This window comes from Ornithodoros turicata, chromosome 1 (assembly GCF_037126465.1).
Source record: "Ornithodoros turicata isolate Travis chromosome 1, ASM3712646v1, whole genome shotgun sequence".
NCBI lineage: Eukaryota > Metazoa > Arthropoda > Arachnida > Ixodida > Argasidae > Ornithodoros > Ornithodoros turicata.
The window spans coordinates 164,620,899-164,756,688 of NC_088201.1; the positions used below are offsets into that span (position 1 = coordinate 164,620,899).

The window sequence follows — 135,790 nt, forward strand, 5'->3', positions numbered from 1 at the left end:
CACGTTGGTCATCACAATCGTTATCACTATTGCAGCAAATCCATGAATAGCAGTGTGAATAACCGAAGCACGGTGAACCGAATGCGGCGGTTTCGTTGAGTTCTATCAGCACAAAAACAAATCAAAAACACATTGCTCAGTGACACATATGTTTCCAGTTCATTCTGCAGTTACACAGCAGTTGTGTGGTGAACCATTTCCATATTCGCGTCGACCCTGGCGACAGAATGTCGAACGTCTGGTGACACTTTTCGGACTGGTACGTTGCGTGGGAAAGTATAAGCAAGAGAAGATTGGAAGAAGAATGCGGAAAGAGGTGAAAGCGCATTATACTCATTACCAGACCTCAAACGCCCGCGTAACCTTGAAACCGATTGTCTCCCCACAATGAACATGACAGTTGCCGCAGGTGGGTCCATAGCGATGTTTTCCTCTCAAAGATGGCGGACACAGGGGCTGGGCATGCGCATACGCGTTGTCGGAAAAGGTCCATTCTCGGGAGTATTCTCACCGTGATTTATTTTGTCCAAACGAGCGTCAACAAACTGTTTTTTGTTAATCTCTATGGGCCCGGTTTCACCAACGTTGATTAACATTTAAACCGAGATGAACGACTTTTTCAGTAATTGGTACCAACTAACGTTAGTTAAAAAAATAATTGAGTGTTAAGTTCAAATTTCAGCAACCCGTGATCTCGGTTCAAAGTTTACCAGCATTGGTGAAACTGGGCAGTGTTCACGCAGAGTGAACACTGACGACAAACAAGAACGACAAACCGTTGGGAAAAATTAAACACGGATGAAAAGTTGTACATATTAGGAAGGCTGACCACTCTGTTTTTCGGAGAACTGCCCTCGTTCCCAGTCGACCCCACGCCAGTGCAGTTGACACGTCTCACATAAAGATCTTAATTAGGACCAAAATAGAAGGTCTTCTAGGTACACCTAATATGTTGTGCGGCGTTTGTCGAGGGCATGAGCAAAGCACTGTGTCAAAGTATTTTTTTTTACACAAAAAGGTTTTCCTTTATCAGAAGGAAACCCACGGAAATTTGCAGCTATATAACAATGCCTAGGCTACAGTCCATTCTCTCTTTCCTCCTTTTTTTTTTTTTTTTTTTTTTTTGCTCCCATCCTTCCTAACGCTCCACACGACCGCTGGTTTCCACTACACCGAATCAAAAGTCTGACTTGCAGAAGTGGGGAGTAACGCATTAGAAAGTAGTGCAGCAGGGTTGTGGAGTTGCCACTCCGGAGTTGGACTGATTCCGGAATCATTCCAGATTTACCAAAGCCTGGAATGGAATTGGAATGGAATGGCAGAAACTGCCGTAGGGATGGAATGGAAATGGAATTAGGCATTTTTTGGCAGGAATGGAATTGGAATGGAATGGCCTGGGTGGTCTTACCTACTACAGCCACGGTAACGAATAATGTAATGCGTTACCTTTTGAAAAAAGTAGTGAATAATGGTGGTGCACCACGAAAGTAACTTCCGCACCTCTACTGAGTGGGCAGAGAAAAAAAAACGAGAATGCAGCAACTTTTTGGACAGCAAGACACTTGAACAGGAGTGCAGCCATGGAAGCGCTTCTGTACAGTACATAAGCCGTACCCTTCTAGGCTAGAATGTTACGAAGCATATAAGGAGTCGAGGTTAATCCCCGCAGACATGGATGGACGCAACAGCATCCTGGAAGTTCCATAGTTGGTTATTTTAGTACATGCAGTGAGCGCTGCAGTGAATCAAGCCTTGTGTGAATGAAGAATGGGGAAATAATGTCTCGGTAATGTTGTTTCTTTTTCCTCTTATGTGTTAGTGTCAACACCCCAGAAATGGTTTGGTCTGCATCAAGAGAGAACATGAAGACATCAACTCATCTTTACAGAAAAGTTGTGAATCCGCCAGTGAAGTTCTTGCAGAAGACTATGCAGGTAAAGATTGCTGATGCTGCAAAGTAGTACACTACAAAAAGATGGTCTGCAGCCCATCTACAACATTTCGTATGGTACTCCTCCGTTAGAAACTTGCACGACATCAAGTTTTGAGTATCAGCCGCAGCACTAGCTTTATAGGAATCGATACTTCACCTCAAGTTACACAGGATAAGCGTAAAAGTCTGTTGTATGTGTTGATTCACCCGTGTACTGAGTTTTACAGCAGACAGAGAAATAGACATATTGAAAATGGGCACCAGGAGTGCCGAAGTTCATCTGACCCTGACATCACGCATGCAAGCCCGTCAGTGAGGCAGGTGTAGGTGAGGTGACATGCTTTCAAGGACCAATGGGAATAGCTCAGGCTCACGTTTCCCCGCTGTCAAGAAGTTTCTTTTAGGGTCGGTGTCTTTGAAAGTGCAGCACATAGAAGAATTTTTTTTCTCACTATACTCTGGTGCAGGGGCGGCACAACGTCCTGAATTCAGGTTTACCCCAGATCTCAACTGACGCCCCCTTCCATGCCCCACTGTCAATTCACGCTCGGGTCTCAAAAAAGGCAAAGGAGAAGGGTTAATGGCATTTTATTGGCACGGGGCACCCGAGATAACACTTTGGCGTAGCTAATTCAGGGGGTCTACAGTAGCCCCCGTTTCTGCTGCCCCTGGTCTGGTGTGTGGTATGATGCTTGCTCGATGCAGTCAGTTCGCAACTCTTTTAACGGAATTCCTGAGGAAGAGAAAAACGTGGCTTTTGTCAAATTGTTCTTGCTTGGGTACAAGTGGCCTTGTGCCCTTCATGTTTTTTGTTAACAGTTGCCAAGACTTTCTCAGAGCTGTTTTAGTTCCCTCATGGGCTCCCAGAGACATAACAGTGGCGTGTGTTGAACAGGTCACTACAGCAGCTCTGGGATTTGAGACACTGTAGTTTGGCTGAATAGTTAGGGGTAGAGCCCTGCGCGGATACGATTTTTGGCATCCGCATCCGATCCGCAGCATACACAACAGTTTACATCTGCATCTGATCCGCTGAGCAAAACACACCATCCGCATCCGATCCGCAAAATCCGCAAGTTTCGAAGGACGCGTAAAGACCGCCGGAAGCATATTGGTATAATTTCGGATGCCTCCATGCTGTCACGGAAGGGCTCACGACAAAAAGCAAAGTGATATGGAGAGACTTCTGTAGGGCGTGGAACACTACTTCGCCGGTGCTTGCGCGGTCCGAGACGCTAGAATGCCTCCTCTCCCGTCTTGTCCGTATACGGTCAAAGGTGAACCCGAGCATGCGCTCGCTGTCGTCGCGCAATACAAATAAATTGCTGGTGTAAAAATTAAAGCACGCGACATATCCACATCCAATCCGCATCCGATCCGCACACCTCAGTCACTGCTAAATTTTCATCCGAATCCGCAAGTATCTTGCAGATATCTTCTTCCATCCGCGGATGGTGCAGGGCTCTAGTTGGGGGCAAGACACATCACAACACGGTGCAGCCTTGCTGGATTCTGACGCAGTCGCTGCAGCACGACTGAACTACACACTTTCGATATCACCACTCCGCTCAATGGGTTGTCGCACGGAGCTGTTGGTGTCACAAAACCAAGCATCCAATGATATTACCTCTTTCGTAGGTGTGTCGAGCCTGATGAAAAGTGGGAGACATCATGCTTTAAAGCAGCACAGAAGTCATTTTTAACACCCAGTTTTCTTCCTATAAAACTGTTAAGAGGGCATACCAGCTCTCCGTCCCAATGTATTTCCCATGGAACAGTTTTTATGCTTTCTCTCGGTAACCGCCGCGCAGATTTTGACGCGGGTGCTTTCATCATAAAGCGGAAGACGAGATGAAGAGCATTACGCTACCAGATTTCTTATATACGTCGTATGTATTTTACGGCGACGTCACGAATGCGAAAAAAAAATACACAATTTTTCTCCTCCCTCTTTGAACAGGTTTTATTAAACTTCTATAGCCATTTGTAAAAAAAACTTTCCATTTACTCTCTCTGGAATTATTTGAGGAATCGATAGACATCAAATTTATATGTCTACCACTTTCCGTTTTTATAAAAAAAGCATGAAAAGTGAGTACGGATAAATACCGTCTCAAAGCCCCGTAAACCGCGTCATTCTGTGTCGCCATCTAGCCGTAGCACAGGAAAAACCGCGCGGAACATTTTGACCGTATCCATCAGGCAACGCCTCCTCTAAAAAGATGCCTGCCGCGTCAACGGCGTAGCTCCTGCCGTGCCCTTTCCCCTTTTCGCAGAGGGAGGCCGCGCGCGGCGCTGTCATCCGACAGTAGCAGCCAAGCAAGCACGAGGAATATCTGCTCTTTGAGCAACAGGTGGTTGCGTTTCTTCCTCGTTGTGCGCAGTATTACTTTGTGCGGCTTGTATTTTCCTGGACACTTGGTGCACTGGCTTGTTATTATGCGATATTGCTGTGTGCCGCTGTGCAGATCGAGTCAGCGGAAGAAAGAAGCTGGTGTTTCGTTCCATGAAATCCCCGCCGAAAGTGCCGCACGTGAACTATGGCTAAAGGCGATTGCAAGAAAAGACTGGACGCCAAACAGCACATCAAATTATTCAGTGGTGTGCAGCCTACACTTCCTGTCGTCAGACTTTAAAGAAGGCGGCAAGAGGCGGCAGTTGAAGCCAGGAGTTGTTCCAAGTGTTTTCAATGCGTACCCCTCCTACATGCAGAAATCCCCTGCGAACAGTCGAAGTGACGCTTCCATCCGCAAACGCCAGCGAGGCTCATCACCGGCTGCCCCATCTTCTAGCAAGAGAAAAAGGCTGGCCACATGTGACACAGAAGTTTCCGGGACACCTCGAGTTACTGGTTAAGGTGACTTTCCTATCAGTGGCTGCTGTGATGTAGAAGCAGCTGACCTGACTGAAGCTGCTTCTACATCACAGCAGCCACTGATAGGAAAGTCACCTTAACCAGTAACTTGAGGTGTTACTGAAGCCAGTTTCTACTGACAACGAAGCGGTACCTTCACCAGCAGCGTGCGCTAGACGCTCGTGCGGAACGCAAACAGACAGTCCGTGTTCGTCGTCTTTATTTGTCTATCGAAAGCGCTGGCGGGAAAAAGAACGTGCACTGAATGAACGAATACGAAATACCTCAAAGATGATGGAGGCGTACAAACAGGAACTTGAGAGGTTTAAAAAGGAGTGCCATGTTAGTCAATTCTCTGAAATCGCTTCCGACGCAGAGCAAGGCAGTGTAAAAGCAGTATTGCTTCTGGACCAGGTAACAAATTACAACAAGAAGAAGCCACAGTGGTCTGAGACAACCATCAGACATTGCATCGTACTCCGGAACTTGTCAACCAAAGCCTATGAACACATCCGATCAGAACAACTCCTCAGGCTTCCGTGCAGAACTACACTACAGAAATACATCGGTAGTGTCTCTGGTGACGTGGGTTTCAGCGACTTAGTTTGCTGCCGACTGCCAAACAGAACTGCTGGCACTAGAATCATCTCAAGAGAAGGTGTGCGGGCTTATTGTCGATGAGATGAGGGTAAAACAGCGCCTGGAATACCACAAACAAAGGGATGCTTTTGTGGGTAATGTGGACATGGGTTCTGACCTACAGCATCTTCTTCCTAGTGCAGATAAAGGATCCCTGGCGAACTCACTTCTTTGCTTCCTGCTCTGTGGCCTGCATAACTCCTTCAAGATACCAGCAGCGTATTTCTTCACAAAGGGGTGCACTGGAGATCAACTTGCTGCATGCATTCGCCACGTTGTCAAAAAGACTGAAGAAGTGGGGTTCGATGTGGTTCGTGTGGTAACTGATAACCACAAAATAAACGTCGCAGCGATGGACCAACTGTGTGGAGGCAAAGCAAACACTGAAGCACCACATCCTGCAGATCCGTCAAAGATTATATTCTTTGCTTTTGACCAGAGCCATATTGTAAAAAATGTGAGGTCACAGTTCCTCGCGAAAGAAATTGGTGGGAAACAGGAAATCTCATCGAGGTACCTCAAGAAACTCCACAAGATGCAGCAACACTCAACAGTGAAACCGGTCAGGTTCTTAACACGAAAGCATTTGTACCCCTCGAACATTGAGAAAATGAATGTCAGGTCAGCCGTGCAGCTTTTTTCTACTCCAGTTACTGCTGCATTAAGCTACCTAAAGGACCAGGCCGGACACACTTGTGATGTGGAGTTTGCGTCAGCTGGGGACACAATCACATTCATGAAAATGATTCAGAAGTGGTTTAAGCTCATGGATGTGTTGAACTGCCAACAGCATATACACCTCAACGACGAGAATGTGCGGCAGTTCACAGAAACTGACGACCCGAGGCTTGAATGGCTGGAGAAGACCTTCCTTGGGTACCTGGAACATCTGAAGAAGGAAAGCCGAACAGATAACTTCTTCAGCAAGGAGACATACCATGCCATCGTATTCACGACAATGTCAAACGTGGCATGCATCCGACACCTGCTAACTGTGAAGCAGTTCCAATTTGTGTTGACTCGCAAACTGTCAAGCGATCCAATCGAATCAATGTTTGGCTTTTTGCGCCGAAGTGCAGGATGCAACGACATGATGGATGTGAGGAGTGCCATTAGCGGTATAGAGAAAATGCTCAAGACCGGCATCGTTGTTGCATCTAAGGAAAGCAATGTTCAAAGCAGCACATCGTTTGCTACAAGGCAACTCCTTCCGACACAGCAGAAACGCAACACTGTCACAAGTGGTGACGCTGCATTCCTGAAAGTTGCCGAGCTGGAGCTTAAAGGAGCTCAGAAAGCACTTCGATCACTACCACTTTTTTAAACCAGGCGGTTATCCTGCCTATTAAAATGCACCACGCGCAATAATTCAATCAACAGACGCACAAATATCGCAAAATTCGATTTTAAAAATCGCGACCGTGCGCAACGGTGGCAATGACCGGAACGAGCAGACTAGCCGGTTACGTCATTTTGACGTAAGAAAGGGGCAGCCGCTGGTTGGGTTAGAGAAACGTCGTCTGCTATTTTTTCTCTGAACCACGCCGTAAGAAGCAGCGTCTGCAGAAGTGTTTCTTTTCGCTTTTTCTTTGATTTATCAGGTACAGTAAACGAACAAGGGTGCTGTTGTTCTGTTGTGTAGCGACAATTAGTACAAAACTGCGCAACACTTCAGCGTACGCTTCAAGAGGAACGCCGCATCGCCATAATCACTAGCTCGCCCGCCTCGATTAGCAACGTTGTTATAGTTACTCAGTCATTCATCTGGTGGTATATTCGTAGAGGCACGTTGTCTGGCACGATCCACAGCAATCCTGCAACTTACGAATTGTTATCTGTTCACGGCAATCAGTCGCGATGCCGCAGGCGTGCGGTGTTCGCGGGTGCGTAAACAGTGTATGTAATCGCTCGAAATATCGTCGGCACACGGTACCGCGGAAAGAACCTCCACGAAGTACATGGCTACGACTGATACAACGTGATGACGTCCCATCGAACGCTGCAATCGTCGTCTGTTTTCTACACTTTCGACCGGACGACTACGAACTCAACGTGTCACTTGTTGAAGGCTCCGGAGTTGGAAAATTCAAACATAGACTGAGACCCGAAGTGACGCCGTCGTTGAACCTACCTAATGCTGCCGCCGCGCAAGAGAACGTGGTACGTATGTCGCCTGTGACGTGCCTGCAACGGTACATACTAGAAATATATGTGTCGTGCACCTGCTTAGCACATTTTATAAATTTCAATCACTTTCCTCAAATACAGGCAGAACAACGTGTACCAGAAGGTGACAGCCTAAACGGTGACAGTGCATGTGCCAGCTTAGTCAGTCACGTAAGGATTCTCACTTTTTTGCCGTGCAATGTAACAATAACCACTATATTTTTATGATGATGACTGGGGAGTTTTAGCACCAGGGTGCAATACAGAGGCAATGTAAACATATATATGCTCGGTATGTAAATGCTGCTGTCTTGTAATGTTGCCCCACAGGCTTCTTCCTTTGGAAATGAAGAGAGCGGTTATTCATCTCACACCCAACCTGCTTCCCCTGTGCTTACATCTCAGTCTCCCAGTGTAAGTATCTCAGCAAGCATAGGTCCAACTTAATTGATTATGACTAGTACATCATTCAACCACTACACAGCATACATGCAGGTATGTGATTTGTAAAATATGTGTCAAATATAAAATGAGTATCACAGAGAGACACATATATTATCATTATCATACTTGTATGTCATTGTGTCTATACCTTTCTTTCATGAAGCCCGACATGACACCTACAACCGTCCTACAGTGCATGAACTGTGGGTGCAGGCAGCCCAACAGCGTACCTTTGACTGAAGAAAAAGGGACCCAGTACAGTTTGCCAAGAGAGTCGAAGTGGACCCAAACAACAGTTGTCCAAACTAGGAGAGTCGGTATGTAAAAACATGGGACTATGATGGCAACATGTAGCTGATACATTTCTCATCTTATAGGCACACAAGCAAATCATAATGCCAAATCTCTGCAAACATCGTCAACTCAAACAAGTGAAGACTTCTGTGAACTTGGGCCACAGCACTCAGGCATTCAATGGGAACCAAAACGGTGCTCTACACCAGTTATGAATGATGTGACAGAGACCACTATCGGTGACACTGACAATCCAGCAGACACCACCTATGTACCACAACACGACAGCCTTCTTGGGTAAGTGCTTGACTTCTTCAAAGTGCCACATTTTTCTATGTTACATTCAAAGTTCTTGCAGTGATAGCCCTCAAGCCAGCAGTGTCAGTCCCCAGGAGGAGAGAAAATATATAATATTCGAAAGCAAGCTGAAAGAACTGTTTCGTTCCTGCACCACATGCTTGAACCCATGTACTACAAGCTTCAGCTGTGTTGGTTCCCTCCTCCGAGTTGAGTCCTGCTGCGTAGATGGTCATACGTTTGTTTGGGAGAGCCAGCCATACATATCAAATAAGCCTGCTGGAAACGTCCTGCTGTCTGCAGCAATTCTGTTTAGCGGAGCAAGTCCCACTCCAACACTGCGGATGCTCAAACTGATAAATGTCAAGGTATAATTTGCATTCGGTCCCCAGAAATTATTCGCATGTAAAATGAGCAGAAGAGCTTACAATGTGTCCGCATTGCTTTTAGATCTTCTGTGATCACACGTTTTTCAACTACCAGCGAGGATACCTTCTACCAGCAATAACTGAGGTACGTTTTCTGGTAATGACATAACTTGGGAAAAAAATGTAGCCAGTTATGTATCTTGCTACCACAACTAGTAACTCGACTGCAAGTTAACCATTCTGATTTTTATATTTTTTTTCATATTTATTACTAGTTATTACTGAACTTTGCTTTCGTTGAAGGTATGGACACAGCACCAAGCGGCACTCCTGGTTGAGTTGCAGGGCAAGGAAACCGACTTGGCTGCTGATGGAAGATGCGATTCTCCGGGCCACAACGCAAAGTACCTATCGTACAGTTTCTATGATGGGAAGCTGAACAAGGTTGTCCATACAGTACAGGTTCAGGTATATAGTACCTTCGTATACTTCATACATTTTGTGTGAAATATTAACAATAACCAGATGTCCACAATAAAACTTATTCACTTTATCTATCAACAGTCAAATGAAGTGGCATCAAGCTACCACATGGAGCTGGAAGCACTGCAGCGTGGCCTTGAAGAACTGTATGATTTCAACGTCGGTGTACGGTCTTTGACAACAGATCGGCATCCCAGTGTACGGAAATACATGCGTACATCACACCCAGAGGTTAACCACCAGTTTGATGTCTGGCACGTTTCCAAAGGTATGTACTGTAGCAGACAGGTATACTGAAATTAGTTACAAATATCAACCTGCTATGAGATCCTTACTTTTCCTTTTCACATTCTTCTGTATAGGCATTCGAAAGAAGCTGATGAGTGCCAGCAAAGGAAAAGGTTGCGAAGCACTTGAGCTATGGTCAAAGCCTGTGGTGAATCATCTGTACTACTGTGTCACCCACAGCGAAGGAGATGCAGAGCGTGTGTTATCGATGTGGAAGAGCCTTAACAATCATGTGTGCAACATTCATGAGGGCCATGAAGGCCCATATCCACGCTGTCTGCACCCTGTCCTGGACGAGAACGACCGACCATGGCTCATTCCTGGTAAATGAACTTGCAACAGAGCTATTCAACATGCAATAGTTTTTCTCATTTGTATTAAATGTAATTATATATTATATTCCTCTGAAGGGTCACAGCCTCAGAAGAAGCTAGCAGAGATAACCCTGGCAAAATATCTGTTGAAGGATATTCCAAAGCTTTCTCCTGATGTTCAGACATCAAACTTGGAAGCATTCCACAGCCTTCTCATCCGGTTTGCTTCCAAGTCTGTTGGGTATGGCCCCAAAACTATGAAATGCAGGTTTGTAGGTCTCATCAGTAAGCTGCATTCTGCTAGAAATTATTTGTGTGCATGCCAATGTATCACAAATTTATGAAGTACACTTACATATAAGGCACCAGGATAATTACTTTCTCCATTGAACATGTAGGACGCAGCTAGCCATCCTGCATTTCAATGAAAACTCCAACAGGGCCCATGCTTTCACAGAAGATGGAGAACTGCGCTACCTAATGAAGCGATCGAAGGTGTACTCTGGAGAGTATGTTGCGCTGCCCATCAAGGAGGAGCCTACCTTCAGTAAGTGAACCACGAACGAGACACAAGTACTGAGCCGGTGCCATGTCAGCCTATCCATATTAAATTCAAAAACATGAGCACATTTTGTTGCTGTTTTCAGATTATGCTCGCAAGCTTCTGGACAAGGTGGTAGAGCTCTGCCATAAATGGCCTACATTTGATGACGCATGGGCTGCAAACCCTCCCGATGAACTGCCTAGTCTAACGAAGAACGAGCCCCCTGTAGACAAGAGGGCACTTGTAGAGGCCAGGCAACACCGTCTAGAGATGTGTCGCTGCTGCCTGTGCAAGGAAGATTCGCAAAGTACATGAACCATCCAGATGCTGTATTGTCAAAAGTGCATAGCACATAACATACTATCCATGAAGACTTCTTCACACACACACAGAAGACGACACACGTAGGTTCTTTTGTTTCTTCTGTGTCCGTGTCTCTCGGTCTTCTTCATGAACCTATACCAGCTAGCCTGCACCCTTTTCCTTGTTTCTTTTATAACATACTACAGTGCTAAATGTCAACTATCGACATGTCGACAACGACAAGACTTGGCACTGGAGAAAACTAACAAACAGCAATTTTGTTTCACTGCTCCTTTGTATAAAATGAGTTGACAATGTAACATAGATCCACAAAAGTATGTATTGAAAATAGTTACGGTACATCAATTTTATCTCTACAGTGTAGGTCTAAATCCAGTGTAGTACGTTGAAGGGAACTTTTCCCGAATTGCCCACACAACACATGATGGCAGCACATGACGGTTCCCTTCGCCAAGGTGCCCCCAGAGCCAGGATGCACACTGCCGGTAGGCAACATAGCGGTACCTCCTGTAACAAACGGAACAACATCATTATGACGAGAACTGTATTTTTCTCCTACAGGGTCTGCTGCTTCATGGCCGTGGGCCAGCATGTCATTTATTGAACATGACACTGGAGATGACACATTTTGTTTGACAACTTCAATTTGAGCTTTCAGAAAGCAGCTTGCAGGTGAGTGACTACGAAAGAGTGAAACTGAACCGCAAGACCGATAGAATCATCTGTGTGGAAGGCTAGCTTATCATACTACGCACTGGGGACAAGGCATTTACTTCATGGCAGTTTCCATCTGTAGCTTTCAGAGAAACAGTGACTACCTATATTACTCTGACACTCATGCAATCACCTCTGGAAGAGAGCATTACGGATGGTCTGGAGGAATGCATGTGGAGACATCTGAAGACTCTAAACAAATTTTATGAAATGGTAATGCAGCTGCGTTTGTGTTTCACTGGTACGTTGGAGTCTTACAATTTCCCTTTGACTTTTGTTGTGCATCAGAGCATCGTCATGGATGGTCTGGAGGAACGCATGTGGAGACATCTGAAGACTCTAAACAAATTTTATGAAATGGTAATGCAGCTGCGTTTGTGTTTCACTGGTACGTTGGAGTCTTACAATTTCCCTTTGACTTTTGTTGCGCATGAGAGCATCGTCATGGATGGCCTGGAAGAATGCATGTGGAGACATCTGAAGACTCTAAACAAATTTTATGAAATGGTAATGCAGTTGCGTTTGTGTTTCACTGGTACGTTGGAGTCTTACAATTTCCCTTTGACTTTTGTTGCGCATGAGAGCATCGTCATGGATGGCCTGGAAGAATGCATGTGGAGACATCTGAAGACTCTAAACAAATTTTATGAAATGGTAATGCAGCTGCGTTTGTGTTTCACTGGTACGTTGGAGTCTTACAATTTCCCTTTGACTTTTGTTGCGCATGAGAGCATCGTCATGGATGGCCTGGAAGAATGCATGTGGAGACATCTGAAGACCCTAAACAAATTTTATGAAATGGTAATGCAGCTGCGTTTGTGTTTCACTGGTACGTTGGAGTCTTACAATTTCCACTTTCAAATGTATTGTTGAAAGCCCTACAGTATTTATTCCCCCATGAGTTTCAGACATGGTTTCCATACACCCACCATATGTTGTCTCCCTTCATACTAGTTCAAAAGACTATCTGGTATATGCATCTGGATAACTAACGACACTGGTGTCTGCTGATCTGAACATTGGCCTGCAGTTTTATATGATCTGGAAGATCTTGGTAATATAAGAAATAACTATGTACTTATATATTTCAGATTACTGAGAACACTTTTTCACGGATACTTGGTACAGAGGTACATGCTACTGTTCCTTTGTGTTGGGCAATGATCTTCTAAGGAACTGCGACAGACAAATCGAGGGAGAAGCTTTTCACAGTAACAACAACTTGGAGAGTGTGTGTGACGGGAATATATTTCTGTATCCCTGGGCATGATTGTGATGATACACATCAAAGGTCTGTTGCTACAAACAACAGGCTGCTCCTGAGGCATTTCTGTGCATAAAAGACAGAATTTTCTCTGAAGTGTAAACATGCTCTTGCTATCCAAGACCTCGTGTACCAGTGAACACGCCTACTTGTGAATGCTGAATTTTGCTTTGAGGGCATGTTTCTCGCTCAACAGGCATATCAGAACATCATATGAACTGCCAGTCCTTGATAAACTACAACCGGTTCTAAAGAATTCATAAAAGCAAGGCATGAATGCAAAAAACTTGTTCTTGTCTCTTGGTAGTGAGTAATGTGCATAGTTGTTTGTTATTGTGTCTAAACAGAGTGACTTGTAGCAATATCTGACTTCTCCATTACAAAGTGCACATGAACGTATCTATGAATGATAATAAAATAATTCGAGGCTTTATATCGTGAAACAACTGTGATCCTATCTGTGAATGACTTATTGCTTGCAGAATAATAATTACCACTGTGAGTACAACTAATAAAAAGTTCATTAGGACGTTTCTGGCGTGATTCTGGGTAACAGTGGCCCCGCACGCATACTCAGTTTTTCTTTTTTCTTTTTTTTGTGTGTGTGTTCTATCATATGTTCCCAATTATATCTTTATGATGAACCATCAAAAATGACACTAACTTTGCAGCGAAACTGAACGCTGTCATTGTACCGATTCGCGCATTTCACAATGCTGCACCATTTACTCAATATTAGTCAAGGTTGTGAACTTACTCGTGAAGCGGCGTGTTCATGAACACACCCTGATTTTCAAGTGATTGGAGGGCTAGCCGTATAACGACGTCGGTCAAGCACGACGCTTGGAACTCCGACGCCGTCGTGACACAGCCCTCCGGCTTCTTTTCGACAGCTGCTGGCACGTTGCGGCAGCAGACGTCCTCGCGCCGCGTTTGCATTGATCGGCACACTCCACATGTGCACCTGTTGCAGAGATCAACACAGTTAAGCAATGTCATAAAGTACCGCAACTATGGTCAACTTACCAATCATCCGAGCTGTCCCGTCGCTTTCTCTTGGCTGCCACATGGTTACCGACGACGCCAGCTAAGTTTGCGCCTGGCGTCATGTAAGGCGTATCGCCATACGGCGTACAGTTCATTATTTTGCACCTCTGCAGAGTTCGAATTTCCCATTCAGATAGTGGCATCAAGTGCCGATATTCCGCAGGCACTTCGAAATCCTCCATCGTTCACGACAGGGAGAAAGCAAGGAAAACGAAAAGAAAGAAAACCGGGTAGAACTGACCCAGATAGAAGCGCGGAAGAGCGGTCGCCGCTTTCGACTTTTATTACGTCACGAATGACGTTTTTTCCTTCTCATCCTCGTTTGACCCGGAGGAGCGAGTCGAGTGGGAACGCGCGCGGCGATGTTCAAGTGTCTTTTTTTCTACGAAAAACATCGCGCACAGAGAAAACTTTCGTGTTAGTCATCAAGTTAAGTTACCTACTTCCACAACGCGTTCGGACCGGAAAATTTTTGAGATGGCTTTCAGAGCTCCTTTAAGGAACACTGTCTTTCAACAGACCCCCTCATCTCAACACCAGATGTTGCAAGCATTGCAATGGTTGGTGGCTACATCGTCCGTGCAGCAATCGAAAACATTTCCTGTGAGAACTGCATATCACTTAGAGCCAAAGCAAACACACCCCTCCAGGGACTCATTTCTAACCAAGACCGGGGAGGGCTGTGCTATCCTAGCCAAGAACTCGTTAAAGTTCTGCTGGGGCTTAGACGCTTTGTGGACAGTGTATTGAAGCACAGGAGAAACATCCAGAAGCCGTTAGAGGTATGCGTGCAGAGAACTGTTGGCACAATTATTGACCTTCCTGTTCTGATGTGTGCTCAAAATGACTTGGAACACAGGAGAGCACTGCTGGAACTGATTGCAAGAAAATTTATAAAACCTGTGCTTACAAATTATGCATCGCAAGTCACAGACAAGAATGCAACTACCAAATTTCTGGAGCAAAAGCCCCTGTCCAGAAAGGTTCTGAAACTTTAGGAATTAAATACGCTGTTTAATGCTGGCAATAAAAGCTATAAGCTTCCCAATACAATTGTTTTGTTTCAAATTTTAATATACCTGCTACTGTCTGTTACTAATAATGCTACAATATCTGCTACTGTGGCAAAGCACTGCCGCATTGATGGGAACGAAAAACTGTCTGGCAAGTCGCGATTAATCTCAAAGTCCTGTCTTTACACAATCATATGCGTTATTAACGATAACTGTCTCAGAATAGAATCTCTACGGTCATAATGGTGAGCTGCGCTCCTTTTGACGCAGCCGCGCACGTTGGGAAGCCGAGCGCAGTAGTGTCGGAACGCAGCGCCACCGTGCGGTGCGCGCCCGTAACACGGCGGCAGGCTGGTATCAATGGGAGAGCTGGCGATGCGGCAGGCATCTTTTTAGAGGAGGCGTTGCATCAGGCTCCAACAGCAGAGGAGGCACAGTAAGCGGGTTTCGCCGCCGCGACAATAGTGTCGCCGCTGGCATTTCCCGCCAAATTCCGGCTATTTACTTTCCATTGGCTCCGGTCCTCCACGTGACCTTTCTCGATCATGATTGGCTGAGGCTCATTTAACCGGTGGATTCGCCCGCGTTCGTTTCTCCGAGGCGCCGACCCGTCTGACCGTTGTGTAGCTGGCGTCTACGTATGTGAGCAGACGGTGATTTCGTTTCGTGGATTTCGAAGATGTTCGAGCCATGGACGAACGTCTGAATGGAAGGTAAGCAGACAAACGCATGATGCATGTCAGTGATCAGACTTTTAATACTGTCGCTTAACTGTGTGCATGGAGGTACACGCCTTGTCCCGTATTACATCACTTTCTGCCGGTTATCAGTCAGGATCTGGTTGATGATTCTGCGTGGCGTTACTTGTTGCGTTTTGTTCCGCTATTTGAATGTGTCTGATGTTTAATACACTGGTGTGCATGAAAAGGAAAACAGCGTGCATCGCGTACGCAGGACTCCTCGAATTTTGTCACTAGTCGACATTAGGCGCGTAACGATAGCATGTCTTACATAGCGTATTCAGCCAAGTAACGTTGCCTGTGCTCGGGTTTACCATATCGTTAACAGGTTCCTTTTTTTTTTTCATTCAGACACCGACAGCTGTTCGTGGCCCTGCGATCCGCGAGCATGTGCCCCTGTCACCAGAAAATTCGACAGTTGTGCTGGGATGAAGCGGATGGCTTCTGCGACTCATCACGTGCTATATATGTGTATAATAATATCTACTTTCTCCAAACCGAATAGGTTCCGTTGAGGATTGTATAATATGATAGTCACGCTTTCTGTTGCTCGGCACTATTTATTCTTTATTTATTCTGCAGTATGCTGTAATAATCGTGTAGTTTTACTTGCATTCAAATGTTGCTTCTTGTTTATATGTTTACCGTGTCAATAAATTTGTACATGTGAATTCCTTCGTCTTCTGGATTTTCATTTTCTGCTTCCCGATAATATTAGCAGATGGCCTGGCGAAGCGCTCGGAACGGGGGGGGGGGGAGATAATTCGAGTGAGAGTGTGTGGAGAGGGCACGCAGCGCACATGCGCAGTTCAATCAGCCAGCGCGCGCTTTTTGGCGCCGTTTTCCGGCTACTTTGTCGTGATTCGTTACTGATGATCACGTGGTCAAGGGGGGCGGTGGTTTTCGTGGCGAAACTGTGGAAGCTACAGCTGCACTCCACTGCCAACAGCTCCCCATAGAGCCCATAGTTTGAGATAATTCACACAACACTGGGCACACGACCAATGAGAGTGCAACGTTGTAGATATTATGCAATGCCAGTCGACCAATCAGGAGCCTTAACTTTGGCTGAGCTTTCGGTCGGTTCTGGCTACCATCGACTTCTACCGGATTTCACTCCTACCTACCCGATATTCAAAATAACTGAAGCTTTTTTTGGCTAAAAGAAATATTTATTTGACACAAAGCATTGATTCAAAGATCTGATACATGGGTGCACTGTGAATACAAGGTTCACTGCGTTGTTGACGCACTGTAACTAAGTTCGAACTTGAAGCAAAACGAACACAGCCCTCGAAATCCGACACGGCCCAAGCGTGTTCTTCACTCTGCAACCGCTCCAACTCACGAAGCATTCCAGTTTCGGAGTTGATAGACTGTTCGTGGGATAATAGTCGTGTCCAGGAACAGCACGACACACGTTGAATCACATCGACGCATGAATAAACCAGCGAACACTTCTACAAACTGTTCTGCCGATTGACATCACTGAAACACGGAACACAAGAGGACGCCGTGCCGGCCGATTTTATGATGAGCATCTTCTTTCGTTGCTTGCAGAGCGGAAGGCACTTGTGTGGCACGTAATCGTAATCCTATCTGAATCGTAATCCTGTCGCCCGAACGCGTCCTTCACTCTCCAACCGATCCAACCCACGAAGCATTCCAGTTCCGTAGCTGAGACTGTACGTGGGATAATAGTCGTGTCCAGGAACAGTACAACAAGCGTAGAATCACAAACTGTTCTGCCGATTGATATCACCGAAACACGCACGGACGCCGACGGACGTCGTGCCGGCCGATGCGAGCTATTTCGAAACTATGCTGGAATGCTGGAACTGTTGAAATTGAAATGACCGCCGGACGCTGCACACGCACACGCGCGCGTAGAAAATGCGATTTCAAAGCATTGTCGACCAATCGGAGCGCGCACACAGTCTAGGCCAATGAGCTTGCAACGTTGTAGATTGGCGTAGTGGTACATACTCTACAGCCGCATCCTCGGTTACCTGAGGAGGACTGGTATCCATCCGCCGACCATGCAGCGCGCACGCGCACCGTAGTCCGTAGGTCCGTAGTTGTGGCTGTTAAGCGAGTTTCGCCGCCGCGAAAATAGTGTCGCCGCTGTCATTTCCCGCCAAATTCCGGCTATTTACTTTCCATTGGCTCCGGTCCCCCACGTGACCTTTCTCGATCATGATTGGCTGAGGCTCATTTAACTGGTGGATTCTCCCGCGTTCGTTTCTCCGAGGCGCCGACCCGTCTGACCGTTGTGTAGCTGGCGTCTACGTAACGTATGTGAGCAGACGGTGATTTCGTTTCGTGGATTTCGAAGATGTTCGAGCCATGGTCGAACGCCTGAATGAAAGGTAAGCAGACAAACGTATGATGCATGTCAGTGATCAGACGTTTAATACTGTCGCCTAACTGTGTGCATGGAGGTACGCCTTAGCCGGCGTTCACACGGGGCAACTTTTCCCAGCAACTCGAAGCAACTCAAACCAACGTCTTTTGAGCAATTTCGAGTCCGCGTTCACACGCAGCAACTCTGTAGTTGCACCCACAAGCAACCTTATGGCGACCGGACAATGTGGGTTCGAATCGAACTGGTGGAATCTTTTCTTTAGCTGCTGTTTATCAAATTTCAGTCAGTTTTATTTCTCCAATAGATCATTATTGCCGTCCAGAAGTGGCAACTGATATGTTTCCGTGAAGTTCGTAAAAAAAGAAAAAGTTATTTTTTAGCTGCACCTCCAGGATTTGAACCTATGAACCCACGAACGAAATCCACAACGCCATCGGGAGTCACGTGGCAATGCTTCCCTCTCTGATTGGCCGATGCACGAGCAACTTCTCAAGTTTTCGGTCCGGGAGCGATTCGCAGCAACTCGGAGCAACTCGAGTTGCTGGAGGTTGCCGGCTGACAGCAACTCCAAAGTTGCTCATAGTTGCTGCAAAAAGTTGCCCCGTGTGAACGCTGCCTTACGCGTCCCGTATTACATCGCTTTCTGCCGGTTATCAGTCATGACCTGGTAGATGATTATGCATGGCGTTACTTGTGGCGTTTTGTTGCGCTATTTGAATGTGTCTGATGTTTCATACACTGGTGTGCATGAAAAGGAAAACAGCGTGCATCGCGTACGCCGGGCTCCTCGAATTTTGTCATTAGGCGCGTGACGATAGCATGTCTTACATAGCGTATTCAGCAACGTTGCCTGTGCTCGGGTTTACCATATCATTAACAGATTCCTTTTCTTTTTTCTTTCATTCAGACGCCGACAGCTGTTCGTTGCCTTGCGATCCGCGAGCATGTGGCCCCTGTCACCTGAAAATTCTACAGTTGTACTGGGATGAAGCGGATGGCTTCTGCGACTCATCACGTGCTATGTATGTGTGTAATAATATCTACTTTGTCCAAACCTAATAGGTTCCCTTAACGATTGTATAATATGATAGTCACACTTTCTGTTGCTCGGCACTATATTTATTCTGCAGTATTCTGTAATAATCGTGTAGATTTACTTACATTCAAATGTTGCTTCTTGCTTATATGTTTACCGTGTCAATAAATTTGTACATGTGAATTCCTTGGTCTTCTGGATCTTCATTTTCTGCTTCTCGATAATATTAGCAGATGGCCTGGCGAAGAGCTCGGAACAGGGGGGAGGGAGAGAGAATTCGAGTGAGAGCGTGTGGAGAGCACTGATCTCGATTGTAAAAGGCTGGATCGCGGATAGGGAGCGCGAGCGTGAAGAAACCGGCCGCCATCTTACTGTACCCACAACAGTCGCCGCAGCGATCATGGCAACTTCTTGCAATTACGGTCGTACCAACCGTACTGGTAAGGTTACAGGGCCTAAATCTATACAGGTGAGTCACTCTTTATCGAGGAATAAATAGGCGTCCATTCTGTATATTTAGTTGACCATTATGAAGTGTTTTTTTGCCCAAAACGAGCACTGGATGCAGGCTGCTTGATCGCTCTTCCGACGTTCAATCGAGCACACTTGCATTTTACCCGGCGGCAAATACAGTTTGAGTGCATAATATGCTTGAAAGAACACGTTACACTACACAGGTAGTGTTGTCATCAATATATGTGCGAGCACTCGAGCGCTTTTTTGCATGCATTGCTAGCATGGTACACGGTGTTCTCTGCGGAAGCAAGTGGCCAAGTGCCACATTCATTTCTTTGAATTACCTTCACGCACAAGTTCGGTATTACGTCATAATGAGACCACGATTGTCACTTTTTTTCATGTATTGGTAATGTTTTGTGCCTTGGTTTGATTTGTGACAAAGAATCCTACGTAACGGTGGTGTGGCGCGACTTGAATAACGCCTTTGTGTCTGAGCTGTATCGTCAGCTTGTTACGATAGTAATAATTTGTAGCGTGTAGTGCTATTTGTAGCAGTTTTTAAGGCAAAAGTGGTCTCTCAATACAGGTTTTGTCATGCGGGCTACCCAGTGAATTATCTGTGCAGTGTGATACGGCTGGGTGTACAGGTAAGTATCACGTTCCTCATCCACTGGTTTCTACTTTACAGGAAGGAACAACCTCAGTGCACGCACTGTGGTTAGCCTCTCTCAGTTCTGCATATTTTCTTACATGTTCACATCAGAAACACACCTTAGACTTTAGGCTCCTTCACCCAGCAATATAATAATTAGAGATTGTACTTCATTTTAGAATAGTTTTTAATCTTTTTAATTTTTAGAAGATACAGGGATTGTAAACCATGTTTTAAACTGATGTTTTAACATTTGTCTAATGCATTTATTAAACAACATATTCATTTTTAACTGGTTGCACCCAAACCAATGTTCTGATGTATTATTTCTTTTGTTGTCGATGCACCATAAAAATTGGAATAATCATCATCAATGCAGGTTACTTCACAGCTGCCTCAACATACTCAAGAAATGGGTGCAGAACCTGCGTAATGCCCACAAACTTTGACTACTACAGCACCTCCAGAAAGTAAAGGCATATGTGTCACATGGGATTTTTAAAGGCATTCACAGTATATAATACCTTGTATGAACTGTTGTTGATCTAAGCAGCCTCTACAGTACACTCTCAGAAATTAAAACTTGTCAGGGAACTGTGATAATTGTTCCAGTTAATAGGCATGCACATGTACGCTATAAGAAGAAAATTATTTATTGAGAATGCACTACTGTTGATCACACTCATGCAGCTGTAGGTTTACCTTCGGCCTCTTGGAACTCTTTTTTTTAGTTGCCTTAGCTGCAGGAGGAGTGTCATCCAGCATGTCAACTACTTGCAGAAATATTGACGTATTTAAGATTATGACACAGTTTGAAGGGTTTCAATTCAGGAAATTTGCAGTGGCAGGGCCTGCCAGAGTGAAACCTACTGAATATTTTATGGTGTCGAAGTGGCAGTTCCTCCAGGATAGGAATATCTTAGATGGGAGCAAAAAGCTTGAAATTAACAAAGTGTTGTTTGCATTAAGCAATTTGTAATACACTGAACACATAGGCAGCAAAACAAAAATTTAAAATTCAGCATGTATGAAAATTGGGTGCAACAAATTTGCATAGTGTACGTGTACATTGTCATTCCTGAGATATATATTGTCATTGCAGGGAGGTCACAAAACAATAAATGTATTGTTTTGTCACTTCCCTGCACATTCATTGTATCTTGAAATGCGTATATGCCAGAATAAATGTTGAACTTGAAAAATGTATATTCTCTTCATTCATAGAGCATAACATCACTTATCTTCTTTACAAAAGCATATCGTGTTACATCTTTGTCACGCAAAACGCACAACCAAGAAAGCCATCTTCCATTAAACATCACGTTTCAGACATGATTCAGTTGGTATCATTTCATAGACAGGGTACACCAGGGCTCGAGTTTCAAGCTCCAAATCGTCATGTTGCAGTTTGGAAACCGTACATGTGTAGTGCAAGAGAGCCCTCGCACATTAAAATGAGTCACCGTTACTGAAAAGTAACTCACTATGAGAGAGTCTGACGCTGCAGAAAAGTGTGCAAACTGCGGAAAGTGTCATAGAAGATCTTCAGAAATCGTGCCTGGTTTCACGGCAGTGCTACCACACTCCCTTTTAGATGACGATGATAATGATTGGAGTTTCAGATGTGCAGCTGCATTTTTTGCAACGTGCTCCTCCTCCTTCTCTGGCTACTCATGTTGTTTACGTCTACTGTTGATCACATTCATTTATCACATATTATATTCTTATATATTATTGTTATATTATCACATATTCGATCACATTAAATTTAAAATTTAGCATATATGAGAAAATATCAGGATGGAAGTTGCTATTCATTCCTCATTCCAACCTAAAATTGAGTGCTACAAATTTAGAGAGCGTACCTGATCATTGTCATTCCTAAAATATATATTGCCATTGTAGCAAGGTCACAAAACAATAAATGTAGCCTTTTGCGACCTCCCTGCACGTTCATTGTATCCTGAAACGCATAAGTGCAAGAAATAAATCTTGAACTTGAATAAACTTGATGTTGTATAAACTTGACATAAGACGTTGAATAATATAATGAATGATATAAAATATTGAATAAACTTGAACTCGTATATTCTCTTTACTCATCATCAGTGATCTTCATTACAAAAGCATATCGTGTTAGACTTTTTTGTTTGCGTTTCACAGACTGGGTACACGAGGGCCAAAATGACAAAATCACAACTGTTTCAAGCTCCAAATAGTCCTGTTGCAATTTGAAGACCATATGTGGAGCTGCATTTTTTGGAACATGCTCCACATAACAAGCATGACAAACTTTTCTCACGCTGCAGTTGTATCCAACAAAAGCATATGAGCGCTGGAGAAGGACATTCAGTTTGGCACAACCGCGCCTGCAAATAATCAGAACAAATAAAGGGAGAAGCAAACAAACATAGAAATGCTGTACTTCAAAAAGAGATAAGTCCTGTGTCTCAAGGAGGTGTTACCACTTTCTAAGTAACTTAATTGATTAAGCTTACATCACTATACCTGATTAACTGTCCTAAAGAGTGTGATCTAATAGCGTGAAGTAATTATTTGGGCTGCTTCGGTGTGTCCATATTTGCGAGGCAAAGCACCGCTGTCGTTTACTAAGAGACTCGTGCTAAGGCGATGCTTGATATAAATCATACTAAACGCATACACGGCTAAAACAACGGCTGTGATTCTACAGAACGATCTCTTTCTGCCATGCGAGTATATCTCTTCCCGGACCGTTCTTTATGGAACAATTTTTGTCCAGAACGCAGTACGGGATATTATATACATGGTTGTTGTTAACCTCAAGTCGTTTCTTATTGAAATATTGGCTGGGAAACGTGCTGTAGTACAATCCCCAGCGCTGCACTACAGTGACGGTCTAGTTTCGGAATGCAAAACATAACGTAATTAAGAATCGAACGGCAGGACACCTGTGAAACACTGTTAGGATACATCAGTATACTGGCACCTTACAAAATTGTGTGATGACAAACAACGACACATGCTTGCAGCGCAATAAATACTCACAATCTCTGTTGCCTCCCATTGTTTTCTATGGGCGCACACAGCACTTTAGGGCCCACCAACATGGCGGCCCGAAGGCACGCCTCTCCCCCACGAGCCCCTCTCCCATGCGCGATCCAGCCTTTATACATAGAGATCAGTGGTGGAGAGGGCACGCGGCGCACATGCGCAGTTCGATCAGCCAGCGCGCGCTTTTTGGCGCCGTTTTCCGGCTACTTTGTCGTGATTCGTTACGGATGATCACGTGGTCAAGGGGGGCGGTGGTTTTCGTGGCGAAACCCTCCTCAGGTACCCGCGGACGCGGCTGTAGAGTATGTACCACTGCGCCCATACACCATGTTGCAAGCCCATTGGCCTAGACTGTGCGCGCGCTCCGATTGGTCGAGAACGTTTTGAAATCGCATTTTGTAGCGCGTATGTGCGTACAGCGTCTCGGCCGTTTCAGCATAGTTTCGAAATAGCATGGCCGGCATGTCGTCCTCCTGTGTTCGGTGGTGTCAATCGACAGAACAGTTTGCGGAAGTATGTTCGCGGGTTTATTAGTTCGTCCTTGTGAGTCTACGCGTGTTGTGCTATTTCTGGACACAGCTGTTATACCACGAACAATCTGTCAACTGCGGTAGCGGAATGCTTCATGAGTCGGAGCGTGAAGAACAAGTTCGAGCACCGTTGGACTTGGAGGACTGTCAACAAAGACAGGATTACGTGCCACACGCGCTTTTCGCTTCGCTATAATGGATGCACCGCAGGCAGCGAAAGAAGATGCTCATCATGAAATGGTACGCACTCATGAGACTGGCTCGGTATTAGGAGTTGAGCGGTGTGTTCGTTCTGCTTATGTTCGAACTTTGTCCCAGTGTGTCAGCAACGCAGTGGGCTTTGTACGCACAGTGCGCCCATGTATCAGATCTTTGAATTAGTGCTTTGTATCAAATAAATCTTTATTTTACCCCAAAATCGCTTTAGTTATTTTGAATACCGAGTAACGGCGGCAGGCCTGAAATCCAGTAGAAGTCGATGGTAGCCAGGACCGACCGAAAAGCCAGCCAGACATGGAGGCTCCTGATTGGCCGACTGGTTGTGCATAATATCCACCACGTCGCAATTTCATTGGTCGTGTGCCCAGTGTTGTGTGAATTATCTCAAACTATGGGCTCTATGGGGAGCTGTTGGAGCCTGCGAAACTGTGGAAGCTACAGCCTACAGCTGCACTCCACTGCGAATGGTGTGGGAGTGTGGATGCTCACTTTGCAACCTACTTTCGAGTTTGGTTGTGCGGTTGGTCTCGCTGCGATGGCTCGAGGATTTGTGTACGGGAAGCGTAAGCGGAAGAAGAGGTTCATGGCGGATTTGGGTCGCAGAGGTATTCGTGTTCGACGGTCTGGAAAGTCATCTGTTGAAGGTTGGTTGAATCTGGTTATCTTTGTTGGTTAGTTTCCGTGTGTCGACCCCAAGCCTTTATCGCCCTTCACCTCCTTTGTACGGTTTTGCAAACTCGTACACCAGAAGAAAGGGAGTCCCCTGTCACTGGGGTTGTCGACTGACATCATTTTTCTGAGCGGGTATAAGGTGAAAGAAAAAGAAGGGAGAACATGGAGGAAAGGAGCCTTTCAAATATGTTACTGAAGTTTTCGGGTAATAATAAGAAGTCTGTTCTACGACGGAAATTTTGAAAATCCTTTTGCACGAAAGCGCTACGGCAGCTTTATCATAGGTATTATGTAGTACCTTTATATGTTCATGTACTGTCAAACTGTATGCCGCTGACTGCTTCAGGCCCAGTGCCACAAGCTTTTCCGCTTAGACGGGCCTGTTTTATTATATTTGTAGTTTGCTTTCTTGAGTAAAGTTATTATTATGTAAGCAAGTGCAGAAAAAAAGGAATACCGTTTCGAGCAGATTTTCCAGACTGGCATTGTAAGCGCTGTGTGTAGGCAATGTTTATAGCCTAATTTACAGCCGCTGGTAGATCCAATTGAGAGCCTCCGAGATACCGGCATCCGTACTATCCGATCACACTTGTACGTCGGCATACAGTAAGTATGCACTAGTAAAACAATACGAAGAGCAACTAAAAATTCCATAATCAGTCAGTACAGGCGGTAGTGACTTGTGAAAACAATAATTGTAGCATGAATATATAAGAACGAAAAAATAAAGTACTCATGTAGCAATAGGAGACAAGCAAAAAGACGTGAATGTCTCGAATCGAACTGCGGACCTTTCGTGGCAAAGTCCGACACTTTACCACTCGACAAACAACGCAGAGGCCGCCTTAAACTTGCGAGGTCAACCATGCAAAATGGGGATTATTTCGTGAGTCGGTAGCGAACGGCGTGATAAGGACGAGCGTGGCGCCATCTAGAATCAGGGAAATTGTGAATCGGAGTTGCTCCCCGACTGGTATGGCCTCTTAAGTAGACCAGTAAGATGCACCATGCAAAGTAATTTACACCACAGAGTCATAATTATTGAAGAAATTGAATTTAAAATACGCCGGAAAAAGCGACCGTGCGCAACGGTGGTGAAGAGCAGTACCAGCCTGTGATCTGCCTGGAACCTCGCGCTCACGCTATAAGGAGAACGCTCGCTGATTGGCCTAGAGAAATGTTGTCTGCTACTCCACTGTCGTCTGCTACTCGGCTGTTCGAGGTTCTGATAAAGTCTTTCTCCTTGCTCAGTAATGCTTCGGCCGCTCCTTCTTTCCCCAGTTCTCCGGGAGAACTGGCAAAACAGGTTTACGGGGGCCAAGGGACAAGGCGTTGACCCCCACTGACTGGCGAACCAGAACGAGTTCTCCTTATACCGTCATCGGTGACGTGCCATCATACCTCCTCATCCTCGTTATATAGCTGGAGTGGCGAGTTAAGGGTGAACGCGCGGAGCTACGTTTGTGTGAGTTTTTTTCTGGGAAACAAATTGTGCACATCAAAACCTTTCGCGCTATTCGGTATAATGACGCACACACTTTCATCAGATGTCTTAATCTGAAATTTTTTTGCATGGCCCCCTGTACTCCTTTAAGAAGAACACAATGAGAGACTGATTTTGTCATGTGGCATTGTCACTAAAGAAAAACGAAATTACCGGCAAATTATCCTTGTATATGCTGTACCCCACAACAAAAAATGGCACAGTGGTTTACTTGCTTGCCCCAGGTTGTCGTACAACTGAATAGTGTCCGTGCAGCTGTAACCAGATCGGCAGTGTTTTTTTTTTGTTTTTGTTGAGAGTGGTAAATTGTTAAAATCAAGGTAACACTTTTTGTTTCTGTTCCTAGAAGCAACGTTGGTCACAAGTGATTCCATCCGCATCAAGGAGGAACTCCAGGACGATGACTTCTCTCTTTTGCCAGAGAATGATGAAGGCAGAGAAGAACCTGTCGGTGCTGACTACTCAGGTGAGGAATTCATAGTACACGTGCACGATCCATTCTTTTGTATTTTATTTTATTTTGCGGTACATGTTTATGTTTGGTGGCACAATTCAGCAGTTCTTAATATAGCAGCATAATTCAAATATTGTGAAGCAGAAACAAAACTTATTGCCACCTTCTGATTTGCTCTCCTCCTCTCCTCCTATGTTTAAAGCCCCTAGGTTGCTGCGGTGGACAGTTACTTCTTCCGCGAGCCAGAGTTTACAAATCCGTGGGTGTCCGCGGGTGAAACACGTCGCATCCGCGATATCTCTCCGCGGCAGTGCGACTGAACAAGGAATACAGAGGAGGTTTTGATTTATTTGTGCTTTTCACATAAAATATAATACAGTAAAACCCACACGCAACGATTCCTCATGCAAAAGTATACTCCGTAGAACAATCGTTTTTACTTTTACCTTCCTCTCCTTGTCAACAACACTTAGATATAGAAAGCCTGCGCACTCGGCGACGTGACGTAAACAATTAAGGGTCAGCCAATCAGGATCGTGTTTTCAATGGTCGTAGCCAATCAAGAACGTGCTTTCAGCCGTCGTGTGCATGGAGAAGAGCCTCCGTCGTCGTCGTCGTCCGCGAGTTGTGTTTGAACGTTCGTGCGTAATGAATGAGAAATAAAGCACAAAAAGGTCTCAATCTTTCTCAAAACTGATTTTCTGGAAGGCGTCTCGCTCTTTTTGTCTCAATATTTAGGCGTGCAGGTTCCAGGTCAGCTGCAATCATTTGCAGGTTCTTGAGTTCACAGAACGCTGAATCACAGTAGCAGACTAATTCTGACTCTTAATTGAAAGAGGGAGAGGAGGCGATGCACAGGTTTTCTCTATCTATGTGGTGTTGCGCTTGTTTTCGCTTTAGCTTCTAAGCATTCATGCAGTGCTTGCCTGCAACACAGCTGCGGCTTCACTTGACTGTCAATACACCCTGAACATTTGCGTGAGGCCGTAAGTTCTCGTTAACACCTCTGCCCACCATGCCACTGCATTCATAGCACGACTGGGTCACATACCAACGTCTTGAAAAGCGATAAAACCCCAGTGCAGGGGACACAAACCCACCAAACAGCCCGGTTTTTATCGCTTTTTAACGTCTTGAACGCAGTTTTTGCAGTTTCGATTAGTGGTAGTGAGCATTTGCATTGCTACACTTGTGAGTTTGAACGAGTCATCAGCGATATTTAATCTAATCATTGTCGCATGCGATGACAGTGATAATCGGGGAGTGAGAGGTGATGATATTACTACGGAATTTTTGCAATAGCAGTGTTGTGCAGCGGCTGCGACCGCAGGCTAAAAGTACGAGCTAGAACGACGACAACGCTACGAAATCGTTTTCAACTGAGTCCACTGTTGCTGCAGATGATAACAAGATGCACACGCCTTCAGATGAAATGAAAGAAGCGCTGAACACAAACGTTGCGGAAACAATCGATCGGAAGCACAATTGTACCTCTGTATGCAATAAGGGGATAAGTCGACTTATCATCTTTTTTAGTATATTTGATGCAATGACATATACATACCAGTATGCGCCTGCCAAAGGAAATTGAGGACCGTATTGCAAGTTATTGGCCCGCTACAGGAGGGTAAGAAACGGGAAATGCGCGTGTGTCAACGGGACGGACAGTCAGATAGGGCCCCTTTTCTACACACACATGCAAATGGTGTAGCCGAGAGCCGTATATTAAAAGGGAGTCTGGCCATTCATGGGTCATGCCTATACCTGAAGCTCCACCCACTTTTTCAGCTTTCCGACCAATGGAGTCTTGAAATATGGGGCGCTATCAATCAATCTATCCTCACTATTTGTCCCCGTATCCAACATGGGCAGCACCATTTTGGGTGGCAAGTGGATTGGATGGGGTTGAAATGGATACCTCTCGCAATCTGCAAAACTATTGGATTTTTTGTGCAAATTTGATGAACGCTACATAGGGAGCGTAAGGCATGTCAGGAATTGTCGTCTGCTTCTGTCATTGTACGTACCAACATAGTTGTACCGCTGCCGGCAAAACCACCTGCTGGTACACGTTCTGTCGTCGGTATGATTTTTAAACGAATCTACATGAATAGTTGGAATATAAAAGGCAAAAATGTTTATATCCAATATATCCAGCAATTAAATATAAGACTGTACAGCACAGTGCCGTTTCTGTCATGATTTCGTTGTGATCGCCATGTTCACAATGCCCAACATCTGCAAAAAACGTATTATTTTCGTTAAGATATGGATGGATGAGCTAAAGTTGAAACTGATTTCCGAGAAACGTATATGAGGATGTATATTTGCAGCGTAAAATCAGAGTAGGCTGTGAAAATTTTTTGTTACAAAATCTCCGCTTCACTGTATCTTTTTCCATCGCTATTTTAGGTGGCAGTAAGGTGTCATGGCAGCCCCCCTGGCAAAAAGCAAACCAATCAGAGGAGCGAAACTGTGGTTGACAGGTCGAGCCTCTTTTTGTTGCTCCTCCCAATGACCAGACTCCCTCTTAATATACGGCTCTGGTGTAGCCTAAGCTTTGCTACGATGCAGGCATGAAGTTTGGTGGTGATGGTGGTGGTGATAGGGCTTACCGTTGTCGTCCTCACGTATGTGGGCAACGTCATGACTCACGCCCTGGGGGAATGTGCGTCCTGGGCCGACTTCTAAGGGATGAAGTTTGACTTCCACTCGAGAAGAGACTGCTACTCGAGACTGCTACTGAGCGTTGTAATCAGAAAAATGTGCTCAGTAACCAAAAAAGTCATATTATGCTGGTCTTCTAGGACATTATTTTCAATGTTGTGGTCCTTTAGCAGCACGATCAGCCCCATCCAGGCTGTCAACAAAGGTGACTTCACACTACCCGGCGTCACCCTCAAAGTCCAACTCGTGAAAACTGCTTTTTCTGCATGAGAACCTTACATTACATTACATTACATTGAAAAAGGGGATATGTCATGCTCATGCATTTTGTTCAATTCCTGCCAAGTCAGACACCCGAAAACGGTGCTAACAGGACACACATGTAGAGTAGGACATACATGTTGTCAAATACTTGAAGCTTTCTCAATTTGGGGTTTTTCGACTTATCCCCTTATTGCATACAGAGGTTCAGTTGATAAGTGCAATTTTACGGCGCCAGTTGAGGAGACTGTTCCAAAGGACTTCTGACAAAGGACTGAGGACACTTCTTTTATATGACAATGACCGGTATTTTCAGCGCAACACGTGTACCTGAGGTGACAGTTCAATGATATAGTTGTGTTCAACTTGAGAAGGATAAGAAATGGAGTCTGTCAGTTCTCAAAGTATTACTGTGCCGCAGATAGGATTGCTGGGCACAGGAACTCCCTCCCTCCTCTGTCAGATAATGTAATCCATTACACTGACTCCGCTTCCGTATTGGCTGTTAAAACTGGCCTGATGACACTTTGGTGGCGCTGCGGTATTTCTCTTTGCCCTCTATTGTGTCTCCTTATCTGCAACGGCATATGTAGATGTTTATGCATATGTAGTTTCACATTACACATGAAAGAGTGCGTGCATAGTGCATATTTTGCCATGTCGGGTAACCAGGTGCGAGAGCTTCCTTCTTTTCAATTTTTTGCTGGCTTCGGGCAGATTATTTTTCGAGAGAATCTCGGTCAGAATAGAATACTTACGATCATTCAGTGGGATGTGATGTTTAGTCCCCACTCCGGCTGCTCCACTGCACAAAATACTACCTGCAAATGTTCAACATATTTTCTTACAGTGGCCCTCAAGGCCTTCACATATGGCATTGGAGTTCGTTCGCTGCATGTGCATGGCATGTGGGCAGTTTCCCTATCTTTCCCTGGTTGTCCCTATATTTCCTTGTCTTTCCTATCTTTCCACAGAATTAAAAGTGCTTTTTTATTTTGTAGCCTCAGCTTTGTGCAAATCATATACACGCCACATATTCGTGAACAGCATATTTCGCATATTTAGGACGCTAGGATTCCGTACTTGACTTGTTTACTTCGTGATGTGCTCAAGATTGCCCCCGCTAATACATATGACCTGGGGACAGCCGAGAGGGTTAAGGCGCCCATGTATTGGCAGTGTCCCTCTCGGTGGTGGCTCAAGACTGGGAGGTGATGACGGTTTCAAATCCTACCACTGGCTGTGCTGTCTGAGGTCTTCCCTGGGTTTTCCGAAGACTTTCCGAACAAATGCCTGCACCGTTCCCCCTGAAGTCGGCCCAGGATGCATACTAACCCCCTATATCCAACTCCTTCCTGCTGTCCTCTCTCCACCTGTCCTGGTCTGTATGCCGCTCATAGCCAGAGTTGCTCCGCGGCACTAACACAGAATTTAAAAAGTGTATTAGAAGAAATTAATATACGTACACCAAATCAGTACTAATATATTTCACCTGCTTCCACTGCAGGGTTCCCCAAATGCTTCCTGAACCTGTACAACGATTCAAGGCAATAAAGTTTGTGTTTACAGCATAGTTTTTGAAGTGTGAATTCTTGCTAAGAATTTCTCCATCTCCTTAAAACCTGCCAAGTTTTCTCTCTTTTTTTTTTTTTTTTTTTCAGTTAGCCAAATTTGTAAAGATTGGGTGCTTCCAAATGTCAAGTGTTTTATAGGATATATGTCGTTCTAAAATGTACATAATCAAACCTCGATATAACTAGACACCGTACAACGAGAGTTGCAGTAGAGCGAAATAATTTGTATTCCCTTTCACAATGGGCTGCCATGTTTCGTCAGCCTCGACACAATGTATTTGATGCAACGAGAGAAATCATATGCTCTCGGAAGAGTTTCGTTACATCGAGGTTCAACTGTAGTGGAGCATCCCTTTAAACTAGCACTTTCTTTGCTGCAGTTGGACAACATATTGAAACAAAAGCAACATTGATGTTTGATGTTGACGAAAAAAAATAACGAAGCAACATTGTTTTGTCTCTATCCACAGAAACAACAACGACGACAGCAGCTGCAAGTGATCCTTTTGGCATCAAGATGGAAGCTTGCACCACCAGCTGTTCATTCTTGCCCGGGAAAACGGAGGAATTTATGGCCGACAGCTGTCCAGGTGAGATATTTATAAAATGTCATCCAAGTTTCTCGTTCTTTGATAGTGATGCAAATACAGTCATGTCTCGACTATCAGGACACCTCAGGAGTCTTTCCTTTTTGTACCATACTTTCTCGAATATAAGACAACCTTTTATTTTTCAAAAGCCAGTGTTCCAAAGATGGAGTCGTCTAAGATTAGAATATGCGTGCCCCTTCTCAGCGCTGCACTTGGAAGCTAGCTGCGGCGTTACTACCGGCTTGGCCTCAATTTCTGCAATATTGTGTACTTCAGCTTACCTTAATATTTTTGTACAAGCGGTGGATGCCCTACGGGTGCTTCTTTCTAAACCTGCTTATCATCGTCATTCTAGGCGTTTCTATAAGAGCTGTTGCTGTCGTTTGCTGCGGTAGTCGTACGTCCTCTTCTGCACGTTCAAAACTCAAATTTTCATTGTCCAATCATGACATAGATCTCGCAAGCCGGTGAGTGGCGCCCCCAGCGGATTGTGCAGGCGGGCTCCTCATATAGGGGTTGCCGATTATGTCATGATCTACAGGTTTTCCCGCTCGTTTTAATCCGTTGGTCACTCAATTTAATACAAGCACTACCCAATTTAATCCAGTGGTGAACCAAATTAATCCAGACACCAAACAATTTTATCCAAGCATCACATGCAAATGCATTCCGTATCAGTCATGTCATGACTGAATACACAGTACACAATTAGATTAAATTGGTTGGTGTCTGGATTAATTTGGTTCACCACTGAATTAAATTGGGTAGCGCTCGGATTAAATTAAGTGACCAATGGATTAAAATGAGCGGGAAAACCTGTAATGCAGTAGAACCTCGCTATAGTGAACACGCATGTACTGAAAAAACTGATGTAATGAAGGGAAATCTCTGTCCCTTTTGAATGCCCATAGGCGCCCATGTATTGGCAACCCGTTTATGGTGAAGACTTTTCTGTCCGAGAACCGGATATAGTGAAGAAAAGCCGGCCGAAAATTTCCCCGAAAAAAATTACTCATTCCGCCATCGCGGTCGAAAACGGAGCCCACGCAGTGTTCAGGAAGTTGGGCGTGATCAATGACACAGGATGAAAGGCGTGGTCATGAATCATGACCAACCAGAGCCAGGCATCCAGGCTCGCTATTTTGTTTCGTTTGGTGTTGTCAAACGCGCTGTGCATTGCAGTGCATTTCGAGCTTCGTAAGCAGAAGCAGCCGTGAGGGCAAAATCTTGTGCAGACCACCTTACTGCAACACTTCAGATAGCATGAGTTCCAAATGTACTTGTTATCGTGTGTTTTCATGTAAATAAAGTGTGTGTATCACAGTACAACCAATATCTGCTGCTTACAGGCATTCTGTGGGTCATACATGCCAGAAAAAAATGAACTACTGAAATACAGTCGAACCTCGTTATAGCGAAGTCTCACGGGAACCGCGAATTTGTTCGTTGTATCCGAAATTCGTACTAAAAGAATACCTCCAGAAATTGTAGGAGATTGCCACTAAGCTGCTAACAAGTGTGTGCACCACGTTGTAGTATGATACAGTCAGGCTACAACACAAAATGAGCACTCAAAAAAGCATATTTATTTGAAAAAATCTGTAATCACTTGTTGCCTCGTCGCGATAGCATTGCGCACGACGATGTCGCTCACCTTATCGAGACAACAAAATCCGTTGCAAACATCTGCTTCTGACGCCGTCGGATGTTCCAAGAGGAAGTCCTTTAATGTTCGCACCATGCTAAGCGCCTCGGCACTGGTTACGCGAGAGTACTCCGTGCCTTCGTTTCGCTGTCACCGCAGTCGTCATCACTGATTGCGTCAGCTCCAACCATTGTGTTTTGCGCGGTGACGGCAGCGATTATGTCACTGTCTGATAGCTCAGCTGCCACCACGAGCTCGTCGTCGGCCGACACAAAATCGCACGTGCTTCACCATTTGCAGACGCTTCCACACGCTGGCTTCCACTTGGTGCCTAGCCTCGTTTGTTACTGATGTCGCCTCCGTGTCAACTTCCTCCGCGATGGCCGCGAACCCTCCCTTCGCAAAGCAGTTTCGGATTGTGGTGTGCGTGACGTCGTTCCACGCCCCGAACAACATCTCAATCGCATTTTCATTTCCAAAGACAACGCTTTCCGTTTGCGAGATATGGCGTACCAGTCGAAGGTGTACCCACATTGTCCACACTGCCAGAAGGGAATGAATCACGTCACGCGTGGTCACGTGGGTGGAGGAGGACTGGACGCGGAGGTGGAGGTGTGGCGAGGAGGAAGCGGGAGAATGCTGGCGGAGCGCCAGGCCAGGACTCGATCACACATTGAGGTCATTCGTCTCATCGGTGACACGTGGGCGGCGGCGCTAATCTCCGTGGATAAGTCATTCCGCGATAAGAAATTCGGGGCAAAAACTTCGCAATAACCGAGGATGCGATGAAAATAGAGGAGATTACTTCGTTGTAGAAAAAAAATCCCCATAGAATCAAAGCATGACCAACCAAGTAAAGAAAAAATTTCGTAATAACCGAAAATTCGCTATAACGGACTTCGTTTTAACGAGGTTCGACTGTAGTGAAGATCCTGATATAGTGAAGATTTTTCATGGTCCGGACGACTTCACTATAAAGTGGTTCTACTGTAGATCCAGTACATCATGTGCGTGCCACAACCAATACTGCCTTAATAGAGAAAGCCTGAGCATTGCCTCCTCTCCCTCTTTCAATTAAGGGTCAGAATTTGTCTGCTACTGCAATCCACCATTCTGCAAATCCAAGAACCCGCAAATGATTGCAGCTTGGTAGGAACCTGCAAACCAAAATATTTAGAGAGAAAGGGCAAGACGCTTTCCAGAAAAAAATCATTTTTGAGAAAGATTGAGGCCGTTTTGCGCTTTATTTAGTACGCGGTAACGTACAATCGTTACTTGCAGACGACGGTGGTTCGTCTCCATGGCCACGACCATCGGAAGCACGTTTGCGATTGGCTGCCGCCATTGAAAACACAAAATACATTTATAGCTAGTCATTTCTGTTAGTGGTATAATTTTCAGTTTCGGTAACGTACCGTTTCCGTTTCGGTCACTGTTACTGTTCCTTGCTTGTAACACCCACTGCAAAATGAGTGCAGCCTTTAAAGCATAATTTGGAATGAACTTGCGACGGGTGTGTTTGTGCCTGTTTAACTATTTATTTATTGTATCAGTTTGTTATTATTTATCACCTTATTGCGTATGCTCAGCTGCAATGATGGCTGGGAATGACTCCATCTGCATTAAAGAAGAACTGCATGGGACCAGCTCACATGTCTTACCAGGAGAAAACCATGGAACCAGTGAAGAACTTATCACTGGTGACTGTCCAGGTGAGGAACTACTAATACCTTTAACAATCTTCCTGGTCAGGTCGAAGTCCGAAGGACCTACTTTTATGTCAAATCTGTTCCTGCCACCTGTCAAAATGTATCTAATCACAGGGGAAGCTTCTTTGACTAAGCTTCTTCAAACAGCAAAAGCTGTAGCAGTTTCCAGAGCTCTGTGAAGGCTTGTGACTAACTCAATGTTATCCCATTCTGGTCCCAAACTGATCCGAGAGTGGATAAGCGGATTCTATCCGCCTGGTATCTGAGCGTGCAAGATCTGCATCCGCACCTGGAACTACACTAGACGTTGAAATAGGTACATCTGCAGCCCAGCGGATATTGAGTATATCCGCGGCTATTGCATTTTGTAGGAGGAGATCTTCATGACGAAAAATTTATATTGCATGTTTTTGCTTTTCAGCATGCGAACTGTCTCAAAAAGTTATGCTACAGTGGCGCACAGACTTGAACCAGTGGAAGCGCGTGTCATCGGGCTGGGAACGAGATAGGGATGATCCACTATCCTGTTGAAGGGAGGGTCGGTACGCACAACGGAGAAGTTGACACGCGCTCCACTGGTTAAGGCAAGTCTGCGCGCCACTGTATCCGCACTGCAAGTGATGGCATGCTTCGATACCATTATAGATTAACTGTGTGAATCTAAGGGGACGTTGTATGAATTTCCAATATAATATATGAATAATAATAATAATATATATGGTATTCCAATATTATATATGAATTTCCAAGTTGTCCGGTTGAAATTCAGACAGGTGGCAACCCTATCTGGTGCGTAGTTGCATAGCCTCCTGCAAAGGATGCCCGCATGGCAGTGTAATGCACTTGCAAAGATGGCGCCTGTGCTAATGGCATTTTCGCTATTTTATAAAGAAGGTACAAACACATTAAGGAAGCACCCTGCACTCTAATTCATGTTAGCAATATTGACTCAAGTGCCAGTGCTTTTGGGTGGCATAAACTTATTTGGTACATATGGTAACTTATATGGTATATATGGTATAAACTTATGGTATATTATAATTTTGCACCTCTGCTTCATGAACATTGCAGCTGTTGACAAGACAGTCCTCACTTCACCCTAGTTATTTCCAGTTTATGCAAATTCTACTGATTTCTGTGAAGTGTAGTATGCTATTGTGGGTTCACTGTACAGAAAAATCATGTAAGGTTGCCTTGCTCCAGCTAACCTGGCCGAAAGTGCTAGGGGGTTCAAGTGTCAAATGAAGGGTAGGGAAACGAAAACCTTTCGGAAAATTCCTGCCTAGCGTGCTGGTGTCACCAACAGTCAGGGTGTTGAACCGAACCAAAACTGAAAACCAGAACAAAAACTGCTCCTTTGGACAAATACGAATTGAACAAAAGGCCTAACTTCCTTTTTTGTTCTGGAGAAAAACTCTAAAATTGTGTTAAAGGTTTTCAGTTCAGCTTGAAAGCTGGGGCTTCTGGAACGCGACGTACTTACTCAAAAGCACTGTGGTCTATCACCTTGAAATTGGGCTTAGATTCACACGTATTCAGTGTTTGCGACCGGTATCTCAGTGACAAGAACCGATATGAAAAAAATTCACTGGCAATTTAGCGGTAAGTGCGAGAGAAATGTGTTAGCATTAGCTGCCTTTTCTGGTCAATACTTGACCGCCGGGTATCCACTCCCGGTTTAAACCCAACTTCTCGTTGTCCACTTCCAGTCAATGTGTGATTTCTGGTTTGGCACTGTCAATTACTATATGGAAGTCCATTTAATTAACATTTAATTGGTCTCATTTAGTTCCAGTTATCTCGAATTTCCTTAATTACCTTCCTTACGTTTACTTCCCTTAATTGTTTTAATGCCTTTAATAACATTAAATCACCTCCGGTATAAAAGATGAAAGTCACTGAAAAGGTTAGCCAGCTGTAGGGATCGAACCCACATCTTCTGGATTACCGGTCCAGGGCTCTACCAATTGAGCTAAGCTAACACGCCTCTCCAGCGACTTTCGGGGTGCGTCATCTGAAGGGACAACAAACCAGCCACTCACTCTCACTCACCCTCCTTTCACTCTTACATTTCTTGCTCACTCATACACACATTCATACGACGGAAATCGACGCAAGCGGCACCTGTTGAACAAGGGAGAAACTGATGTTCTGAGGCTGGAACAACATAGAAGGGACAGATACAAACAAAGCCTCAAGTAGCAAAGCTGTTTTGTTTTAATTGCCTCGAATTACCCTATAATTACCTTGAGTTACTTCAATTTCAAGTCATTTGCCTCCATTTACATTTACCCTCTTATATCCACTTTGCTTGAGGCTTTGTTTGTATCTGTCCCTTCTATGTTGTTCCAGCCTCAGAACATCAGTTTCTACCTCCGGTATAACCTGTGGTTTCCTCAGTATTCTTTAATGTCATTCAATCTTTCTCTTAATTACTTAGCTCTTTCATGTATTACCTTTAAACTAAACTTTCTTGTTTTAATTGCCTCGAATTACCCTATAGTTACCTTGAGTTACTTCAATTTCAAGTCATTTGCCTCCATTTACATTTACCCTCTTATATCCACTTTGCATGTCTACTTTTACCGCTGTCTCTGTGACGCTTCACCCTCTCTCTCTCTCTCTCACACACACATACACATACATACATACATACATACATTTTTCCACTTTGACACTCCTAATGCTAACCCATTAAAACGTTTCGGTTCGACACCCTGCTGGCATCAGTGCAGGCAGCCGGGGGTGCGTGTTACGAACGCTGTGGAAAACGAAGCCAGCGCCTGCTGCCGTATGTCTGCAGTGGTATTGATGATTAAAGTTTATACTAGTTTACAAGCTTCGCAGTGATAACAGAGAATGGCACAAAATAACTCAAAATATAAGAACACACAAGCTTTCTACATTTATTTACTATACAAGCATTCCTACAAGCTTTGGTGCAAGGGGGGACAGGAACAGGTGAAGGGGGAAGGTAAAAAGAAAAATATGAATAATCGTTAAAGGAAACAATGGGACCGTCCACACGGTAAGCGTCAGAAAAGGAGAGGTCTAGCAAACACATTGCGTCTAGCAACCTGGAAAACTGTCGGGAATTGTCAGGGGTTTTTGATGCAGCTGTGAAAGTCAGGTGGCTCACCAGGGCTGTTGCCAAAGAGCAGCTGAAGTCTGGGAAAATTGCAGACAAGTGCCATCATGGTGCGCAACAAATCCCGAGTGCCAATCAGTGAGGTCGAGTGGCCACGCCGTGGCAACATTGCACTGAGTACAGTAGAACCTCACTATGATAACTCCGCCTGTAGAAGAACTCTTGTAGAAGAAAGAAAACTCCAGTCCCGAATCAATTCCTATAGACCCAATGGTTTATTCTTCTGACACAGCAAACAGAAAAATTCTAGGATAGCACTTATAGTATAGAACAGACACCCAGAATGCAGGTTTCTGTATGTCGTATCCTGCCATCTTGTCACGTCGATGACACTTTTTCTTTTTTTCTTTCAACACTGCGATCAGCTGGAAAGGGGACAGCCAATAGTGTCCATCCCGCTCCATCCACTAAATGTGAGGCAGAAATGTGTAGCGGGTAGTGGCATAGGCGATGTAGCTTCCTAGTTTCTGCCTGATTTTGCACTTCCAGCGTGCATTTCCCAGTTCTCGATTTGGCGACACGACATGTTATTTCTTTGTATGTATGTGTGTGTGAGTGAGTGAGTGAGAGAGAGAGAGAGACGTGAAGCTTGGGACATGGCGGCCTGTGGTAGAAAACGCAAAGTGTTGACACTGCTTCAAAAGATGATGTTGTCACGACTGGTGAACAGGAATGAGCTGACGCATAAGTTAATTACCGACAAATTTGCCATTTTGCAATCGACAGTTTCTGTTTTGGTGAAGAATAGGGGCATTTTTCTAACACTGCAGAGTTCCTGTTTGTACATAGCACGGTAATAAATCTCTGTGACTTGTCCTGCTCCATTTATGACTCTTTTAAAGCTACACCTGATATAGTAAAGTTATCCACAAGGCCTGGCCAGTTTACTATAAAGAGGTTGTACTGTAATGGTTCATAAATAATACCACGAGATCAGGGGCAGAAAAGTAGGGCTGTTGCACTAATAAATGGCCTTTCACAAAGAGGGGGTAAAAAAGATGAGGCTCATAAACGAGGTACTGCAGGAAAAAAGGTGGTTCCCTTTAAGCAGTAGGAAGACACATTCATATTCTGTTTCCTTTAACTCATTAAATCATCCATTTTATGAGTGATTTGTATCAAAACATAGCAGCAGACAACGAGTTCCCGTTTGTTTTATCGAGGAATTTGCTTGAAATATTCAGTGAAAACACGAAGTAGTCAGGGAATTCGAAGGCTACAGACTGGTAAACACCCTGCAACGAGAGACAGAGTCCCAGATCGACCATATAACTGCCTCGCATTTTGTGAGGCTTCAGGTCTTGTCTATGGCTGGGTCGGAGCACGTTTGACAGACCCGTGTTGAGAGTATCTTGCCTGCGGACCTTGTTGTAAAATAAGTGTATAGATAAATGTGTGATGCATTTGGAAATGTTTCAGGTGCTAGCAGCGGCGAGGCAGAAGGCAGCCAATCAGCATCGACTGGTGGGACTGCAAAGAGGACAGTAGGTAATTACCTGTGCGTTAGTTTTGTAAGTGGCTGCGTAGAATGAGAAATAATGTGTTTACCGAATCGTAACGCACAATTGCTTTTTTTTTTAAACAAAAATTGAACCTCTATTCTAAAAAAAGTGAGGGGTGCATTACGATTAGATTCAAGACCGAAATTGTACTAGCAACAGTCCCAGTGGCTTTGCAACCACAGGATTGCAGTTCAGCCTTCAACCCTAATAAAAAAAAAACTAAAAACTAGGGATGACAAAAAATATTCACACTTCTTTTTTTTTCTCAATCTCAGGTTTCAAGTCTAGTCTTAGGTTTTTTTGTCGTGAATCTATGCCACCAGCCCGTTTACTTTTTTACCATTCATTTAGCTTAAGCCTTGATGTGCTGAAAAATTAGGAATTTGTTGGGGACATCAGACCTACAGGGTTATTCTAGCAAACGTTGCACATTTCGAGAGCATTGTCAAAATAGAAGACTGGGTTTGACCCGTCCCAAACTTTCCACACTGATAGCCATTTGTTTGAAGTTGTAGAAAGAAAATTAAAAATCAAGAAAAATCTCGCCCCATGCATTTTCAATGGCCTATCCCACACAAACACTACCATTTTTTCTTGCGTCTGCTTCACATTCACATCACTTCACACAGGTGGCGCTGCCTACAACAATGTGACATGCTGATTCTGATGTTGAACCAATCGTCTCTTTTCCAGTCTTGTTCGGTATGCTGGTACCACCTGTGTGTGGTGAAATGAAAACGAAGCGCACGCAGGAGAAAATTGCGGCTTTTGAGTGAGATGGGCCATAGAAAATGCATAGAGTGAAATTTTGCTTGATTTTTAATTTTTATGCTACAGGACCATAACGCTCACAAAAAATGCCGACAAAACTTCAGACCAATGGCTATCAGTCTGCAAAATTTGGGCTTGGATATACCCAGTCTTCTATTTTTAACGATGCGGTCGAAATGTGTAATGTTTGCTAGAGTAACGCTGTAGTTGCTTTGCCATTATTTTTATTCTGTTCTGTCACTGCGGTCAGTCAAGACGTGGGACACTTTGCCGTCTGCTATGCTTTAGCGCGGTTTAAAGCGTGGCATAGCAAACTCAATGAATGGCTCGAAGGACAACGTGCTCTGGAACGTGTACAGCGACGTAAAAAAACTGTCCGAGGGTGACAGTAACGCAGATGAGATGCCGACATAATTGCAGACGTGAAAATTGGGTGCGCTTCAGAATCAAGTAAATGTGGCATGTTCTTTTGAAACCGTTAACTGCTGTAATCGTGCTTGGGCCCCTCATCGATAAAGATATACTACCTGGTCTTAGTACAGCGCAAGGGTATGAAGGAGTCTTGGGAAAAGTAACAGAGTTATTATGCGAATAAAGTAGCTAAGTTACATGTACAGTTACCCCTCCACAAATAGTGTCTAGTTAACTCTTGCCTTACCGCACCCATAGAGCGTCGATCACCGGTGATCGACGATTTACGAGTGGCGCTTCTTGTAAAAAAAAAGTAACTTATAAGTTACTTTTTTTTTATAACTTGTAACTTAAAACAGAACAAACTTTAACTGTTACGATTTACGAGCGGCGCTTCTTGGCCTCTAGATTAGATATGGACAGGTGATTACATTTGTTGGATACTCTAAGCCAGAGTTCGAGGTAACTCATTATAAGTAACCCATTACTGTAACTAAGTTACTTTTTTTGATAACTTGTAACTTAACTCTGTACTTTTGCGCAGTGGTAACTTTCAGAGGAACTCGTTTCTCTTTCAGGTAACTTTGCCAAAGTAACTTAAGCAAAGTTCCAAGTTACTTTCAATTCGCTTTTCACTCACGTCCACATATTTTCTTGCTTTCTCTCCGGTTCTTTCATGGCATTTTATGCCATAAAACGTGATACTCAATCAGTGACAGTATTCTATTCAGGAAGTAAGAACCGCTGCCATTGAAACGAAGCTGAACCATTGTGTGCCCACAGGGACTAAGATGCAAAGCGTTCGAATTATTAGACATAAACGAAAACAGTCTAAGCGTGCTGCAGTCCTCAGCAGGCAACTCAAGGTCGAACTCAACTGCTCACGTGTGCTGCACCTAGTGCTATTTTATGTCCGAAGTAACTTGGAAGTAACTCGCTTTTTTTTTAAAAGTAACTCCGTAAGTGCGAGTTACATTTCAGGCTGAAGAACTTTGTTATTAGCTCAGTTACATTTTTCACACAGTAACTTAACTCATAACGAGTTCTTTTTGACGGGTCTCGATCTATGCTCTAAACACTACAGCATGGGTTTTGTTTTCACCTTTAGCTTTTCCTGGTGGTGGTGATCTACGAATGGAGCCCGAAGTTTTAGGGTTTTACCCGATTCTTCCCCGAATTTGCACCCCGAATTGAAGGTTGCCTCTTTAGGGTGAAACCTAATTTTTACCTGGCAAATTGCCCTCACTGGGATGTCTGTAGGAATGCATTAATTTACTTGTTTGGCAGAAAAATTCAGTTACATCACCATTTGTACCAAACCACTACAGTTAGTTGAGTAACTGAGCCCAATTTCACACCGAATTTAGCATACTGGAAGTTTTTTCACCCGAATTCACATGAATTTAGTGCACATGTTTATTTACCCGATTTTTACCCCCCGAATTTAGAAAAAAATATTTCCCGAAAACTTCAGGCTCTATTTATGAAGCTGACTCTATGCTAAGGAGGCAGTGAGGTGATTTCATCTTGATTGCGGCAATACTCGCACTTTAAGCATGTTTGGGCTAGACTCCGTTTATTGGAACGCAAAAAAACGACTCTGAAGGTGTTAGATAACCAGAGTTTCGTCCTGAATGCGTGTTGTCCTGAATGTATAGCTTGCACGGTTGCTGTTCTTCCTGTGTCAAAACTATAACTGGGAGGAATGGAAAAGCGGTGAAATAGCAAAGTGTGGTACAAGAAACAGGAAAGTTGAGCATGAAACTCATGTTTTCTGCAGAAATTATGAAGTTCATGTTCAATGATGTTCAACATGGGTGTTGACATGGGTGTTGATTTTCCACAACTCATGACCACCTTCATCCAAAGGATTGATATTTGCAGACATTATTTCTGACAAAATTTGCCACATTTTGTGTATTTTTGAACTTGTGCTGTATGCACCGATCTTTTTGTGTTCCAAAATTAATATTGGGAATATACATTGATAGCTTTGTTTCTGGAACTTACATCATTCGACAGGGCATTCATTTGCCTACAGTTTGTCATTGGATACAATTCTGTCCATGCTTTCACTTTCAGGAGTCGAGTGGACCGAAGGCGAGACGAAGTTCCTGCTGGACAAGTATGCGGCGTACCTCCAAATGATTGGACCTCTAAAACAGTTCGAAAACAGAAGGGTAATGTTCACGCAGATATCGGACGACATCCGCGATACATTAGGCACAGAGAAGAACCACATCCAGTGCGAAAATCGCATAAAGACGGTACTGCGACGGAAGAAGCCCACCACGGGGAATAATTTCCGACCAGGAGCTCCGCCGCGCCCAGATCCGTACGAGGAAGAGTCTAGGGCCATCGCGTTGAAGGACAACGGTGCACACCCGGAACTCCTATGCAATGCCTCTTTTATCGCATTCAGGGGTGCATCAACCGTGCCCCTTGCCTTCCAACAAACTGCGACACCGGCCCCTGAGGATGGAACTCCAGCTGCGACACCACGGGGGTCAACAAGTGACGAAACGTTAGTACCACGACCCACTACAGGTTTTCCCGGCGATTTTAATCTAAGTTCCAGCTAAATTAATCCATGCCCCATAAAGTTTGCATGGCACGTGGATTAATTTCGATGGCACTTGGATTAAAATCACCGGGAAACCCTGTAGATTATAACGACCGTGTCTAATCAACTTGTTAATGCATGTACACTTTGCAGTGGACAGCGAGACAGTGATGCAGACGACGCGGCTGCAGTTTCGGGGCCTCGAAGCCGCAGCCGATGGCAAGGCACGGTCCAAATGCAAGACATGAACTTCTTCTTGGAGAAGTTCGAGGAGATTGAAGAGAAGAGGGCAAAGAGGAGAGATGAGCGTGAAGAGAGGAGGAAAAAGGAAATGGAGCAGAGAGAGAGGAGAAGAGAAGAGAGGCATCAGGAAAAGCTCGAAATGATGCGGAGAATCCTCGAAGCGTGCAAGAATGATAACTGAACTGAGCGCTCTGCTTTCATTTTGTGTTAGCTGTGAAACAAATTTTTTATCAACCATCTCCACGAATAGTAGAACAATTTTCAGTCATCATTTCTTTTTTCAACCCTGTCACATAGTAAAATACCATCGAAGCTTTTAGCCTTACCCATAATTTTTTATCTGGCACATGAATTTCGTGTCCACAAGAGCACCTTCTTTGAGAACTGAAAACTGGGCTAGTTTATTGAAATCACCCATGTTGTCGGCAGACTAAACGCAGAAACGACACAAACACATGAACTTCCTTCGAACAAACTATTGATTACAGAAGTGACAGCAAACTTTTTCTCTGAACCGGATTTCTACATCTGACAAAAAAAGCCGAAGGAAAGCCGATACTTTTTTTTTCCTGTGTTAGCACCGCGAAGCAACTGTGGCTATGAGCAGCGCACAGATGTGGGCAGATGGAGAGAGGACAGCAGGAAGGAGTGTGTGTGGGGGGGGGGGCGTTAGTATGCATCCTGGGCCGACTTCAGGGTAACAGTGCTGACATTCGTCTGGAAAGTCCTCGATGAGCACACCTCAGAAGGAAAACGAATGTAGCAAAGTGCTGTCTTCTTCGACTGACAGTGCCTTATTCCGTACTTGTCGTCTAGGCGAGAAACTGCATGGTTTGACTGTGCTCTCACGCATGAGCCCATCGTTCCTGACGGTAATGCATAGTTTGCATGGAGCAGCCTAGGTAATTGCAAAAGGGCAAGGGTGCAGGCCAGCTGGTACATGGTGAAAAAATTTGGAACCCGAGGTTCCAAAATTTTTTCAGCCTAGGTAGTTCGTTCATTAGCGCAGTAAAACCGCGATCCTCGACGGTTGTGTACGGCTGTGCTTACTGTGTACTGACAACAAAAGGAGCAAATGCGGGTAAGAGATATGGACGTAACATGCACTGGACGTCCGTATTCACAAGTGTCGTCTGGCAACAATGACGTTACTGTACTCGTGCTAAGTCTACACCCATCCGTGCGCTCCGGGATCGTTAATAAACTACAGCCCAAATTTTTCACCATGGCAAATAAACAAAAACAAAAAATATATATATGAAAGAAACATTGGACGAGTTATCGCTAAGCGCATTCTTTTCACTTGCACTGGATGCACCACCTTGGACTCCACGCAAGACGGGTCTTCGGGAGCTGCACTTTACAGCTGTTAAGAACTTTATTAGTAATGGCAAAAGGGCAGGCGGTGCAGGCCAGCTGGTACATGGTGAAAAAATTTGGAACCCGAGAAAAGGACAGAGGAGGGGCGACACGTACTTTCGAGAACGTGTCGTGTCGTCCCTCCTCTGTCCTTTTCTCGGGTTCCAAATTTTATTAGTAATGCCTTTCTTTTCAACAGGAAAGTGCAGCACGCAAATAACCCAGTTCAGATCTGGTGCAGGAGGTGCAAGCGAAAAGAATGCAACTACTATCATTTTTGTCTACTGCCACCGCTATCACCATCGTGATCAGCATCACGGATAGCGGTGTTTATAACGCGTGGCTTTGTAATGGATCTATACAGCTGTTCCCGCAGTTCCTGCCTTTCGTGTGGGATAATTAATGACTAATTTACAGTAATTTACTTCTCACTATGCGCGTGGTAAGCAGTTTATGCTGTACTTTAATTTGCATGTCAAAGTAAACAATCTATACCAGGGCGATCGCGCTCAATCAGGGAGTGCGGTTGCTTACCTTGACAGCACATCTCTTTGGGCTTGTTTATGTCGTTTACGGTCACTTACTCGCGGTATATTTGTTTCTTTAATGAACCACGTGTTACTAAAGTTATTCGCGCAAACTTGAGGAGGTTAATCATGTGTGTGCAGCGCGGGTAACACCATTTCAAGATAGCACAAAATATGTTCACATTTTTCGAAGTGAGACTAACATATTTTATGTACCTTTCATTAGGAACAGCAATGGCAACAGTGAAAAGAATATCTATCAAGGAGGAACCCTCTAGCGCCGGCTTCCCGTTTATGGAACACCGCGAAAACGCTGAACAACTTGCAGGAGGCAACTCGACAGGTGAAGAACAACTTTACTTGATGATGATGACGATCGGAGAGTTTCAGGCGAAGAAGAAGTTGTACAGTGTGACATGGGATCTGGCTCTCTCATAGAGCAACTAGAAAGAGTCCGACTTCTGAGCTACACACATGTCCATGTCCATGTCCACACATGTCCATGAGTGATACTCTTCGAAAACTCTGAGGCTACCACTGGAGAAGCAGCCCAGGGATACGTGCAGTGTTATCTCACCTAACATACGTAATCAGAGCATGTGTACATGACAAGCCTTGAACTCGATGACCTGCGTAGCTGTTACTCTCAAGTAGTACCTAACTTACAAGTAGCCTGCAGTAGTCATAGTTACTTTTCTGCAAAAGTATCTTGTAACTGTAACTAGTTAACACTTTTGTTTACGGTGGCTGTACTCAATTCGTGAAAAAGTGCAAGGAGCAGCGTAAAAGCGTTCAAACGTCTTGCATGACAGGTGGCGCTCTCTGTGCAAAGTGCACTGAGCTGAACCGAATAGAAAAGCGCAAGCCGCTGACTGTTTGCCGCAGACGTCTGCACTGTATCCCAATTTTCTGAGCATTTGTTGTCTGTAAATTGATTAGAGGAGTAAAAACAGGCCCATCATAACTAAATAGGTCGCCAGCATGCTCGAGATTGATCATAAATAGTGCCTGAAGTTTTCGGGAAATATTTTTCTAAATTCGGTGGGCAAGAATCGTGTAGATAAATATGTTTCTTAAATTCATGCGAATTCAGGTGGAAAAGCCTCCAGTGTGCTAAATATGGTTACAAATATGGCTCAGTTACTCAAACTAAATATATATATACTTGTTTGGTACAAACGGTGATGTAACTGCGTTTGGCTGCCAAACAAGTTAGTGTGCATCCCTACAGACATCTCAGAAAATGGGGTTTCACCCTAAAGAGGCAACCTTCAATTCGGGAAAAGATCGGGTTAAACCCTGAAACTTCAGGCTCTAATGATAATACATTGCCAAATCGGGCAAATCGAGTGCTATTTACACACGAGAATTTGGGAAGAAATTGGGTTCTACGATCTCTGTTTCATATGTCATCAGGGAATTTTTTGGTGAAACGAAAGGCGTATGCCTTTTTTTTTTACTATTATGAACAGTGTCACAAAAAAGACGTATGTCTTCCGTTTTCAACAAATCAGGGCACATAACGATATCATTCAAGATGATGGTTGCATGCTATGAGGTGAAGTTAATTTCTAAGAGCGTGGGACAAGAAACATGAATCGTTATATTTCTTCTCGGAACTGGGGCAGTGAATGACCGTGGTCTCCACAAAAGCTCGTCTTTTGTCTCCTGCAAGAGGGGATTATAAAAGGAGGACAAATAGGTTGTCACAAATAGCTGTCTTTGCTGATATTATGATTCACTTTTCCGACGGTTTACTTAGAACGACAAGTTGAAGGACTGCAACGATTTCGGGTAGATATCGGGTTTTACCCGAATTCTTGAAAACTTGTTCGGGGGGGGGGGAACTATCGTGAAAAATCGGGTTTAACCCTGAAACGAAGAACCCTGTCTATTCAGTATTCACGTCGTCTGCTCCACGTCGCACGGATGTCTGAGAGTAGTGCAGCATTTTCGTGAACTCGCGCTTCTCTCCCATGGCAGTCTTTCCAGTCAAACGGTCCAGTGTGGTGCAAGGGCTGCACTTCCGCTGAATCGAATGCGGGAACTTGCACCGTTTGCACTAGTTCACAAAGTGCAGCCCAAAACAGAGTCAGCTAGTAACTGCCCTAGGTTACTCAGGCATTGCAATGTTTTCCACCTGTCTGTTCTCCAGCATTGTTTCGTCAGGTCCTCAAACATCCTGATGTTTTTTCCGACCAGGAATTCAACAAATTGTGTCATGCTCGTACGCAGCCAGGACTGCCTTGGACTAAATCCCAATGAGCCATGAGGGCCCATGAGAAGTCCTCTGTTTATCACACGGTATAACGATGCCCGAACAGTACAAGTGCTCAAAGAATTTTCTTTAGAGTTCAGTTTGTCTTCGTTCCCTTAAAATGTAATTGCTGATTAACTTTAGCTACTTTAACGTGGTATTTGTAGCTGTAAGTAGTTACAGTTCAAAAATAGTAACTGTAACTCTGTTACCATTTCTGCAGGCTATCCGTAACAAAAAATGTAACATAGTTACATTTTTTTTAGTAGCTTACCCGCGACCAGCCGCTTGCGTGGTTGAATTGTACATCTGGGTGTGAGGCGTGCGTAGCAACTCACACCCGAATGATTTGAGTTTGTGATACGTGTGGAGACGCGGGAAAAATACTTTTTCTTTCTCTCGACATCATTAATTTCATTTTTATTGATGTCCCTAGATGCCACAATGGATTGGGGTGCTTCTGCTCATGGATCTAGCTCGTCATCATTATTGGGACATTATGGGAACTTCAGTGAGCTTACTACAAGTGGCCACCCAGGTGAGGAACTTAGGCCTAAATTTGTATGTGTCTCATCATTAGGGTGCGAAAATGTAGGCACTAAAAACAATCGAAATAGACAGGCAACTAGGCCCTCAAAAACAGCAAAATAGGCAATAAAATACAAAAATAGGCCCGTTAATCTGGTACACTCTGGGTTTGCTAGTGCTTCAGATTGCCTCTATCGAGTAAAAAAGCCTATGGTTCTGTACAAGCTTTGACTTTTTGTACATGAATGCCGAGGTGGCGTAGAACCACGCGATATTGAATACTACTTTTAGTTCTCTGTCTTCAAATTTCTTGAAAGGCCAAGTAAGGCCAGATCTTTTGATCAGATATACATGAACACCTTCTAGCAAGCCAAGGTAGCAATCAAAAAAGAAAAGAAAGGACGAAAGGCGCAAACACGCTGAAACGAAAAGCGAAACGCAGCACTCAGCGCAAGACTGAAAGGCATACTTGCACTTGCATCTCTAAAAAAAAAAAAGCTCTTTTGGCGTCTAAAAATGTTCCAAAAGGCCACAATTCAATAGAGTCGATAAAAAGGTGGGAAACCCCCAAGATCTCGCCTTTAGGCATTTATAGGCAAGTGCCTAAAATTCTGGGCACTGAAAGGCATACTTGCACTTGCATCTTTAAAAAAAAGCTCTTATGGCGTCTAAATATGTTCCAAAAGGCCAGAATTAAATAGAGTCGATAAAAAGGTGGGAAACCCCCAAGATCTCGCCTTTAGGCATTTATAGGCAAATGCCTAAAATTCTGGGCACTGAAAGGCATACTTGCACTTGCATCTCTAAAAAAAAGCTCTTATGGCGTCTAAAAATGTTCCAAAAGGCCACAATCCAATAGAGTCGATGAAAAGGTGGGAAACCGCCAAGGTCTCGCCTTTAGGCATTTATAGGCAAATGCCTAAAATTCTGGGCACTGAAAGGCATACTTGCACTTGCATCTCTAAAAAAAAGCTCTTATGGCGTCTAAAAATGTTCCAAAAGGCCACAATTCAATAGAGTCGATAAAAAGGTGGGAAACCCCCAAGGTCTCGCCTTTAGGCATTTATAGGCAAATGCCTAAAATTCTGGGCACTGAAAGGCATACTTGCACTTGCATCTCTAAAAAAAAGCTCTTATGGCGTCTAAAAATGTTTCAAAAGGCCACAATTCAATAGAGTCGATAAAAAGGTGGGAAACCCCCAAGATCTCGCCTTTAGACATTTATAGGCAAGTGCCTAAAATTCTGGGCACTGAGAGGCATACTTGCACTTGCATCTCTAAAAAAAAGCTCTTATGGCGTCTAAAAATGTTCGAAAAGGCCACAATTCAATAGAGTCGATAAAAAGGTGGGAAACCCCCAAAATGTCGCCTTTAGGCATTTATAGGCAAATCCCTAAAATTCTGGGCCCTTCTCATCACACATGAAATCCATACATAAATTCATACCCTGGCAACCATACAGATCAACGTAAGCTGAACAGTATGAAATATACTGTTAAATTCTCGTTGTTTGCCAGCCCTTAATCTTAGGAAATTTTGCAAATTGAAAAATTTGCATTTTTTTTAAGGGCACATGAAAATGTCTAGCAAGATTTGACACTTTGTAAACTCTGTTGAAATTGTCATCTTCATCTTCGCGGTTGCTATCGCGGGTTACAGGTAAGCATTTCAGTGCAAGCATTTTTATATATCAAAAAGGTACGAGAGCATAGCATGATGTCATTTCCTCTCCAGTTTATTTTTTCCTTTCATCATCTTCATCATTTTTGCAGGTGAGTTCTGAGGCCAGGCGGATTATCCTTTCGAAGAGAATATCTATCTACAAAATGTCTAATGACCCAAAATTCACAAATAAACTCTTTAACCACTTCACTATTTAAAAAAAAATACAGAATTCCGTACACGAAACTGATACTTTTTTTTCCTCATAGTATGTGGCTGTCTGTGGAAGCTAACACAAAAATTTCAGCTCTATCTAAAGTAATGGTGGATATATTACATTCAATGGTGGACATTATATACATTCACCAATCATTAACCACTTATACATAGAGAATGAAGTTTTGGGGTTCATCCCGATTCTTTCCCGAATTTGCACTCCGAATTGAAAGTTTCCTCTTTAGGGTGAAATCCACTTTTTTTTCCAGCAAATTTCCCTCACAGTGACATCTGTCGGATTGCACACTAACTTGTTTGGCAGCAAATGCAGTTACGTCACCGTTTGTACCAAACCTGTACAGTTGGTTTGAGTAACCGAACCAGATTTCTCCCCGAATTTAGCATACTGGGAGTTTTTCCACCCAAATTTGCAGGAATTAAGCAACATATTTATTTACCCAATTTTTACTCCCCCCCCCCCCGAATTTAGAAAAAATATTTCCTGAAAACTTCAGGCTCTATTTATCATCGATCTTGAGTGTACTAGCACTCAATCTTGTTAAGATGGGCCCGTGTTTACTCCTCTAATCAATTTATAGGCAATTATCGCTCAGAAAACTGGGATGCAGTGCACACATCTGTGACAAACTGTCCAAAGAGACCTTTTTCCACCCGAATTCACACGAATTTAGAGCGCGCGTTTATTTACCCGATCTTTACTCCCATGCATTTAGAGAAAAATATTCCCCGAAAGCTTCAGACTCTACTTATACAGTATTGGTTCATCGGAACATTTTGTTAAGACCTCATAGGGGCAATGGGGTGACATCTGACATGGTTCGAAGCCCTGTCCCATCTGTCAAGCTGTCCGTCAAGAGTCACTGTGCAAAATATTTTTGCTATGAGGCGTATTGTTTTTACAAATTTACAAAAACATCATTTGCTCACTCTCCAATATGCTCTTTCCAAGAGTAGAGGATTCGTGACTATCCTTGCGTTTGCTGACCAAGAGCGAGGGAGGCTCCGTCTCCTGGATGCCGGCCAATAGGAGGACGCAGAGGGCAGGCACTTCCCAAGTCTCTGCTCTCGCCTCTCTCAGATTTTTTAAAGGTGTGCGGAGCAGTGGCCTCTTCCACACGCTGCAGGGTCACCTGTACTCGTCGTTCTCTTGCGGGAGCTCATTTTATTTCATTGCAGAACGTGCTGCAGCCAAAAACAAAGATTATTTTTTGGGGTCACCTCAGTGTTCCTTTAAGTATAAATAGGGAGTGACTTCTTCGGGGTAAACCCGATTCCGCCCGGTTATCTCCCCCCGAACAGACCTCTGACCAATCCGGGTTGAATCCGATTTCTTTCCGGTTTCCACCGAAGACGAACAAAGGTCGCCACGTGTAATACAGTGTAAGAATGGGTCGCTTACGCTCCCAGAAATACACCCATGTGTGTCAGCACTGTTTATGCCTTAGGGGATTAGCCCTGGTAGGTCACCCAAAAAAAGAAAAAGAAGAGCTAAAAAGAGTAGGAAGGGACTTGATAGACAGCAGGAGAAACAAAAATGCCCAATAAGACCCGCCTACACAGTTGTTGCCCGATTTCTCCCCGACTTACAGATTTAAAAATAGCGCCCAATTTTCCTCGTGCATCTGGGAAAAGGCATTTAACCCGAAAAAGTCACTCCCTAAGTATAAACCAAGGTCGAACATTTTAAGCCTAAAATGTTTGAAAATTAATGCAATATTTTTATTTTTATTTTATTTTTAGTGAGTCGAGTGGGTTCCATCGTCATCAAGGAAGAACCTCAAGACACTGTCCTTCCCGCCGCACTGGAAGACCATGCAAGTGGCGAAGAACTTATTACGGGAGACTGCACAGGTGGGAAATGTAGAGATTTTGTAGTAAGCTAGTACTGCGATTGCTATAAATTATGTCTGAGGGCATACTTGAAATTGTAAATTCATGATGAAACAAATGAGCTTTTGTTACTGGGTGTGAATCTAGTTGGAATCTCCGTCGCAGACTGTCTCTCACTCCACCCGCAGAAAAACACTGGGTCCGACCCTGGTTGTTACGTATTTGAGTTGGAAAAGTGCTCATCAACGTTTGTTGCATATTTGAAGTTCTTCAACGGTAACAGTGCTAGGGTGCAGGCAAGGTGGTACATTGTAAAATGAATATAGTGTGATAACCTTCGCCGTCAGGTTTGCCACTTAACGAAACAGGGATTCGGTCCTAATTTGTTGCGTTCAATGTTACTAGATTGTTTTCTGAGCATAGGTGATGTAAAGCCCCGTCATCCTAAGAAGCTTCTACACGTGTTTGTATTTCATATTTTTCATGCTGTGTTACATAACGTCTTGGCTGCCACAAAGAGGTTTGGTATTCAGGCAGAGTTTTCAAACGTTTCGCGTTTCAGCTCTTTGACACCATTTCATTCTAATAAGTCAGGTTGCAATGTTTCACACAGAGGACCTGCATTGTTGAGTGCGCCATTGGAGTTGTGCATTATATTCCCTTTGCTTGTGGCTTTTGCTAGATACGACAATCATAGGGCAGGTACATAAACATTAGGCCCCTAGAACATAAAAGGAATGCTGGCAACCTTTCAGGGAATTCTGAATTGGTCGAAGACTTGAAAGAATGTGGCAACTGCGTACTGCTATTCGTAGAAGCCGTTGTTTTGGAAAAGGTGCGTGTGGCCCGGTTGGCCGAGCTTTAGCCGAGTTCAAGGAGATTAAGTCCGGGGGCGACCGCATTAGCATTCCCTCTGTTTCCCCCTCTCCACCCATCAGGAGGTTGTTGGGAGTGTAGCCATTTGTGTGGTTAAAGGGTTTGCCGCGTTTGAGAACATGTTGTGTGCGTTCCCTTTAGCTCCTTGTCTCGGGTTTTTCATCGTTCTGAAACTCTTGTTGTCGAATATTTCACCAGTTTCACTTTAGTAGATTTCCAGAGGAGCTCGCCTGCGCTTTGTAGTACTTTTGTGCTAATGTAACTAACCCTGGAGGAGAAGTTCAAACAGGACAAAGTTTGGTGGCGATGAAAAAGGCATGGCCACATTTGAAAGAGAAGTTTTGGAAGGGTTCTCTTATCATTAAACAGACTGACCCAAACCAAATTTAAATTAACCCTGTTACATGCTTTCTTATGATGATCAGAGTGACAGTGCAAAATGCCTCAATTAAATTATTTTTCATTGCATTTTATAACCATTGCTTTCGCTGCCATGAACTCACTGTCAGCGACTTCTGGTTTCTGTTCTGCCAAGCAATGAAGCTACTGACCCGAAATAAAGCTTGGTAGTTACATTTTATCATATCTCAAAGTTGTCATCAATAACCACCATCTTGTTCACACACCCTCATATTGTCTGTCAGGGTGCAGTATCACATGGCATTTCCACATCCTGTCTCAATTTCGAGGTGTCGTAACATGAAGCTAGTGAAGACAGTCATAGCATTGGCTTTAAAATTGAATCAGTATACAGGGTGTCCCAGAAAACGTGTCATTGAATTATAATTAAAAAACTACGCCACCTAGAATCATGCGGTCAACGGCATTTGTTCTTATTAGGTTTTTGCCACCTTGTAAAGTTAATGTCATGTACCCCAAGTTTAATTATGCAAATATTTGCGAACTAAACTCAGAAATTTGCCAAGGGAAGGTCACTTTTTTACCCCACCAATATGAAGAGCGTGCCGAATTCACTCAAATTCATGATAATCGACAGTGATATTCACGAGCTATCCCATCGGAAAAAATAGCCGAATATCATGCTTTTCGAGCACCGGACCATAACGCGCGATGTCTTTTTGAGCGCAATCACTCGCAGTCCGACGAAAGGAGGTTCCGAAGCCAGCCCACAGAGTGATAGTAGAAAAAGTAAAAGTTCCTAAAATTGGGAGAGGGAAAGCATTATCCCAGCGAAAGTCGGACGTGATAAGCCATGCCTGCGTTATCTCTTTCTGCGATGCCGGGGTGGGCTGGGTTTCCAACCTCCTTTCGTTGGACTGACAAAGATTGCGCTGAAAAATTCATCGTGCGCTATTCTGTTCTACCTCCGTAGAGCATGATGTTCGGCTATTTTTTCCGATGCGATAGCTCCTGAATATCCCTGTCAATTATAATTAATTTGAGTAAATTAGACACGCTCTTCACATTGGTGGGGTAAAAAAGTGACATTTATTAGGCAAATTTCCGAGTTCAGTTCGCAAAAATTTACATAATTAAACTTACGTTACACGACATTCACATGAGGAGGTGGCAAAAACCCAGTAAGAACAAATGCCGTTGACCGCATGACTCTAGGTGGTGTAGTTTTTTTATTATAATTCAATGACACGTTTTCTGGGACACCCTGTATGTGGGTGCAAGTTTAATTGCAATATTTTGCATGGCAACTCTGGTAATGTGGTAACAAGAAACAATCATGAGGCCCTGAAGTCGGCCTGGGATGCACACACTAATCCCCCTGTCCCCCACTCCTTCCTGCTGTCCTCTCTCCCTCCGTCCACATCTGTGCGCCGCTCATAGCGACAGTTGCTTCGCAGTGCTAGAACACACAAAAAAAGAAAGCGTGAAGTAGATTTCTCTCAAGTTTCTTTTCCCTGTGACATCTCCCTAATGAAGTGTTCTTGTCAGGGTCGACTCTTACAGATATCTCGATGTTCATCTTTCCCAGGACTTAAAGTAGCACAGAAGTCATTTTTAACACCCAGTTTTCTTCCTACAAAACTGTTAAGTAGGCCAGTAAGATGCATCATGCGAAGTAATTTACACCGCAGAGTCATAATTATCGCAGAAATTGAATTTAAAATACGCCGCAAAAAGCGACCGTGCGCAACGGTGGTGAAGAGCAGTACCAGCCTGTGATCTGCCTGGAACCTCGCGCTGACGCTATAAGGAGAACGCTCGCTGATTGGCCTAGAGAAATGTTGTCTGCTACTCCGCTGTCGTCTGCTACTCGGCTGTTCGGGGTTCTGATAAAGCCTTTCTCCTTGCTCGGTAATGCTTCGGCCGCTCCTTCTATCCCCAATTCTCCGGGAGAACTGACAAAACAGGTTTACGGCGGCAAAGGGACAAGGCGCTGACCCCCACTACCGGCGAACCAGAACGAGTTCTCCTTATACCGTCATCGGTGACGTGTCATCATACCTCCTCATCCTCGTTATAGCTGGAGTGGCGAGTTAAGGGTGAACGCGCGGAGCTATGTTTATGTGAGTTTTTTTCTGGGAAACAAATTGCACACATCAAAACCTTTCGCGCTATTCGGTATAATCACACACACACTTTCATCAGATGTCTTAATCTGAAATGTTTTTGGATGGCCCTCTGTACTCCTTTAACTTGGAACAAGCACATTCGAATCGATAATTAAGAATGCTAATCGCTCCCTGGGGTACATCAGACGCCACCTTAAGTAGGCCCCACAAGGTATCCGTAAACTAGCATACGTTTCAGTAAGTTAGATCCAAAGTGGAGTATGCTTCAGCTGTCTGGGATCCTCCTCAGCGCTACTTGTGCTGTCCGGAACAGAGCAGCTCATTCCATTGTCAGCGACTACTCGCAAAGTTCTTCGGTCACGGCAATTAAACAGCAACTTGAGCTCCCTAGCCTGGACACCAGGTTGCCAGGTTGTTACTTTTTTACAGGTTCGTCCACAGTATCCCACCTAACCTTTCTCCGCTTACCCGTTCCACAGTTATATTCCCACGTTTCGACCATCAGTGCAAAGTAAATCATTTTGAATGTCGAACAGACATCTTTGCGAAATCATTTTTATGTCGAACCGCAATTAACTGGAACGACCTTCCCTCTGACCTAGCTGAGCCTACGATAATTTCCGTGGCCAACTTTCCGTTTGATGTCGGAACTCTTTTTATTATGTTTTTGCTATTATGCTTTGCTTTTCGTGCCAGCCAGGCAATATGACTGTTTCAGTGTTTTGTACTTCTTTTTATCGTCTTTGTGTTGCTGACATGCTTTTATCGCCCTACTCCCCCATGTAGCTCTCTCATGAGCCTTTGGGGGGTATTTTAAATAAAATAAAAAAGTGTATAAATAAAAAATAAATAGTTTTTGTATTGTTTCCTCATGTTGTAAACGTTGAACTACGGAGCTTAGGCTAAGCTGAAGAATGTAGAGGTCAAGAATGTTGGGTCAAGATCCACTTGCCAAAAGTAACAAGAAAAGAACAAAACAAAGTTACGCCAATCATAGAAACGATGAAAAAAAGATAAATAAATCCCACATCTAGAAAATCGAAGAAAAGCTCGTACATAGAATGACGGAACTATGGAGGACGAACCGTGCAAGATATTTATTATTTAAGTGAACGACGGGTACATTCACCCCAGTAGAAGTCCCCCACCCCCCAGGTAGGTAGGGGTAGGTAGCATTACAGAGTGTCGAACCAAACCGAAAACCGAAAAAAAAAAAACGCTATTTTTTCGTGAACCGGAGCCGAACCGAACCGAACCGAACCGACATTGCCACAACCGTGCTGGAACTGAACCGGATGCGAAAAACCAAAAAACGGGGACACGGTAACCGGTTCAAATAACGGTTCGCAAATACTGAAGTGCTCAGCCGCTTCGTGCAAAACTAGGTGCATTAAATTTGTCTCAACTTTCACTGAATTGGAATGCATGGAACTAGGAGACAGCATGGTTGGTGCAGTTCTTCCTAGTATATGAATGTCGACATCGCGGATGATAAGGCAGCACGGCTTCACTGAGGCGCTGGAGCGCACAACGCAAAAGCGCGTCGTGCACATATAGGATTGCCACCTTTCGTAGTGAAAAATACCGGCTGAGAGAGAGGAGGTGGAGTAGAGGGAAAGGGAAAGCCTCGTGGGAAAGGGAAAATTGGTGAGGGGTGGATGAGCGCACACAGAGACTGAGAGATAATAAGAGGAAACATAAGTTCCTGTGTGTGGCTGGATCATTGATGTTAGAAATTGCTATAAACAGGCATGAACGGTCCACTGAATTGTATTGTAGCAACCGGATTGGACTGTAATTTACTTTGAAAAATTTGCATCGATGCACATGAACCCTTCTTTGCAGCAGGAGATCTCATGATGGTTGTATACGGCCCAAGTTCTATCTGGCTCGACACAACCACTGATCTTGTCCCCTCCGAACACAAGACTTAATTAATAACAATGATAATAATAATAATGAATAACTAAGAAAACGACTGGTGACTGCAGGGTTGGGTCTGTGCTCCAGATATATTCAAGCTGTAGTGGAATGTTGAAGCGAAAACCTCGCAAAAGCCCTTATGAAAGGTCTTGAGCCACAAATACCGGCAAAAGGCTGCCGGCATCACCTTCCTACCGGCAACCGGCAGAGCGAGCAAATAACCAGCCGTGCCGGTATAATACAGGCCTGGTGGCAACCCTATGCGCATAACATCATTCAATTGATTTTGCAGCTCACTTTTCTTTTTTTTTTTTCAGGATTGACACCCGCTGGAGTCATCCCTCAGATCAAGCAAGAACCTGAAGATTCCTGTGACACACTCCCCTCGAACTGCAACCCTTCAAACGCATCGATCAAATCCGACGGCGACGATGACCCCAATCTTTCCCCACACGATGGCACGCAGCACACCGAGCGCTGCGATATCGACGGAGAGTCGACAGAACCCGGAGACACCGCCGTCCTGCAGTCAACGGCGCAGGAAGAAGAGCCTCTCCGCGATCCAGGAAAGCTGCATAAATGTGCGCACTGTCTCGCGTCATTTCACCAGCTCAGGAGCCTGAAGCGTCACATGCTGACCCACACGGGAGAGAAGCCGTACAAGTGCGAGCTCTGCCCCGCGGAATTCGGCCGGCCAACGTACCTGAAGTACCACATGCGGATCCACACAGGTGAGAGGCCGTACAAGTGCGAAGCGTGCGCTGCGGCATTCTGCAAGCCCGGAAACCTGAGGAGCCACATGCTCATCCACAAGACCGAGAAAACGCACAAGTGCCAGATCTGCTCCGCCGCGTTTGCTCGGTCCAACGGCCTCAAGAGGCACGTGGCGACGCACGAGAAGCCGTACAGCTGCGGCAGCTGTTCCGCCACGTTCGCCCTGTCTGCGCAGCTCCAGCGCCACATGATGAAGCACACGGGCGCGGAGGAGAAGAAATACAAGTGCGAGCTCTGCCCCGCGGCGTACAGCCGGCCCGAGAGCCTCAAGTCCCACGCGTGCAAGCACACGGGGGAGAGGCCCTACGCGTGCGAGCTCTGCCCCGCGGCGTTCACCCGTACCACGTACCTCATGTACCACATGAGGACGCACACGGCCGAGAAGCCGTACGGGTGCCAGCTCTGCCCCGCGGCGTTCACCCGGTCGGGGGCCCTCAAGTCCCACATGGTGACACACACGGGAGAGAAACGGCACCAGTGCCAACTCTGCCCCGCGAGGTTCGGCACTTGGGCAACCCTGAGGGCCCACGTGCGCACGCACACGGGAGACAAGCCGTACAAGTGCGAGCTCTGCCCCGCAGCGTTCATCCAGTCCTCGGATCTGAGGTGCCACATGAGGACACACACGAAGGAGAAGCCGTACAAGTGCAACCTCTGTCCCTCCGCGTTTGCTCGGTCTGGGGACCTCAGGAGACACGTCGCGAGGCACAACGGAGTGAAGCGATTAAAATGCGAATACTGTCCCAGCACGTTCGCTCGACCCGAGGGTCTCGAAAAGCACATGCCGAAACATGCGGATAGGATCAAATCCACTTCGACTGGCAACAGAATCCAGTGCAATCCAACCAACAACTGTGTTGTGCTCTACGTGACTAATCCGGTAATTCCACAGCTGGTCGTGCAGATATAAGAGACGGAAACCTGAATGCTACTTGCTCTGTTCAGTGCAGTGCACCAATGGCGTCATTAAAGTGCCACTACGGACTCGGGGATGGGGGTGGGAGGGGAGACGGCGTTTATTTTATTTAGTCCATGAAAAGAAGGTGCCTCACAGATTCTATACGCAAAATTTCAATCCCGTTTACGAACGCTGTACGTTTCTTTCAATCTTTAAAGATCTGCTGAGCCTCCACAATTTTCGACGACACAAGGAGCGAGTGACGTAATCGTAAGCCCACAAATTGCAATGATGTCATGTTCTGGAGAGGGCACTTGTCTCCTAGCAACGACGCCAGCGTCCGGGGAGGGTCACGTGGTGAAGTCACGTGACATTGGTCGAAAGGGAGGGGAATGGGACACATGTCTTCTCCCTCCTCTGTGTTTTCTCGAAGGTCGGAGCGGTCGGACGATATGGCTCCGCTAACAGAAAGCAAAAAGTCAGCTCCCCGGAAGACGCGAAAAAGGGCAACAATGTTGCCAGATGACAGTCGCATGCTTTGTCGGAGCCTAACATGGCGTCACGGCTCTCAAAAATAAAAACTAATTTTCTCTAGCTTTAGCGTCACGTAGAGCCAAAATATTTGTCACGAATGTAAAGTGAGACAACAAAATATCCGTAACGTAACTGTGGTAGGATTCTGAAGACACAAAATTTAGTCCGTAGTGGCACTTTAATGTGCACCTTAGGTATAGGCCCTAGAGTCAAAAGAGGCATGACTCATCCACTAAATGGCCAAGTGCACCTCTGCTGTGTGTAACACGAATCAAAATTTCCTACACCATTTCAAAAGCAAAGTCATAGAGGCAAGAAGATGGTGACGGAAGCAAAGTGACGTAGTGACGTGTTTTGGTGCGTGGACGCCTGCTCTGTGGTGCACGTACACCTGAAAGTGACTTGCACAAATTTGCAATGATGAATGATGCTCAAGGTATTCTGAGAAATCTCTGAGAAATTTTATCTACGAATTGATCGAGCCACATCAGGGAAACCTGCCATCGCTTATCACCTGTGTTAGTGCGCTCAGCAAAGTCCTTCGGTGCTTGTGCTTTTGCTCGTGTGCTTCAGTGCAATATTCTTCAAAGTCGTCATCGTCCAGAAGTAGGGGCTCCTGGTGGGGACAGACAGAATCACTCATTTAGGGAGTGTAAGAGTCGCTACTTAACATACCCAGTGTGTGTGCGGAAGTGAACAATGTGAACACGACATCCATCCAGTTGAACTGGCATGATGTGTGAATGTGAATAGTCAAGTGCTTGCGCTTGAAGGTGAAATAATCATATGCTCATCAATCGCTCGGGTATTGTGTGCCATCGAATGCATTACTGTTATTCCAAAGGTCACCACGTGTAAGAATGGGTCACTTACGTTCCCAGCAATACACCCACGTGTGTCAACACTGTCTAAGCCTTCGGGGATTACCGCTGGAAGGTCCCAATCCCGCAAAAAAAAAAAAAAAGGGAGAGAGATTAGGAAAGGACTTGACAGACAGGAGGAGCAACAAAAAACACCCGATAACACCCGAAGGCACAATTATCGCCCGATTTCTTTCCGAATTACAAATTTAAAAATAGCGCCCGATTTTTACCCCCGAATCTGAGAAAGGCATTTAACCCGAAAAAGACACTCCCTAATTATGCATAAGGTCCTGGTTTTTCTGCTGCAGCAAAGCTGAAATTCTGCAGCAGGGAATCGGAGCTAAGCTGGCGGAGATATACAAAATCTATAAAACTTGTGTGACACAGTAGTAAAGTGTTTTTGCAAATCCAAACCACAGTTGTAGCTAAGCATATACTGTTTTGACACTAGCATAACACTGTAGTTAACACTGTAACAGCAAAGAAACAATCGGGTGTCTTCGCAGAATTCCCCAGTACCATACCGTTGTTACCTCAAGTGGGGAAATCCCCAAAATCCTCGACGGGGGAGGGGTGTGTCCAAGGGCGGATTTAAAGGTCTGTCAAGGGGGGGGGGGGGCAGTCTTAAGGAAATTTCGTGCTTTGCGGCGCAGCATCGTCCAGGAGATAGGGTTTTTACATAGGGAACACGACCGTATGGGGGGGGGGGTCGCCCCCCTGCCCCCTCTTAAATCCGCCTCTGGGTGTGTCACTCGTTAATATGCTGGCTCTCTCTTGTCCTTATTGGTATCTTTTTTTCTTTCTTTCTGATGGGCGGTGCTAGGGGTGTGTCGGAAAATCCTGGCACTGTCAGTTACAGGTTCTACTGACTCGCAGAGCATCTTGCAATATAAGAACTGCTCAGTTTTGTGGACTTGTTATCATCAGAACGACTTTTGCACACGTGGTATGGGTAACTTTCATAAACTGTGCGAGATAAGGTCGTGTCCTAGAGCTTACATATGTTACGCATGGCCCTCTTAAAACATGATGGGGGTGCATAATGTAAAAACCCCCGAGACTAGGGAACACGAAGGGACAGACACAACACGAAGTCTCAGACTTCGTGTTGTGTCTGTCCCTTCGTGTTCCCTAGTCTCGGGGTTTTTTACATTATGCATCATCTTCACCAGCTCGCTTGCTTCCTAGCCATTTCTTCATAGTGAAGGGGGTGACATGAACCTATATGGTATTTATGATTTCAGTTTTCCTTCTTCGACCGAGTAAGAGCTTACATGCAGAGATTATCTTGCAGTCCTGTTTGCGAGGTTTCCAAGATGTGCAAATAGTTTATCAAGCAAGGTAAGCAGAAAGAAGAATGGTAGACAGAAATTTATAAAATGCGAAACAAATACGGCACAGCAAAAAAAAATATTTTGGGAGAGGTTCTATAGGGACCATGGGGACTTTACATGGGGGAGGAGTATCTTCCCTACATTTTCCTGTCCAAAGGCACCAGCAAAGTCAGTGCCTGGATTTGCAGGCCCAATAGCTACCAATAGGCATTCACATTACGACACGTTGAACCTGCGCGTTGGACTCGGGTGAAACCGGTATAACGGACGCCCAAGCCGTGCAAAAAAAGAAGGAAAGAGGTGACACACATAATTTTGCAGTGAAATCATAAATTGTAAGCCAAAGGGGGCTGGTATTGACGTTGACATAGAGGTCGACCCTGCTACGGCAGAGCCAGTGCTGTGTATGCCAAAGGGAGTCTGGCCATTAATGGGACCTGCCCAGAGCTGGTGTAGACAAACGAACAATAGAGCATGGGGTAGGCGGGACTTCTCCCATGACGTCGTGGGGCGTGTTCTAATCTACGCTCCTCCCAATGGCCAAACTCTCTCTATATACGGCTCTGGACCTGCCTATACCTGACGCTCCACCCACTTTTTGAAGTATCTAGCCAATCACAGGTCGAAATACAACTGTATTTCGACCTGTGATTGGCTAGATACTATTGTTCCATCCAGTACTTATACCTCCCCTTATTTACTGGGCGCTACCATTTTGGAGAAAATTGATGGATTTGGATTGAAACGGATATCACTGGTGACAGACCAAAACGACGGATTTTGCGCCCACTTTTATCAACGCCATCTGCACGGAGAGAGGCATGTTTGGAAGGCTCAGAAATGCAGAAATGGTTGCTGGCAGAAGTGATTGGCCAGGATGGCGGTACAACCGCTACTTCGTAGCAGACGACAGCCGGTATGAAGTTTTATGTCACGTAATGTAAGTACATTGAATCAAAAAAGAGCAAAGATGTATGTATAAATAAAATGCAATTATATAATGCAAAATCCTGCGTATAAAGGTCGTCCTTGCTATTTTCCTGGTATCACGATCTTAACTAGGCCGAACGTTAGCGACGAAACATCTCATAATGATGGCGGAGCGATAAGTCGACGCCGATTTTGCAGATGCGTACATCAGGATATATACTCACAGTATGAAATTAAAGTAGTCTGTGAAAATTTTTTGTCACGAAATCTCCGCTTTGCCGTTCCAAGCACCATGCTCCATCTTGGAGAAAATTCGGTGTCATGGCAGTTCCCATGAAAAACACTTGGCCTTCGGGAGAGGAAAATCAGTTGCGCTGCGCATGCGCTAGAAGTGATATCACGTGTCTCTCTTTGCCGCCGCCGTGCCGTCTGCTCGCTTCGCCTGCGCCTGCGCATGCGCTAGCACACAGCGGTTTGTAGGATCTAGCGTCTTGTTTGGGACAGATGGGTTGAGCGAAAAGAAACAGAGAGATTTGGCTTGCTGGTTGACGTGCCTTGAGATTACGCGTTAAGTAACGCGCAAGTTCTTCCAACATTTATGCTCCTTGTGTTTGAAAGCGTGAGTCCGCAGAGAGTCGGTGTTTTCAGTGTATGAGAGCGATGTTGTGCTGCTATTTGGGTGGTCGTTGCCATTAATACACGGCATGGAAGTTGAAAATGTTCGAATGTAAAAGTGGGACAGAAACTGAAGATGGGTCCTTGCGGCGTGTAGAGAAGTTTGAAGTGAATCTGCAAAAGCAAAGGCGCCGTACTGAAGTCTGTGCGTAGTGCGTGCACAAACACTGTGTGTGTGGTTCCGACTAGAGTCACTCTGACGTTTTCAGGTTATATTCCTTTTGTCTTTTTTTCTCTCGCAGAGAAAGTTCCATGTAGTGGTCTTGAGCGTCAAATCCAAATAATGTGCACCCAGTTTAGTTCATGATTGAAACGTGATTGAATTCAGTGCGATACTTGGTTTAACACGAACTCTTCAGACTCCGGGGTGGAATCGAGTGTAACACGTAATCAGGCTGTATTTATGGTGCATTTCAGTGCACTTCACATATCTTTCTGTACCAATATTTATAAGCTTTTATGACCATAGTGTTGATACAGCTTACTTTTGTGGTTACATGTTGGCAAAAAGTCGACTACACTTGCCTTTCATTATTAAATGTTGTGGATAAATGTACACAGCATGACAAAGAATGTACACAGGTTTTTATACTGCTATATTTTGTCCTTTATTCAGTGTTTCTGACTGCTAACAGGGAACTGTGGCCTGAACTTGAGAAAACATTATGCATAATATACACATGCATACCTAAAGAGGCAAGTGCACCAAAATAGCAAGACTAAAATGAATGAAGAGCATACTTCTACAAAAGCTACCAGTAAAAGCAAAAATAATAATGAAGTCAGTATCACTGCATTGGTCATCTTGGCATTCACATTGGCATTCACATGGGTCATCTTGGCAATGGCATTCACATTGTTTGTTTTCTGGAGAGAGAAGGGATGCTTCGAGTTGGAACATTTAGGTATAGCTACTTGTGTCTCACTTGATATCACCCAACCAGAACTGACCAATTTTATCACACATTTATTCCTGAAATGTTTGTTTTCGCATTTGAACTGCACAAACTGAACGCAAGTATTAGTTACGTTACTTGTTTTAGATTAGTTCATTACTACGCAGTTCAACAAGACATTACTTTGGTAACTTTGTGACTTAGCAATTGCACGTTCCATGAGGAATATTGAAATCGCCATTTGTGGTGTAAATTATATTATCTGATTTCATTTTTTACTCTGTATCCCATGGCCACTATAGTCTCTGTGTCTCATGGTCAACTCTCATCTCTGCTCATGACTGTGATGGTAATGGACAAAGAGACAAAAGTGGTTATCACTTCAGGACGAAAGATCATCAGTTTCACCCGTCACCTGTTTATGCAATACCTCATTCACATACCAGATTCACCATGGAATTGTTCATTGGAGACAACCATTGACCAATACCAGTCATAACTAGAATTGTAGCTCCAGAAAAACATGTCTAAGTGAATTTGGTTAGGAATAGTGACAAGATGTATTTGACATGGTCATGAGATGCTTAAAACTTGCTTTTCATGTTTGGCTGGGGCCACTGCTGGCTGGGTATTACTGGGAGCCCTCTGTTTTGGCAACTAACACATGACACATTGCTCTTGTTTTTATTATTTAGGAAAGCTGTCATACAATGGTTTCTATAAGGGGGTATCTAACAAACTTAGAAACTTGTTAACTTATCAAACCAAGATGGGAATGGGAAGGTGTCTAGGTTCACATGTTTACTGATCAAGGTAAGGGAGTGGGTTAACTAAAAAAAATACAGTGCCAGTGTTTGCACCCACTTGACCCAATCTTGATCATACCCACACCATCACATGCTGTACATATGTATGCACATAAATTAAGCTTTAAGTACAACATGTTGCTCACAAATGCAAAGGCACTGCAGCTCTGTAAAACAGTAACATGCACTGCCAGGTTATGAAACAAAAAGGGCTCGACTAGACAGCAGTAGCAGTGTCTTCAATATAGTGAAGGTGTTGGGACTTTGGGCACCGAACACTAGGGATGCTGCCTTGGAGGCACTTGTGTTCAGAGCTGTGGGATGGATACAACCATTTATGATTCTCTGTGCATGATCCTGGGATAATTGTGAATAGTGCACTGCTAGTGAACGTATGTCTAGTGGACTTCTGAACAGCGACCATGTGCATAGTGAATAGCAAACTTGCGAGCAGAGCACATGAGCAGTATTTTTAGGGAGTAGGGGGGATGAGAATTTATGTTAGGAGCAGCAGAACAAGTCTGGAGACAAGTTCAATTTCTCCTCTTTTTTTCATTACAAGCAAACAAAAGGGATTATTTATTCATGTCACTAGAGTAATACTTGCAATGTCACACAGCAATGTCGTTTCCACGAAACCCCCACATGTTGCAGGATAAATTACTTGCTTGGGCTTCATGCATGTCGTTGCAGTTGGACGTCATCAGTGAAGTCCGTAATTCCGTGTAATACAAAAACATTACAACTGTATTCCCCATGTTTTGCCTCTAATAATGGCCTTTTAATATTTCAGGTGCTGTGCACAAACAACATATCAATTATGGTAGCACCATATCGCTAGAGTTACAACTTTTTGGTTTTCCTAAAGGCTGTGTAAACACCTGCCAGAAAGCTTTAAATCGATGAGATTTTCTTTTGAAAAGTGTTGATTTTTCTGTGCTTAAGAGCATGGTTTTGATGAATTCTGGTCCCACTCACTGCTATAACGTTCAGATTGTAGGGGGAAACTCGAGGAACACACAGCCTCAACAACACAAAAACATCTATTGGTTAGTCGTAAAAGGTCACCAGGGGGGGGGAAGGTATCTTTATTATGTAAAAAAAAATAGGAGGGAAAGGTTAGCTTGCGCCATGGCGGGTTGCTATTCCCAGCAAAGAAAGGCAAACAAAAAGAAAAACAAACCACCAAGGGCAATGCGATGAACATGTACAGTACTGGCATGTGTATGGCTATCAGGTAACAGTTGTGTTAGTGAGCTTCAGGACGTGTCTTTAAGCGGGCCATCGTTGCACAAGAAAGGGTAAATATATTGCGTTTTATGATGTATGGTGCTAATGCCATACAAGCATAGCCCAGGCAAGTTCACTGCAGTTAATAAGATAGACCTCAAACAACCGACAAAAACTTGTCTGGTACCTGCTACATTTTAATGTAGGTGTTCTCTCATTACCTCGAGCTACGATAATTCATACTTTTGCATACTTCATGTCACCTCCATGTTTAGCTCACAGTTTTCAGTGTATTGAAAAGCTTATTAACTGAACGGCATTTTTGCCTAATCAACATTTTTCATTCCCTTGTGAAACCCTCCTACTGGCAGAAGATGGCTTCCGCATGTTGCTGACGCCACCTCTTGAGACACCCTCCTTTGAACATAATGCTCACCTCCAGATGCCTGTCTACTAAAGAAGGCACCCTTACTGCTTGGGCTTTAGCTGACATCAGACATTTAGTTTTGAGGACTGACGTGTTAAGCTAGTAACCATCGACATGCTTCTTTTGAATATCTCTGCAGTTATTAACTTATGCCTGCTTTCTTGTGTCCCCACTCGTAATAGTGCTTCTTTAGAGGAAAGGCTAAAAAATGTGAGCTGCATCATATATTTGGAGTAATTTATGACAATTTGAACAAAAATATGTAATGACCTGGGGTTTGAATTAATGAGTCTACTGTAATTTGGTGTTCTACACAACGTCTTGCAATTATGCACATATGAAAAAGTTGCATGCAGGGCCAGTCCATTCGTTTTGCTTCGTTATGCTGCTTCCTTCTGATTTGTTTATTTATGCCCTCAGGGCAGAGCAGTGTGATGCTTGATGAACTTTGGCAATTGCTTTTGTACTGCACCATTTTTTGAAACCCGCAAAAAAAGTATTTTAGAAGTTTACGCAGACTGTTCTGCAAATCTTGTAGGTCATGCTTTGTGGTAAACAGGCCTCATCAATGGGCGTACTCTGAAAACAACATGACAGGAGGCAGTCTTTTCGTGTTGTCTTCAACATTTGCCCATTGCTCAGGGTTGTTTGCCATGCAGTTTGTCCACCAGCTTGCCTGCATTTATGCTGTTCTATCAGTGATTGTAGGTCAAGTTATTGTCATGCAACCACATTATTGATGGAAGTCACTGAAAAGGCTAGTGAGCTGTAGGAGTTGAACCCACATCTTCTGGATTACCGGTCCAGGGCTCTACCAATTGAGCTAAGCTAACACACCTCCCCAGCGACTTCCAAGGGTGCGTCATCTGAAGGGACACATCAACTACTCTCTCTCTCACTCATCCTTCTTTCACTCTTACATTTTTGCTCACTCATACACACATTCATACGACGGTATCGACACAAGTGGCAACTGTTGAACATGAGAGAATTAATGTTCTGAGGCTGGAACACATAGAAAGGACAAATACATAAAAATACATTATTGTTTGTTTGTTTGTTATGGTCATGCTTCCTGCTTCTAAGACCAGATAGCACTTGTCTTTGCTATACTATCTGAAAGAGAGATGAAGAAACACAATGTTGTAACACAATTGTGTTTAATAAAGCTCATGTCTTGCAGCCACAGCAACCATTTTGTTGAGTGAAATGATCAAGCCCACACATGCTCTGTTATATTTGTTTTTTATTATTATACTATTATTGTTAAACTAATATTAATAATATAACTAATTATATACTATTATGTTTTATTATTATACTGCGTAGTCTTATACGTGGTTGCAGATACCCAGCGCAGGTCTCATCCATCATACAGGCTACAAAGCACACTTTTCGTAAAAGCAAGGGATAGTGGTGTGTGTGTGTGTGGGGGGGGGGGGGTATGTTTATTATATTAAAAAATAGTAGGGAAAGGTTAGCCTCTGCTATGGCGGCTTCCTATTCCCAGGAAAGAAAGAAAAGGGAAAGACAAACCAAAGAAAAACAAGTGGTGTAGGGTTTTTAACAAAAGCTCTGTCTTTTCAATGCAGTCAACTTTTGATCAAACACAAGCATGCGTGATGACAATGAAAACATCATAACCACCAGGCCTATGAACACAACCCCTTTGTTTACATTGATATAATGTATGTCTGTATGTATGCAGGTGTTGGAAGGTGGGTGCAGGAGAAGACTTTCTCTTGATCTCAGGGCTTTGGGGGAATGGCCCCCCTTTTCGTACATAAGCATTAGACAGGGCACCTTATATTCTTTCATAAGGCATATTTTTACAGGATTTACATGCATTTTGATTACTACAGGTAGCGTCTATTAAATGAGAAGGTTCTGTTATGTGTCATCAATATATTTACTAATAGAATCACTACCCCTCTGATACCAAACATACCTAAATATGACCTCACATCCTGCGAGTCCTACCAGAAGTCTGCTTACCACAATTTACAATATTGCAGATTAGATTTCAAAAACTGCAGCTGCTACATGGAATAAACTGCCAAAGTGTAAACACCCCATTTAATTGTTACTCCGTTTGTTGTCCACGTCCCATTTCTTTTGGACTTCTTTCGTGAAGGTCCCCAGTCTCAGTAATTTTTTTTTTATTTACTGACACATTGCTCATACACTGATGAAATGTGGGAGTATGAGGCTGCAGCCTGAGTTCATAAACAACAACTGAATTCATAAACAGTTGGTGCTATTCGAGAGCTTTCTTATCGCTAAAGATGAGTTGTGCAGTGAGTAGCTTATTTGCATATGCTCACTAATTAAATAAATATCATAACTTGTGAATTTTACTTTGAACACTTTTGGGTAAGTACCTGGGCCTGCTTGCACTAAACTTCTGCTAGGGTCCTAACCTTGAGGAATTCCCTTTGGCGCAGGCTTGCTAGTGCTTGTGTCACATGCTACTGACATAAACTTTCCTATAAGCGAAATGCACTGCCAGAGCTGTGTCAAAGGAAATGCCTCAAGGTTAGCATCCTAGCAGAAGTTTCGTGCAAGTGGGCCAGTACCTCCAGCAAAAAATATTCTGAGAACGAACTGCATTGACACTAAGTGACTTTTTCAAGTTATTAGTTGGATTCTGTTTACATATTTCTTGCGTGAAGCATTGTACAAATGTGCTCTTTGGCTGCTGTCAGTTGTGTGTTCATCCGCGTGGTTCACACATAGGGGGCGGAAATTAAGGGTCACATGGAAGATACACTTCGCTTTTCATTCGTCTTCTCCAGTGGCGTAGCCAGACCTCCAAGGTAGAGGGGGCTCGATACATAAAAAAAAAAATCCCCCCTCCTCCGCTGATCCTGGGTACGCCCACAAACTCATGCTTGCGCACACAGCGAGATGAGAGATGAAAATACAGAATATTTGAACGTTTAATAATGAGTTTATATATGGGGTGTCATGAGCTGTGAGGCCGCCTCACGAGATTTCAAGTAGCTCGAAAAGCTCATAGTTTCAAAAGTATTCAACTATGCTGGTTAGACGCCGGTAACTGCAATAACTTTTGTGATCATCCCGCTGGACCCCCCCCCCCCCCCGCTATATATATATATATATATATATATATATTACTTTTTCTCCTCGGATTTGCACGATTTGCGTGGGTCAGCCTGTGGTAGGTATGGGGGGCTCGAGCCCCCCCCTAGCCCCCCCCGTGGCTACGCCACTGGTCTTCTCTACCGAACTGGTGCACAGCACTCGTGTCGTCTCATGATGCAAACGTGCTGTCTCACCTGCGGAATGACATCATAGGCATTGCTGTTTACAAGTCAGGTAGAGAAGGATTCCAAAGCATGCCTTGTGGCTGTTCCTTAAGCAGTGTTCACAGAGACCAACTTCGAGGTGGTGCCATCTGCGTATACACAAGTACCAACTAGGCAGCTCCGCAGACAAACAATCTCACATCATCTTATTTCACCAAGAGAACAACATTCTCTTAAGAAATGCCAACTGGGATGCTTCTGCGGCTTTGACCTTTTAAGAACTATTATTTTTCAGCTACACCTGCACAATTCGTAACCAATGCAATCTAATAATAGTAGTAGGGCACTATGACACAAATAAAATTGCATCACCATTCGAAGTGAGGGCATAAGTCATGTGACAATGCTCCTCTCGCTGACTTGCCAATGCACAACCAATTTCTGAAGGTTTCGTTTGGTGACAGATTCCCTCCAATTTGAGTCGGTCATGAATGTGCAGTTGCTGCAGAACGTCGGCCTGTGTGAACGCTGTCTTATCCTTTGTCACCCCTGTTTGTGTGACAGACAAACGAACATGCGATGGATACGTCAAGTGAGCTGAGTAAGAGAGCTTTGGACACTGCTCTGTACAAAAAATGTGTAAACTGTAACCAACCGATAACTTGAAAAAATCACCAATTGCCAACACAGTTTTCTTTAAATATTTTTCACTGAAGGTTCCGATACGTAAAACAGACATTCCAAAAGTGTCACTAGTAAAATTTAAATGTTAGAATTTTCATTCAATTAGCGAGCGCATACAAATGAGCCATTGCCTGCACAGTCCATGGCACTGCACTCTCAAGTTTACGGAGGTCTAATCTGCACTAGTGCAACCCAGCTTAAGACATACAGAATTAATTTGACAGTTTCGATTGAAATACATGTGTCAAGTGTGAACAGCACACACTTGTTTCCTGACTGTAGGTCCTCTATGCCCACTCCGAAGAAGAGCTCGATGCAGCGACAGCCAGCCCTCAAAGTCAGTCTCACCCAAAGCGATGCTGCTCGATTACAATTTCTGTCTCTTTATTACAAATATCCAATCATTACATTATTCTTTATTTGACACAATATCATTTTCCTTCAATACAAGTCACGCCACATCTGTCGTTCGATTGACTCGCCTGCAAGTTTGTTGCGGTTGTTGATGTTGCAAAATATAACAAAATTTACAAAAATTCCCTAGAGTATAATACTATTGGGACCTGTCTACTAGTGTGTGCTGACGTTTGTAAGTACTTATTATCTGTATGGAGATATAATAAGTACAACAAGGTCTTCACTTTTGCATTGAAATACAGATAGCCTGTTTGTGTTCCTGCCTTCAGTGTATGTCTCAGCCTTAGCATTACACACTCTAAAGCAACACATAGCATGACACATCGTATTGACAGTTCAGTACAGTGGATCAATTCTACGCACGCTGTTTAGTCACAGCATATGAATTATCAGTGGAGGCTCCTAAATGACAACTGTTTTGACGCAAGAGACTGTTTTGATGTGCTTCGAATGTGGGTCGAGGCACATACTAAATCGGACAGGGAAAGAATGACATTGACATTAACAGTGCGACAGGACATACTGTTCCTTGTGTGACAGTTTCCGAACGTTCAAATTAACAGTTGTTGCCCTCTTGCTTTATATGGCGTAACCAGGGGCGCGAAGCTGTAGTAGAAATCTATTGTAGCAAAAAACTCACGTGACCTCCGGAGCTCGACCAATGACTGAGGACTAGCCACACTATTTTTTTTTATTATGTCGCGAATGACGTAAATGACGTGTCATCCGTTTCTCTCTTACTACTTTCCTCCTTTCTGCTCTGCTTCCCGTCCTCTTTTGCTGTTCCTTTTTTTCTTCCATGCACTGTTTTTTTTTTTTGCTCGCGTTTGTCGGAATGCAGTGGGAGTTACAGGAATACGACTGAGCCTTGGTTGTTTTTGTCACATGAAGTATTTTATTGTGCGACATACGGTTATACATGCAAGACGTACACAGGATGACATTAATATTGCTCCAGAATTTGCTTGAAGAAGCCTGATGATGTCGGACTGCCTCTGGCAAGGACTGCTACTGGGAACTGGAGCTCAGTGGCTGCAAGATGAAAACAATTGGTATCAGATATACGGTTATGCATGTGAAAGTTGCAATGTCAATAGTAAGAATAAAGGTGCTTCTGAACGCGAAAAATAAGAACGGTGGTAGGGTTGTGAGAAGCTCGCAGTCATGGGGTGTGATGAGCGACCTTAGTACTGAGCGACCTTAGTACTTAGTACGAAAAATACCTTTTATTGTGCTACTTCACAATTATATATTCAGACCGATTAGCCTGACAATCTTGGCTTTGGCGCCACGTACAGAACAGCTAGGTCAACGCGTCTGACGAAACTTGTCGAGCGAAATCACCAAGAATCAGACTTACAGTACCGTCATACCTTTATACAGTACGACGTGAACGGGTATTTAATCATAACATTTACATGATATTGTTTCACGAAAAGAAATATAGTCTACCATCGTATCTGCAAAACTACGCTGTCTGTCTCGGTCACCGCGTATTCCGGTAACTGTTAAGCAACTTATTCACAATGCACGAAGTGAATGCAGTGTTGTAAGGCAACAAGCAACGACAAATGACTTACCTCTCGGCAGTCGTTGACCAGGTATCGGGTACGAGGCGGTCGGACGCTCGAATAGTTTCTACACCAAGAAGCAGAGCACAAATGTTGCGCAGGCATCTTCCCTGGCAGCTGTGACTGTTCGAGGACGCTCACATGATACAGCTGGCGTTTTTAAACAGGAAAAATCAGAACTCATAGTCCAACACAACTGCTACACAACGCGAGCCGTCCGAAACGAACGCCGGCGACTCCGTGGACGCCGGTTCCAACTGGCACAGCCGTCGCGCTGTCGCCTGTTCGAGCGCTCGCGAACAAATTTGAAAACAGCCAATCATCGCTCAGAAAACGAATTCATCCTCATGGGAACCAATCAGTAATCACTAGCCACCGGATGTCTCCATGACGTTCAATTTGTGACGTTTTCTGACGTCCGATAACGTGAAACGCATGAAGCGCCTCACTTTATCCCGCAAAGGAACTGGCGAGTTTCGGGCCCTTGGCGTAACACATTCTCCGAATATCTGTCTGGTTTCAACTATAACTTCGTAACGTTCCGTCTCATCTACAGACCCAGGGGTAGTCAAATTCGACCCACCCTTGCTTGTAATCCAAACACATAGTAAAGAACTTCAAAATTACGTGCGTGTTCCAACCTAACCTTGTTCTCCAGTACATTTCATTTCACCACCCTCCGCCCTGCCCTGTGGGCGATAGCCACCGTCGGCATCGGCGTCCGTACAGCATGCCGTACAGCAAACGCATCGGGTTTTCGGGGTTTTCTGCTGCCGCCGCCGCCGCTCTTCTGTATCGGTCAGGGTTTCGAAATACGCCCTCCCCGGATCGGGTCGGAAGCGTTCAAAGCTCGGCGTGACAAACTCACGTGACCGTCTGCCGAGGACCGACGTCGAAGGGCCCTGTGATACTCTCATTCCTCGTCATGTACGGAGACAGCCTCCGAAAGGGTTCTCAGCAGTACACAATTCCTTGGCGGCGGCGTCTCCATGCGCAGTGCAGCAACAGGAGCGATTTGAGAGGACACACCTACATCCGCGCTGCTGAAGTACATAGTTGGTGATAGGGCTGATCGCTTTTCCACATGAGCAGGATTTACATAAACGACGCTCCACACTGAGACAAGGGATCGACAGGTAACAAAATGGATATAGGACTCTACTACCTGTGAGGTTGCAGCGGACGCTCAAAGTCAGGTGAGATCCCCACGACGAGAAACAGCCCAGCATGTTTTTTCTTTCCTTATTTTTCTCCTTTACTCGTTTCAGAAACATCTAATTGTTGTTGTTCACTTATACTGGATGTTAGGTTTTACATTTTTTTAGAAGTCCTATACAGAATTTTTATCATACAAGTGTGAGAGCTTCTAGACGCCGTTTGCGCATGTGGGTGACATAACTCGGCGAACAACATGTGCGAGATATTTTAAGACTGTGGTTCCGCTTATTAGGTGAAATTCATCGCTTCACTTTTTGACTACGACTTCTCTGGAGAAACTGAAATGGCAGAATCGTACAGACAATTCGTTTTGATACCCATTCCTCATCGCCGAAAACCTGAACCAGGCACGTGCTTTGAATTATTCATCTCCGAGTTTCGATGAAATGGTACCAAACCTAGAGGTGACACTAGACGTTCTGAAAGAGCGCAGAAAGTACTCCCACCCTCTACGCCAGGGTGTCACTGAAGCGAAAAAAATTGCGTAGCAATTTGAAACCGCGCCGGGGAGGGAGGCGTGTTTACAAACCCTGACCGATTAGCGACCTCGACGGCGGCGCCAGCTCGGAGAACCCAAAACGTCTTGGAAATACGGAGGAAAGATGGCGGCTCGCTAACCAAGCGCACTGTTGAAAAGTTTGACGCGATCGCGGGAGAGATGATCTTGTGCTGCTGTGTGGAGCGTTTTCGCACGTTGAGGTGCATAATGCTGACATTGTTGGCGCTCTATGGAATGTCGAGGAGAAACGCGTCAACTGCGCGAAGAATAACAGCCTGATGGGTTGCACTCGCCGTGGTGGTTGAGCTAGTTGAACAGACAGCCGAAGAGGCCACTTCGGTGGTTTCATTCAGTGCCGGTGCTGAGCGTTTCATGTGAACAACGTCAGTTTTCTGTTGTGAGCCTGGCCATAAATGTGTGCATCTGAGGTATACTTTTTACCGGCTGATGGATGACATGAAGTAATCGAATCTGCTCCTTAGCCAAAACAATGCCGGCAACAGACTTGAACATTAGATCACGTGCATGAGATACGTGCACCTCAACAGATGATCATCGTTCTGTTGGAAAATCACAACGTGTATTACATGTGACCGTTAATCTGTACACAGCCCGTCCTGATACTGAAGTTGACGTACACCAGCTGACGGCCTCCTTTTCTTTTGTCGTTATTTACGCAATATGTTAATTTTTCCACATGAATCTGCATGCATTTCTGATAAATTAATTGGCCCGACGTCTACCCGTACCCTTAACTTAAAAAAAAAAAAAACAGTTCTGGGTCTCAACACTGCAAGAAAGATCTTGCGTGTGTGTGTGTGTGTTTTTGACACCATGAAGACATCACTAGAATAGTGCGAGAATAGAATAGTGCTGAGCGTCTCTAGCACAGATAAGCACAAGCTTGCTAGTTGGCTAACTGGATCGGCGTAATACATGTTTGGACTGTATTGCTCTAGCAGCCAGGGAATGTCTGTGCACAAGTGTGTGATGTAGAGTCTAGTGTGAAGCACTCTTACCTACGTGAGGATTACTGGACGTATTGTGTGTGTGTATAGTGAGTGAATTGCACACAGAATGCATGTGGTTGTTGCGGAAGTGTCCATCGCTAACACATTGCAGTGCAGTGCTAGAGATTCGCTTTCTGGGCTTAAAGGAATGAGTATAAGGCGAGGGCAGATTTAAGGTATGGCACAGTATCATCCAGGAGATTGGGTTTTTACGTAACGAACACAGCCACTTGAGCGCCCCCACCCCTTAAATCCGGCCCACGGGGAGCTGTATCACTGCAATTGGCAGTAATTAGTAATAACGGAGTTTTACTCGTGTGTAAGTCGGCAGTACCCTCCACACAGAAGTACAACATTATGTGCTCAACTAAAATGGCACATAGAAGCTTGATGCACACTTGGCAGGCTGATATTGTGCCAAGTGTGCGACTTCTAGCTGGTCCACTATGAGCTAAGGATATTTAAATATGACACTTAGTCAATCATCTGCAGTAATGAGCTATGAACTGTTTTGTTAACTATTAACATCTAATTGAGGCAATGTTAATATTTCATGCAATGTAAGTGCAGCTACATGATGGAATTCTCCTCCTTGGCTGAGTGCCACCAACCCCAAGATACCTGATGCTGTGTATTCAGAACAAAAACATACAGCATATTTCACTTAAGAGTGATCCAAATTTTTTCTTTCAATTTTTTTCAAGCTGAATTAGGATAGTTGGGCTAATTAATGGGAAATCCTGATGTTCAGTGCCAGCTGCTGTTTATCACTGTGCATCCTGAATTGGCCTAATTATCTCAATTGAATTGAAAAAAATTGAAAGGAAAAATTTGGGTCACTCTTAAGTGAAACAACCATTATATATAACTGCAAACCTGCCAAGTGCTGGCAATCCCGTAGACTCTTTTCCTTTTTTTTTTTTCAATAAACCTGCACCTCCCTGCTTCCTGAATCCTATGTGTGAAAATCCTGACCTGTGACCTGACATGATCTATGTAAAGTTGAGAGAGAATCTGCTACTGAAAGTCAGGCTGGCTCATAACAATAAAGCTGCAAAAGAGAACAGCAGTGTTGACGGTACCTTAGTGCTGCCACTCCAGACTTCAATGTTGTGTTTCTTATGGGCAAATGAGAGGTGTTCCATCACCTGCCGTTACTACATCAATGCATTTACAACTGGTTCCTCATTTTTGATGATGTGTCCGGGGGTGATGAGCAGATCCCAGAAACAGACCACACCACCTGACGTAGTGAGCTAGTAACCTTTATTTGCACAGTAACATACGTACACTGAGTGGCAATACAGAGCGCATGACCAATCTCCATTCTTCACTGTGATACCTCTTCATAGACATATACTCAAGTCTGAGAATCACGAAACATTCCAATCAGGAGGACAGCAGCGACCCTGATGCAAGACCAAAGAGCCACAGTGTAGCAGGCATCCTCAAAACACTGGTTCAAAGACTGGTACTTTCAGCGACCACTTGCCAAACATAGTAATTTGCATGTCCATGGTGAGAAGAAGCCTGAGCTTGGGCAAAAACAGAAAACCAACAGACACACAACGAGCTCGATCTGCCTGTACATTCGCTGGTACATGGTAGCAGGGAAGGGTAACGGTAATGGTAACGGAAACAGAAACGGTGTATTATCGAAATTGGAGATGGTAACGATAACGGAAACGCATACCACGGTCCTCCATTACTGGAAACGGAAACGAATTTATCGTTCGGTATTGAATTTGGGTAATGGCTGTCCCTGTTGTGCGATGGAAGTTGAGTGACTTTTCATTTTTTTGTTTTTGTATTTTGATGACTCCATTCCCTGTAATGCTCTACACAGTACACGAGAGCATGGAAAGAAGGCACAATAATGGATCTCGAGGGTGCATCCGTCACTTACCTCGTCCCAGTCCTCATAACTCCATGACATCAACACATCACTATACTCCACCATAGCATGAGGGTGACAGCCTACGATTTTTAGTTACTGATTTTGTACTTTTTGTTCTTTTTTTTCTTCACCGTGGCCATGGCAGTATTATTTGCTACTGAGAGCATCCGCTTATAAATACGACACTGGATGAAGGTTATGCCCATCTGGAGTTGCTGGACTCCGAGTGACTGAAGGCTGAAGACATGTTCCAACATTTTTTTTCTATCTTGCAAGATGTGCGCATCCCAACGACGTGAAATTATTTGTGTAGAGTGTATGCGTGACATCGAAGCAGCACTTGGGCAAACCAGGGTGCTGAGAGAGCCGGAAGGGCCGTCCTCCCGCAGCTCTGTAACCGTTCCATTACCGGAAACAGTAACGGAGACGAAATTGAAAGGCCGGTATCAGAAATGGATAACGGAAACGAAAATATAGCAGTAACGCAAATGGAAACGGTAACCAAAATATGTCCGTTATCCTTCCCTGCATGGCAGCATACAACGAATCTGAAAACTCGCTTTTATCACGTATGACACCAAAGTTTCTTGGTAACTTAATCACTTGAATTATCAAATATGCATAGTTTGATTTTGTCCACACATAATAGCCACAAAGATCCCTAAAACAACCACAGCATCATTCTGAATAGAATTTTACTCTAGTGTGTTTCCTGAACTGTTTCGTTTGTGTGTTTCTTGTTGCGAGTCCAAAAATGTGCCTTCCTCTCCTAGGTCTAACTATTGCAGTATAGTTTCTTTGAAGTTATGTATATAATTTTTTCCATATTTCATTTTCCTTTGTATTTGTTGCAGCTAGCACATGTCAGCGGAGTATACTTCAAACTTGTCGGGTACATTGTTGGATGCCACATCTGAGAGCTCTCTTCCTGAGTCATAATAGATGACAGGCAGGCAGGGCAATGCAGTGTACCTCTGATTTTCCTTGGCTTGTGCAGACACTAAACAAGGATCCCAAGGTACACTGCATGGTGCTACCACCCAGGAGATATTCAAATCATCAAATGCATACATATTGTCTGTCACCTATCGTGTGGCATCACAACATCAATTGAGCTAAACACGAAGAGAGAGGCAAACACAAAGCAAAAGCATGGAACAGTGGCTATGATTTGTAAACAGACTGCTACTAATGCACAAATAGGCATTGTAATGTTAATTTTGTGGAAAGGTGGGCATTTTAACTTGACTTACATGACATGTATGCAATGTATTCTATATACCACATACTACTCCTGAGAACACTGACAAACTTTAGAACAAACAAGAAACTATAACACTAACAAACAAAAGCAAGTTCTATGTATCAGATTAGTGTCTGTAAGCACTGGGACATGCACTCACCATACAAAGTCCATTTTGACATGCAAGACTTTCAAGTTTTTGCATGTGTTGTCAAAAGTTGGATGCCCCCATTAAAGAAGCTTTTTAAAACTTTGTTTACGCAAAGCAAACGCTATGTAGGTGAGGCTGCTTACAGACATGTTAGTTACTCTTAGTGTAAATGTCCAGCAGATGGTGTTCTATGGTAAATTATCAGGTCTAGGTGATGCATATGGTCACACAACACATGTCTGGCGTTGTAACGTGTGTCACTGTGAGTAGGGTACCTCAAATCGCATTTCCTATGAACGAAGCACAACCTTTGAACGAAGCACATTTGCCTACTTACCATTATTCATTATCATAATACCATTCGTCTCTACTACACACCGCAAACAGCAGTAAGGCACCAGAGGCAGATCTCAAGCGGGATGTGCAAGATGCACATGGGCTGCACGCAATAATATTCACGCGATGCACAGCCCACGTACCCTCTAAATATTTTCACACCTTTAAAGGTGTAAAATTGGTGTATTCTCATGTATTACACCTATTTTACACCCTAGAACCTTGGCTTGAAAATTTTCGAGGGTGTAACTGTGGTGAATTACACCCTTTTATGAGACATTGTCAGGAGGGTGTGATGAGGGTGCAACAGAGGGTGTATTTGGAGGTGGGACTGGCTCCATTACACAGGCTAAATGTATTCCTGTTCCTGTGCAGTGTTGTGCTTGCGGTACTCAGAACTTAAGCTTGTGATACAAGTTGTGATATAAAGACCAAATGCACAGTTACTCAACATTTGGTACACTGTCATCTAACCCCTCAAGGTTAGATGACTGGAAAATATAAAATTACTACTATGTGATAAAGCTGTGTTAAGTGATACGTTTGAATACCTTCATGCCTACGTAATGTAGGATATGTATGCTGCATGGCATAATGTCAACCTAATAAAAGCATAACTATTCAGTTCCTGTGATTGTGTCTGATATGTATGATGCCCGCATATACCCACATCAATCACCTATAACATGTGTGTGCTGTGCAACATGTGTCTGCGATGTCCTATTTTTGCTTCACACAGGGTACAGCTGAGTAGTATACCTGGAAAGTATTACAAGTTCAGTGTGAGAAAAGTATATTCTTGACTTTTTGAAGAATATTTTGCATGGCTGTGATCGAAGAGTGATGCCAAGATAGCCACAATGACACTCCAACGTACCAAGCATGTGCCTTCTGTAAAAACTAGAAACACTATATTTTTGCAGTGAAGCTGTAATAATTTCCAGCTGCCTCTTCTATGGTTTGCAGGTTACATTACACCCTTCCATACAATTACACCCTTGATTTCTTGATGGTGTTCCGTTACACCTTAAAAGGTGTGCGCCATGCACATGTTCTTTTACACCCTTTAAGGTGTAAAATTATTTAGAGTGTATGTCCTTCAACGGAATGCACTTTCACCTTGCAGTACCCCATCAGCGCCTATGGCACGTCCAAGTTTGTTTTTCCCTCACAAATCATACAGTGGCATGTGCTTGAATACATCGTGCCACTGTAGCAGCCGCATCGCCAGTCCCTGACATCCAGCACCTGCCCCGTGGCTCGAGTAAATAAACATCCTCGGGCCAGTTGGAATCTGGTAACCGAGACAAACGGACTACTGCTTCCTGTCTCGTTGGAATTAGAGGAGACAGGAAGCAGTAGTCCGTTTGTCTCGGTTACCAGATTCCAACTGGCCCGAGGATGTTTATTTACTCGAGCCACGGGGCAGGTGCTGGATGTCAGGGACTGGCGATGCGGCTGCTACAGGGCTCCCCCCCTAGCGACCTGACGGGGGCAGGGAGCGAAAACTGGCAAGCTTGCGTGCCCAGGATACGTGGCGTGGTCGAGGAATCGGGCGACTTGGGTGGAGAGGTGGAGCTGTGCGGTTGTCCACGGAAGAGGGTGCCGTCGATTTGTGGCTGCTGGGAAGGGGCGAGCTGAGGGACACGTCGAGGAACGCCGGCTTCAGGCGATGGACGGAGACTGTGTCCTGCCGGCCGTTAATAAGGAGGGTGAAGTGGTGGGTGGTTCTGGTGGTCACAGGGAAGGGGCCGGAATACGCAGGCTGCAGCGGCTTTCTGACGGCATCGCATCGCACAAACACGTGAGAACACGTATCCAGGTCGGGGTGTCGGTAGGTCGGACCGGACGGGGCAGGCGAGCGGGGTGGCACCGGGCGCAACGAAGACATAACACGGCGAAGTCGGGATACGTAGTCCTGTTGTGCGTCGGGTTGCGGGTCTTCTGGGACGGACAAAAATTCACCGGGAAGTCGGAGCGTTGTGCCATAAACCAGCTCGGCGACGGTACAGTGAAGGTCGGATCGGAGGGCTGTGCGTATTCCAAGAAGGGCAACGGGGAGTACTTCGGGCCAGGGTGTATCAGGAGTGGCACGCAAGGCGATCTTGAGCTGTCGGTGTAGTCTCTCGACGAGCCCGTTCGAAGCAGGATGATAAGCTGTTGTACGAATACGTTTGGCGCCCAATGCGTTCGTGAAAGCGGCGAAGAGGGCAGACTCGAACTGCCGACCTCTGTCGGTCGTGATGATGGATGGTGCGCCGAAACGGGAGATCCAGGTGTTGATAAGAGCCGATGCGACTGTTGGTCGAACCGAAACGTTTTTCGTTCCGGTTTTCGTTCCGGTTACATCATAAACGATCCGGTACCGGTTCTGCTCCGGAGCAAAAAAATAACGGTTCATACCGGTTTTTAACCGGTTCCGCTTCTGCTGGGAATATTCATCCCCACAAAAAAAAAATCGATGTTACAAAATGTAAACTCGTTTATTCCGCATACATGGTATTTAATATTAATAGACAGCTGTGAACTTGGTAGCTCCTGGTTCCTGAAGGTTACTGTCTGTTCAAATGGGCTTTCTCCCTCTTGAAGCACATGCTACAAATTGACTTGTTTGGCGTGATCTCATAAGTAAAGTACTTTCTTGCTGGGTTGGAGCGATCGCGTCCCATCCGAATGTCTGTTGCTACTGTCTAGCCAGCAAGCACAATCGCACGAGTACGACGCAAATCGAGGAACACCTTCACTCACAAACGCGCTCGACGGTTCCGTTTTATTTTCTTCGTGTCCTGTCCACAAAAGAGTTGCCACTTCGCACGGGCTTGCCATCGCGTATACGTAAATGTATTCAACTTAGCTGTTCTCAAACAAGGGACGCGTTGCGCGACATTACCGATAAAGAGCCGTTATGCAGCTCCCTTGGGTCGCTGTTTAGTTGAGGAGAGTTTGCGGGGATCAAATTAAAACGAACACTACGGCACATTGCTAGAGAGTCACATGTACCTCTAAGTCTGTGTTCGTGCGCGAACGATAAACCATTACAAAGGGAGCCTAAGGGTCATAGTATACCGACATACATTCCACCGTAACCGCAACCCTCGTATAGTATCCATGACATGACTTCAGAGCATACGACGTCTGTTTCATTCGCCTATCCGTAGTCCAAACCGGCGAAGTTTTTCTTGGACCAAAAACCGTTAAATATATTTTTCGGTTTCCCTCCTGAGCGAAAAAAACGTATACGGTTTCGATTCCGTTCCGGTTCGCACCAAAATAGCGGTTTTTTTCGGTTTTCGGTTCCGGTTTTCGGTTCGCTCCGACACCCTGGTTGGAGCAGTGGAGTCAACAATGGGCACCGCTTCCGGCCAGCGGGTGAAACGGTCAACGGCCGTCAAGATGTAGTTGAAACCCTGGGAATGCGGAAGTGGACCGACCAAGTCGATGTGAACATGGTCAAAACGGGCGTCAGGTGGCAGAAAAGGTGCTGGCGACAGACGGGTGTGGCGCTGGGTCTTGGTTCTCTGGCACGGCAAGCATGTGCGCACCCAGTGCTTGATATCAGCGTGCATATTCGGCCAGACGTATCGGGTGCCTATGAGCTTTTGTGTGCCTCGGACGCCGGGGTGGGAGAGAGCGTGAAAGTGATCGAAAATGGGACGGCGTAATGCGAGGAGGACGAAAGGTCGGGGCGAGCCCTGTGAAGTGTCGCAAATCACGGCGGCCGTCGCCCCGGGGAGGTGAACATCCTCAAGCTTGAGGCTGTTGGACGCGGGCTTCGTGCGCAGTACGGCCAGCTCTTCATCAGATGACTGAGCAGTGACAAGAAGGTCCAGAGACAGAACGGCTGAGCACTGCGCTGTAGTGGGTGTGATCAGGGTGGATATTCTACTGAGAGCATCGGCCACGGGGTTGTTGACGCCGCTCACGTGCTGTATGTCACTGGTGAATTCTGAGATGAAGGCCAGGTGCCGGATTTCTCGAGGTGTATATCCGGTACCAGAAGATGAGAGAGCATGAGTAAGCGGCTTGTGATCCGTATATATGGTGAATGATCGTCCTTCCAAGAAGTGCCGGAAGTGCTTCACTGCTAGGAATATGGCCAGGAGCTCGCGTCCAAACGTGCTATAGCGCGTCTCTGCAGGTTTGAACTTGCGCGAGAAGAAAGCGATGGGCTGCCAAGCAGAAGAAACTCGCTGCTGCAGGACGGCGCCGGCAGCACTGCTCGAAGCGTCCACCATGATGCAAGTAGGTGCATCGTGCCGGGGATGGACAAGAAGAGTGGCGGCGGCGATGTCTTGCCGGATTTTGTCGAAGGCGGCGATAGAGTCGTCGGACCAGGGTAGCGTGGCGGTGTCGCGTTTTCGGGAAGAGAGTAGAGCTTCCAACGGGGCCAGTGTGGCAGCACAAGATCGTATAAAGCGCCGATAGAAGTTGGCGAAACCAAGGAAACGTCTCAACTGTTTGACGGACGTGGGACGGGGGAAATCCTTGATGGCGGCGACTTTAGAGGGCAGAGGAAGGATGCCGTGCTGGTTAACGCGGTGACCCAGGAAGTCAAGCTCCGGGACGCCGAATTCACTTTTCGCGGCGTTGATTACAATGCCGTAATCTTGTAGGCGAGCGAAGAGGGTTCGTAAGTGCTCGGCGTGCTCTTCTGGGGTGGCGCTGGCAACCAGAATATCGTCCATGTAGGCATAGACGAACGGGAGGCCAAAGGTGACAGAGTTAATAAACCGTTGAAATGTCTGGGCTGCATTACGCAAGCCGAACGGCATACGCAGGAACTCGTAGAGGCCAAAGGGTGTAATGATGGCGGTCTTCGGAATATCGTCTTCCGCCATGGGTATTTGGTGGTAGGCGCGCACCAGGTCGATTTTAGAGAAAACGGTGGCGCCTTCGATGTTAGCGGTGAAGTCTAAGATGTTAGGGATGGGGTATCGGTCGGGCACCGTAGCGCGGTTTAAGGCACGGTAATCACCGCAAGGGCGCCAGTCTCCCGTCTTCTTGGGCACCATATGGAGTGGGGATGCCCAGCTGCTGCTTGACGGTCGGATAATGCCAAGCTCGAGCATATGCTCGAATTCAGCCTTAGCGATGGAGAACTTTTCGGGAGCCAAGCGACGCGGGCGAAAGTGAACGGGCGGGCCTTGAGTGACAACGTGGTGTACGACGTCGTGCTTGACCGGGCGAGTCCAGTCGGGGGGCTTGGTGAGCTCAGGGAAGTCTTCCAGAATATGGGAGTAGGGCGACGCCGGCGCACAGTAAGAAAGGCTGTGGCAGGGTGGAATGCGATGCCGGATGCCGTGAATCTGAAGATGGGTGGTGGCGTCGCGCGATAAGGCGTTTCCGAGCGACGTCAACGAGGAGTCCGAAGTGCGTGAGAAAGTCAGCACCAATTATGGCCTGGGAGACATCGGCTACGTGAAAAATCCATCGGAAGTCTCGTCGTAGGCCCAGGTTCAAAGTGAGGGACTGCTGGCCAAATACCGGGATGGTGGTGGAGTTGGCGGCGCGTAGGGTGAAACACGGTTGTCGGCTGCGATGGGCTTTGCTAGCGGGCATAACGCTGACATCGGCACCGGTATCTATGAGAAAGCGTCTGCCTGACACACGGTCTACAACGTAGAAAAGGCGACTTTCGAGTTGACCCGGTGCACTTGTCGCCATTAGTGACTGGGCGGGGCGTTTCCCGACCACGAGCAGGGTTGGAAACAGTGCCGGGCCTCGGCGCCAAACCGCTGGTGGTACCAGCACATGCCATTGGACCGAGGGCTTGGGCTGCGCCGGCCGCGAGGGGTGAGCGATCGTCGGCGGAAGCGCCGGGGGCTTGGCGAACGGCTCCGCGCTGCCAGTGTCGCGACAAGGTGGGTTAGGTTGTTCACCTGCTGCGTCAAGCTTTCAATGGCGGCCATGTGCTGAGAGGTGTCTTGCGTTGGTGCGGGGGTAGACACTTGCGAAACGGCTGAAGGTGTGGGCTCTGGGAAAGGAGGGTGTGGCGTCTCCACATGCATTACGGAGGGTGATGGAATAGCAACCTCCATTACAGCATCGGCGAGGGTGGCGAGTTCGTCCGTTGAAAGGTTTGTCGTAGTGGCTAGGACCATCTGCACATTTCTCGGAAGTCTTTGCAGAAAGAGTTCTCTGAGGAAGCTGTCACTTGTGGAAGCAGCTCCGTCACCGAGCAATTGCTTCATGCGCCGTAACAGCTGCGTGGGGCGTCTGTCCCCGAGCTCCTCCGCAGACAGAAGCTGCTGAAGACGTGCGCGGTCGGAGCAGGTCGTTCGCTTGAGAAGTGCGGACTTCAGCTTGTCGTACGGGCAATCCGCGGGTGGTGAAGCGATGACATCATAGACCTCGTCGGCGGCGGATGGAGAGAGCGCTGCGATGACGTAATAGAATTTCGTGGTCTGGGCTGTGATGCCGAACAGATGAAATTGGGCCTCGGCCTGAATAAACCAGGTGGCTGGGTTCCGGTCCCAAAACGGTGGAAGTTTAACGCTAACGGCGGTCACGGAAGTGGGCTGTTGTACCATGCTGGGGGTACCGGGAGTCGTGGTGACGTGGCCGTCCCCTGTAGACATGGTGAATAGCGTGGAACGTCAAACGTTCGGGTCACCAATTGTTGGAATTAGAGGAGACAGGAAGCAGTAGTCCGTTTGTCTCGGTTACCAGATTCCAACTGGCCCGAGGATGTTTATTTACTCGAGCCACGGGGCAGGTGCTGGATGTCAGGGACTGGCGATGCGGCTGCTACACCACCATATTTCCATTTGTTCAATGAGGCAGACTGAGTTTGTTCAGAGAGAGAGAGAGAGAGATACATGATGACGATGATATGGGTATGACTTCCGCTCATTGAGCAGAATGCTACCCCATTGCTATTGGGGGAAAATGAGAGGATGGTGATGAGGATGATGCTGACGACGCTGACACGGTTTTAGAGAGGGTCGATCAGGCCGGTAGTTTGCAGGAATTTGATGAAGGATCGTAAGACGGACATCTGCGGTCGTGTGTCCCATGGTCCCAAAATGAGTCTGAGGTCAAGGGGTCGGCTGTCAATCCGCGCAAGGTCGTTTGCCAACAAGTGACGCTCCCTCCTATAAGTGGCACATGCGATGATCACATGGTCCGCGGTCGCTGGCACACCACACTCCGGGCACAAGGGACTACTGGCACACCCTATCTGGTAACGGTAGTACGGCGAAAAGGCAACATTCAGCCGTAAGCGATGTAGGAGGGACTTAATGACGCGCGGTAGAGATGTCGGTAAGCGACACGAGAATGTTGGGTCTACAATTCCCAGTATGGTACTGGCCGGGACATCCCGACGCCATTGTTCGACGGATGAGGAGGCAGCCCAGTCACGAAGAAGGGACCGTCTGTCCCCCCTTGGGAGAACAATCGGGACACACTTGCCCTGGTGGTGAGCGGCCGCTGCGGCAGCGTCGGCAACGTGATTGCCAGAGATTCCGCAATGACCCGGAATCCATTGAAAAGCGATGGTGTGGCCGTGGGCAGTTATGGACTTCAGTAGGCGCAGAATGTTTATCACAAGTGTGGCCAGTGAGCCGCGGAGAACTGAGGTTTTCAGGCATCGAAGAGCTGACTTGGAGTCCGTACAGACTACCCATCGCCGTGGATCGCAGGTGGCCGCATATTGTAAGAACAGCAGGATTCCGTACAGCTCGGCTGAGGTCGAAGAGGTGCGGTGGGACAACCGGCAACCCCGGGTGAGCGGTATCGAGGGTACCACAAAAGATGAGGATGACGAAGTTTTCGTTGAGGAGCAATCCGTGAAGACCGTGCCGAACCCATCATATGCGGTGCCGATGAAATCAATAATCAGTTGCTGTAGTACGAGGTCGGGGTAGCTCCGTTTGTTGTCCGTGATGCCTGGGACAGAGGCGGTGACGCTTGGCGACGGAAGTGTCCACGGGGCCGTGCTTTCAGCGGCGGGGCTGATCACGAATTTCGGAACGCGGGATTTGAATGACATTATACATCCGTGGATCGGCGTGCTGCGCCTTGCCCGAAGTTTCCGGATGAGCGGGTGGTGGCGATGGTGTGCAATCAGGCGGAGATACTGGCGCACAGTTTCTGTGTTTCGGAGAACTTCAAAAGGGATGTCGCGGGCTTGTCGCGGGAGTTTGTTCAAGCAAGTACATCCATCTATCAAACTGCAAAAATATACAGCAAATGTACACATCTGTGACCACCACAAGTGAAAAGTGTTATTCTCCACATTCCTTCCAAGTAATCCCTTTGCCCTTCTGTTATGTCGCGACCATGTGACATTCCAACAGCACAAACCAATGCCAGCATTATGCTTTGCAAAAGGTGAAAATACTCCACAGTTTCACGAAAACATTTCTTTCACACTCACTCGCGAAAAATATGACAAACGTTGCGATGGCTGGCAAGCCGCCCTTCACCATCTTGCCCTCCATGCAACGTTGTTCCTGGGCGGACGGCGGTGCCCAGTTTTCTTAGGGCCGCCCCGCCCGCGTATTTCCAAACCCGCTCCTGTACAACAAATCGCCGCTGCCGCCAGTTACGCGCCGGTGGCGGTGTACTGCGTATTCCGGTGTCGGCAGAAAATCCTGAAATGTCATGGCGGCCGCTATATCTGTGTTCGGACCGTGTTACTGGACGATTAATGAGTGCGAAGTAAATGATAGATGTGTTTAGGTGTCTTCGGATGACGTTAAGCAATGTACAAGTTCTTCGAACATTTATGTGCCTTGCTTTGGAGAACGTTAGACCACGGATAGTCAACGTTTTCAGTGATAATGACGCTGTGCTGCTGCTGCTTCGTGTCTCCGGTTTGCGAATGCATGAATGCCCATTGTCGTTCAAATTATTTTGAGAAACATAACGTGAACACTGAAAAACCGAATTTAGGTTAAAGCTTTGTTGTGTTTAAGCACCTTCAATGGACTGTGTAGCAATAAGTGTGTGCGTGTGTCAATCGCGTCGTAACGTTCTTTACTGCAATTCTTCATAGTGACCACTCTCTGTGGAGTCGATGAGGAACATTGGAATTCAATTATCAAAGAAATAAACCGTCGTCGAATTATGACCTGGTCATGGCGTACCTGCAAAAACAGCAAGACGTAGTGCATATACAGAAGTCTGTACGTAAAAGGCGAAAGATCATTATACGCTCAGATTTTTCCTTTTTTTTTTTCTGCCAATAAATTCCCCCCCTCTGTACGTAGTGACGTAAACATAACAGTGAAGTGGGTACGGATACGTTTCGAACAGCCTGCAGATTACCTTTAGTGCCCTGATATACACAAAACACAATAATTTGGTTACATGAGAGTCGCTGACATTAGAAAATCCACTTGTTCAGAGGTTCCAGGAGGCGGGGCAAAAACGGTCGCAATTGCTGAAGTTCATCAGATAAATCACAAGCAAATATTAAACAAAAAAATCAGCGTGAGCACCACACTTTTGTAATGCGGCGTGCAACTTTTTCGTGTGCACATTGACATTGCACGTTGGCAGCACAATATGTAAAATACCCATTTATACTGAAGTGCAGTATGTACTAGACAAGTTAGAAGTGAGTAGTTATTAGTTGGTAATCTGAGACCTGTACTTATATTTGATTATCTCAATTTGGTAAATGCCTAATATTAGCATCGGACATTGGACAACCTTTTATATTCACGCTTGCTTGTGCAACAATGGCCTACTCTTATTAGATGTCCTGAAGCTCCCTGGCAGGACAATTTGCTGAAAGTCATAACGTTGTACGAATTCATCACGGTCCCTTTGTGGCCTTTTACAACAAGCCAACACATGACTATTGGCAGGGCAAGTTTGGCGTTGTGGATGATAATAGTCTCAATATTTTGTACAAAACTTCATTTTAAAAATCACTGGTGGGTGTTTTCAGAGCCTATCGGATAAACCCAAAGCCATATCGCTAGTCATGTGATACTACCATTAATGTGCCGTGTTGTCCCGTCATACTGAGATAATAAAAAGCTACTATAGTGGCAAAATAGAGTGAAGGCTGTCCAAGAGTTGGAGGGTGTGTGCAATAAATGAGAAGGTTTGCGTACCAAAACAAATGTGCAGGTACTATGATATGCATGTAGACCAAGCAAGTAATTCACTCTGCAACATATAGTGATTTCATGGAAAGGACACAGCTCTGCAACATGATGATGATGATAATTGGAGGTTTTTGGCGCAAAAGCGACGCTCTGCAACATGACAGTAGCAGTCTGTCAGCACTTTAGATTGTGGAAGCTGGGATACGTTAGGAAACATAGTGAAGTGACAAAGACAGGGAACATACGATATGAACAGAGATGACACATTACTCATCTGACATGAATAAGTTACGGCTTTTTTTTTCATAGCACGGTAGCGTACACACTAAACTTTTTTACACCCTTTTCAGTGTAAGGTGGGTGTACCATAACTCACACCCTTTTGAATGTAAAAATTTGTAGGCGTAATGAAATACACCTACCTCTGAGGGTGTATTTCTCAACACACTCACACCTCTGAAAGGTTGTAACATCTACTTAGCGGGTGTGCTGCTTATTGGTCTACACTGGTGATTGGACGATGCCCTATAACTGAGACTCATTCAATTTTTAGTGTGGCGTAAAGTCCGCAGCTTTGGTTCCATTGTGTGTGTATCATGCATATCAGCCAAAGTAAATACATAACGTGAACATGTAATGCATTGTGTGCTCCCAATATAGCAATTACCAACTGGTGCCATATTGGACCAATATGATATACGGATAAGGATATACGCGCTTACATTTAGACGCGCTTAGAGATAAATTCGAAACATCACATAAATGCGATGACGAACCAAGCTCACTTAGAAAGGCAATTCCCTTCTAAGAGCAAAACAGACACTATATACATTGCCTGTCTTGCGAGCGTCTGCAAATTCGATAGCCCTGCTCCCATTCCAGTCAAAACCAAGGGTGAGATGTCCAAGTTTAATTTGATTATCCACACAAAAAAACACTGAATCGAGGAATTGCTTGGTGTATCAACTCACCATCAAGATAACGTTTGCGTTTCTTACTTGTTTTGGTATGACGGAAAATTAAGACTCAGAGTACACGCCATTTATATTCCATGAAATGTTAAACATTTCACAATAAGGCAAAACGCCCCTAAACCATTGCACCCTTATTACGCCCTTAGTACACCTTTAACACACCAATGTAGATGTACACCCAATTCATACCCACGTATGAGAGGATCAGCCTCGAAGGGGTGTAATAAGAGTATGATCTGGGTGTATATTTCAAAATACACCTCTCTTACACTAACATAGGTGTAAAAAAATTTAGTGTGTATGCTGTTTTTTACAGGGCTGCAGTGCTCTTGGGATTGCAAACACAGCATCCTGTGGCACTTAAACCTCAATTTACATGTATATGTGTACGTGATGTAAGCAAGTAGTGACATGGTTGTTTGAGTATGATTGATCATACTCAAACAATCATTTGACCTCACCTTGATCAAGGTGAGGTCAAATGAGTGTGCGAACACCGGTATTGGATATTTTTTTAGTTAACCCCTACGCAGTCTACATATTCGCTGTCGGTGCGCCGTATGTGCTCTCCAGTTCCGGGCCGAAACTACGACGTACATGTTGACTACACTGATCTCGATTGTAAAAGGCTGGATCGCGGATAGGGAGCGCGAGCGTGAAGAAACCGGCCGCCATCTTACGGTGCTCACAACAGTCGCCGCAGCGATCATGGCAACTTCTTGCAATTACGGTCGTACCAACCGTACTGGCAAGGTTACAGGGCCTAAATTTATACAGGTGAGTCACTCTTTATCGAGGAATAAATAGCCTTTCATTCTGTATATTTAGTTGACCATTATGAAGTGTTTTTTTGTCCAAAACGAGCACTGGATGCAGGTTGCTTTATCGCTCTTCCGACGTTCAATCGAGCACAGTTGCATTTTACCCGGCGGCAAATACAGTTTGAGTGCATAATATGCTTGAAAGAACACGTTACACTACACAGGTAGTGTTGTCATCAATATATGTGCGAGCACTCGAGCGCTTTTTTGCATGCATTGCTAGCATGGTACACGGTGTTCTCTGCGGAAGCAAGTGCCACATTCATTTCTTTGAATTACCTTCACGCGCAAGTTCGGTATTACGTCATAATGAGACCACGATTGTCACCTTTTTTCATGTATTGGTATTGTTTTGTGCCTTGGTTTGATTTGTGACAAAGAATCCTACGTAACGGTGGTGTGGCGCGACTTGAATAACGCCTTTGTCTGAGCTGTATCGTCAGCTTGTTACGATAGTAATAATTTGTAGCGTGTCGCGCTATTTGAAGCAGTTTTTAAGGCAAAAGTGGTCTCTCAATAAAGGTTTCGTCATGAGGGCTACCCAGTGAATAATCTGTGTAGTGTGATACGGCTGGGTGTACAGGTAAGTGTCACGTTCCTCATCCACTGGTTTCTACTTTACAGGAAGGAACAACCTCAGTGCACGCACTGTGGTTAGCCTCTCTCAGTTTTGCATATTTTCTTACATGTTCACATCAGAAATACACCTTACACTTTAGGCTCCTTCACCCAGCAATATAATAATTAGAGATTATAATTCTTTTTAGAAGAGTTCCCCATATTCTTTTTAGAATAGTTTTTCATCTTTTTAATTTTTAGAAGATACACGGATTGTAAACCATGTTTTAAACTGATGTTTTAACATTTGTCCAATGCATTTATTAAACAACATATTCATTTTTAACTGGTTGCACCCAAATCAATGTTCTGATGTATTATTTCCTTTGTTGTCGATGCACCATAAAAATTGGAATAATCATCATCAATGCAGGTTACTTCACAGCTGCCTCGACATACTCAAGAAATGGGTGCAGAACCTGCGTAATGCCCACAAACTTTGACTACCACAGCACCTCCAGAAAGTAAAGGCATATGTGTCACGTGGGATTTTTAAAGGCGTTCACAGTATATAATACCTTGTATTAACTGTTGTAGATGTAAGCCGTCTCTACAGTACTCTCTCAGAAATTAAAACCGTGAGAACCGTGATAATTGTTTCAGTTAATAGGCATGCACATATATGCTATAAGAAGAAAATTATTTCTTGAGAATGCACTTCTCTGGCTACTGGTGTTGTTTACATCTACTGTTGATCAAATTCATTTATCACGTATTATATTCTTATATATACTATTATGTTAACACATATTTGATCACATTAAATTCAAAATTCATCATATATAAGAAAATACCAGGAGGGAAGTTGCTATTCATTGCTCATTCTAACCTAAAATTGAGTGCTACAAATTTAGAGAGTACCTGTCCATTGTCATTCCTAAAATATATATTGTCATTGTAGCAAGGTCATAAAACAATAAATGTAGTCTTTTGTGACCTCCCTGCACGTTCATTGTATCCTGAAACGCATAAGTGCAAGAAATAACTTGAATAAACTTGATGTTGTATATACTTGATATAAAATGTTGAATAATATAATGTATGATATAAAATGTTGAATAAACTTGAACTTGTATATTCTCTTTACTCACCATCAGTGACCTTCTTTACAAAAGCATATCGTGTTAGATTTTTTTTTGTTTACGTTTCACAGACTGGGTACACGAGGGCCAAAATGACAAAATCACAACTGTTTCAAGCTCCAAATCGTCCTGCTGCAATTATCCTATTGCAGACCATACGTGTGTAGTGCAAGAAGGCCCTTGCACATCAAAATGTAAGATGGGAGTCACAGTTAATGCAAAGTGGTTCCTATGAGAGACTTCGATGCTGAACAAAATTGTGCAAACTGCGGAAGGTGCCATAGAAGATATTCAGAAAGCGTGTCTGGTCTCACAACGGTGCTACGACGCTCTCTATTAGATGACTATGATACTCATTGGAGTTTCAGATGTGCAGCTGCATTTTTTCGAACATGCTCCACATAACAAGCATGACAAAGTCAGCACTGGATAGCAGGCCCCCGTTCCTAAGCAGCGTTGCTCACGCTGCAGTTGTATTCAGCAAAAGCATGTGAGTACTCGAGAAGGGCATTAAGTTTGGCACAACCGCGCCTGCAAATAATCAACAAATGAAGGAAGAAACAAACAAACATAGAAGGGCTGTACTTCAAAAAGAGGTAAATCCTGCGTCTCAAGGAGGTGTTACCACTTTTAAGTAACTTAACTGATTAAGCTTACATCACTACCTGATTAACTGTCCTAACGAGCGTGTTCTAATTGCGTGAAGCAATTAGATCACGCTCACAACGTATTTGGGCTGCTTCGGTGTGTCCATATTTGTGAGGCAAAGCACCGCAGTCGTTCACTAAAAGACACTTTCTGCGGCGGTGCTTGATATAAATCATACGAAACCGATACACGGCTAAAACAACGGCTGTGATTCTACAGAACGATCTCTTTCTGCCATGCGAGTATATCCTTTCCCGGACCGTTCTTTATGGAACAATTTTTGTCCAGAACGCAGCACGGGATATTACATACATGGTGGTTGTTAACCTCACATCGTTTCTTGTTGAAATATTGGCTGGGAAACGTACTGTAGTACAATCCCCAGCGCTGCACTGCTGTGACGGTCTAGTTTCGGAATGCAAAACATAACGTAATTAAGAATCGAACGGCAGGACACCTGTTAAACACTGTTAGGATACATCAGTATACTGGCACCTTACAAAATTGTGTGATGACAAGCAACGATCAACGCCTGCAGCGCTATAAATACTCACAATCTCCGTTGCCTCCCATTGTTTTCTATGGGCGCACACTGCGCTTTAGGGCCTCCCAACATGGCGGCCCGAATGCACGCCTCTCCCCCGCGAGCCCCTCTCCCATGCGCCATCCAGCCTTTATACATAGAGATCAGTGGTTGACTACGACTACATTGTTAGCAACACTTTCACCATAGGAACACCCTCCGTTGCCGTCTGCTCTAGATTGGCTGTAACGACTTTTCGTTGGCTGCTCTCCTTGGCCTTGTCTTGCACCCCAAGCAGTGGGCTGTCACTGCTGCTCTCCTCGGTTTTCTCCGAGTCTCGTGAACTGCATGTGACGTTGTTCTAGTGTCTCTTTCCTTCTTTTTCTTTGCCTTTTTTTTTGGCATAGCAAGCCGGCTTTTTGCCTGGCTAACTTTTCGTCTCTATTTTCTTAATAAACATACCCCCCTCCCCGTATGCCTTGACCAGTAAACGTGTGGACCTAGAGGTTTGTTTGCCCACTGTATCACTTCATTGCTGGATAATAATAACCTGAGCACGGTTTTACATGAACATGTATGTATGTTCATGTTGCTTATGCTCAAACTTGTTTCGTCATGTGTTTCGTCCACCACCTAAACTGCGTTTACGCTAGTTTATCAATCGCAAACGCCTTAGCGTCATGATTTGTGTCTGTGGCGCAAGTATCATTTGCTGTGTTCTGCAGAACGAATGCGGCTTTATTTTACCATATTATCCCTAACAAAATACTCACTTTTCTCCGTGATATGCAGATGACGTCGCCCTTTGGACAGTAGGAAAATCACGCCCGGCTCTCCAGCGCCGTCTGCAGCTCGCTTTAAACAATATCCATACGTACCTCACGCACCTCGGGATGGACCTTTCACCCCAAAAGTGTGTCGAGCTCCCTTTCACGCGTAAAGCTATGGCCAATTTCCCTCTTTGCCTTGGTTTAAAGAAGCTTGACCCGGTACGCTTTCTCCGCTTCCTTGGCGTGGTAATCGACTCGGACTTGCGCTAGGCTCGGCACATTAAACACCTTGAAACTAAAGTGCAGCGATGGCTCCCCGCAATTCAACATCTTTCTGGCTCAGGATGGGCCTGTGATCAGCGTTCCCTGCTCGCCGTTCACGCGGCATTGGTAAGGGCAACTGTGCTTTACAGCCTTCCTATTCTGCACAGGATTTCAACAACTTCATTAAATACACTTCGGTCCCTGTTTGCTCGAAGCCTTCGTCGATGCCTCGGAGTTCCAAGAATGGCTGAAACACGGCGAGTACTGGCTGAAGCTGGTGAGTTCCCGATTGAAGTTCTCCGTGAACGGGAAACGGCTCGGCACTACCTCCGTTTGCGTGCTCACATTCACCGCCACCCGCTACTCAGGAAAATTCGATACCGCCCTGAAAGCGACTTCTATCGAGTAGCGCAGAGGACACGCCAGACTCTCACTGGCTTCATAACTAAGGACACTATACCGCCGGAAGCACCCTGGTCTCTACCGGTACCGCCCACTTTTGTACGCCTCCCAAACCTTCTGGAAAGAAGAGATCAGGTCCCCCCTCAAGTCCTCCGAGCCCATTTTCATGCTCTGGTAGACGAGAAGTTTTCTACGTTTACGGCAGCATATACTGATGGCGCATCCCGAAACAACAAGTCCGCCTCAGCCTTCGTCATTCCATCCGAAGGCGTCGTGCACGGAAGACGCCTTTCACATCCAACCTCCTCCACAGCGGCTGAACTCTATGCCATCCTTTTCTTTCTACAACACATCGCTGATTTTCCACCCCGGGAATGGGCAGTCTTTACAGACTCCAAATCTGCACTTCAAGCAATTGAAAATTCCGGCATACGAGGCCCATCCGCACCCCTAGTCACAGACGTGTTAATGGCTTACCACACTATCTACGCCGCAGGCTACAGGCTAGTTCTCCAGTGGGTTCCAGCCCATTGTGGTGTCGTGGGGAACGAGCAGGCCGACAGCGCCGCAGAAGCAGCACTCTCGTATCGGAAACGGACCCGTATTGTTCTGAGAGGAGACCGCCGTTCAATTCTGCGACGCCTAGTGACACCCCTGGCTTCCCGCCAACGGACAACCGACATTATTCCCCCCTCTATGTTGAGCAGAGTTGATCCAACGCTCGCTTTCCGCATGCCACGAAACACCTCTCGTCAAGATGCTGGATTAATCCACCGAATGCGCCTCGATGTGGCCTTTACAGCTCAGTGGCGTTACCGCTTGAGACAAGTTGACTCTCCCACCTGCTGCCACTGTGGTGCTCTTGAGGATCTGGAGCACATTCTTCTTCATTGCCCTCACTACGAACCTTCCCGAACCACACTCTCCGAGTCTCTTCGTCAGCTGGACTCTCGCCCTTTCTCCCTATCGAAATTGCTTGGTCCCTGGCCCAATCCAGCCCAGCAACGCTCTGCGCTTAAAGCTCTTCTGACATTTCTGGACACCATCGGACTCCGATCGTTATTGTGAAGGGGCTCGTTATTTTATTCCCCCCATTCCATCCAGCAATGGGGGAAAAGTATCGCCTGTGGCGATGAAACTCCCCACTCTCCAAGGTCGAAAATAAAGTTGTTATAGGCCGGGCAGCAGATTTTTGTAGTTTGTCTATTTTTTATTTTTTTGATAGCCTGCATGTGTAGGGATCCTAGTCTGCAGGTGCATACTCTAAACAAGGTTGAACTCAGGTTTTATATGGCTGTCAGTTCAATATCTGGGTGTTGTTTCTAATGCAGCCCCCAATAGAGGGATTATCCCCGATGAATAGAAGGATTAGCCATTGTGTAGGACACACCACTAGAGGGCGCTATGAGCGATCCTCCACCACTAGGGGCCTCTGCTGTCACATTCCGCGCATGATGTCATTGGGATTGAAACGGATACCTCCCGCAAGTTGCAAAAGTAGTGGATTGTTGGTGTAAATTTGATGAGCGCCACCTAGAGAGCGTAAGGCACGCTGGGAGTTGTCGTCTGCTTCCGTCGTTGTACGGCTGCCGGCAGAACCACCTGCTGGGACACATTCTGTTGTCTGTATGATTTTTAAACAAATCTACATTAATAGTTGGAATATAAGAGGCAAGAATGTTTATATCTATGAAATCCAGCAATTAAATATAAGATTGTACAGCACAGCACCGTTTTTGTTATGATTTCGTTGTGATCGCCGTGTTCACTAGGTCTAACACCGGCGACAAAACGTATTCTTTTCAGTTAGATAGTCTGTGAAAATTTTTTGTCACGAAATCCCCGCTTCTCTGTGTTTGTTTTCGTCGCCATTTTGGGTGGCAGTATGGCGTCATGGCGACCCCTTTGGTAAAAAGCAAACCAATCAGAGGAGCGAAACTGTGATTGACAGGTCGAGCCTCTTTTTGTGACTCCTCCCAATGGCCAGACTCCCTTTTACTATACGACTCTGTCCAGCCCGTGGCCGAGCAGTCTTCTATCGGCGATGTCGCGCACGAAGGAACTATACCATTATAATCTCCGAGGTAAGCCCACGCAGCGCCACCTATTAGGAGGGAGTACCGTCGCATACTCAGCGTCGTCTGCTAGGGAAAGCAGTTGGGCGCGGCCTCCCCTCGGCGAGGTTATTGGTATAGGTCCTTCGCGCGCGACATCGCCGAAAGGGGTTCGCTCCTCCGCAGGCTGGAGACTTTAGACAACCGTGTCGGAAACAGCACTTTGTAAACTAATAAAATTGTAAAATGACTCATCCAGACCGATAAGACATCATCATCATCGTCACTCCGTTCATGTTCAGAAGCGCTAGCATGACGCCAGAGCTTCTCTCGTTCCCCGGCCCCTACCATCATCGCCGTGCTCTCGTCAAAATGGCAGCGGCATGTCGAAATGCAGGCCAAAACAAGATTGACACTGCTTAATGGAGGAGCACCAGCTACCCGTGACATAGTGGTTGGGATGATGGATTTTTTCTCTTTATTTTTCTGCCAATAAATCCCCCCCCCCCCACACACACACGCCGAGACTGGGAGGCGACGCAGGTTCGGATCCTGTCACCGGCTGTGCTGTCTGAGGTTTTCCTTGGCTTTTCAGAATACTTTCCAGAATGTCGGCATAGTTCCCCCTGAAGTGGACCCAGCACGCGTACTAACCCCCCTGTCCCCCACTCCTTCATACTGTCCTCTCTCCATCTGTCCACGTCTGTACGCCGCTCATAGTCACAGTTGCTTCACGGCGCTAACGAGGAAGTAAAAAGAAAATCGAGGATAACGTCCATTGTGCCCATTGTGAAAAACGGAGACCATCCATGAGCAGGGTTCAACACTTGTATGCGTGACAGCAAAGTTAACATGCGCAGAAAAGAAACTATGGTGAAATCACTCAACGAGAGAACAGCGCACTGGGTGATTTGTTATTTGTGGCGCAATGGGGTCACGGCGACAGCTGATACAAAATACAGCACACAGGCGGTTGTCGTTTGATTGTTGTCTTAAGAGGGGATATCACCCGTCGCGGCCCCATGTATTTTCAATGGGGCAAACTTTTCCATTTTTCTCGATAAATACTCGTCCGATCTCCACGATATCGGTCTCATTTGATAGCTTTTAACAATTATGAGAAAATGGATTTTTCAAATCTTCAATTTTCGCTTGGATTTTTCGTTGAGACGTTGTAGAACGTGTGGAAAATAGCCAAAAATTGACCTTGGACTTCTGAAGCGAATAGCAGAAAAGAAATCATTCTAGGCGAGATTTGCTCAATCCATTTTCTTCTAAAATGTGTCCTGAACGTTTTGGTACCACTATCTCGCGTGTAAAGTCAGCCATTCTTGAGATAAATGAGAATATCTGAGGGTATGTACAGCGCTTCCTCGGGACAACTTTTTCTGCCGCCCGGTGCTGCCACGACGCGGACTTTACGTTCAGAAGGTATTTATCCGCCAAGTGTGACCCTTATTTCAGCATACTATCCGAGTTTCCCTTTCCCAGGAAAAAAGGGGAAGAGCGCTAAGCTCCACTACAGCGGGGCTATTCTTTTTCCTGCTGTGTGGCTTATCCGCGCCGGCCTTTGAGAAGCGGGCACAAGTGAGCATGTAATGACTCAGCATGTTATTCTCGGTATTGGGCTCGTCCTTGCAGTTCGGACTGTCCCGTCGATTCGCTTGGTTCCTGTGTGCGTGTTTGTCCCGAACATCTGGAAGCGTCGAAAGATATGTTTGGCGCAGGGACGAGCGGCGATGATGAGCTGAGCAACTGAAAATTCGGCACCCGCCAAAATAATGATGATAATAAATACTAGTGAGATAAGCACAACATCCCCATTGTCTTGCGGCCTCCCAAATAGATTTTTTTCGCTCTCTCTCTTGTTGTTCTCACTTTGTTGTCGGGAATTCCCTTGTAAGGTTGGTAACAGGTCAATGGTAGACGGCCACCGATCCTTTTCACGTTCGAAGCATTTCTATCTGGGTTTGTGGACGCGACCTCTGTATGTATAAGATATCGCGTTCTGGCACAGATAACAACGTTGGTACGGTTCAGGCCCGCCCACACGCACACAAAAAAGGGGCGGGGGCAGGAAAGAAAAATAAAGATGTAACAAAGAGCATTGACCATTGCTATGCGCTGCTCGTTTGCGAGTATGAACCGCCTTGTGCTCCTGCAGTATGTTGCTTAGTTTTCAACAATGGCATCATATCTCAGCAATGAAAACAAAGGAAAACTAAATTTGGTGGCAGAGTTTTAGTATATAATAGCACATATGTCACATACTCAATCGTTTGCTATAGTGCACTTAAAGTATGCGTACAGCGCGGTTCTGTTGAGCACCCAAAATGTTTTTATGGACATTGAATGATTCTGACAAAACTACTTAATTAATTAATTAAGTATTATTTACCGGTTTAAGGGCTGAGTTGTCAATGAGACAGTCTTTCTTTCCGCTGCTTATGGGGCATGCACGAGCAACACCGAACACCCTTTTCCCGCCATTACTGGTCGTTATTGTTTAGCTTTATTTATTACAAGTACCATTCTTTTCGTATTTTTATTTTCTAGCATTCAGATTATTTGCTAAACGTTTGTTCTGGCATTAATTTATACTTCAAGACGTGCACGCGCAACAGGGAACGGTTGCATCCCTGCGTCCGTGCATAACGTATAAGATAATGGTAATATCATATGTTCAACTCCTGCCCAAATGATCCTATTCGGACATTCCAACCAGATACTTTTTCTGCGCGAAGATACAAAAGGAAACATGTATACGATGTGTATGTGTGTTTTTTTTTCTTATTCAGTACCGAGCGAGAATAAATACACAAGTCCTACTCTCGTGTAAAATTCGTACACAAAAGGAGGTGTTCAGTCAAAAGTGGCGTTCAGTCAAACGTCTTGAACAAAACCGCATTCAACTGAGCAGCATTCGGTCAAATTGGCGGACCACGTGCTAGCCACTAGGGGAAGCCTATCAGAAGGCCGAAAATCATAATACCGATCTATCAGAAGGCCGAATGCCAAAAGGCCGAAAAATCATAACGCTGAACTATCATAAGGTCGAAAGCCAAGAGGCCGAAAATCATAACGCCGAACTGTCAGAAGGCCGAAAGTCAAAAGGCCGAAAACCAGAAGGCCGAAAATGGAAAGGCCAAAGAGACAGAAGACCCTGAATGGGACTGTTCTTGTCATAAGATTATAAAAAAAGTTTCCTGGCTCTTGTATCAGGAATCGAATAATTGGAATGCGTAGCATTTGGTGCTCAGAAATGGACTGGCTGGAGAAGAAAAAAAATCTACAACATGTTTGCTACAAAAAGAAAGTGCCTCGTGGGTGAATACCAGTGAATGACTTGTATCACCCACTGAATGGATTGTAGAGGAGATGGTGTTTCTCTACATTTGGTGACCGGAACGTGATTTGAACAAGCAACCGTCTGAATCGCTTGCTATACAGAAATAACTTAAACCCAGTTAATGACCATCGTGAATTTACCCCTACATAGGATATCTATGACAAGGTCTGTGGGATTTTTTTTTCTTTTTTGCTTCGCCTGCAACTTTCTGTACCGTTCTATTTCAAGAACTGTATAATGACCGCGCTTGTCCCCTGACACAGGAGAACATATATGATTTCTTCCAGAATGGTCATCAGTTGTCCCAGGTCATTCTATCGGCTACTCACCCTACTTATCGAAAGGCCGAACAATTATGTGCGGTTTTGAGCCAGAGCTGATGATAGGGAAGTGGTTTTAGGAATGACCGAGGTTGAAGCCGTTGCTGAAAACGGGATGAGAATGGGAAAGGTCATCGCATAGCTCGTAATTTTTCGTTTTCCATTGTGTAAAATAAACACATACAATAACACAGTGGTTCATATGTCTACTTTTCCTTTTTTTTTCCCTAAGTGGTCGAAAGTACGTTATTAACGCGAAGTTCGGTGAAATAATTTATTTGCTGTATTAATTCACAGCAAGTCTATCCTACTTAATTTGTAGAGCTAACTTTTTATCGCAGTTGGAATAAAAGTTTTCGTATCCTGGGTTCCTTATATTTCGGCCTTTCGATAATTCGGTTTTTTTACTCTTCGGCCTTCTGATAGTTCGGTTTTCTGAATTTTCGGCCTTCTGATTGTTCGGTGTTTTGATTTTTCGGGCTTTTGATTTTCGGCCTTCTGATAATTCCGCCTTATGAGTTTCGGCCGTATGATTGCCACCCGCCACTAGGTGCCGATTTGGGGATTGTCGCAAAAATGTAGCTGCTGAAGGTGCACGTTCATGGAGTAGACAGTTGGTACCATCACATGCGAAATTCACAAGTTAATAATTTTTGTCTAATTGGTGAGGGTATTGCAAACGAACATTGCATAGCATAAGTACAGCCCCACTGATGCCAACACAGAATAAATTATTTCGCCATCGTGAACCGTTTTCTATTCTTTTCTATTCTTCCAGCCGGGAGATTTTGGTGAAGCAGCAAAACGATATACAGGTCGAATAGAGTGCAAACCCAGGAAGCAGCCGACAGACACATGAATAGATGCGTTTGTTCCCCAAAGCTGCGTTCTCCTCAAGAACCCCTCTTCTCTTAGGAGATTAACCGCGCATCCCGAGCGAAGTCGGGGTGAACAAAAACAACAAGGTCACGCATGCCGTGGGGGTGGGGACTACATGCCCCCGCGCAGTATCGCGCGCTTCTTGAACAACGGCACTAGTTACAGCACTCGGCGCCCCTAGCGCCACCTCGTAGCTGGGTAGAACCCGGCGCCATCTCGTGCCCAGAAACGACGAAAAGGCGCGGGGTACATCCCCTCTTAATATGTTGTACTAGTTCCCGCCATTATCCCGTTAATCCTCGCAACACATCGCTAAGAGACACTATATGCACAAGGGGAACGTAACAATGATTCGCGTCCTTCAGCACCATGACGACTAGGATTACGAGTGAAGTCACAGAGGCAGGACACCCCCCCCCCCTTCCCGTTCCCAGTCAGATAGATCCGCCCCTGTGTCCACCTGAGGGTTCTCTAACGTGCCCCGAAATCTTAGCAGACGGGACACCCTCTTCAACGTCCCTCGCTGGAGACTGCGGGTCTATGCTACTTTTACGTTGTCACCAAGGTTCTTCCGTCCCCCACCGGAATCGAACCCGCGATCCTGGTGTCAGCAGCCTGACACGCTACTAACTACGGTCAAAGAATATCCAAAGAGTTGTGGAAAGCAGAAATGTATTGCAAAAAATTTTAAAATAACGGTAATAACTTACCAGCATTCAAAGGTCGGCATCATCGCACAGGCGCTACCCCGGTGCAAAGCTGGTTCCCTGGCTGCTACCATCATTAGGGTGTGACAGCAGTTTCGTGATCATGGATGCAGGGCTGGGCGGTTCAGGCACAAAACGACACTGCTCCAGCAACGAGCATAGCTACGTTCGCACCAGGACAAATAAATGAAAGAACATCCGTGAGCACGCGTAAGCTTCCTCTAGACGTGGCAGTGGAAGAAAACATGCACAGAGAAAATGCTCCTGACTCCACGGAGCAAGTACCAAACTAGGCCGAAACGAAACATCAGAAAAGCCCGAATACAGTGGGAAAGACACGAGCAAACCACAGCACGACTGGCACAAGAAGGCAGTGATTCCGCAACTTGGGAACGCGACTTCGAAGCTAATTGTGCCAGATTTCTTTGTGTTGGGAACACAGACTACTGTCCTCTACCTCTGTGTTACCGTACCAGAATTGCACACTAAGAATGTAAAATCGGGTGTTATATGCTCTCTGTTTCGAATGCTCTTGAGAGATTATGTGACCACAGGGTGTTTTCAGCTGTAAACTCAGTTACAGCGCCTTGTAAGAACGGGTTATCAGGATAGCCAGATTTCCAACGTCTTGTTCTCTACTCTTCGGGGTTCCTAGGCATACGGAGTGTAGAGGAAGTTCAGACCGCAAACCTATTCGTGTGGTGGTCCCCCTAGCAAGCATGCACTACTTGTTTGCTTGAACGGCGGTAATTAGAACATGACATTAGGCACTCCTGTGTCCTTGCATTGTTGCACATTGTTCTAGTCTCTTCAACTTTCCTTCGGGCCAAGTTCTGTTTAGGTATTCTACGGCTAGTTGTGTTGATGTGTTGAGCCCAGCGAGTGCTCGTTGATGTTGTTCTTTCCTCACACGACAGTGTCTGTGTGCCTTGTTTGAGCAGTGTCGTTCTTGTCGTTACCTACATTGGCGCCGCTATGTTGACGAGAGTGCGGACACAGTGGTCCGGGAAGGCGGCATGAATGAACCCTCGCATGACGATGAAGACAAAGTGAAGAGTATAAACTGGGAGAGCAAGTTTAAGAAATTTAAGTTTAAAAGTTTAAGTAAGTAAATTAGTTTTAGTATTTAGTTTAAGTAACTAAAAAAAAGTTTAAGCAAGAAATTTTCAGTGGGGCTCGTCACGTCACGCACAGCCTTTGAGCACCTCGGAGCCTCGTGACCCGGGAAAACATAAGGATGCGTGACAGACGTCCGACTGCGGGCCGAATGAGGCAGCAGCGTATGTTTTTAAAATGTCCTCCTCGAAATTAACCTTTTGCACAACGCTTCTGCGCATGTTCTGTGAAGAGGATTTCCTACATATTCAATAGATGGCGCCAATATGGCGGCGGCTCTGCTTTGGCGCGCGCAGAGCTTGTTTAGCTGGACAGCCGCTAAAACAACAACTTTATTTCAGGATGATGGGTGGGAAATTTCATCGCAGGGGGCGATTCTCTACCCCCACTGCTGGAGGTCAAGCAGCCGCTATGATACTAACGCGAGTGTGAAAGAGGTCCATCGCACGCACCGCAACAACTAACGGTTTGCCCTCCTACTGAGACTCCGGTGCGGCAATATGTTTTCCGCAGTGACGCGTCCAAACGTGACGTCACTGCACAAGTCCCATTCAGAATGAACCTAATGCAGCATGCCACTGGGCAACTGATGTAAACGAAAGCGTGCGTCATGTACCTACTATACCTACAACATGCTCGGTTGCAGCATTTACGCCATCTTGCTTACGTCACAAACGCCTGCTCAAAGGGGAAGGCAGTTTCATTCCTCCTTCCACGATTATTTCTCAGAACTATTGGCTGAATGCTCTGAGAATAGCTGACGCGGAAAGTAATCAAAGATGCTGTAATTTTAAGTTGCATTCCATTTGAAAGTGAACGCGGTGTAAACATGGATGTGAATGCAATTAATGAGTGTATAAATCATCACTGGGGGCAGTACGAGGCAAGTTCTTCTTTCTAATCTCATCTAATGAGTGGACAAATTACCTGGATGTCATTTTGACAACCAAACTTTTGCGTTCAGGAGAACCACAGTGATGCGTGAAATAGGTAACCTGAATTTTGTTTGAATTTCAGAAGGCAGCGAGCCGGAATATCCTGAAAAACCAACTTCTGCCGTCCAGCTCTCGACCAGCAGGCGATGGAGAACACGCGGTATGAAGACCCTGCAAGACTGGAGAACCTGCACAACGCGTCAAGTGACGGGTTTGCAAGGATCGAGGCCCATGCCCTGGAAGGGGAACACAGGTGGAAGTGGCTTTTCGTCCCGCTTGTAATCGTCGTAATCGGAATTGCCGGTTCGGCTTGGATCCCATATGGTACACGTATGAAGGAACTGGGCGAAGCTACTGGCGAACTGGGATGGACTCGCAGAGAACTACAATTGGCTTCTGCCAAACTAGAAGAGACTAGTAGCAAACTACAGCAGCAAGGGATTGAACTGGAGGAGACACGTAACGAACTCAAGCGCACTAATGACAAGCTAGAGCGAGCTACTATTGAACTGAAGGAGACTACTGGTGAACTGCAGCACACACGTATAGCACTCAAGTTCACCGCTACAGAACTGGAAAAGACCCGTGGCGAACTGCAGCGGACTACTGATGAACTGCGTCAGGCTACTGGAGATATGACGCGGCACGCTGGCAGACAGGAGCAGAAAAGTGACGAACTGCAGCACGATATTAGCCTGCTATCTAAACACATTAGTAACTTTCCCTATATCATGATAATAAGCGTCCTATTGTGGGCACTATTCATGGTCGGGTGTAGAAGGGGGAAAGATTAGCGATGCACTGACGCTCTTCAAATGCTGCTTATTACGGAAAATTGAGTTTTCTGTTTTGAAGTGGTCAGTCAACTGATTCGAAATTTCACCAATCGTCAAAGATGCGAGAAACTTCGCTGAGTTTTACAAATCGACGCAGTGTCTTTTTTTTTTTTCGTTTTGCTTTCTAGAATACATTTGGAATTATTAGGAATAATGTTTTTGATCATTGCTTGCTGTTACTTTGTTGCTATTCCTTCCTTGCCAAAATAGCACTATACAGGGTGGTCTGCGAACCATTACAGAAATTCATAGTAAAAAACCTAGGCCACGGAGAGACACGCGGTCAAGGGACTTTTTCTGCCAATAACTTTTGCCACATATTGGTGACATTTTTATTTCATTTCAATTTGCGAAAAGTTAATTTCTTGAACTACTAAATTTCCCAAGGCAACCTAACGTTTTCATTGCGGCAATGGGTCCCCCTGGTCATTCTGCTCAGTATAGCACATAATCCCACTCGTAATGCAATGGCAAATGCCGAAATGAATTCGCCGAAAATACGCGGAAATGAGCCCTTGGCTCTGCCTCTTTTTTGACGGCTCGTGGTTTGAGCGCAAAGCTGCGAAGAAAGGAGGTTACATTGACATGCCACACGAGGGGGAAAGGGTCACAAGCCTTACCCACGGAACAAACACGCGCGGTGAGTGCCGGAATCAGATCTATCTTATCACAAATGAGATCACCCGACGGCTTGTAACCCTTTCCCCCCTCGTGTGGCGTGTCAATGTAACCTCCTTTCTTCGCAGCTTCGCGCTCAAACTGTGAGCCGTCAAAAAAGAGGCGGAGCCAAGGGCTTATTTCCACGGATTTTCGGCGAATTTATTTCGGAAATTGCCATTGCATTAGGTGTGGGATTATGTGCTATACTGAGTAAAATGACAACGGGGAACCCATTCCCGCAAAGAAAACGTGAGGTTGCCTTGGGAGATTTCGGAGTTCAATTCTATTCAAGACGGAAAGAAATCCTTTCCGTCAATTGAAATGGAATAAAAATGTTACCAATATGTGGCAAAAGTTATTGGCAGAAAAAAATCCCTTGACCGCATGTCTCTCCGGGGCCTACGTTATTTACTATGAATTTCTATCATGGTTGATGGACCACCCCTGTAGTCGTATATGCTTTGGTGCTCCATGTTTCAGAAATACTGTCCACTTAATGTACTCACACGTGTTTGTGTCTTATTTTATTCTCACGTATAGTGTGTTTTCTATGGCTCTTTACCTTTGCACGATATACGGAAGACCCTTTGACCGGGAAATCTTCCCTCTGGGTCCTCCATTGTCTCCTGAGTCCTGGGTGCTCGATTGTGTGATTTGAGTCATGCACTTAATCTGGTATTTTTCCAATAAAAATGCATATAATTCAGTTCACTTCAATCCTAAGATTTCCAATAACATCTGGCTTTATCTGTTAGTCGCCCTATGGACCGAAAGCAACTACGTGTTACAAAATAAAATAATCATGCATTTGACGTGCGTTTATCACGTGCAGCAGGGTTCTTTCTTTGTAATAATAATAATAATAATAATAATAATAATAGTGCATTTCATGTAGGGTGTTTGTATACGGCAATATATCTTAATCGCAAGGCACTTTCTGTGCGCTGCCTTTTGGGCCATGGTATTATGTTCTGTTACAAGATCACACATAGTATTGTGGCTAGATCTCCCCTATTAGGGCAATGGCATTGTGATTCCCACCAATGTCATCGGGCACACCAATATTTTGTATACTTTCCACAGCACACCACTTAACCCCGTCTCACGAATTCAGCGAGCCACAACTGCCCTCCATTCCCATGTCGATCTCTTTGACTCCCGTACCAGTTCCATGAGGGTATTTCGAGGGAATTCAGTGGACGCCACTTGGCACAGTCCATTTACGTAAAAGTACACATACAAACGCGCAGTCGTACCATTCTGTATTACTTTTTCTTTGTTACTTTTTTCAACACTGCTGGAAAGCAATTTTATTTGGCGCGGCATATCCTCTGCTGATGATTGATTGATTGATTGAAAGACATATCCTCTGCTCTTTTGTTTTTATGTATGACTTTCATTCACGTGTGGCTCTGCTTCGTGTGTATGTCCTACATGTTTGACTGCTGCAGTGCGGTAGATGGGTAGCCTGTTGATACAGTGGGAAGACATGATAAGATGTATGCATAGTGGAGACAGATGTATGCATCAGCAGCCCGTGGATCAGTCTACTGCCAGCAAAGATAGTGTATCTGAAAGAGCATGCGATAGGAACGGTACCTGGTGTGTAGGTGTTACCCTAGCGAAAATGTTGGCAGAGGCCACCAAGATGTTTCAATAGATCAGTTCATCCGTAGCGTGCAGCCAACTGTCCTGTCTTCTTTACTTTGTCCGTGTCCCATGTGCGCTCTTATTAAGTATGTCTTCCCAATGTTTGACTGCAACACTATGTGCATGCACATGTTTTTTTATGTATTTATCTTCGCGTGCCAACACTAAGGCCCCGTGCAGTGCTTTGGCACGTAAAGAGATGTTATTATTAAAGATTATTATTATCATTGTTATTATCATCGAAACAACTGCTCCGAGAGAAGCGCCACTACTGCTCAGCATAGCGCCACAACACATATTGGATTCTTCGTATATTTGTTATTTCTGTTTCTGACCTGTTTGATTATCAGGAACGGATAGCACGCGCTCAGAGTGTTCCGTGTAACACCGCCCCCTCTTTTCGAAATAGATAAAAGTGGCGAACTTGTGCGACTGGTATAGTACAAAGAGCAAGCTGTCACTCTGGCCGACCCGTCGACGGTTCACGGTGTGTCTTGTTGCATTTGGATGGCTGGTCATCAATCGCTTGTGGAAGAAAGATAGAACGGGATAAAAGATCCATTGGGAAAGAACATCCAACGGGGTCGGGTGCCTGAGGGAAAAGATCCAAAGTAAAAACAGATCCAAACTTGAAAGAAGATCCAGGCGAGTATCACTCTGCTGTTCCAAGAGGGCATGATACCGTTATGCAATGGATCCCAGCTCACGTAGGCATTCCCGGAAATGAAGCTGCCGATGCTTTGGCTGTAATGACACACCTGAAAACGAGCAAGACCCTTGTATATTTCACGGCGTCGGACGCCGAGAGAATGCTTCGTGAAATACTTCACGACGTCTGCTTACGTACATGATTTGTTGATGTGGAGCCCAGCTTGCTAGCCAGAGTCGACTCGAATTTACGCTTCTGCCTTCCGAGTCGCACACCGCGTGCCATCGAATCATTTGTGTACCGCCTTCGACTAGACCTCCCTTTCAGCGGTACCCTGTTGTTCAAGATGGGGAAGGTAAACTCGCCGAACTGCCTCACGTGTGATGAGGTGGAGAACACTGAACATATATTAATCAACTGCTCCAGATACAGTGTCCAACGTAATGCCTTTAGAGCTGTGAGGTATCTGGCATTCGAGCCCAGCCGTTGACTTATCTTCACACCGCGCCTTCGCACGGCGAGTTCAAGGCTTTCGCGTCTAATATTCCCACCCTAGTTTATCTTTCCTGGCGGGCTTTGTCAAGAGGCAGTCCGCTCTTGGTACTCGTACAATAAACAGCTCTCTGATAGCGGCAGCTCGGCTCGTGCTCTGGTTCCTCTACGGAGTGTAAAGCACAACATGGTGTCAGAAGTGGGATCCACGGGTCTATTCTTCGTATAGCGTGGATCTCTACAACTGTCCAAACTCCAAACCCTTAAACGTGAAGTATGGCAACGCCCGTGACGACGACGTCGTACAAGATAGCACCTCCAGACTCGTTCTCCTTCAAACACAACGAGTGGCCGGCATGGAAGCGAAGATTTCTTCGATTTCTGTCACCTTCCGGATTGCAAGGACAGAAAGAGACCAACTTGGTGGACACGCTCGTCTATGTGATGGGACAACTTCCTTCAAACGTTCCGAACGAGCCGAAGACATCCTTCAAACGTTCAAGCTCAAAGCCGAGGAATCAACCAACATCACAAAGGTACTGGAAAAATTCGAAGAGTATTTCGTACCTAGACGAAACATGATTTACGAGCGAGCCCTGTTCAACACTCGAGTCCAAAAGGAAGCCGAATCCGTGGAAGATTTTGTAACTGCTCTCCACGTCTTATCGTAAACTTGCGACTATGGCGAGTTAAAAGAGGATCTGATCCGAGATCGTCTGGTAGTAGGCGTCCTCGATCGCAAGCTGTCAGAGAAGCTGCAGCTGGATCCGGACCTCAACCTCCACAAAGCGTTGGTCACAGCCCGGCAGCATGAAGCGGTCCGAAAGCAGCAGGCTCACCTTCGACCGGGTCCCGAAAAAGACGGCAACATCGATCGCATTATTAGACATTCAGGGGGTAACAGGTAAACCACGAAGAAACACCACCAAAAATCTTCAGAGAGCTCAGAGAACTCCAGAAGCAAGACATGTCGTTGGTGCGACAGGGATCCACATCCGAGACAGCAGTGCCCTGTAAAAAATGCGATCTGCAACAAGTGCAAAAAGAAAGGGCATTTCGCACTCGTGTGCAAATCCTCCTCAACAGTGCACGCAATTGAAGCACAGCAGGACGTTGGCTTCGTAGGCATCGCTGGAGGAAATGGCAGCACAAGATGGGATATATCAGTGCTCCTAAACGGTGGGCCACACCTTTTCAAAATAGACACGGGAGCAGATGAAACCGTTATATCTTATGAAACGTTCTGCCAGCACCGTAAGCCAGGCATCACGCTTACAAAGACAGCTTCGCGGTACCGACGGCAAACTAGTGATGGGCAAGTCAGTTCATTTTTGTGAACTAATTCATTTAGTTCAGTTCACTCCACTGAACTGTCTAAAAGAATAGTTCATTCGTTCACCTGTTCGCAATTAAACACAATCAAAGTAATATAGTCCCAAACTTTAAAGTGGCTCGACCAAGAGAGATACAACAAAATGATCTTGCAATTCAGTTTTCCAAAGGTTCGAGAACATCAACATAGCAAACGTAATCTTTTAGGTCGCTTTTTTTATTTTGCTTTAAATTTCTACGTATATTTTTAACGAGAAAAGTATTGCACAGATCAATATGCAAGGTGCCGTCGTCGTTCAATGTTACAATCGTGTATTTCTGATCACTTACGTCTGCTTGCTGCGAACTTGAGAACACAGAAGTGTGATAGAGTAACCGCAGTTTCAACTCATTTCATTCAAATGCATGAGAGAGCTTGAAGAAAAGTACAACGTCTAGCGTTGTGGAGGAAAAATTGGGAAGCTTGCAGTGTATTGCCGCAAAAATAGCGTGCCCGCTCCAGGGTGTGCCAGTCACACAAGCAGTCAGCCAGAAGTCAGAACATAACGGCGCCACTAGCAGTCCACAATTGCGAGAAGGAGCTCAGAGCGATCTCAGCGCAATCAGTTCTAAATGATTTACTCTTGTTCAGCGTTCGCCGTTCATATAGTTCACTTGCCCACAGTACTTCAATCCATACGGCGTTCAAAGCCGCTCTGCTGGCTCTCCCTCCCCGCGCTTTTCCTTAAGCGCATGCGCCGTGGACGAGTAACAGTTCTGACAGGCGCTGCGAGTACTTCCAAACGACCCGCGGCATCGTTTAGTTCTTTAGTTCATCCAGTTCTCTTCCTTCACACCTTCACACAGTCCACTCGAAGCTCTCCCTCCCCGCGCTTTTTCTTAAGCGCATGCGCTGTGGACTAGCACCTTCTCTGACGGCCAACGGCAGACCCTGCGAGTGCTTCAAAACGTCCCGCGGCATCGTTTAGTTCTTTAGTTCATCCAGTTCTCTTCCTTCAAACCTTAACTAAGTCCACTTGAGGCTCTGCCTCGCCGCACCGCCCGCGCTCTTCCGTAAGCGCATGCGCTGTGGACGAGCAGCAGTTCTGACAGGCAACGGCAGGCTCTGCGAGTCCTTCGAAACGACTCGCGAGTCGCGACGTCGTTTAGTTCTTTAGTTCATCCAGTTCTCTTCCTTCACACAGTCCACTTCAGCGCAGCGTCACAGCCACTCAAGGCCACAGCGTATGCGCCGTGGTCTCCCGTCCTTCTTCTTGCGCGCATGTGCTTTGTTAGCTTTACAAAACGTTCGTTAAATGGCGCAGATGTCACACTTGGAAGCGTATCAAAGCGTATGCGTTGTGGGTGTCGAGGCCCAATGAACTGAATTGAGGAACTAATGTTTTGGTTGTTGTTGAACTAGTTCGTTCAGTTCACCCGAATGAGTTCAGTTTGAAGGGTTCGTCCACGAACGACACGTCACTACTGCAAACCACTCCAAATCCAAGGAACGATCGATTGTGAGGCAAAAGTTAAAAAGGCTAAGGCTAAGGCAAAGGATAAGTGGCAAAAAGGCAAAACAAGTGATCTATGTGGTGAAGGGACTTAAGAAGTCGTTACTTGGCAAACCACTAATAGAAAAGTTTTGTTTGTTCACACAAGTGAACAACGTGGCTTCTACCCCTCGTGTCGAGGGTACCGAGACAGTCCACCTCTGCAATCCGCGTAAGGACTTCCCTCAGTTCTTCAAAGGACTCGGTAACCTCAAGGAGGAATGTACTCTTGTTCTCAAACAAGATGCAAAACCGTATGCTGCCGTTTCTCCGCGCCGCGTGCCGCTCCCTGTCTTCAAAAAGGCACGGGAAGAATTAGAACGCATGCAGAAACTTGGAGTTATCTCACCAGTACATGAGGCAACAGAATGGTGTGCTCTAATGGTGGTGGTCCCGAAACCGTCAGGAAACATCCGTATCTGCGTTGATTTATCAGAACTCAATCAACATGTGCACCGCGAATGGCACCCCATACGCTCAGTTTAGCAGACACTATAGGACAGCTTTCAGGTGCAAACATATTCCCGCGGCTGGATGCTAACTCTGGCTTTTGGCAAATTCCTCTTAATGAGAATAGCCGACTGCTTACTACATACATCACACCGTTCGGGAGATTTTGCTTCAATCGCTTCCCATTCGGCATCAGTTCGGGGACAGAACACTTCCAGAAGAGAATGGCGAGGATCTTAGAAGGCCTCGAAGGGGTACTCTGCCATATGGATGACGTCCTTATCTACGGTTGTACAGAAGAGGAACATTCCCAGCGACTGAGGAAAGTGCTACAACGATTAGCCGACGCACAACGTACCCTGAATTCCGAAAAGTGTGTTTTTGGAACTTCCAGCATCACTTTCCTAGAACATAGGATAGACGACAATGGCATTCGACCGGATAATAGCATCCTCAAGTCAGTACAGGAGATGCCACCGCCATCAAACAAGTGCGAACTCCGACGTGTACTTGGTGAAGGACTGCAACATGTGCGCGCAACACCGCATCAACAGGAAAAGGCCGCTAATGCCTACATCATTTCCACAACGTCCGTGGGAAAAGCTAGCAATGAATTTGTTTTGCCTAAACGGACAATGGTGGTTAATTGTCACCGACTACTACTCGCGCTACCCTCAAAATCGCGCGATTATCGAGTCTATCGGCCGCAACGGTTGTGAACCACTGCAAGTCCATTTTTGCACGACTTGGCATACCGAACGAAATAATATCGGATAACGGACCCACAGTTCGCCGGTACAGAATCATCAAAATTTCGTAAATTCCCAGAGGAATTGAAGTTCAAACACACCACTTCCAGGCCGAGATATCCCCAAAGCAACGGCATGGCAGAGGCAGCTGTAAAGATTATCAAGGGATCTATGAAGAAAACGGGGGATCCGTACGAAACGCTTCTTTCCTATCGGTCAGCACCGCTCAAGAATGGCTACAGCCCAGTCGAACTACTGATGGGTAGACGATTGCGAACTACACTTCCCGTAGCGGAAGAAATGCTGCTACCCAAGAAGGTAGACCACGAGGCCGTAAAGTAGTGCGAAGAGCTACTGAAAAAGAGACAGAAACAACAGTTCGATAGACACTACGGCGTTCGACCTCTCTCTGATCTTGATGGGGGTCAAGATGTATGGGTCATCGATGTACAAAGAAGAGGATGCGTGAAAGGCTCAGCCTCAACACCACGTTCCTATCTTGTGGAAACGGAGAGGGGAAATCTTCGCCGCCATCGGTCGCATCTCATCCTGCTGTCACAGAGTTCACGTGATGACCAGATGGCCGAAACTATAGACCTCGCAGATGCACAAATGCATGAAAGAAGTAGCACTTGTGAGGATATGTCTCACATGCATACCAGAAGTGGACTCTGCATTACGTCAAAGGCTTTTCCTGAGTCAGAGACTTCAAAAAGAGGGGAAATGTGAGATATCTGGCATTCGAGCACAGCCGTTGACTCATCTTTACACTGCGTCTTCTCACGGCGTGTTCAAGACTTTCGCGTCTCGTATTCCCACCCTTGTTTATCTTTCCTGGCGGGTTTTGTCTAGAGGCAGTCCGCACTTGGTACTCGTACAATAAACAGCTCTCTTATAGCGGCAGCTCGGCTCGTGCTCTGGTTCCTCTACGGAGTGTAACGCACAACAAGAGCCGCCTTGGAAAGACTGGATCGCCATCCTCTAGACTTAGGGATGCTCCTCAGGGAATGGCCGAGGGACCTAAGACAGCTGCTTTAATGACATTTCTTGTGGACATTGCAGCGCCTCTAACTGTTTAGACTGACTCTTTTTTTTTGTCTCCAAGTGTTTTGGAGTAGCCGGCTCCTGTGTTTTCTAGGAGCCTCCATCTCTATAGTTTTCTTTTTAATTCCAACTCCATCCACGCGACAACAATGTCCATGAGGAAGAAAATGTACAAAGGAGGATGTGTGTGCATGTGTACGCTCGCAGAAAAGGATGACTATCATGTCATACTGTAAGCATATATATGAAAGAATGACTATTGTATGTTACTGTCAGTATGTATTGGTTCATTGTGATATAACTAACCAATGTTCGCGAATTCAAAAGTTCGGATACTGGACAGAAACCGTGGCATGGACAATGTCCGAAAGTTAGTGGTCGCGGATAACAGGGTGCTATCTTAAAGTGATAAAAAAATCTAACTGGCGACGTACTCGCCGGAGGATTGTGGGGCTTTCGGCAAGTATCATCTGGACACTCTTGCCACGATTGAGGAAGGCTTTGGAGAATTTTTAGTTGCGGGATATTTATTTATTTTTTAAATTGAACTTTGAAAGTTGCCTAGCGAACCTCTTTTTTTTTTCAGAGACGGATAACCGGAGACCCAACAAAAAATGTGCACAGTATCTCAGCAGAAATAATCCTCAAAATAGCAAAAAACACGCTTTAGGCCCGCCTGTTGTTGCACTGTAGGAGAAAGAAAAAAAAGTAAAATGAGGAGTAATTTCAGCTTCTAGTCCCCTTGACTGCAATTACTCCCCATTTTAGTCCCCTAACCGCGATATTTATTCCCCAGAACTGCAAATAGTCACCGAATTATGCAGATTGTGTCCTGAACGCAGGTCTACGTAAATATGTGCTCTTCGTGAATTTGGTGGCATAAGGCTATGTAATCTAGCTAACTGCAATGCCCTGCCCACACAGAGGAAAAAATAGTTTGAGGTTCTTTCTTGCAAAATTCTGCCCTATACATGTCGGAAAATTTTATATCACTCGACATATCACGGTTGACGGTTTAAGTCAAAGTATTTTTCCTTATGCACATGAATCGTGTACCCAGGTAAGCTAGAACAGGGCGTGAAATGCAGTCTCCACTCTGTGACACCCATATAGAACTGTGCATTTACTGCCTAATGGGACCAAATTTGTGGCAAAGGGATTAATATTATTCCTGGTTTTCTTAGGATGTAGACCCGACCATCAGTGCGTACCAACCTGCCCCATTCCTTCAACCTATATATGGTCTTTTGTTGTTGTTGTTTACCGCGAGAACTGTTGTAGCCCCGCTGCGGGACGCGCTGCCAGGAGGTCATCTGCAGTCCTCAGCCCGACTGTGCCTGATACAGGGGACTTCGTGGACAATACAGTTTCTCGGCATTTATTTTTATTTTATTCTAAATTATTTCTATTTATTCTACATTACGTGTTAGCGCCGCGAAGTAGCTAAGGCTATGAGCGGCGTACAGACATGAACAGATGGAGAGATGACAGCAGGCAGGAGTGGGAGACAGAGGGGTTAGTATGCTTCCTGGGCTGACATTCGTCCGGAAAGTCTGGCGGAAAACCCAGGGAAAACCCAAAACAGCACAGACGGTGCAGTGATTCGAACCCGCCTCACCTCCAAGCTGGAATGGAAAGGGGACCCCCTGACCACTACGCCACGCGAGCTGGTAATTTCTCGCCAGCAAGTGTCCCTGTTGAGGGGAGTTGTCATCCCTTGGATATGTTTACCTCGGCTAATACACGTGCATAGACAAGACTTGCAAAAAGCTTACGCCCAGTCAACACACATTGTTGGGAGAATGCAGAATTACCGTTGAATATTGCTGAACAATGTAGAACGCAAAATGCGAACATTGGTTCCGCGCTGATTTTACGTAGTCAATTCAGCATGTCAAATGTTTAACGTGAATATAACGTGGATTTGTTGCAGACATATTAACAGTAGATTGTCATACGTGAAAACAGCGTCCAGTGGCGTCGGAACTAATTTTTCACTGGGGGAGCGAAAAAAAGTGCTACCTTAAACATCATCATCATCACTTATTTTCCTTGAGGGCTCATGGTGTATGGTTGCTGCACGAACTGTAAACGTGCACCTAGGAAATGACATGTGCATATTTGTACAGTAGATCTAAAGTAACATTGCAGAAGTACTGTAATTAAATAGCGGTCGATGGTGAATTAGTTGGTAAGAGTTCAGTGCGTCCGGCTTTTTTTACTTCTGCGCAGTGCCTATAGACCTCTATGGCAAGTAATGTGTAGGGAACTTCGGGTACTTGTGTCCGGGAATCGCCGTCGCGGCATATACATGTGCCGGGACTGGAAGCGAATATCGTCTGATCCGCAAGCCTTCTGCGAATAAACCAGACTTTCCTGGGCCGGTCTGGAGCTCAGCAAGAATGTGTCCCTTTGACACCCAGCCTTTTGACTGGGTGTCACGCTGTCGTTATAACTCCCGGGCGACTCAATAAGAAAAGCCGAATAAATGAAAACAGCGGGCAAATTTTGGACATCGGTACGATGGAAAGCGAGGGGCCACCAATCAGGTTAACAGTTAGACTATTCTAGTATGACGGGTGAAGATATACACAATATATATAAGACAACAAACAAGCTGCGATACATATCCCATTCCAGAGGTGTTGCCTTCTCCGATGCCTATGGCATTTAATAATCGTGTAACGCTGCTGCAGTCGAGGGCTTGGTGGCGCTCCCTCGACGTTGCCACTGCCGACACATGAACACAACACCGGTGCGATGTTTCGTCTCAGTTCATCGCACTTGTCTACTACAGGTCTTACACGCCAGCTCGAAGTGGGCACCCTGTCCACAACCGACTGAAATCTGTGGCTGCGCCTCGCAAACCGCCGTTATAACAACCCTATGTCTTCAACTGGGCGGTTTCTTCGTATCCTTATTTCCCTCAGACGTCTGGTGTCTTGCGTCCCTTTTGCGATTCCCGTTTGCGCCTCTGTCCCCCCCACCCCACCCCATGGATAGAGTCTGGGAGTGCTCGCTCCCCCCGTTACACACTTTCTGACTGATTTATTGCACTTCGTACCACAAACCTTGCCATGGTCAACTCCAGAACCCTGTGAACCTGACACCATTGGTATGTAGCTCTTCTCAAACGGTCTCCGCACACTGTGACAGTGGTAGGATCTCTGCTTATTGCTCTCTAAATTTATGGCCACCGAAAGAACACATTCACGCGCGGGCCATTCCGTTAGACCGTTGAAGATTACGACGCTGGGCTGACACTGGGGGAGCCGTGCTCCCCCATTCGTAAATGAGGGGGAGCCGTCGCTCCCCCTGCTCCCCCTGTTCCGGCGCCCCTGACAGCGTCGATAACTGTAATGGAAAGTCACAGAAGGACAGACGTCGAATGTACAGCGTTGCTTTTGCGAAAAATTTGCCTCATACCTTTAGCAAAAAGCAGGCTCAAACTATGTGTATCTGCCGCACAAGCCGTTCAACAGCGCTTTACCAAGGTTGCTTTTGCGTGATTCTGCTACTGTTAACATTGCAAGAGATCGTACAAAGAAAATATTAATATGGTAGTAATTCCATACGTGGGAAACCTATAGCTGATGGGAAACCAGTAGCTGCTCTCCCAGTAATCCAGGCACGGTTATTTTATAAAATTCAGAGCATCTTGAAAACACTACCTATAATCAAATTCCATTGATTTCAAGGAATAATAAAAGATTGGGCGTTTGGACCCCCTTTCCTCCGCCATCCGCCTTCACCCCATCCTCTTAACCTGCCCCCTGCCGTCTGAGACCCCACCCCACCCCCCACACACCACCGTACCACAGCCAGCCTGGCGCCCGGATACAGGAGAAATCTGCGCAGAAGGCGTATTTTTTCGTCAGGCGCAGAAGAGAGAATCACGTGATGCTCTAGCCAGTTGCGCCAGTCCTCCTCAGGTACCCGCGGACGCGGCTGTAGAGTATGTACCACTGCGCCCATACACCATGTTGCAAGTGCCGTGCAAGTGCACACCGTGTGCCCAGTGTTGTGTGAATTATCTCAAACTATGGGCTCTATGGGGAGCTGTTGGAGCCTGGTTGCGCCGTTGCAGCGGTTAATTTCAAACTTTTCCAGATGCCGCTGGAGGATGGAGGATGGAGTCGAGGAACATGACGGCGTCTCGATGTCTTGGAGGAGTGCGGTAATTTCCAGCGCGAACAGCTCCAGCACAGGTTGAAGTTTGTGAAGCTGTAAGTGAGTGTCCCTCGTAGGTAACGGATGCGCCACAGTCTATACAGGTAAACGGTGGTGGTGTCTTTGTTATTAGCGTTCGTTTATTAGCGAGTCTATTGTTTTTCCAGTCGATTCAGCCCACCGAGTTCATGAAAATGAAAACGATCCCGGGTATGCTTGTAGGCACATTAGCGTGCGTGTGCTACTTTTAATTTGTGGTCGATTCACTGTAGTTTTCATCTTACATGTTCTTTTAAGACTCAGAAAGTCTCTTTTAGCAAGCTTGGAATCATTTATCGTCTAATGCGCTACAGGTAAGAATGCTACGTATATCGGAAAATTCTCAAACGTTGATATGTCTGTACCATGGTTGTGTTATTTTTCTCAGTGTGCTTCGACAGCGGAACTTCTACTTGGTCGGTGAGTTCCAGAGGTTGGAAAACACGAAGGCACAATGAAATCGGTAGCCGTTCATAAGGCGACAAGGGACCGGAGGATACAGTTGTGTCGCTAGCAGGGAAGACACGAGCTAATTATACTGGTGAGTAACATCGATGATCCTTCTTATTTACATAAGGTGGCAATATTGTGATCGTGATCTGTATAAACAGACTCTCATCAGATGGCACTTCACGATTTTTTACAGCTGCAACGTCCAAGTGCCTACGTGTACAGATAAGCAGAGGACCCAGCACAACCGCAAGCCAATAGTCCAGAAGATAAGCACGAGGGCTATAGCAAGTTCAAGTCAACACCTATGCCTTATGTATTTTGGGTAATAAAGTGATTCTATTCCCCACTTTCCTGCGAAATTATTTTTATACTAGACTTGGGATGTCTACAGGAACATTCAAAGTGTTAAGGGGGTTAAGGGGATACAGTGAAACCCGCGTATAACGATATTGACGGTAATCGCGAATTCCATCGTTATACGGGGTACATCATTAAACGAGGGCTGACCTAAATAGCGCGTCCCCGAAAAGCCGCACGCCGCCCCGCGTGTAGCAAAAGTAAACGACATAGATGCTAAAAAAAAAAGCGAAGCTGTGTGACATCGCAGTGGCTTGGGAAAACAGCGATCAGAACTCGTGGAGGGAACCAGACAACATAGCAGGACAACTTCTGGCAACACTACACGTCACCATTCCGCAAGTCAGCTTCACCTAACGCCTGCGTGCTTTAGAACACTGTCGCGCGACTCGCGGGTGGAAAGCACGTGCTAGGCTTTTTGAATCATCTCGCGAATTTGAGCGGCATTGGCCAAATACGGAGACATAAAAGCGTTACCACCTACCTCTTTCACTGGCAGTATTGGAAAATGAACAGTCGCTGTCTATTTTCTTGCCTCAATTTTTATTTTGGTTTAATTCTTTTGATGTGAATTTCGGATGATACAAATTTTTTCCGCTACCCCGTGAGATTCGTAGCATCGAGACTCTACTGTATCTTATCGTGGCGAAAATCGCCGCGTGGTTACGCGCACGGGACAGCGTCCATCACCGTTATACGAGTACTCTGAACCGCGGTCTCCATCGCTATACGCGGGTCTTTCCCCCATAGAACCAATGTATATTTTGACGGTAAAATAATGAACCATCGTTTTACGAGGGATATCGTTATACTCGATATCGCTATCTGCGGGTTTTACTGTATACAGTAATACCTATCATGTCGGACACCTCTGTACCTCGGACAACCCCCTAAGTCGGACGAAAAATTGTTGCACCGGCGCGCTTCCATTGAAAATGTATGGGGAGAAGATTCTCTATGTCGGACACCTCCCTATCTCGAAGGTAGGACAGTGTTTTCTTGCTAAGTCGGACAAAAGGTCCAGTGCCTCCTCCTCAATTTCCGCTCGGAAGGCCCGTAGGCGGCTAGTCCGTTGACCGATTTTGCTCGGATTACAAAGAAGAAGGGGTTTCAGAACCCGTTTGACAATTTGAGTCACCATGGAACCACTTGCATCTTCGCGTGCTCACAGACGCCATAGAAGTTGCCTGACGTGTGTGTGCTTCCATGCTGGCCGTAGACCTTGTAGGGTGAGCTCAGCGGACTGCCCAGCAATGCCAAAGCGAAAGCTCGTGGAATTGACGCTCGAGAGGAAGAAAGAAGTTCTCGACAAGCTGTACGGAGGAGCAACATGCAGGCAAGTGGCGGAGGAATTTAAAATTTCCAAGTTAACAGTGTCCAAAATCGGTACGAGCCGAGATGAAATCTTATGCGCTTGGGAACAGAACTCCAGCAGCAAGAGGAAAAGGATCATCAGGAAGACGGACAACGAGAGCGTGAACGAAAAGGTGCTCCACTTCTTTTTTGATTGCCGATCAAAAAACATTCCCGTTTCCGGCCCAATGTTGCAAGAAGCAGCGTTAGCGGCGGCAAGGAGTGAAGGTCTGCACGAATTTAAAGCAAGCAATGGGTGGCTTGCAAGGTTCCGAGAAAGACATGCCATTGAATGCAAGTCACTCAGTGGAGAAGCAGCTGAGATTGACACCAGGGCAGCCGAAGAATGGCTTAAAAGGGTTCCGGATGTCACTCGTGGTTATGAAGCGAAAGACATCTTCAACGCAGACGGAACTGCACTCTTCTACAGACAAATTCCGAAGAGGTCCCTTGTTACAAAGGTCGACGCTGCGTATCCGAGGGTGTTCAGGCAACGCAAGATCCAGCCCTCCAATTTGCCTGTCCATTGGTTTTTTAATAGGAAGGCCTGGATGACTTCTGTCATATTCAATGAGTGGTTGGCAGTTGTCAACAAGCAAATGAGGTGGGAAGGCCGCCGGATTCTCATCATAGTGGACAATGCTCCAAGCCACATCATGACGAAGAACCTGCCCAATGTGGAAGTTAAGTTCCTCCCTCCAAACTTAACAAGCGCTGTCCAACCCTTAGATCAGGGCATCATACAGACAGTCAAGCTCCACTACAGAAAGCTGCTACTGTCGAGCCTGGTTTAAAACGCTGCCACCTGCACCACTGTCTCCGAATATCTCAAGAAGGTTACCGTTTTGGATGCAATCGGCTGGCTTGCAAGTGGCTGGCTTGCAAATGACACTAAACGTGTAATTTTTATCGTCAGGACAGCGTTGGAGAAACGTTGTAAAGCACTGTTTCTTTTATGCTCTCATGTCGTACAATCTGGTACGTTGTATTCACATATAAACTGCATTTCATATACATTAAATTTACGTTGATCGGTACTTGTTAAATTAACGTGTTTTCGAGCGGACATTTGACATCACGATTTCACGTTCGCTTTCATCGTCGATTCAACATTCATTTTGTTGATATCCAACGTTTTTTCTACGTCGAGTTTACAATAGTGTGTTGACTGGGGGTGGAAAAGAAGGAAAAGGGATTTTCCACAGTTTTTTTAATAGTACCATATTGAAAACGTATCGCAAATTGCGCCCAACCTTACTCGGCACTTACTCTTCATTGCACACAGACACACACACATACATTGGATGGCGATGGGGTGGGCGATTCACCGCCGCTGAGGCGGTACACTGCCCTATTTCGCGTTGGGGGAGGATGAAGGGATGATGATGGGGCTTGCAAAGAGCCGTCGCCAGACCGGTGGAGCACAAGTAGTCCGCCAGAAGACGAAGGCCCTGTGCCTGGTGGGCAGCGTTCGACCACGGACCGAGGATCTTCGCTAGGTTGAACGGCCGCTTGTCAATGCGTTGCATAGAGAGTTCCATTAGGGCACGCTCGTGGTGGTATTGCCCACAAGCCAGGATGACGTGGCTGAGGTCGCCGTGCACTCCACAAGTGGGGCAGAGGGAAGACGAGGTGGAGCCGAGACGGTGTTGAAAGGCAGGTGTAAAGGCAACGTTGAGCCTCATGCGGTGGAAGGGAGCAGTTAAGGGGCGCGGTAGTCGCGGAGGAAGGACGAGAGAAAGCGTGGGGTCTACATCAGAGAGAAGGGAGTGAGCTATGTCGTGTTCCCACTGAGCCTGCATCTTGGGACCGGTGAGAGTCGAGAGGAGGTGTCTTCGGTCGCACGACGACATCATTATCGGGGAAAAAGCTGCTTGCTGATGGGCGTTCAATGCGGCTCTGTCTGCTTCTTCGTTGCCGCTGATACCGACATGTCCGGGGATCCACTGCAATACTACGGTGTGCCCTACAATGGTCGCCTTCTTATAAACTTGCAGGATGTCAAAGACAACAGGACCGAGGAGTCCACGTATCCCCAAGTTGGCCACACACTGGAGCGCGGGTCTTGAGTCTGTAAAGACGATCCAGGACTGAGCTGGACTGGCTGATATTTTTTGCATAGCAAATAGAATGGCGTAAAGCTCGGCGCACGTAGACGATGTTCTGTGAGAAAGACGGTGACCACAGGAGACTGACTGAGATGGAATGACAAATGCCGAGGACGATCCACCCCGAGTAGATGACCCGTCAGTGAAAACTGACGTTGACGCCATGTAGTTGTCGTTCATCATGCCCAGGGTAATGAAAATATTGCAACTGCCGAAAGCACGAACGTACAATATTCATCAGGCAGCCACTGTAGTCCGAAATACCGCATACACGCGTGATTAATCCGCACGCACAGAATAAAAAGAATCACGTATAATTTGGAAATATTGCAATTGTAGAAAGCACAAACGTGCAGAGTTCATCGGGCAGCCACCGTCGTCCGAAATACCGCATGCACGCGTGTTTAGTCCGCACGCACAAAATAAAAAGAATCACCTATAATATGCAAATATTACAACTGTCGAAAGCACGAACGCACAATATTCATCGGGCAGCCACTGTTGCCCAAAATACCGCATACACGCGTGTTTAGCCCGCACGCACAAAATAAAAAGAATCACCTATAATTTGAAAATATTGCAATTGTCGAAAGCACAAACGTGCAAAGTTAATCAGGCAGCCACTGTTGTCCGAAATACCGCATACACGCGTGTTTAGTCTGCACGCACAAAATAAAAAGAATCACCTATGATTTGAAAATAATGCCATTGTCGAAAACATAATCGTGCAAAGTTCATCAGACAGCCACTGTTGTCCGAAATACCCCATACACGCGTGTTTAGTCCACACGCACAAAATAAAAAGAACCACCTATAATTTGAAAATATTGCAATTGTCGAAAGCACAAACGTGCAAATTTCATCAGGCAGCCACTGTTTCTCAAAATACCGCATGCACGCGCGTTTATTCCGCACGTACAAAATCAAAAGAATCACCTATGATTTGAAAATAATGCCATTGTCGAAAGCATAAACGTGCGCAGTTCATCGGGCAGCCACTGTTGTCCGAAATACCGCATACACGCGTGTTTAGTCTGCACGCACAAAATAAAAATAATCACCTATAATTTGAAAATATTGTAATTGTCGAAAGCACAAACGTGCAACTTCCATCAGGCAGCCACTGTTGCCCAAAATACCGCATACACGCGTGTTTAGTCCGCACGTACAAAATCAAAAGAATCACCTATGATTTGAAAATAATGCCATTGTCGAAAGCATAATCGTGCAAAGTTCATCAGACAGCCACTGTTGTCCGAAATACCCCATACACGCGTGTTTAGTCCACACGCACAAAATAAAAAGAACCACCTATAATTTGAAAATATTGCAATTGTCGAAAGCACAAACGTGCAAATTTCATCAGGCAGCCACTGTTTCTCAAAATACCGCATGCACGCACGTTTATTCCGCACGTACAAAATCAAAAGAATCACCTATGATTTGAAAATAACGCCATTGCAGAAAGCACAAACGTGCAAAGTTCAACAGGCAGCCACTGTTGCCCAAAATACCGCATACACGCGTGTTTAGTCTGCACGCACAAAATAAAAAGAATCACCTATAATTTGAAAATATTGCAATTGTCGAAAGCACAAACGTGCAACTTCCATCAGGCAGCCACTGTTGCCCAAAATACCGCATACACGCGTGTTTAGTCCGCACGTACAAAATCAAAAGAATCACCTATAATTTGAAAATATTGCAATTGTCGAAAGCACAAACGTGCAAAGTTCATTGGGCAGCCACTGTTGTCCGAAATACCGCAAACACGCGTGTTTAGTCTGCACGCACAAAATAAAAAGAATCACCTATGCTTTGAAAATAATGCCATTGTCGAAAGCATAAACGTACACAGAGCATCGGGCAGCCACTGTTGTCGGAAATACCGCATACACGCGTGTTTAGTCCGCACGCACAAAATAAAAAGAACCACATATAATTTGAAAATATTGCAATTGTAGAAAGCACAAACGTGCAAATTTCATCAGGCAGCCACTGTTTCCCAAAATACCGCATGCACGCGTGTTTATTCCGCAAGTACAAAATCAAAAGAATCACCTATGATTTGAAAATAATGCCATTGTCGAAAGCATAAACGTGCACAGTTCATCGGGCAGCCACTGTTGTCCGAAATACCGCATACACGCGTGATTAGTCCGCACGTACAAAATCAAAATAATCACCTATGATTTGAAAATAATACCATTGTCGAAAGCATAAACGTGCACAGTTCATCGTGCAGCCACTGTTGTCCGAAATACCGCATACACACGTGTTTAGTCTGCACGCACAAAATAAAAAGAATCACCTATAATTTGTAAATATTGCAATTGTCGAAAGCACAAACGTGCAACTTCCATCAGGCAGCCACTGTTGCCCAAAATACCGCATACACGCGTGTTTAGTCCGCACGTACAAAATCAAAAGAATCACCTATGATTTGAAAATAATGCCATTGTCGAAAGCATAATCCTGCAAAGTTCATCAGACAGCCACAGTTGTCCGAAATACCCCATACACGCGTGTTTAGCCCACACGCACAAAATAAAAAGAACCACCTATAATTTGAAAATATTACAATTGTCGAAAGCACAAACGTGCAAATTTCATCAGGCAGCCACTGTTTCTCAAAATACCGCATGCACGCGCGTTTATTCCGCACGTACATAATCAAAAGAATCACCTATGATTTGAAAATAATGCCATTGTCGAAAGAATAAACGTGCACAGTTCATCGGGCAGCCACTGCTGTCCGAAATACCGCATACACGCGTGATTAGTCCGCACGCACAAAATAAAAAGATACACGTATAATTTGGAAATATTGCAATTGTCGAAAGCACAAACGTGCAAAGTTCATCAGGCAGCCTCTGTTGTCCAAAATACCCCATACACGCGTGTTTAGTCCACACGCACAAAATAACAAGAACCACCTATAATTTGAAAATATTGCAATTGTCGAAAGCACAAACGTGCAAATTTCATCAGGCAGCCACTGTTTCACAGAATACCGCATGCACGCGCGTTTATTCCGCACGTACAAAATCAAAAGAATCACCTATGATTTGAAAATAATGCCATTGTCGAAAGCATAAACGTGCGCAGTTCATCGGGCAGCCACTGTTGTCCGAAATACCGCATACACGCGTGTTTAGTCTGCACGCACAAAATAAAAAGAATCACCTATGATTTGAAAATAATGCCATTGTCGAAAGCATAATCGTGCAAAGTTCATGAGACAGCCACTGTTGTCCGAAATACCCCATACACGCGTGTTTAGTCCACACGCACAAAATAAAAAGAACCACCTATAATTTGAAAATATTGCAATTGTCGAAAGCACAAACGTGCAAATTTCATCAGGCAGCTACTGTTTCTCAAAATACCGCATGCACGCGCGTTTATTCCGCACGTACAAAATCAAAAGAATCACCTATGATTTGAAAATAACGCCATTGTCGAAAGCATAAACGTGCGCAGTTCATCGGGCAGCCACTGTTGTCCGAAATACCGCATACACGCGTGTTTAGTCTGCACGCACAAAATAAAAAGAATCACCTATAATTTGAAAATATTGCAATTGTCGAAAGCACAAACGTGCAACTTCCATCAGGCAGCCACTGTTGCCCAAAATACCGCATACACGCGTGTTTAGTCCGCACGTACAAAATCAAAAGAATCACCTATAATTTGAAAATATTGCAATTGTCGAAAGCACAAACGTGCAAAGTTAATCAGGCAGCCACTGTTGTCCGAAATACCGCATACACGCGTGTTTAGTCTGCACGCACAAAATAAAAAGAATCACCTATGCTTTGAAAATAATGCCATTGTCGAAAGCATAAACGTGCACAGTTCATCGGGCAGCCACTGTTGTCCGAAATACCGCATACACGCGTGTTTAGTCTGCACGCACAAAATAAAAAGAATCACCTATGATTTGAAAATAATGCCATTGTCGAAAGCATAATCCTGCAAAGTTCATCAGACCGCCACAGTTGTCCGAAATACCCCATACACGCGTGTTTAGCCCACACGCACAAAATAAAAAGAACCACCTATAATTTGAAAATATTACAATTGTCGAAAGCACAAACGTGCAAATTTCATCAGGCAGCCACTGTTTCTCAAAATACCGCATGCACGCGCGTTTATTCCGCACGTACAAAATCAAAAGAATCACCTATGATTTGAAAATAATGCCATTGTCGAAAGAATAAACGCGCACAGTTCATCGGGCAGCCACTGCTGTCCGAAATACCGCATACACGCGTGATTAGTCCGCACGCACAAAATAAAAAGATACACGTATAATTTGGAAATATTGCAATTGTCGAAAGCACAAACGTGCAAAGTTCATCAGGCAGCCTCTGTTGTCCAAAATACCCCATACACGCGTGTTTAGTCCACACGCACAAAATAACAAGAACCACCTATAATTTGAAAATATTGCAATTGTCGAAAGCACAAACGTGCAAATTTCATCAGGCAGCCACTGTTTCACAGAATACCGCATGCACGCGCGTTTATTCCGCACGTACAAAATCAAAAGAATCACCTATGATTTGAAAATAATGCCATTGTCGAAAGCATAAACGTGCGCAGTTCATCGGGCAGCCACTGTTGTCCGAAATACCGCATACACGCGTGTTTAGTCTGCACGCACAAAATAAAAAGAATCACCTATGATTTGAAAATAATGCCATTGTCGAAAGCATAATCGTGCAAAGTTCATGAGACAGCCACTGTTGTCCGAAATACCCCATACACGCATGTTTAGTCCACACGCACAAAATAAAAAGAACCACCTATAATTTGAAAATATTGCAATTGTCGAAAGCACAAACGTGCAAATTTCATCAGGCAGCTACTGTTTCTCAAAATACCGCATGCACGCGCGTTTATTCCGCACGTACAAAATCAAAAGAATCACCTATGATTTGAAAATAACGCCATTGTCGAAAGCATAAACGTGCGCAGTTCATCGGGCAGCCACTGTTGTCCGAAATACCGCATACACGCGTGTTTAGTCTGCACGCACAAAATAAAAAGAATCACCTATAATTTGAAAATATTGCAATTGTCGAAAGCACAAACGTGCAACTTCCATCAGGCAGCCACTGTTGCCCAAAATACCGCATACACGCGTGTTTAGTCCGCACGTACAAAATCAAAAGAATCACCTATAATTTGAAAATATTGCAATTGTCGAAAGCACAAACGTGCAAAGTTAATCAGGCAGCCACTGTTGTCCGAAATACCGCATACACGCGTGTTTAGTCTGCACGCACAAAATAAAAAGAATCACCTATGCTTTGAAAATAATGCCATTGTCGAAAGCATAAACGTGCACAGTTCATCGGGCAGCCACTGTTGTCCGAAATACCGCATACACGCGTGTTTAGTCTGCACGCACAAAATAAAAAGAATCACCTATAATTTGTAAATATTGCAATTGTCGAAAGCACAAACGTGCAACTTCCATCAGGCAGCCACTGTTGCCCAAAATACCGCATACACGCGTGTTTAGTCCGCACGTACAAAATCAAAAGAATCACCTATGATTTGAAAATAATGCCATTGTCGAAAGCATAATCCTGCAAAGTTCATCAGACAGCCACAGTTGTCCGAAATACCCCATACACGCGTGTTTAGCCCACACGCAGAAAATAAAAAGAACCACCTATAATTTGAAAATATTACAATTGTCGAAAGCACAAACGTGCAAATTTCATCATGCAGCCACTGTTTTTCAAAATACCGCATGCACGCGCGTTTATTCCGCACGTACAAAATCAAAAGAATCACCTATGATTTGAAAATAATGCCATTGTCGAAAGCATAAACGTGCGCAGTTCATCGGGCAGCAACGGTTGTCCGAAATACCGCATACACGCGTGTTTACTCCACACGCACAAAATAAAAAGAACCACCTATAATTGGAAAATATTGCAATTGTCGAAAGCACAAACGTGCAAATTTCATCAGGCAGCCACTGTTTCTCAAAATACCGCATGCACGCGCGTTTATTCCGCACGTACAAAATCAAAAGAATCACCTATGATTTGAAAATAATGCCGTTGTCGAAAGCATAAACGTGCGCAGTTCATCGGGCAGCCACTGTTGTCCGAAATACCGCATACACGCGTGTTTAGTCTGCACGCACAAAATAAAAAGAATCACCTATAATTTGAAAATAGTGCAATTGTCGACATGAGGCAGCCACTGTTGCCCAAAATACCGCATACACGCGTGTTTAGTCCGCACGTACAAAATCAAAAGAATCACCTATGATTTGAAAATAATGCCATTCTCGAAAGCATAATCGTGCAAAGTTCATCAGACAGCCACTGTTGTCCGAAATATCGCATACACGCGTGTTTAGACCGCACGTACAAAATAAAAAGAATCACGTATAATTTGGAAATATTGCAATTGTCGAAAGCACAAACGTGCAAATTTCATCAGGCAGCCACTGTTTCTCAAAATACCGCAAGCACACGTGTTTATTCCGCACGTACAAAATCAAAAGAATCACCTATGATTTGAAAATAATGCCATTGTCGGAAGCATAAACGTGCGCAGTTCATCGGGCAGCCACTGCTGTCCGAAATACCGCATACACGCGTGATTAGTCCGCACGCACAAAATAAAAAGATACACGTATAATTTGGAAATATTGCAATTGTCGAAAGCACAAACGTGCAAAGTTCATCAGGCAGCCTCTGTTGTCCAAAATACCCCATACACGCGTGTTTAGTCCACACGCACAAAATAACAAGAACCACCTATAATTTGAAAATATTGCAATTGTCGAAAGCACAAACGTGCAAATTTCATCAGGCAGCCACTGTTTCACAGAATACCGCATGCACGCGCGTTTATTCCGCACGTACAAAATCAAAAGAATCACCTATGATTTGAAAATAATGCCATTGTCGAAAGCATAAACGTGCGCAGTTCATCGGGCAGCCACTGTTGTCCGAAATACCGCATACACGCGTGTTTAGTCTGCACGCACAAAATAAAAAGAATCACCTATGATTTGAAAATAATGCCATTGTCGAAAGCATAATCGTGCAAAGTTCATGAGACAGCCACTGTTGTCCGAAATACCCCATACACGCGTGTTTAGTCCACACGCACAAAATAAAAAGAACCACCTATAATTTGAAAATATTGCAATTGTCGAAAGCACAAACGTGCAAATTTCATCAGGCAGCTACTGTTTCTCAAAATACCGCATGCACGCGCGTTTATTCCGCACGTACAAAATCAAAAGAATCACCTATGATTTGAAAATAACGCCATTGTCGAAAGCATAAACGTGCGCAGTTCATCGGGCAGCCACTGTTGTCCGAAATACCGCATACACGCGTGTTTAGTCTGCACGCACAAAATAAAAAGAATCACCTATAATTTGAAAATATTGCAATTCTCGAAAGCACAAACGTAAAACTTCCATCAGGCAGCCACTGTTGCCCAAAATACCGCATACACGCGTGTTTAGTCCGCACGTACAAAATCAAAAGAATCACCTATAATTTGAAAATATTGCAATTGTCGAAAGCACAAACGTGCAAAGTTAATCAGGCAGCCACTGTTGTCCGAAATACCGCATACACGCGTGTTTAGTCTGCACGCACAAAATAAAAAGAATCACCTATGCTTTGAAAATAATGCCATTGTCGAAAGCATAAACGTGCACAGTTCATCGGGCAGCCACTGTTGTCCGAAATACCGCATACACGCGTGTTTAGTCTGCACGCACAAAATAAAAAGAATCACCTATAATTTGTAAATATTGCAATTGTCGAAAGCACAAACGTGCAACTTCCATCAGGCAGCCACTGTTGCCCAAAATACCGCATACACGCGTGTTTAGTCCGCACGTACAAAATCAAAAGAATCACCTATGATTTGAAAATAATGCCATTGTCGAAAGCATAATCCTGCAAAGTTCATCAGACAGCCACAGTTGTCCGAAATACCCCATACACGCGTGTTTAGCCCACACGCAGAAAATAAAAAGAACCACCTATAATTTGAAAATATTACAATTGTCGAAAGCACAAACGTGCAAATTTCATCATGCAGCCACTGTTTTTCAAAATACCGCATGCACGCGCGTTTATTCCGCACGTACAAAATCAAAAGAATCACCTATGATTTGAAAATAATGCCATTGTCGAAAGCATAAACGTGCGCAGTTCATCGGGCAGCAACGGTTGTCCGAAATACCGCATACACGCGTGTTTACTCCACACGCACAAAATAAAAAGAACCACCTATAATTGGAAAATATTGCAATTGTCGAAAGCACAAACGTGCAAATTTCATCAGGCAGCCACTGTTTCTCAAAATACCGCATGCACGCGCGTTTATTCCGCACGTACAAAATCAAAAGAATCACCTATGATTTGAAAATAATGCCGTTGTCGAAAGCATAAACGTGCGCAGTTCATCGGGCAGCCACTGTTGTCCGAAATACCGCATACACGCGTGTTTAGTCTGCACGCACAAAATAAAAAGAATCACCTATAATTTGAAAATAGTGCAATTGTCGACATGAGGCAGCCACTGTTGCCCAAAATACCGCATACACGCGTGTTTAGTCCGCACGTACAAAATCAAAAGAATCACCTATGATTTGAAAATAATGCCATTGTCGAAAGCATAATCGTGCAAAGTTCATCAGACAGCCACTGTTGTCCGAAATATCGCATACACGCGTGTTTAGACCGCACGTACAAAATAAAAAGAATCACGTATAATTTGGAAATATTGCAATTGTCGAAAGCACAAACGTGCAAATTTCATCAGGCAGCCACTGTTTCTCAAAATACCGCAAGCACACGTGTTTATTCCGCACGTACAAAATCAAAAGAATCACCTATGATTTGAAAATAATGCCATTGTCGGAAGCATAAACGTGCGCAGTTCATCGGGCAGCCACTGTTGTCCGAAATACCGCATACACGCGTGTTTAGTCTGCACGCATAAAATAAAAAGAATCACCTATAATTTGAAAATATTGCAATTGTCCAAAACACAAACGTGCAAATTCCATCAGGCAGCCACTGTTGCCCAAAATACCACATACACGCGTGTTTAGTCCGCACATACAAAATCAAAAGAATCACCTACGATTTGAAAATAATGCCATTGTCGAAAGCATAAACGTGCACAATTCATTGTGCAGCCACTGTTGTCCGAAATACCGCAAACACGCGTGTTTAGTACGCACGTACAAAATCAAAATAACCACCTATGATTGGAAAATAATGTCATTGTCGAAAGCGTAAACGTGCACAGTGCATCGGGCAGCCACTGTTGTCCGAAATACCGCATACACGCGTGTTTAGTCTGCACGCACAAAATAAAAAGAATCACCTATAATTTGAAAATATTGCAATTGTCGAAAGCACAAACGTGCAAATTTCATCAGGCAGCCACTGTTTCCCAAAATACCGCATGCACGCGTGTTTATTCTACGCGTACAAAATCAAAAGAATCACCTGTGATTTGAAAATAATGCCATTGTCGAAAGCATAAACGTGCACAGTTCATCGGGCAGCCACTGTTGCCCGAAATACCGCATACACGCGTGTTTAGCCCGCACGCACAAAATAAAAAGAATCGCCTATAATTTGAAAATATTGCAATTGTCGAAAGCACAAACGTGCAAATTCCATCAGGCAGCCACTGTTGTCCGAAATACCGCATACACGCGTGATTAGTCCGCACGCACAAAATAAAAAGAATCACGTATAATTTGGAAATTTTGCAATTGTCGAAAGCGCAAACGTGCAAAGTTCATCATGCAGGCACTGTAGCCCAAAATACCGCACACACGCTTGTTTAGTCCGCACGACCAAAATGAAAAGAATCACTTATAATTTGGAAATATTGCAATCGTCGAAAGCACAAACGTGCAAATTTCATCAGGCAGCCACTGTTTCCCAAAATACCGCTTGCACGCGTGTTTATTCTACGCGTACAAAATCAAAAGAATCACCTATGGTTTGAAAATAATGCCGTTGTCGAAAGCATAAACGTGCACAGTTCATCGGGCAGCCACTGTTGTCCGAAATACCGCATACACGCGTGATTAGTCCGCACGCACAAAATAAAAAGAATCACGTATAATCTGGAAATATTGGAACTGTCGAAAGCACAAACGTGCAAAGTTCATCATGCAGGCACTGTAGCCCAAAATACCGCACACACGCTTGTTTAGTCCGCACGCACAAAATGAAAAGAATCACTTATAATTTGGAAAGATTGCAATTGTCGAAAGCACGAACTTGTAAATTCCATCAGGCAGCCACTGTTGCCGAAAATACCGCATACACGCGTGTTTAGGCCGCACGTACAAAATCAAAAGAATCACCTATGATTTGAAAATAATGCCATTGTCGAAAGCACAAACGCGCGCAGTTCATCGGGCAGCCACTGTTGTCCGAAATGCCGCATACACGCGTGTTTAGTCTGCACGCATAAAATAAAAAGAATCACCTATAATTTGAAAATATTGCAATTGTCGAAAGCACAAACGTGCAAATTCCATCAGGCAGCCACTGTTGCCCAAAATACCGCATGCACGCGTGTTTATTCCGCGCGTACAAAATCAAAAGAATCACCTATGATTTGAAAATAATGCCATTGTCGAAAGCATAAACGTGCACAGTTCATTGTGCAGCCACTGTTGTCCGAAATACCGCAAACACGCGTGTTTAGTCCGCACGTACAAAATCAAAAGAATCACCTATGATTTGAAAATAATGCCATTGTCGAAAGCATAAACGTGCACAGTGCATCGGGCAGCCACTGTTGTCGGAAATACCGCATACACGCGTGTTTAGTCCGCACGCACAAAATAAAAATAACCACATATAATTTGAAAATATTGCAATTGTCGAAAGCACAAACGTGCAAATTTCATCAGGCAGCCACTGTTTCCCAAAATACCGCATGCACGCGTGTTTATTCCGCACGTACAAAATCAAAAGAATCACCTATGATTTGAAAATAATGCCATTGTCGAAAGCATAAACGTGCACTGTTCATCGGGCAGCCACTGTTGTCCGAAATACCGCATACACGCGTGATTAGTCCACACGCACAAAATAAAAAGATACACGTATAATTTGGAAATATTGCAATTGTCGAAAGCACAAACGTGCAAAGTTCATCAGGCAGCCTCTGTTGTCCAAAATACCCCATACACGCGTGTTTAGTCCACACGCACAAAATAACAAGAACCACCTATAATTTGAAAATATTGCAATTGTCGAAAGCACAAACGTGCAAATTTCATCAGGCAGCCACTGTTTCACAGAATACCGTATGCACGCGCGTTTATTCCGCACGTACAAAATCAAAAGAATCACCTATGATTTGAAAATAATGCCATTGTCGAAAGCATAAACGTGCGCAGTTGATCGGGCAGCCACTGTTGTCCGAAATACCGCATACACGCGTGTTTAGTCTGCACGCACAAAGTAAAAAGAATCACCTATGATTTGAAAATAATGCCATTGTCGAAAGCATAATCGTGCAAAGTTCATGAGACAGCCACTGTTGCCCAAAATACCGCATACACGCGTGTTTAGTCCGCACGTACAAAATCAAAAGAATCACCTATAATTTGAAAATATTGCAATTGTCGAAAGCACAAACGTGCAAAGTTAATCAGGCAGCCACTGTTGTCCGAAATACCGCATACACGCGTGTTTAGTCTGCACGCACAAAATAAAAAGAATCACCTATGCTTTGAAAATAATGCCATTGTCGAAAGCATAAACGTGCACAGTTCATCGGGCAGCCACTGTTGTCCGAAATACGGCAAACACGCGTGTTTAGTCTGCACGCACAAAATGAAAAGAATCACCTATGCTTTGAAAATAATGCCATTGTCGAAAGCATAAACGTGCACAGAGCATCGGGCAGCCACTGTTGTCGGAAATACCGCATACACGCGTGTTTAGTCCGCACGCACAAAATAAAAAGAACTACATATAATTTGAAAATATTGCAATTGTAGAAAGCACAAACGTGCAAATTTCATCAGGCAGCCACTGTTTCCCAAAATACCGCATGCACGCGTGTTTATTCCGCACGTACAAAATCAAAAGAATCACCTATGATTTGAAAATAATGCCATTGTCGAAAGCATAAACGTGCACAGTTCATCGGGCAGCCACTGTTGTCCGAAGTACCGCATACACGCGTGATTAGTCTGCACGTACAAAATCAAAATAATCACCTATGATTTGAAAATAATACCATTGTCGAAAGCATAAACGTGCACAGTTCATCGTGCAGCCACTGTTGTCCGAAATACCGCATACACGCGTGTTTAGTCTGCACGCACAAAATAAAAAGAATCACCTATAATTTGAAAATATTGCAATTGTGGAAAGCACAAACGTGCAAATTCCATCAGGCAGCCACTGTTGCCCAAAATACCGCATGCACGCGTGTTTATTCCGCGCGTACAAAATCAAAAGAATCGCCTATGATTTGAAAATAATGCCATTGTCGAAAGCATAAACGTGCACAGTTCATTGGGCAGCCACTGTTGTCCGAAATACCGCAAACACGCGTGTTTAGTCCGCACGTACAAAATCAAAAGAATCACCTATGATTTGAAAATAATGCCATTGTCGAAAGCATAAACGTGCACAGTGCATCGGGCAGCAACTGTTGTCGGAAATACCGCATACACGCGTGTTTAGTCCGCACGCACAAAATAAAAATAACCACATATAATTTGAAAATATTGCAATTGTCGAAAGCACAAACGTGCAAATTTCATCAGGCAGCCACTGTTTCCCAAAAAACCGCATGCACGCGTGTTTATTCCGCACGTACAAAATCAAAAGAATCACCTATGATTTGAAAATAATGCCATTGTCGAAAGCATAAACGTGCACAGTTCATCGGGCAGCCACTGTTGTCCGAAATACCGCATACACGCGTGTTTAGTCTGCACGCACAAAATAAAAAGAATCACCTATAATTTGAAAATAGTGCAATTGTCGAAAGCACAAACGTGCAACTTCCATGAGGCAGCCACTGTTGCCCAAAATACCGCATACACGCGTGTTTAGTCCGCACGGACAAAATCAAAAGAATCACCTATGATTTGAAAATAATGCCATTGTCGAAAGCATAATCGTGCAAAGTTCATCAGACAGCCACTGTTGTCCGAAATATCGCATACACGCGTGTTTAGACCGCACGTACAAAATAAAAAGAATCACGTATAATTTGGAAATATTGCAATTGTCGAAAGCAC

At 45.1% G+C, this 135,790-nt stretch overlaps 5 protein-coding genes and 3 long non-coding RNA genes across 12 annotated transcripts; 6 read left to right on the forward strand and 2 right to left on the reverse strand.

Moving 5' to 3' along the window:
• Positions 1–7,270: 7,270 nt before the first annotated feature.
• Positions 7,271–13,455, forward strand: LOC135378734 (uncharacterized). 4 transcript variants are annotated; one of them, XM_064611825.1, is made up of 16 exons: positions 7,271–7,763; positions 7,923–8,006; positions 8,200–8,353; positions 8,414–8,627; positions 8,689–8,995; positions 9,078–9,140; positions 9,299–9,463; positions 9,560–9,746; positions 9,841–10,089; positions 10,177–10,348; positions 10,479–10,627; positions 10,728–10,931; positions 11,308–11,875; positions 11,951–12,316; positions 12,392–12,491; positions 12,754–13,455. In XM_064611825.1, the coding sequence occupies exons 1-13, from the start codon at positions 7,284–7,286 to the stop codon at positions 11,310–11,312; spliced, it is 2,433 nt and encodes an 810-aa protein (XP_064467895.1). In that variant the 5' UTR covers positions 7,271–7,283; the 3' UTR covers positions 11,313–11,875; positions 11,951–12,316; positions 12,392–12,491; positions 12,754–13,455. The 4 variants fall into 4 exon arrangements, with proteins under 4 accessions (XP_064467895.1, XP_064467893.1, XP_064467892.1 ...); XM_064611823.1 differs by having other exon boundaries at positions 11,308–11,620; positions 11,745–11,875; positions 11,951–12,491; XM_064611822.1 differs by having other exon boundaries at positions 11,951–12,491.
• LOC135378736 (P2X purinoceptor 7-like) lies at positions 11,254–14,276 on the reverse strand. Its single transcript, XM_064611826.1, has 3 exons — positions 13,953–14,276; positions 13,684–13,890; positions 11,254–11,455 (listed from the first exon to the last, which is right to left on the reverse strand). Exons 1-3 carry the CDS (start codon positions 14,153–14,155, stop codon positions 11,302–11,304), a joined length of 564 nt encoding a protein of 187 aa, XP_064467896.1. The 5' UTR covers positions 14,156–14,276; the 3' UTR covers positions 11,254–11,301.
• A 3,637-nt stretch (positions 14,277–17,913) lies between these two features.
• On the forward strand, positions 17,914–19,310 carry LOC135372387 (uncharacterized). Its single transcript, XR_010415978.1, has 2 exons — positions 17,914–18,095; positions 18,999–19,310. It is a non-coding gene; the product is annotated as an uncharacterized LOC135372387 (long non-coding RNA).
• A 5,136-nt stretch (positions 19,311–24,446) lies between these two features.
• LOC135378737 (uncharacterized) lies at positions 24,447–44,049 on the forward strand. Its single transcript, XM_064611828.1, has 7 exons — positions 24,447–24,664; positions 26,543–26,662; positions 31,623–31,742; positions 34,977–35,099; positions 39,664–39,732; positions 43,011–43,452; positions 43,645–44,049. Exons 1-7 carry the CDS (start codon positions 24,502–24,504, stop codon positions 43,913–43,915), a joined length of 1,308 nt encoding a protein of 435 aa, XP_064467898.1. The 5' UTR covers positions 24,447–24,501; the 3' UTR covers positions 43,916–44,049.
• A 1,377-nt stretch (positions 44,050–45,426) lies between these two features.
• Positions 45,427–60,427, forward strand: LOC135378738 (zinc finger protein ZFP2-like). Its single transcript, XM_064611829.1, has 5 exons — positions 45,427–45,535; positions 45,847–45,963; positions 48,314–48,415; positions 52,045–52,155; positions 57,740–60,427. Exons 2-5 carry the CDS (start codon positions 45,855–45,857, stop codon positions 59,104–59,106), a joined length of 1,689 nt encoding a protein of 562 aa, XP_064467899.1. The 5' UTR covers positions 45,427–45,535; positions 45,847–45,854; the 3' UTR covers positions 59,107–60,427.
• A 10,716-nt stretch (positions 60,428–71,143) lies between these two features.
• Positions 71,144–73,920, reverse strand: LOC135378740 (uncharacterized). The gene is made up of 2 exons (XR_010418563.1): positions 72,740–73,920; positions 71,144–72,191 (listed from the first exon to the last, which is right to left on the reverse strand). It is a non-coding gene; the product is annotated as an uncharacterized LOC135378740 (long non-coding RNA).
• LOC135378739 (uncharacterized) lies at positions 73,499–119,012 on the forward strand. Of its 2 annotated transcripts, XR_010418562.1 has the most exons (7): positions 73,499–73,926; positions 104,693–114,236; positions 118,115–118,278; positions 118,342–118,384; positions 118,472–118,527; positions 118,602–118,754; positions 118,860–119,012. It is a non-coding gene; the product is annotated as an uncharacterized LOC135378739 (long non-coding RNA). The 2 variants fall into 2 exon arrangements; XR_010418561.1 differs by having other exon boundaries at positions 118,342–118,527.
• A 1,264-nt stretch (positions 119,013–120,276) lies between these two features.
• LOC135388723 (tigger transposable element-derived protein 4-like) lies at positions 120,277–121,170 on the forward strand. The gene has a single exon (XM_064618471.1). It carries the CDS (start codon positions 120,277–120,279, stop codon positions 121,168–121,170), a length of 894 nt encoding a protein of 297 aa, XP_064474541.1.
• The last annotated feature ends 14,620 nt before the right edge of the window (positions 121,171–135,790 follow it).

What these genes read in the sequence shown, in the direction of transcription:
- LOC135378734 (XM_064611822.1), top strand. Translation starts at nt 7,284, where the DNA reads ATGCCGCAGGCGTGCGGTGTTCGCGGGTGCGTAAACAGTGTATGTAAT. An exon ending in TTCTACCAGCAATAACTGAG is followed by an intron (nt 9,141 to 9,298) that starts GTACGTTTTCTG and finishes CTTTCGTTGAAG; the next exon opens with GTATGGACACAGCACCAAGC. An exon ending in CAAGGAGGAGCCTACCTTCA is followed by an intron (nt 10,628 to 10,727) that starts GTAAGTGAACCA and finishes TGCTGTTTTCAG; the next exon opens with ATTATGCTCGCAAGCTTCTG.
- LOC135378736 (XM_064611826.1), bottom strand. Translation starts at nt 14,155, where the DNA reads ATGGAGGATTTCGAAGTGCCTGCGGAATATCGGCACTTGATGCCACTA. An exon ending in CGGGACAGCTCGGATGATTG is followed by an intron (nt 13,891 to 13,952) that starts GTAAGTTGACCA and finishes TCTCTGCAACAG; the next exon opens with GTGCACATGTGGAGTGTGCC. An exon ending in ATGAACACGCCGCTTCACGA is followed by an intron (nt 11,456 to 13,683) that starts GTAAGTTCACAA and finishes CGTTTGTTACAG; the next exon opens with GAGGTACCGCTATGTTGCCT.
- LOC135378737 (XM_064611828.1), top strand. Translation starts at nt 24,502, where the DNA reads ATGCTCACTTTGCAACCTACTTTCGAGTTTGGTTGTGCGGTTGGTCTC. An exon ending in TGGAAAGTCATCTGTTGAAG is followed by an intron (nt 24,665 to 26,542) that starts GTTGGTTGAATC and finishes TTCTGTTCCTAG; the next exon opens with AAGCAACGTTGGTCACAAGT. An exon ending in TATGGCCGACAGCTGTCCAG is followed by an intron (nt 31,743 to 34,976) that starts GTGAGATATTTA and finishes GCGTATGCTCAG; the next exon opens with CTGCAATGATGGCTGGGAAT.
- LOC135378738 (XM_064611829.1), top strand. Translation starts at nt 45,855, where the DNA reads ATGGCAACAGTGAAAAGAATATCTATCAAGGAGGAACCCTCTAGCGCC. An exon ending in TACTACAAGTGGCCACCCAG is followed by an intron (nt 48,416 to 52,044) that starts GTGAGGAACTTA and finishes TTTTATTTTTAG; the next exon opens with TGAGTCGAGTGGGTTCCATC. An exon ending in TATTACGGGAGACTGCACAG is followed by an intron (nt 52,156 to 57,739) that starts GTGGGAAATGTA and finishes TTTTTTTTTCAG; the next exon opens with GATTGACACCCGCTGGAGTC.
- LOC135388723 (XM_064618471.1), top strand. Translation starts at nt 120,277, where the DNA reads ATGCCAAAGCGAAAGCTCGTGGAATTGACGCTCGAGAGGAAGAAAGAA.